Below are 135103 nucleotides of genomic sequence, written 5' to 3' on the forward strand. Positions count from 1 at the left end.
AGCTAGTTCAATGGCAATATCAAACTTTGGATCTAATACAAAGATATAGCTGTTAGTAGAAACAGTATGTAGCACCTTTGAGATTAACTGAAAGATCCCTTATAGCACCTTTGAAACTAACTGAATGAAAGAAGTTGACAGCATGAGCTTTCGTGGACTAAAGTCTAGTTCCACAGATGCATGTGGCATTTGGATACAATAGTGTGGATTATTAGACAACAGATTTAAAATAAAACTGCCATGTCCATAATCAATCTGTGCAATGTTTGCATTTGGAATATTGGCTGTCCTAGTATTTCATAAAGGAAGAAGGAAAGGAAAGTTGCAGAGTTAGAAATGAAAAGGCAACCAAGACTAACCAAGAGGTTGGAGCACATTCCATCCCAAGAATGGCTCGAATGCTGTAGGTGTTAATTTATTCAAAAAACAAAAAAGATGTGGGGAGGGAAGACACTGCAGAGTATTATGCATGACATGAAAGAAGTGGACAGAAAAATTTACTTCACCCTTTCCTCTAACAGTAGAATTCTGAGATATAGCTGTGTTAATCTGGAAATCAGTATGCAAAGGGATCTTACAGCACCTTTCCGACTAACTGACTTTGAGACTAACTGTCTACCACCTTCTTTCTCTCATGGAAGATTGTGACATCAAGATTGTTATATGACAGGTGGAAGAACTCAACATGATCCAAAATAGAAGATTGGACACTGGAGCTGATGAATTTAGCAGAAATGGCCAAAATATTTGATTTGATTAAATAAAAGTTGTTAGTGATTGTTCTTAAAGATCTGAAACCTTTATTGACTTTTTTTGTAGAAGAACACACAAAATGAATTAGTAATATTTGGTTTTGATAATTACTAAGAATAGGTTACCGAAAGAAGAAAAGACTTATTTGTAGACTGAAAGCCACGAATAATTATGTGCATTTGTAATTGCCACAAAGAAGAGTGGAAATCATCTTTATTTTTTTCTTATTGTTATTTCATTTTTTTCTTTCACTTTTTATTTCTTCTTTGTATTTTTTTCTTAATTTCTGTACATTTTACTGTATCTTTAAAAACTCATAATATTTTTAAAGGAAGTAACTCATGTTCATGAATGAAATGTTTAGCATGGGAGGAGGGATACCAATATGGAGAAAGGAATTTCTTAAGAGGAAGAGATTTCTTAGAGTTTCCAAATGCAAATTAGACAACTTTCTAAAATATGCAATAGCTATACTGAGGGCCTAGTTGGGTGAAGAGTGGAGAGAGGTCTTCAGAGATGCTGTTGCACAAGAGATTATGGACAATATGAATAAATTAAGAAATCTGAGAAATGCCCCAGAGGGAAAGGAAATGGTGAGTGAATTAATCAAGGTTGTGGATGGGAAAAGATGAAATAAAGCATGTCACAGATGTTCCCAAATCATTTACCCAAATAGCTAAAAGGATGGAACAATGCATAAGAGTTCTTGCACAAAAAGTCAGCAAAAGGGAGTGCCTGAGTAGCAAACAATTACTAAGAGCAATTATTTTTCTTTGAAACTTTTATGGGAGAAACATACTCAGAAAAATAAGACCAGGAAAAGAAAGATTTCCAGGAAAGTTATTTTCCACACACTCACCTTTATACAGAATTAATCATGAACACCATGAACTCTAGTTATATGTGTGCATACTTTCAAGGCTTTCCAAGGACCTTCCAAATTTTCATATTTGAAAAAGTTAAAATCCGGTTTATCCAATCACTACATTTTAAAGCTCTTCCAAAAGTCTGTTGGACTCTAGAGCATGAAAGATTATCCCAGGCTTCTGACTCGAATCTGACCCATCGTTCTCATTAAAAACGGGTGCAAACAGACCCGGGGTTTTTTACCCCTGTTTTCATTCCCATTGGTATTTTCCCTGTGGTAATTTGAAGTGGGTTATTTTGCTCCCCATTCCCATTGCTTTTCCGGAAACTTTTTTTTTAAAAGCAGCTGTCAATCAAGCGCTTAAGCCAATCAGTTACTTAGGTGCTTTTCCCCTCTGGGAAAGGAAGAATAGTCCATCTGGGAAAGAGATGAGGAGCCTCTATTCGCCCTAAACCCTTTTGCATCCAAGGCTCTTCTGTGTCTCCCCATAGTTCCTCTGGGAAAGAGAAAAGAGGAGCCTCTATTTGCCTCAAATCTCTTTGCATCCGAGGCTCTTCTGTGTCTCCCCATAGTTCCTCTGGGAAAGAGAGAAGGAGCCTCCATTCCCCCAAATCCCTTTGCCTCCCCCATTTCTCCCTGGGCTGTCTGGGAGGCAATCAAGCAGGCATGTACTGCAAAGCCCATCTGCTGCTCAGGTGCCCAGGCAGAGGCAAAAACAATTTAAAAAAATAGTTTAAAATGGTGTTCAATGGGTCTTCTCACACATCGGTCTATGAATGTGGAGCAGGGGGGAGGTTGCAGGGGGCGTAATGTGTTTACTGTGTTTGGAGCTCAGTGTAGCACAATTGCCTTACCCTGCTTACCAATCCACTGGGGGAAAGACTATGCGAACGGGAGAAAATGGTGCCAGTAATGCAGGAAAGAGAACAAGTGGGTGACACCCCCAGGCCAGCCCCTTGAGCACTGTTCCTCCCATCCCCAAGTTCCCGAATCAGACACCCTTTCGTTCCCATTCATTTGCCCCGAATCAGACTCAGAAGGTACAGGAAAACCCACTGAAAAGCCGCTGTTTATTTAAACAGGTTTATCGACCACTGATTCGGGTTTTTCAGGATAAATCAATTCAGATTCCAATTCCAATGGGAACAATATTGGAACAATGCGGGTCGAATGCACGCTCAAATGAAAATGATGCACCCATGATTCACGTCCTGATCCGTGTTATAAGCCAGTGGGAATGGGGCCATAGAGAGTGCCAGTGAATGTGGGAGCAGGAACCAATAATTCTTTTTCCTGATGTGGGATATGTGTGAATGTCCATGCCAAAAGATCTTAAAGTTCAGACAGGCTCATATAGGGAGGTAAAATCTTTCAGCCTGGACCAAAGCAGTATTGAGGTTTATAGGTCATGACCAGCACTTTGAATTGTGCCCAGAAAATGAATTATTAGCCACTGGAGCTATTTATCACAAGAGTCCTGTAATCAGCTTTTGTAGACTTGCTCTTGTTTTTTAACTGCCATTGAAAGGTTTCCATTTACCAAGGGGTCAGGCTGCATTTTATCACCCCTATCTATTTAACTTTTATGCTGAATGTGTCATATGTAACGTAGGAATAGACTTGGAGGAAGGAGGTGTGAAACTTGGAGGAAGGAACATCAACTACTTAAGATATGCAGATGATAGCATACTGCCAGCAGAAAACAGCAAAGACTTAGAACAATTACTGAAGAAAGTCAAAGAAAGTGCAAAGGCAGGCTTACAGCTGAAACTTTCAAAAATAAAAATAATGACTACATGACCACAGATTATTTACCTAACTATAATGTAGACAATGAAGACATAGAAATAGTTAAGGATTTTCCATGCCTTATCATAGTCATTCATCAGAATGGTGACAGCAGTCAAGAAATCAGAAGAACTGTAAGACTTAGAAAGGTAGCCATGAAGAAACTAAATATCTTGAAGAGTAAAGATATATAATTGATACTAAAGCCAGGATTTTCCATACCATCATATTTCCAATCTTTATGAAAGCTGGACAGTGAAGAAAGTTGATAATCAAGTCATTTGAAATATGGTACTGGAGGAGAGTTCTGCAGATATCATGGACTGTCAAAAATACAAACAAATGGGTCTGAGAGCAAATCAAGCCTGAACTCTCTCTAGAAGCCAATATTATTAAAATGAGGCTGCTGTACTTTGGACATGTGAGAAGATATGAGTAATTCAAAAAGACAATAATGCTTAATAAGGTAGAAGACAGTAGGAAAAGAGGAAGGCTCTATTGTAGATTAATACAAATGAACAGACTCAATGACCTTCAGTTTGCAAAATCTAAGCAGGGCTGTTGATGGCAGGGTGACTTGAAGGTCTCTTCTTCATAGGGTTACCATAAATCGACATCAACTTGACAGCAGTTAACAACAAAGAGGATAAATTAGAGACAGCCTCAACCTGACAGTGACTGAAGATACATTGTGGCTGTCCCTAGGTGGAATGGCACTGTAGGTCAAGCCAAAACTGATATAATAGTGAGAGTCATTATGAAATCTGGTAATGAAAACCAGGACAGTCTACATGCCAGCAGCCCCTGTAGCCATTGTACAAAAGGAGGGTTGGATGTAATTGACAATGCCAAGAACTCAGTTTGATCCAAAGCTGCTAGATAGGTCTTCATGTTAGTTATAAATGCAGCAGTCAGGTGTAGTCCCAACAATAAACTATTAATTTAAAGTTATGAAGACTGAAAGGTAACAGTTGTCATTCTAATTTTCTATTTCTTTTAACTCATTCACTTGTTGAAGAAACAATCTTGTTTCTGAATAAGGCCCATATTTCCAACTGGACAAAAATCTATTTCTTGTTGTGCATTTTATTTTCCTGCTGCACAGAATGTGTCCAGCTACGTATTACAATTGTGCCTTGGGAAATGCAAATCAGCTTGATGTCCATGATGAAAGACAAGGGCAGGGCAATTCCTGAGCTCACTTTAAACCAAAATGTTTCTTTTCTGCATGCCAGGTCCTGCCAACTTATATTACAAATATTAAAACCAGGAAGTATGCATCAAGCTAAAAATTACACAGATGAACATTGGTCTTGATGGTGATGAAATGGGTAAGCCAAAGAAATCTGTATGCCTATCAAGAAATTTCAAATATATTCTGTTAAGTTATATAGTGCCCAAAGATGACTTAACACCTGAAGCAGAAAATGTATGTCAGCACCAGTGCATTGCTTATAGAACACAACCTGCAGAGAGTCTTAAGTTTTGCCTGCTGACCTCTCCAACACAAGCTGGGCATAAGTGTCTCTGCTTTCAAGAACTGTGCTGGAAATACCACAGTCCCCTGCTATTCCACTGTAAGGAAGGGGAATCTTTTCCCAGTTCCTGTCCTTTCTTCTGTAATAGGAAACAAAATTAAAAAAAAAAGCTTGGGGCTGCTCTTTCCTGTAATCCACCAGGATGGTGCATACATGCACGAGAACTGGCTTTGACGTATGCATGTGCTTGCAAGAGGCATTTGCAGGAATGCCAGTGAACCAAATGCCTACTTTTCCCAGCACATATAATTGGGAAATTATTTTCCCCAAAGCATAATTGACGTGTGTTTGGATGTCTCATCTAGCCTTCTTGACAATGAATGTATTTTGGAGCCAATGTATTTTGTTGGATTGTTTTATCTTTGGTTCTCAACAACCCTTGCCTGCTTGGTAAGCTATGACTGGGACATTGTCAGTCATCAGCATCTGGAAGGATGAAGTCTTCCCAGCCCTGATTTAGATATTTCTTTAAAATGTTAAAACTAAATTCTGAAAAATCATGAAATCACAGGAATAGGGAGATCTACACATGGCTTTGCTGGCCAAAGATGGAAGAAATCTCAGTAATATAGGAGATGATGACAGTATTGGGTTTTGGCCTTCCCAGTCTAGGAAGGGTTGAACTTTAGCTTAAATATCTTGTCTTCATCTCATTTAGCTGCTGGGCTGTAAAAGTGATTCTCACATAAATGTTATTCCACAAAAGAGTGATACCTTTATTGACCCAGCTAAAAAGTGCAAAATATATCATGCAAGCTTTCAAAGGTTTACTGGCTTCTTCACCAGGCAAAAATGTTGAAAAATCACACAGGAGAAGAAAAGAGAAGAGTGATAGACCTACATTTTGTCTCAGATGTTCCTTTTGTTGTCAGTTAGGATGGTCGTGAGGGATATCAATGCAGGCAGAGGTCACTCTCCTTCTTAGACATGTGGGAACTGGAAACGAAGGGTAGTACAGCAGAGCCAATGTCAAACCCCATAGCAGCAGCAAAGCCAGGACAGGCTATCTCTGCCCTGTGTCAGGCTTCCTGCCCCTCTCTTAGGCAGAGAATATTGAACTCTTTAATGTTTTTACCTCCAACATGAATGAACTTTCATTTGGATTATAACTGACCAGTTTTACCTATGAAACACCTAAAGGTTTTGCCATTTGTAGTGGTACAGAGGCTTCTTTAAAAATTCAAGGTTCTTTGTCTAAGAAAGGGACAGTTTGCCTCACACAGGACAGAGACAGCCTGTATTTCAATGGAAGTTACTTCTCAAGAGGTATCTGTACTGTTACATCTGAGCTTTTTAGCTGTTCCACTAAAGGTATCAATTTTGGTGGGTTTTGGATATTTTGGCATTTTGCTGCATGGCCAACACAATTATGCCTGAATATGTTTCCTGGATGATCCTTCTTATTAGACTTGGCTTTAACACTAATGGGGGAAATTCTCCATTACAAACACCTTTCTTGTGGTGGTTGTATGCCTTCAAGTCACTTCTGACTTATGGTCACCCTAAAGGTTTTCTTGGCAAGATTTCATGGAGCATTGCCTTCCCCTGAGGCTGAGAGTATGTGACTTGCCCAAGGCTACCCAGTAGGTTTCATGGCCTTTATATCAAGCAATGAGAATTGGATGCACTGCAGAGCATAAACCAACAAACTTTCCTAATTAAGATGACAGTTTTTCTGGAACATGTGCAAAGCAAAGTATAACCATATTTAGTCACACACACACTTTCCTTCACATGTGACATGCAAAGTTCATTCATGGTGCCTGCTGGTATAAACAAACGCATAAGTGTCCCCCTCTGCTTTGTTCAGGAGTTTTCCTAAAAAACACTATGAAATGACAACTTGATTTCTTACCAGTGTTTTGTCTACATGTTCTTTGTGGTCACTTGAGGACATGATTCGAGGAGGGAATGCCCAAGAGTACAACTACAATAAATTTTTCCTCCTCTTATACGATATGGTCACCATGGCCAGCTAATATATATAGCTGCCAGAGGCAAAGGACAAATGGCACCCATCCCACCTACAGAAGCCATGTAGACTGCCTACTGAATTTTATTTTAACATATGGGATTGCATGATCTGCTGCACCTGAGTCCCAGGTTAGTTTAGGGGGTTGTGAGCAGTCCATGCAGCATTCAGGAAGAATGGCTGCTGCCAAGTATCTGACACCTAAGGCACTCTTCTCACTCTGCCTAATGCTAGGGCCATGTGTCTAGATTTTATTTATTTATTTATTTATTTATTTATTTATTTATTTATTTTTATCCTGCCTTTCTCCCAAAGTGGGACCCAAAGCAGCTAGCATACATAAAACACAACAGTTAAAATTGTACAATTAAAATCGTAAAAATATAAAAATTACTGAAGTTTCCAAAGTTTCCAAAGGCAGCCCCACATACAGCGTGTTACAGTAGTACAAACGGGATGTAACCAAACCATGTGTCACTGTAGCCAGATCTGATGTCTCAAGGAAAGGGCGCAGCTGGCACACAAGTTTTAATTGTGCAAATGCACTCCTGGCCACTGCTGAAACCTGGGCATCCAGGCCCAGATTGGAGTCCAGGAGCACACCCAAGCTGCGAGCCTGAGATTTCAGGGGGAGTGTAACCCTATCCAGCTCAGGCATAGCCCCAATTCCCTGATCTGCCTTATGACTGACCAGGAGCACCTCTGTCTTGTCTGGATTAAGCTTCAATTTGTTTCCCCTCATCCAGTCCATTACTGACAGCAGACACTGGTTCAGCACAGAGACAGCTTCCTTGGATGGAAAGGAGAGATACTGATGACACTGCAACCCAAAACTCTGGATGACCTCTCCCAGTGGTTTCATGTAGATGTTAAACAACATGGGGGACAAAACAGAACCCTTTGGGACCCCGCAGGCCAGGGCCAAGGAGTCAAACAGGAGTCCCCCAACACCACCTCTGGGTCCGCCCCTCCAAGAAAGAACAGAACCACTGCATAACAGTGCCCCCAAGCCCCATGCCAGACAGGCGGCTCAGAAGGATACCATGGTTGATGGTATCGAAAGCCGCTGAGAGATCTAACAGGACCAACAGGGACACATACCCCTGACCAGTTCCCTGCGAAGGTCATCCAACAAGGCAACCAAAGCCATCTCTGTGCCATAGCCAGGCCTGATGCTAGGTTGAAATGGATCTAGATAATCCGCTTCATCTAGAAATCCCTAGATGTCTTATCTAGCCTTCGCTTTGGCTGTGACTGCAATTTGGGTTTGAAACATCAAGAGGCAGGTGGGTGACTGGGGTAGTGTCTTCTTATTTCTTCTTACAGTGTTTTCCTGCTGAAGAATGCCTGCGTCCAGCTGTTCTTGGACTTGTTGCAGGGAAATACAAGTACACATCATTCTTTCTGCAGTAAAAGCAGCTTTTAGGAAGGCCATATTCTTTAATAGAAAATTTGACTTCAGTTAGCTCTTTTTTTATCATCCAAGGAAGGAAAAACAATGGTCTCCTATTGCATGTCAGCTACATGCCAGTTCTGAGGGCAGCGCTGTACAAGTCATAATGGTGCCTGACATAAAGCCCAAGTGGTACCCTGTACATCTAGTCCCAAAATTTTGCTGCTTCATTCAGCTCCCAATTCTTACTTTTGTCTGCCTCCCATCTCTCATGGCACCACACCTAGGGCTGATGCAGGCAGGGCAGGCCCTGGCTAAAAAGCATAGTCACTGAGATCTTTTGTGCAAGGCTTGATGAATGAAATTGTAGGGCTTTGTATAGCCTCTTTAAGATGTTTACATATTCATCATACTTGATACTGGCTGCTTGGTTGGTAACACAATTATCCGTGTGCCAAGTTGGAACAGAAGAATGCTTGCTGTCTGGGGTGTCCAGAAAATATAGTTGCTATAATCAGTGGGGATCTTTTCAGTTATTAAGCTTTTTAGTACTTCTTGTAATGCCACTTGAAGGACTGGGCATAGGCTTCTCGTTATTACTCCCACACCAAGTCCATCTTTTGCACTGGCAAGATTCCACTGGTATACTAAATGTGCCAACCTGAAGCTGCTCCACTTCTTCAGCACTGGCACAACATTGTCCCCATCAGTTCCAAGAAACTGCACCAGCATTTGACTAATACAAGGGGACCTATTTTAGCATGGTCAGTGAACCGAGTCTGAACCTGGTGCAATTATGCCTTTCATTGTATCAGCATCTTTTGTGTTGTCATTACAAATTGCTAGGCTTAGCCAAACCCACATTGAAACAGAGTTTGTTGTGCATGTTTATGTGGTGAGACTACAACTGAGATTTAAGTTAAAAATAGTCTCATGTTTATCACCTTGTGCTTCATACCCTGCCTCCCTGTTAATTTTGGTTGTCAGCTTGTTCACTTTGGCTGAGACAAAGCTCTAAAGTGTTAAAGCCCTTTTTGTTTCCTTGTACACTTACAGGCATTATCTAGGAGACAAACTTTAGTTTGCCACCAAATGTATATGACAGTGAGTGGCATCCAATCATCATTTCCTAATTATTGTACCTGTATGAGATGCACATAGGTCTGTATTAATACCTTTAGAGGCTCTAACCACTTAGACAATTTTGGTCTCCCCATATATAACTAATTCAAAATATAAACAATAATAAACTGTAAAATAAAATGTTAAAAACCTTCCTGATTTAAGTCTGGCAATCAGAGCTGTGACTGGTGGCTATTCTGGAAGTCTGTCAGGATCTATATGGCAGGCCATATGGCTATCTCAAGATTGATTATACAGTTTCCAATATTATTGTTCCCAGCAGTCTGCAGAGATGTGATAGCTTAAATTTGAAGTATATGGCCATCCATTGGATATCGTTTTCCAAAATGTGTTTGAATCTCTTTCTTTGGCTGCCCTTATTAAGTTCATCCAAGAATCTTTTAAGGCTTGTGATTTTTTTCTTTTTAACCATCTCTTGTATTCTTTCTTGAGGTCAAACCACTCAGGGGGAATTATTCAAGGATTCATATATCTATATTCCCTATATTTCTCTATCAAGACCTGGTTTTTATCATAGCAGTCATGGTCAAACCAATCTTTTGATCTATATGATGTGTTAGTTTTCCTTAAAGGGGTTTTCTGACTCATCAAATTCTTGATTGTTATATTTAACTTTCGGTAGGATTCAAAAATAATATCAGCAGAATCTGCATTTAACAATGACCCACGAAGGGCAAGACAATGGTTCGAGTTCAGAGTGTTTTTAACATTATTCTCAGCTATTTGGGTCCATTTAATGCCACGGGTTCTTAATTCTAGATTCCCAGTAGGGGGGTTAGTGCATTCCACAAGATCTGCATGTGTGATGCACTTTAAAGACAAGGATATAGGAAAGTGGTCACTTTCTATCTGTTTTTCAATCAGACATCTAGGCTGCAATGAGAGTAATTCATATGAGAGGGCAAAGTAGTCTATTGTAGAAGATCCCCAATTACACACAAAGGTGTATTCTCCCTCAATATCTCCTTCAATGGAGCCATTGTTATTACTAGATTCATTTTAAGGGCCAATTGGGTGAAATGCATAAAGCTTGCTAACTGTCATTAGCAAGCTTTATGCATTACATCTCTTAGAAAACCTGCAAACCTGGCTTATAGAAGAGGATATTATCATAGAATCATAGAATCATAGAATCTTAGAGTTGGAAGAGACCACTAGGGCCATCCAGTCCAACCGCCTGCCATGCAGGAAATCCAAATCAAAGCATCCCTGACAGATGGCCATCCAGCCTCTGTTTAAAGACCTCCAAGGAAGGAGACTCTATCACCTTCTGAAGAAGTGCATTCCACTGTCGAACAGCCCTTACTGTCAGGAAGTTCCTCCTAATGTTGAGGTGGAATCTCTTTTCCTGTAGCTTGCATCCATTGTTCCGGGTCCTGTTCTCTGGAGCAGCAGAAAACAAGCTTGCTCCCTCCTCAATATGACATCCTTTCAAATATTTAAACAGGGCTATCATATCACCTCTTAACCTTCTTTTCTCCAGGCTAACCATCCCCAGCTCCCTAAGTCGTTCCTCATAGGGCATGGTTTCCAGACCCTTCACCATTTTTGTTGCCCTCCTTTGGACACGCTCCAGTTTCTCAATGTCCTTTCTGAATTGTGGCGCCCAGAACTGGACACAATATTCTAGGTGGGGCCTGACCAAAGCAGAATACAGTGGCACTATTACTTCTTTTGATCTAGACACTATACTTCTATTGATGCAGCCTAAAATAGCATTGGCCTTTTTAGCTGCCGCATCACACTGTTGACTCATGTTCAACTTGTGGTCTACTTGGACTCCTAGATCCCTTTCACACGTAGTTTCATTCAGCCAGGTGTCACCCATCCTATATCTGTGCATTTTATTTTTCCGCCCTAAGTGCAATACCTTACATTTCTCTGTGTTGAATTTCATTTTGTTAGCTTTGGCCCAGCTTTCTAGTCTATTCAGGTCATTTTGAATCTTGATCCTGTCCTCTGGGGTATTAGCTATTCCCCCTAATTTGGTGTCATCTGCAAATTTGATAAGTATGCTCCCAATTCTGTCATCCAGGTCATTGATAAAGATGTTGAATAGCACTGGGCCCAGGACAGAGCCCTGTGGGACCCCACTGGTCACTTCTCTCCAGGATGAAAAGGAGCCATTGTTGAGCACCCTTTGGGTTCGGCCAGTCAACCAATTACAGATCCATTTATCAGAGATTAGCAGGCTGGATTTAGAAATAATCGCTCCACTGCTGATCATGCCTTAGTTCTTCAACACCTCTCTGAGAAATATGTATCATCTCCTAGGGGTTCCTTGTTCACTGCTTTTGTTGACCTTAAATCTGCATTTGATTCTATTCCCAGGAATAAGTTATGGGCCAAATTTGAAGCCACAAATATTGACAGATGTTTGTTAACCCTTGTTCGTAGATTACATGAGAATTCCTCTTTAGCCATTAGATGTAATATTCATGGAAATACAACGAGATCCATCTCTACATCTAACGGTGTAAGACAAGACTGTGTGTTAGCCCCCACCCTTTTCAATTTTTATATAAACTCTGTAATTATGACTCTTTCAGCTGTACCATCGCACCATCCAACCTTATCAAACAGACCTGTGTCAGTGTTAGCTTATGCTGATGATATTGTTCTCATGTCACTTACTAGGGTAGGCCTTAACAGACTCTTGAAAGCCCTTGTAGACTGTTGTGAAAATGATTCTTTAATAATTAACTATAGTAAGACCAAAGTTAGGGTTTTTTCATAAAGCTGTAAACGTCATGAATGGTCAATAAATAACAACCATATTGAACAAGTGACATTTTATAAATATTTGGGCATAGTCTTCCACGAAAAGGGATCTGCAAATCTTCACCAAAAGGCTGCAATAATGAATGTCCTGAGAAGTATCAAAGCACTTTGTTCTTTCTATTTCAATAAGGGTGGTCAATATGTTCCTGCTGCCCTTGAGGTTTTTGTTGCTAGAATCCTGTCCCAACTTTTATATGGCTCAGAGATCTGTTCTTTCAATAATTTTGTCCCTTTTGAGACTGTACAAACCAAATTCCTAAGGTCTATACTTGGCATAACAAATTGTGTGCCATACGCTTCCCTTCGGTTGGAAGCTGGTTTATTATCAGTTGAGGCACGCATGTGGATCCGTAAATTCAATTTTTGGTTAAAATTGCTCTTTATACCGGTCGGCTTGGCAACATTAATCTTAACAGACCTTTTTACTTCTACCTGGAAGAAATCTTTAGCCATGAAGCTGTCCTCTATTGGGCTATCATTATCATTTATATCTTCACTAGCTTACAACAAAGCAAAAATTACTATCACGCAGAGAATTAAAGATATTGACTTGCAAAGTCATAGAAGTCAATTACCATTACATTTTGTTATTGGGAAATCTGGGGAAACTGGAAAATGTGCTAGATATTTTTAATATTTGACCATCCCTAAGCAAAAAAGGGCCTTTATGTTGGGAATATTAAATATTCTGCCATCAGTAGTTCTGGAGGGAAGGTACAATAAGGTACCCTACCGTTGTCGGTTTTGTCCCTGTGGCCTTGAGGAGATTGAGTCAATTAGTCACGTTCTTCTTAGTTGCCCCCTCTATATAGAGACCCGTGCATTTTATATAACTCCTATTGTCAAGTATTTACCCGGAAGGGAGAAAAAATTTTATATTAAATATTTTTTAGCAGGCCATAATGAAGATGTAACTAGCAGAGTCGCTAAATTCCTTGCAGCTGCTATCACCCTTCGGAGAGGCTATTTAAAACAGATTCAGTGAACTCTGGAAGTCTAATTATGGCTGATATTGTCATTGCAGACACCATGTAATTTGCTGTGTGTAATTTTTTATATACTGCTCTATTATTTTTATCAATTTCTGTTATTGATATGCAGACTATGCTAAAGAGATTCTTTGAAACATTTTTATAACCTTTTAAAACACCCTGCAAGTTGACACATGTTAGAGTTTTTATGACTGTATAAGTGGTCATTATTGTATTGTATTTTATCGCTGTGCTGGCTGTGTGCCGTAATAAATGATGTTTAAAACCCTTCAAATTTGGAGAATATGCCCATCTGGCAACACTGTACTGAGGGCCGCTGCACTCAGTCTCAGTGGATGACTGAATAGGACAGCTGACATGACCAAGACAAGAACAATTACATGAGCCTCGGTGGACCATGTGGCAGTTTACCAATTAACAGATTCTAATTTGTATGTATTCCCAAGATTAATGTATATCATTAACCTCTTTTATTACATATATATATATATATATATATATATATATATATATATTTGTGAACCTGGTTTTGCACCATATGGCCCATGGCAAATCTGGCAATGGCAAATTTCTCTGGCACCGCACTTCCCTTGATGCCCTAAGCACATGCTTATTTTGCTTACTGGTTAATCCAGCCCTGGCTGTGCACCTTTGTTCCATTCACACACTGCATTTTAGCAGAACTTGGAAATCTTACTGGCTGTGCTGATTGATCCATCACATTCATAGTATCTCTCCAGCCAGCTAAGTCTGACAGTTGTCATGCAAAATAGCAGCAGCTAGTGGCTTCCACATAAATGGTGGGGTGAATCTGCTCTGGGTTTTAATCTCAACCACCAAAGCTGCTGAAGCTGTTGGGACCTAGGATTCAGCACCATGGCACTTCTCCTTTAAGGTTTGGGCTAAAACCCAGAATGGATTCATTGCTCCACTGAAATGGAGGCCACTGCAGTGAAGAAATCAGAAGCAGACTAGGACTTGGAAAAGCAGCTATGAAGGAAGTAGACAAAATCCTGAAGTGTAAAGATATATAATTAAATACCAAAGTTAGGATCGTCCATGTCATCGTATTTCACATTTCTATATATGGTTGTGAAAAGCTGATAGAATGAAAATCAACTCATTTGAGATGTGGTGCTGGAGATGAATTATGAAAATACCATGGACCGCTAAAAAGACCAATGGATGGGGCCCTAGAGCTGATCAGGCCCAAACTCTCTCTGAAAGCAAAGATAACAAAACTGAGGTAGTTGTATTTTGGGTGTATCATGAGAAGAAAGGACTCACTAGAAAAGACTATAATGTAAAGTGAAAGAGGAAAAGAGGAAGGTGGACAGATGCAGTAAGAGAAGTGACAGCCAGGAGTCTGCAGAGGCTGAACAAGGCGGTTGAGCATAGGAGGACTTGGAAAATATATAGGATCGCCATGGATCAAAGAAGTCAACTCAGGCAGTTAACAACAACAAAAGGGATATAAATATTAATAATAACACTGCTTCTTGATCATGATGACTGTGACTAATGGCTGCTGTAGTCTGACAACATCAGAAATTATCCATTGCTGCTTTACACCTCCATGTGCACATACAAATTTAAGACAACTTAGTGCTTGGAGAAAAGGGAAATGGAGAGCGATGGGGAGACAGATAGGCTGAAGGAAGGTTGGAAACAAGAGAGGCTTGAGATTATAAATTCTTTTTAAAGTGGTGCTTTTCTAAGGCAAAAGACTGCTTTTCTGGAAACTGGAAATGTGTTAGGGGAATACTTAAATATGTGATGTGTCAGGTGGATGTAATATGGCCTCTCATCTGGCAAATGGAGGAACTCCCCCATCCTTTCCTGAAAATTAGGTATCAGGTGTCAATTCAATGGCTGATGCCTGTTTCTCTGTCTCCAGATAGAAAGCAGATGAGGGGAGGCTGTAATATAACTATTAGATTCTCTAAGGAGGAGGGAGAGGGGAAACTAGTTGAATCTAAAGTTACTCTTTATTTGAGGGGTGCTGAGGCAGAGGGAGGCGTCTGCTTGTATCACGCTAGTAATGATCCATGGATGGCACCCCTCGCATGAATCTGTTTGCATGTGTCTTTCTTCATAGAGACACCCTTCAGTAGGCTAAGGGCACATAATTGTCATCATTGTCATTGTGTGCTTTCAAGTCATTAATAACTTATGACAACCCTAAGGAGAACCTATCATGGGGTTTTCTTGGCAAGTTTCTTCAGAGGGAGTTTGGCATGGCCGTCTCCTGAGGCCAGGGTGACCTCAGGGGTTTGTAGGTCAGTGAGCCAGAAAGTTCTTAAGCCTCACTGAACTACAAACCCCAGAATGCAACAGGAGGCAGCCAAAGCAGTTAAAGTGGAATAGCATCACTATAAAAATGTAGTGAGGTAATCCACTTACAGAAATCAGTGCCAGAACTTATTTTTGTTTTGTTTTAAGGGGGCCAAACTGGAGCGCAAGAGGAGGACTATTTTGGCAATTGCCAAACCAGTACTGGTTTCAAACCATTACATCTCATTGGCATCTACATTGTGGAAACAATACCGTTTGACACCCCTTTTAATGGCTCCATCCTACAGAACCCTTGGGTTTGTAGTTTGGTGAGGTGGCCCAAACAGTCTTTGGCAGAGAAGTCTAAAGGCCTTGAAATACTTAAAAAAACAAAACAAAAAAAAAAAACCTAAATTTACAGCGCTATATAAATAATGGTTAATAATAATAATAACAAAGCTCAAACTTTCATGGGCTGGAGCTACAGCAGTGATGTCTGGTGCAGTAACTCATGGGGTCACCCCTCTTGACCTCCTCCCATTTCTCACCACACAGAATCAGTAGCAATGCTTTCTGTACTGTTACTCATAAATCATAATTCCCATATACAGCTGGCCCTCCTGATCCACGGATTATTTATTCACGGATTCAAGCATCCACAGCTTGAAAATATTCAAAAAAAGTATAAATTCCAAATAGCAAACCTTGATTTTCTATTTTATATAAGGGTCACCATTCTGCTATGCCATTATATCCAAAGGGACCTGAGCATCCATGGGGGATCTTGGAACCAAACCCCAGCGGATAACAAGGACCCACTGTAGTACCACTGAATGTAATACTAGTAGTTGTGACATAAACAACTAGCAAAATTAAAAATTAAACCTTCAAATTACAGTATCATACGCACAGCCTAAACATATTTAAGTTTACATAGTGAAGATTTGGTTAAAATGTAATGATATTAAAGAAAATTGTAAAAGAATTTAAAAATTCAATCTTTTTTTAAAAATAAAAGAGTTAAATTTTGAAATTTGAAATATTAATTTTAAAAACATTCTGGGGTCTCTCCCTTCTCCTGCCACTGAGCCTGGCCCCACTCCCACCATCTTTTAAAGCATTTTGGAGGGAAACAGATGAATGCCACAGACTGTTTCTGCCCAAAGGTAGGTGTCTGAGGAGAAGTGGTGTCTTCTCACACCCACACCTCTTAGGGCAGTGGTCCCCAAAATGTGCCCTTTAGAGGATTTTGGACTTCAGCTCCCAGAATCCCAGACTATTGGCCAACATGGCTGAGGCTTCTGGGAGCTGTAGTCCAAAAGCTCTTAAAGGGCACAGTTTGGGGCCACTCTAGTGTATATAGCGACTATAGCAGTGGTCCCCAAACTGTGCTCTTTAAGGGATTCTGGACTTCAGCTCCCAGAATCCCAGGCTTTTGGCCAACGTGGCTGAGGCTTCTGGGAGCTGAAGTCCAGCCGCAGCCCCCAATGGGCGCCTCCTGAGGCACAGCACTTAAAGTGGTGAGGAAGCACATTCGCTCCTACAGTACAGAGCCAGCAACAATGGAGGCCCGAGGGTCGCAAAACAAAAATGGCGGCGGGGGGCGGGGACTGCTTGAGAGAGATGGCGGGCCAATGGGAAGGCGGAGGGTTAAGAGGCAGCCAATGGGCGCCGAGGGGGAGGAGCCTCTCTCACGCTCCATTCAGGAATCTCAAGTATTCAAGATGGAGGGAAGGGGACGCGGAGGGAGGGAGCGAGGGAAGGGGCTCCGTTGCCCGCCAATTCCATCCTCCGGGGCAACAAAGGGCGGGGAGGGGGTGAGCCACGCAGAGCCTTAGCCTCCGGGGGAGACGCGGAGAAGGCCCAAAGGACTGCCGGAAGGGTAAAAGGGGCCTGGCCCTGCCGTGGGGCTCAGCAGGAGCGCCCCCTTCCCACTCTCGGGGCTGCCCTGGAGGGCGGGGGGGGTCGCTTGAGACCCAGAAGTGGAGGGCGGGGGCTCCCGTGCCTTTCCCCCTGGAGACGCCCCAAGCCCTTCCCCACTCAGGGAGACCCTCTCCTGGGCTCCCTTGGCCAGGTTTGGTCAGGGCAGGGAGGGTTGCCTTTGCCTGAGGCTGAGAGAGTGTGCCTTGCCCCGTCACTCACTCACTCACTGAGGCTGAGAGAGTGTGGCTTCCCATGGGCCAGTGGGGATTCGAACCCTGGTCTCCAGAGTCATAGTCCAAGCTCAGACTACTATGGCTGGAGAGAGTTCCCTAGAAGTGGGTGTGTGTGAGGAGTGGGACAACCTACCATGTTGCACTGCTGTGCTTGTGTGTGTCCCACTCCTCCTGCTTTTGACAGTATTATGGAATGGAGAAGAGAGTGTCCCAAACGCCTTTCCCAGGGCCACCTGCATCTCTCAGTTTGGGGTCCCTTGCCCTGGCCCAAGGAAAGGCCCCAGTCATGAGGAGGGGTTGGACATTGTACCACTTTGGATGAAAGCTTGCCCCAATTCCCCATGCTGGGGGGAGTGTATCTTGGAGCTGGAATCGAAAAAGTAACTTTCCCAGGTTCTCCTCGAAACGGGAATCAGCGAGAGCAGTCCTGCAACCTGACCAGATTTCACTTAATAGTATCCCCAGACTACAGATCCCCTCTTATTGTTCCCCCAAAAGCTCCTTTGAATCCCTTTCTTCAGTGTTTCTGTGAATGTTGTTATAGGATACCAAGGGAAAGGGGTTTTAAAGTTGCAGGTACGTTGTAGCAAACAGTGTGTCTGTATCTTTGCACCCTATTTGCACTCTACAAGAAAGACAAAAGTGCTGCTGTTAAGTCCGTTGGGGGCTTTAGCAGGTAGGGACAGGTGTGAATCTTGCATGACCACCTTCACCATATCTTCCCTTATCTTTGCAGATGTCCTTCCCTCCCCCCTTTTCTGTTCAGGATAACAGAAGAGAAGGGATAACGTAAGGCATACTTGGTGTGACACAATCCCACAAATGTGACGGTGATGTCAATACTCAAAAGAAGTACCATGCTTTCTCTTCTCTGGTATTGCTGTCAGTTATTGCTAAAGCAACAAACCAGTGAGTCATAGGAAGCGCCTATGCTCCATGCCCTTGATTAGTGTGCAAAATGGAGAAATTGAGCTTATGGGAACACATGAGAATATTACAAACTTTGCAGGATTTCTGGTTCAGTCATTCAGCAACCACCAGGTTTTCAGTACTCTTGGGAAGAAGGCACTCCCTGGAGTGCCATTAAAAGAGTAGTTCTGTAGTTCTTCGGGCTCCAAGGATTTGGAAGGTTTCACCAGCTTAGCAGTTCTCTTTAGCTAGTGTACTTTACATTTTGACCCTTGGAAAATGCAAGCCTAGTGTTTGCATAGACTGCAAAATCTATGCTTCATTGGGGTGGTGTTATTGCATTAAAGATACCAGCTTAATTATTGGTATGTCCAATGGCTTGTTTGGAGTTAGGAGTCAATCTGAATTATGCTATACAGCGCACCCGCGCCATACGCAGGCGCGCCATACGCGGCCTTGAACATACGCGCTCAAGCCGCGGGGCGGAAGGGGCGGCGCATCCCATTCAATTGAATGGGCGCGCACACCCATTGCGCCCCGCGTGTTCCTGCGCCGCCGCGCACGAGCCCCATTGTTTCCAATGGGGCTCGAGCATAGGCGGAATTCGCCTTACGCGGCGAGATCCGGAACAGATCCCCCGCGTAAGGCAAGGACGGACTGTATTTCTAAATACTTACACCCTGTATGTGTACACAGTACCTGTTCATAGAGAGTGTGTTCAGATTGTGAGAAAAACTTAAGAACTATCTGTGTGAGCCCTAGTTTAGGCAACTTTTCCTTTAGTGCAGTTAAACCAAATTTCAGGCATAATGCCATGGCTAAAAAGTGTTACCAAGAAAGGCCTAAAGGTCTTGTGATTAGAGTGCCTTTGAACTAGATCCTACCTGCAGAACTGTGTCTAGTGCATTCAGTTAATATCTAATAAAAGGACCTGTTTCCTGTAGAGTTAGTAAGTTTATACAAGAAGTACATCTGGGGGGTAGAAAGTGAGAATTGGTCCATAGAGAATAGACAGTTTGCTAAGGATTTGCTGGAGTGAACCAGGAGTGTGTGACTTTTACAAAGAGCTTGATTTATCTGAACGATATATTTCAATAAGTGCACATATGTAAGGCACAGTGATACATATTTCTAAGTAAGCAGTGCAAGCAAGATGAGTAAAGAAAAATGGTTACTAAACAGGGGGGGGGGGATGGTTCAGTTGTGGCTTTCTGTTTCTTCTTCCCCCCCCCCCCCTTGCCTTTGTTCCAGAACAGTTTTCCCCAGAAAACCAGTGGCAAATCTGTTTGTTTCTTTTTTCTTTCAGCTACTGTTTCTTTTTAGAGTTGTCCACTTCTCTCTGGAATTATAATTTCAACAGTTACAGTCTATATAGAAATATTTGACCTTTCATTATTATTATGGCAAGGTCAACCATTTGTAGGCTGAGAAACTGAAAGTTGCTTAACAGTGGAGAGACATTTTTATTCAATCTACTTGAAAGCTCTTTGTTCTCCATTAGTCATTGTGCTCAATATGCAGTCAGCACTTCAAAGACAAGTTGCTTTGATGAGCACAAACTTATCAATATAGGTTTGAAGGATCTCCTAAAGCCTGAGCTTTTATTGTTCTTTCAAGTTGAAAATCAAATTCTGGAACTGCGTTTGTATTTATCTGTGAGTAAGAGAAAGAGACACTGACTGACTTGACTGATAGACAAAGGGTCAAATGGAGTAATCAGGTATACAAGAGCAAGCCCTTTCTTCCAGCACATATCCACAAGTCCATTTCCCTCTGTGGTGAAGGGGATCTCTATACTAGAAAAATGAAATGGCATCTTTGGGAAGTCTAGAAATATAACAGTAAGGTTGGAAATGTTAGTAGCAGTCTAATTATCTTGTACTTCAACACTCTTAGTTTCCTCAGTCCTACAACTAATTGGTGTCAGTTTGACTTAACACTATAATAATGTTGAACCTGAAAGTTTGAAACTGAAATTTTACTAATTAGCAGGTCTGCCGCTAGGAGAGGATGAGTGGGCATGGAGGACCAGCCACTTCAAAGGCTCTTCTAACCTCCACTCCAAAGGCAGCAGCAGATTGACCACTGACCTAACCCATCTACCATTGTCCAGCCTCTGTACTTGTTTCCTGGTGGAGGATGTGGGGCCTATATGTATTTGCAAGGATTACAGTCCACCCACTTTTTCCTTAGCAATGCTAACCATCCTCATTATACTCAGTCTGGTCAACATAAAATTTCTTGGTGTGGACCTCTTAACCAGAAGCATATCTACTTTATTTAATGGTCTCTTTCAACCAGCCACCATCTGAATGTGTGAGAAGAATGCTAGTATCTTGCCAAGAAATAGAAGATATGCTGTCTTGCTAAGATCTTGGTACTTGCATAAATGCACACAGTTCAGGCACTCTACCTCTGATCTCAGCAATGTATGAATATTTTCAAAATGAAGTCTGCCTCCAGTCTATGCAACTGATCTTCCATGTGAACTTTTGAGCATGGGAGCATCTCTCAAATGAGTGAGCTTCACATCTAATTAGGTTTAGGGTTCTGTGGTTTATAAATATTTTAATGTATTTCTAGTCACATTTTCTTCAATATGTAGTTTTTCTAGAAATGATATACCTGAAACAGTACTGTACTGTTTTAAAAAATTAGGTAAATAGTATTGCTGAACTGTCATCTCTCCCTACATTGCTCAGCAAGAATTCCATGAAGTAACAGCAGCTGTGATGTTATTGTGGGATAACTCATCTTGGGAAGGATTTTAGGAGACTTGATGTGAACTAAAGAGAAAATTGTTAATTTAGGTGCAGAGTTGACAGGATGTGTTTTGTTGTTGCAGTGGTGATAGGTGGGTTTCTGCCTGTATTAGATACTGTGAGTTATTGTAGCATTAATTTATTTAATTGTGTCTTGTCGTTGCAGCAAAATGGTCAAACCTATGAGGCTTTGGAAGGTTCTGCCACCTACCCCTCCAATTAAAACTACTTTTCTCAAATCATTAGAGAATGTGCTTGGTGTAAATTAAGAAACAGCTGCCATCAACTTCATGAATTATTTCCATATTCTCTCCTGGGATTGTCTTTTTGTTACTTACACATATCCTTGTTTTGTAATTTGGATGGCATTTATGTGAAACCTGTGTGTGGTTTTCCCTTGCCAATGATTTCTGTATCTGACTTTCAGGAATTTATGGATTGTTTTTTGCCTTGTGCAGCTTATCATCTATTTGTGAATATTTTTGGAGTGGTTAAATTGATTAGAGTACTGGGGGGGGGGGTGGATTCTCCAGGGTCGTTCTGTGTTTTCCAGAAGAGATGCTATAACCAAGTATAATTTAATGTGTTTAATCAATCCAATAATCACAGCAGTTCAGTGAGCTGTATTGTTTTAAAAAGGTGTAGATATGTGATTTTGATTAGATCTTTGCAGTTATTTCTATCTGCTAACCACTGGATTTTTGCACATGTACTGTAACAGAAAATTGGACTTTTGCAATCAAACAGAAGATCTTTTATATGGAGGACAGAAGAGCTGCTAAATGCAAATTGCCACCCACCCCTGAGCCATGTATGAGAGGAGGAATAGGATTATAAAAGCCATTGCATGTAGTAACTTTTTGTCTAATTCTCTTAACATCAGACTCCAAACAAGAGCTGTTTCTCCCCGCCTTTGCTACAGAAGCTTGTTGTCATTTCCCCAATTCCGTTTGCTTCACATCTGGACCCAGTGTTCCGTAGGGGGTGAATGACCTGCTGGTGAAAATTGAGGGCATGGTATTGCACCAGTGTCCCAAACCTTTGTAACTAAACTATCAGTCTCTCTGTCCTCTCTCTTGGTCCTGCTCCGTCAAGGAATCAGACAAATTTAGAGGGGAACTTTATTTTGTTAATTAATTCATCTGCATGTATTTCAGCTGATATAGTGTTTGCTAGTTCTATTTTTGATGTCTTCTTAGGTGAATGTTTTAGCTAACAAAAGAGTTCTAGAAAAGAGAGTTCTACTATGGTTACAATTTCTCCACCTGATGTTTACAGGAATCAGATGCCAAAGTCTTCTGTGACAGAACATCAAGTTTTTAATCAGGGCAGCAGCATGAAAAACTCCCAACTTCAGCAGACCACAGGTGCTCCTTTGGGAAATCCTCCTCCCATATCTGCACCTCTCTGACCTCCTGTCCCTTGTTATTTACTTTTGAGTTTTTCTGGGCAGAGAGAGTCTTATGCCCTGTATTCCAAGAGAGCCTACAACTGAACCTATGGCCATTAACATTATTAGAATAGTTTCACTCAAATTTCCTGCTGGGGGCACCTAATGAACTTTTTTTTAGCGTTTATACTGAATTCCAGAGCATCGAGGGAACAGTGCAGACGTGGAATTGGAAAACCTGGTTCCTATCCCTGGCGCTGATATTTGCCTGTCAGAGAACAACCCTCTTTCTCTCTTCCATTTTCCTAGAGCACCTGTATTTACCAGCTTGGTAAAGATACCTTTTTAACTACAACTCCCAGAATCTCCCAATCAGTAGAGCATACTTTTTGTTACAAAAAAAGTAACAAAAAGAAGTATGTGGGGGACAAGTGATACAGCAGTTAGCTATACCCAGTAAAACACAGACCCACTAGACCTATTATTACAGTTGTAACCCCCGCCCAAAAAAAACTGTACCTTATTTCTTGCAGTCTCATTTTTGATGCAGAATATTCTCCCTCTGTCTCAAGTTGGAATTTAAAAGAACTTAAATGCAAAAAAATCTCTTGAGAAGTGATAAGATGGAATCCAGCTTTTTGAACCCCTTTTGCATGGTACCTGAGCAGGTGAGATAATGTACTATTTGTACTAGAGCCAAGTGTGTTCCCACCTGAGTATTGATTCAGGGCACCTTATGGTGAAACTGGGTGTTCTGGTTATGTTCAAGCAATCTTAATAATGAGGATTTCATAAGTCATTTTTGCTATACCAATGCAGCCTCAGCAGGATGTCCTTGTATGCTATTGTAGAGGTAGAACTAATAGCTATTCACTGGCAGAGACAAGTTATCTTATGACCCTTTATTCCCAACCCCAACCCCCGTGTAGGTGCAATTCTTGAATAATCTCCTAGAAACTTAAACCAGTACATTACTTCTGAAAGAAGACTGACATAGTTGACCTGATTTTTGCGTGACAGCAGGAGCCCAATATGTTCCATAGCAGACTTTCTAAAGAAAGTGCCCTGGATAAAAGTTAAATAAATCCCTGTCATCATGTGTGATCCTTCAGAGATCCCCTGCAGAGAGGTGATGGTGTTTCTCTTCTTTCAGCAGAGAGATGCAGGGCCTTCAAGTGTACTGGGCATGGCCCCTGTCCGAGGCTCTTTTCACATTGTGCTACTGTCTGAGCCCAACCCAAGCAGTGCAATGTAAAAAGGGCATTGGGTGGGTGGCCGCAGCAGCATGAAGCCTCCCAACCTCAGAGGTATTGAGCCTTGTTACATGTAAGGCCAAAGGGTTGCGTCTTGGAGAAAAATTAATGCCCCAAAAGGGGGCAGTCCATCTAAAAAAGGAAAGGTAAAGGTTTCCGCTTTGACAAGGTTATCACCCCTTACCTTCATGTGGGGCTGTCCAACATCAACTGTTGGGTTAGATAATTCACCAGCAACTGGGGTAGCTGAAGGGATACCTGAGAGGCCCTTGAAGGATGGGTTCATTTCTTGTAAATCATCTGTGGCACTCGTCTTTTTGAGGCTAATAGCAGTAACCAGTCCTTCAGAATAAATGTTCCTGTGCTGGTGACTGAATCCCCCTAGTGTTCTTGTACATGTGATCAGTTGTTGGTTCAATGAAAAAGTTCATGGAGAGAAAAAGCTTTGACTTTTTCTAGGTGTGAGAAGGAAGATGTGGGCAGCTGTGCTAACCAGTTTCTAAAATACAATAGTTTTACACACCTTTTTCTAGAGTTTCCTTGAGTGCTTGAGTTTCCTAATGCATGTTCAATAGTGCTGCTGGTTGGGGTTTTTTAATGCTATATTTAACCTTTTACTCGACGCAGTCAGCTGTTGTTTCTGTTTTCTGTATTTATTTAAAACAAACCTTTTTTGACTATCTGACCAGCAAACTTTTCCCTTGTGAACAGTATTGCTGGCTTTATGTTGAACTTTAGCAAGGAAACAGGATGACAGAAACAATTGGTACTATGATATTTGTTTGCTTGCTTTAAATATAAAACACTTTTATTATACAAAAAATTCCTGCGCTGGTGACAGTGCTTGAGGCTTTGTCCCACCTGACCCCCCCAACCCTTTCTTCATGTGCGGTGAGGGGGTTGTGGGGGTCCATGGTGCCCCGGGATCACAAGCACATGGCGACCCAAAACAAAAGAAACAGACTCCATAGAATAAACATGGGGGAAATACCACGGCAGTGTTTGGGGAAAGGGGATGGTGAAGGAGGAGGTGAACTACCATGGCCCCATGTGGAGAGGGACTGCTCCTCTGTCCCCTACCTCCAGGATACTTTTTGTTTCAAATTGGGAGGGACTGATTTTCCCTCCAGCATTCTCTACCCAACACTGGTATACAGACACACACTTTTGATTTATCTCCACCAAAACGAGGAGAATAAGAAGCTGCCCTATACTGAACTAGATCACTGGTCCTTCCTACTCATTATTGTCAGCTGTGACTGCCAGCAGTTACCCAGGGACTTGGAAAAAGTTCTGTTACAGCCTTGCTCCTTGAGGTTCTTTTAAAGTGGGAGTACCAAAGACTCATGAACCTGGCGGTTTCATCGTGCAAAATGTGCTCTGCCCACTGAACTGTGACTCCTTCCCTGTTTGCCCTGTCTTCCCAGGCTTTTTTGCCCCTTCCAGAAAGGACTGTATCTCTTATACAGCCTTTGTTGTTCTGTTTGCCCCAATTGCCCCAGTTTGTCCCACCAAACAGGTGCTTAGAAGTGCAGGGGAGGGGGAATAGCATGCCCTGTAACAGGTCATGTAGAATCTAATTTACAATCCTCCCACATAGGCTTCTGTACCCTATGAACTTGCCCTTCTGCTGTAGAAGTGGTGTAGGGTCTTCCAAACTGGATCCAGCATTTCAGAATCTACAAGAGGTTTGGGAGAAAGGTCCTGGTCTTTCCACTCCCACGGGTGATGCTGTGCAGGAGATGGGGTGGGGAAAGGGATGGGTTGGTTGTGCCAGGATGCCAGCTGTGATTTGGGGTTAGGAAAGGGCAAGGCATGCTACGCAGGAGGGTGTGCATCCAGAGCCCTCCCCCCTCAGTCCCAGCCGTTGTCCTTCACCATATGTGACATCTCAATAATGTACTTTCCTTCTTTGTATTTCTGGCTGGTCTCGAAGGCTTGTTCCTGGCAAACGAGGAAATGGGAAGATATGAGCCTACTCACTTCAGACATTGCTTGCCTAACTCACTGCCCTACAATTATAGCATGCAGACATATTTGCTTCCAGAAAGGGGGAGTAGTATGTGTAGCAAAACGAATAACAACAGAGTTATTGGGAACCAGCATTTCCACTGGTATGGTATGAGAGCTGCAGACTAATCTTAGCATATCTGGTGCTAAGGGATGCCACATATTATTATTATTTGGCCTATTCTCCTCCAAGAGACAGTGACAGAGACTAGCTTTTCCTTTTTCCAGGAATCCTGATTGAAAGGGATTTATTTTTTACATAGGTAAGCTATCTGTATTCAGTACTTACATATTTCCAGCCCAGCGTAGTCTTGCAGCTTTCGCAGAATATGTCAGCAACTGAATGGAGACCTGTGAGCAAGAGGCGTTGCTCGGCTGGACCACAGCCCACATTAACCCTGCAGTCAAAGAAATTAGAGGGCAACATCTCTCGTGTTATCCTCATCAACGTTGCACCCTATTCTCTCTGCCTGCAAGGGAGATCACTCCAAAGTCTTTTCAAGTAGAGGATAATGTCCCTATCTTAAGATGTTTGCAAGAGATTTTCAGACAGAAGAGAAAGAAAAGTCTTTCAAGCATATACTTGTTTTAAGGGGCAACAATTTATGGGAAGATCTCAGCAACAGAAACATAGTTTATATATTTGGTATGAAATCTCAACAGTTCTTGTTTGCAGATCTAAATCTAGTGAGCAGCAACAGATACAGAAGTGTCACAACTATTATGCCATGCCTTACATTTAATCTTTAAAAGAAAAAATGAATATTCAGTCTACAGAGCTAAGAACTTGAAGATGGAGCACTGAGAGTAGATGGATTCTGATTTCATTCCCACAGTGACCTCCAGTGGGCAAGAGAAGAACCTACACAACAGTGAACCTTACCCAAGGACAAGAGGACTGGGACACATACATACTGCAGAACCAGCCTAATTACCACACTGGTCTCTAGGAAGAGAAAGAGAGACCTTGGACAAACATGTTTTAATTTTACTCTGAATTCTACATCCTTTCCTCCTATATTTAGTTCTTCAAGTCTGTGCAATGTTCAGTCTGCACACGGCATGACAACTTGAGATCAGTAGGAAGTGCCAAAGGGATGAACTTTAGGGGAGCTTTCTAGGAGCAAAACATGGTTTTAAAGTTAGGTAAAGATGATGGAAGTAGGAGTACTCAGGCTACTAGCTGGAGCTGCAGAAACAGAGATGGGTCTGGCATAACCCAAGAATTGTCTTCTGCCCTGGCAGGCACAGAGACATCTCTTCAATGTGTGGTGCTTATGCTCACTGCACTAGTCTTTTACTACACATAATCATAATCATTGTCGTAGCATGATTTAATAGGTAAGATCTTTCTGGAAGCTAGCAGCAGCTGAAAATGAATCATGTGCTGTTGGTAATAATAAGCTGGTGATCTTCCTCCATAATTTCAAGTTGATAAGACACCAAAAGTTACATCCTCCTGAGCTGTGGAATTAGTAAATTAGAGGAAGATAAACTGACCCCTGTTGAGGTGAAAAGTACCATAACTGCATTCTTTGCTATTTGTTTTTCATTAAGCTATATCATATGTTAAAACCTGATTTAATATCTATGGGCAGCAGAAGAGCTGCATTTAGAGATAAACAGTTCATGTTTGTCCAGTGGCAAAAACAGATGAGGATCATTATTGCTTGCTTATGGAATTCCTTCTGGCTCCCTTTCTCCTTTCTTTCTGCTGGCAAGAAAAAACTTTTGTTTACCCAAAAGGTCTTGATTGCCAGAAGGTCTTTTAATAGAGATGTGCTATGTTTATTATCATTATTACGTTTTAACTGCTTTTTGAATTATTGTAAATTAATATTTTCAATACAACTATTTATTCTTAGTGGAAGTTTTATATTATGCCTTGTTTAAACTGTATTTGTTTTAACTTCTATTGTAAGCTGCCTTGGGTCACATATTAACATAATAAAAGCACAATGGCAGACAGACATTAATAACTAATATGAAACATCCGTGGGAACCTCCCATAAACTGTTAAATAGAGACTTTGTTGTCTCTCACCAACCTGGTCAAGCATATTGTTGCTTTGCCCATCTTATACATTCCTACCATTAAGAACTGTTTCTGAGAGAGTATGCAAAGGGATGTTAAAGCTACACTATCCCATTGCATATTGATCCAGACTACAATGGCTATATCTTTGATGTCTATTTCTGTGGAGAAAAGAATTGACTATTTCAGAACCACAGTTTGCTTGGCTGGATTTGACAGCCATAGGAGAGGAATGCTAAATTCTTATGACTCAGTCAAACTGATTTAGAGCTAAGTTGCCTCCCTGCCAAAGGCCACTGAAAAATGAAGAGAAGGAAAATGATATGTTTTTCTGCGCTGCTATAACCACAACAGACACAGAGGCCTCTGGAGAATCTTTTGCTGTATTTTGTACGTACTGTATTACACCAGAAAGGAAAAGCACAATCCCACAAGTCTGAAAGATAATGAAGAATTCTCTGGTCTAAGGCTTAATAATTTTGCCACTTTTGCAGAAAATATTAAAATTTTCAGTATCATGAATTTTAAAGAGAAGAGGAATGAATCGTTTGTAATTAAACTGGAGGGCAAATAAATAGTAAATAAGAAACATTTGTCATTTTGTCAGAGTGAGAGATGATCCTATCACCACCAGCAGTTCACAATCAAGAGAAGGTCCTGCTTACAGGTCAAGAGTATATCATCTTGTGGGGTGCTGAGCCCAGCACCCAAAAGGGAACCATGATGACACAAGCAAGGAACCCAGGCCAGAGTTCCAGTGTAAAGTCTGAAGGGCTAGTTCAACAGGAGGGTGTAGTAGAGACCACTGTTGAATTAGCACTGATGACCCTCCAGGAACAAAGGTTGTACAAAGAAAAATGAAGCACTATTTCCTTTCTCTTGGAATGTGGTTTATTCCTGAAAAGTGAATTGCTTAAGTGCAAAACTGCGAGAGGTTATCCCCTCTGACTGAAGCCCTTCTCTCTACTTCCTAGTTGCAGATGACAGGGGCACATATTCAACTGCTCTTTTCTTTTTTAATCCCTTCTGTTTAAGAGCTCAGTGTGGTGGAGCTCAGATTGTAAGAATGTCTGTGGACTATGAGATGATAAATAAGATACAATAGATATGTTCCGTGATATGTCTTCTGCAGAGAATACCTAAACATAAACCTAAACTTCCCTCCTGCACCCTAGTGAGATAGTTTTGGAGAATAAGCCAGAGACCTTTTCCTCCCTTTGCTGAAGAGTTGTAGCAGCTCTCTATTTTCTTCAGGTAGGAAATGAAACCATAACTTTGTCTGCTTGTACACTTAGACTCTTCCCACATTTTAGCCCACCCTCCACCAAAGAAAACCAATTGCAGGAGGACACTCACACAGAATTGAAAAGATAGGCGCGACCATGACTTCCCTGGAAGGACTGTGGAAATAAAGTATAGGAGTTACAACTCTCTCCCTTGACAGGTTTTTAACCCACTCCCCCAAACCCCACCACTTTGCTCCAATGCAGAAATCCCCAGAAGTGAGAATGATCAAGAGAAGTCCTGGACCCACCAATATTCCCAGTGAGGTACTGTGATAAGAATGCTTTTGAGTGCCGTAATGGAGCCTTGGGCTGAGCTTGGAATAACATTTTGGGGAGGGGGCTACAATTCCCAAAATTCCCCAGCCAGCATTACTAGTACATATTGAGAGCTGTCGTCAAAAATAAATTCTCCAGGCTCTAGTCCTCTGAGTTAACACAAAGGAAACACATAGTGCCAGAGAGCTTGTTAGGCCATGGTAGATGTACTTCAGCTTGTCATCAATTTTGTGGGACATGCCTACCTTTGAGATAAGTTCATCATGCTTGGCCAGGTGTGCCCGACAGTGGACACAGCTGTATGTCCGGTGGCACCGTGGCAGGTAACTGCGGAAGGTCTTGGTAGGAAGGCAAGGTGCAGGTGGTACTGGCTCGCAGCTGGGCATGACAGGCTGGAGAGCAATGCCCTGTCTAGGTGGGGGAGCTGGCGCCGTGCAGCCCCCACACAGGCGATCGCAAGTGAAACAGCGAAGCAGGTTGGCTAGAGCCGTGTTTCAGAAAAATGAAGTTTGGGGGGGCTGCGCTGCCAGGCCCCCCCCAGATGAGAACCAGACCGAAAGGGGAGTCACCTGCAGAGAAACAACATACAAATATCAGGCAAGCCCACAGAAAGCCCACTTTCTGTTCCTTGGGGAAGATGATCTGGATCTTGTATGGTGCTGGAATCAATGGTGGCCAGTGGATCCAGTATCAGTGCAGCAAATCCACTCCGGGTTTTAGTTTCACTTTTAAATGAGCTACTCAAGGTGCTGAACCCTATTTTGGGGATAGGGTGTTGCACTTTAGATCCTTTAAAATTTTAAAACCAGCAGCAGATTCACCACCCCACTGACATGGAAGCCACCAGCTCCTATTATCGCCTTGTCTGCAACTGCATTATAATCCATAGACATTCATCAATCTGCAATGAGAGCTGCAGGGTCTTTACTCCATATTCATAATCAGTACAGTACTGCTGCCAAAAGGAAGTGGCTTGTCTACGAAAACCCTATGAAATTCATGGGATTGCCATAAATCAGCATGCGACTTGAAAATCACATCATTTGAATCCTCAGTCTACTTCTAAAATAGAGACGGTACTGGGAGAGAGGGACTTTACCTAGTTTGTACCAAGAGGAAAGCTAAAAAAACAGCCAAGGGCCACTAACTAAACCGGGCAAAGCAATGTTGGGTACGCAGAATCTAAATCCCCAGCACAAGCTATTGTTGTAGGAACAGACCTATGTCATGTAGTAGTTGAAAGTACCATAGTTGAAAGTCTGAAGAGGAAAAAAGTTCATTTAGATTTGTTTCCTTTTGAAGGCAAAGAATTCAGATATCCCAGAGACCCAGATCATATGTTCTTTCTCCTCCCAACTTTTGTCACATAACAAGCCATGTGAAAACTGCTCCTAGTGGCTGCTTTCACAGTCATGGGTAAGGCCTGGAGTTCAGTGGGTTTTACTCCTACATGCATGATACTATAATAATAATAATAATAATAATAATAATAATTTGTTTTATTTATATACCGCTATTCCAAAGATCATAGCGGTGAACAGCAAGTAAGCTAATTAGCAAGTAAGCTAATTTGCCCCCAACAGTCTGGGTACTCATTTTAGCGACCTCGGAAGGATGCAAGCCTGAGTCGAGCTTGGGCCCTTTTGCTGGTCTTGAACTCGCAACCTTGTGGTTTCGAGTGAATGGCTGCAGTACAGGCATTTAACCACTGCGCCACCAATAATATTGGTTTCTGTGGTTCTCGTGTATGAATGAAAAGTAATGCTGTATGCTCTTAATCTAAAATGCCCATTTAGAAATAATTCTGTTTTCTGTCCTATTCCTGGAGTATCTGCAACAATTTTAGCCTCCTGTCAGAGCCTCACTGGAGTGTCTGCAACCTCCTCCCACTGTCTGTCTGCCACGGCTTTACAAATCAGACCTTTTTCCTCCCCCCTCCCCCCAGAAAAAAACAAAATAAAACTCTGTGCAACATCTTCCCTGATTAAGAGTTCTGTATTTTGGGGCCTTTGAGTAGGTCTTACAAAGACTTTACACTAACACGGATGCTGGACTCTCCTTTTGCCCCAGCAGACTACCTTCCCTTCTGGTTTACCTACTGTTACACAAGGAAAGCATCACAAAACCTGAGAGTGGCTCTTGTCATGTGTGAAAGCATCTTTTTGTGTCAGCACCCCACATCCCATCCCCAAACTCTGTAGCTCTAAGTACAAATACACTGTTGTGATAATGTGCCGTTTGATACACCGCTTTTGAGTGCTGTAGTTCCAGCCAATCGAACCCTAGGATCTGTAGTTATGCAGGGTCCTTAGCCTTCCCTGCCAAAGAGTTCTGCTGCCTGGATGTGTTTTTGCAGTGTAGGTGCACCCCTCTGCCCCTTGCCCAAGGTGACCAGGGGTCCTAACCACAAAGGAGGACAAGACACCGTGAAATGTAGGACATTCAAGACAAATGTGACCAAATAGGGACATTTATGTAAATATAGATTCATGCTGCTTATTCATGCTTAAAATGGAGGACATTTTGGAATTCCTCCTGGACACAAGGCTGAAATGGAGGACGCCCGGTGACCCTGGCCTTGCCTCCACTCCAATGCTCTCCCTTTGTCCCTCCGCACGCCCACTTTAATGACAGAGAGTGCTTGGGCGCCCTCTGCTGGGGTTCTGGCGCCATTCCACCCGCTCCCCTCACTTTTGCTCAATGGCCCCATAACCGTTCGAGAGCGCCCCCTGCCGGCGGGAAGGGGGATTACACCTCTCAAGGGCCGACTTTCGGAAGCTGCCTTCCTCGGGTGCCTCTGCACTAGTGCTCCCCAAACTCTGCCCTTTAAGAGCTTTGGGACTTCAGCTCCCAGAATCCCAAACTATTGGGCAATATGGCTGAAGCTTCTGGGAGCTGAAGTCCAAACTCTCTTAAAGGGCATAGTTTGGGGACCACTGATCTGCAGGATAGAAATACAGAGTGGGCCCTTGGTCTCTGCTGGGGTTTGGTACTAGGACCCCTGTGGATACACCAAAACCCTTGAATGCTCAAGTCCCATTGTAGGCAATGGCGTAGCAAAGGGGCCTCCCCTCTAGGTACAATGGGAAGGTCAAGGTTTGCTTTCTTTAGAACGTCTCTGTGTGTGTGTGTGTGTGTGTGTGTGTGTGTGTGTTTCAATCATCCAGGGTTTGAAAATATTTCTATATATCTCTATCTATTGTTCTGTCTATACTTTATCTATATACAGTATATATAGAAATATTTTATATTAATATATACACTGTATAAATATGTAGAAACAGGATGGATGGATGGATGGATGGATAGATAGATAGATGATAGATAGATAGATGATAGATAGATAGATAGATAGATAGATTAGATAGATAGATAGATAGATAGATATGGATATACTGTATGGAAATATTTTCAAGCCCTGGGTGGTTGAAACCGTGGAGGATTCATGACTGTAATGCAGCTTGACCCTGCTTTAACTGCGAGGCACCTTCCCACAGACTCCTGGGATCTGTAGTTTTGTGAGGCACACTCTTTGGCGCCCAGGAGGCGAAAGACCTTGCCAAAATGAAAATCCCAGGACTCCATCGGAGACAGCTACAGCACTTAAAAGTGGTGCCAAGCTGCATTATTTCAGACTAGGCTGGGTTTTATTTGGAGGGGGGTGGGTTGACTGCCGTCGTGGGGCCATTCGCCCGCGTTCACAAACCCATCCTTGCGGAGCATCCAAATCCAAAGTTATCGATCCCATCTTTCCTAAAACCGGGACCCTGATGATGATGATGATGATGACGACGACGACGACGATGATGATGCACGAGGCGGCCGGGAAGCATCCTAGCAAAACACAAAGCCTGCATCATCATCATCATCATCAAGCTCAGCTTCCTCTCAGGTCCACCTTCAGGACCAGGGCATAGAGGGGAAAAAGGGCGGAGAGGCCAGGTAAAGGTGGCGGTGCCCCTGCAAAGGGTCCAAAAACACACCGCAGAAGCCGTCCCAGTCTGAGCCAGCTTTAAATGCCAGGGAATCCTGGGAAGGGTAGTTTTGTCAGGCATTCAGTCCAAGGTCCCAAAAAACAAACCCCACACTGCAGGAACAATCCCAATTTTGGCTCAGTGCTAGGGAGTCCTGGGAAGGGTACTTTTGTGAGACATCCTTTCACCTTGTCATAGAGGTGGGGGGGGAGAGAGATCTCTGGTGCCACAACAACAACAACAACCTTTCCCAGGATCCCCTAGCACTGAGGGCGAAAGGAAGGCTGGGGATGGTTCCTGCAAGTGTGGGGTTTGGTGTTGTTTTTTTTTTTGGGGGGGGGTCTGACTCTCACGTGGCGCCAGGAAAAGGAGGGTGCCAAGTTCCAATATGTCGGGACTTGAAGAGAAGGGGACCCAGTGAGCCTAGGAAAGTTCGCAGTTGTGTCCACACTGCTGAGATAACCCGCTTTGATGCCGCTGCAACTGCGAAAGGCTCCAGGGGATGGAATTTGGGGAATGGTCGTTTGCCAAAGGTACCGCAACAAACGACCATTCCCCAAATGCCATCGCCTGGAGCCTTTCGCAGTTGCAGCGGCATCAAAGCGGGTTAATTGCTCGGTGTGTCTGCTGTCTCCTCTCACCTTGACTCCGTCTCCCGTGGGGCTGGCGGGGTCCCTCTCTCGGGGCTCTGCTGCTGGGATGGCGATCTCTAGGGCCGCGTCGTTCGGAGCCTAGGCTTGTGGAGGGGCTGCTGCGCGTTGGGGAACCGCATCATCATAACATTGTGAGTCATCCTCCATCCTTCCCGCCCTCTTCCTCCTCCTCCTCCTCCTCCTCTCCCTCCCAAAAAATGGCCCGTCGTCAGCCGCCTCCTTCTACGTCAGAGCCAGGGAGGAAGAGGAGGAGGAGGAGGAGGAGGAAGGCCACTGAAGGGGAGAAGATGGGGTTTGGGGGGGAAAGGTGAGGGGGAGGAATGGAAGAGAGGGGCACGCAGGTGACAAAGCCCAGCCTACATTACTCTGAGGCAGAGAGTAATGTACTCCCTGCCACAAACAAACAAACAAACTCTGCCTTGGGGGTCAATGGCGACCCAGGAGACCCCTTTCCTCCTCCTCCTCCTCCTCCTCCTCCTCCTCCTAACAGCCCCTAAACCGCCAAGAGCTTATTTGCGACTTATGGCGGCCCTGAGGTGACTCCCTCCCAGGGAGGGACCTTGGTGCTGTCCTCCCTGCTCAGCCTCCCTGGCTAACCCTCCTCTGGAGAAACCTGGCCAGGGAGCCCCAGGGGCAGGGGAAGAAGGGGTCGCCATGAGGAGTCGGGAATGGCCTGAAGAAGGCAAGCACAGCCTCCTTTTTTTACTCCTCCTCCTCCTCCTCCTGCTGCTGCTGCTGCTGCTCCTTTTGATGCTTTCTTTATATAGCGCTGTAAATTTACACACAGCGCTGACTCTACACATATAAAGTCAAGATAAAAGAAACCGCATATTCTACGAAAAACCAATCAGTATAATTGTGCCTTGAACCCGGTTCTCCCAGTTTTGAGGCAGAGCCAGGGTCACTGTAAGTCAGGAAGGGCACGGAGGAACACAACAACAACAACAACAACAACAAAGGGTTTTTCTTCTTCTGGGGCTGAGAGGGTGCAACCCTGGCCCAAGGTCACCTAACAGTTCTTTTGTGGGTTTTAGGGGGCTATGTGGCCATGTTCTAGAAGAGTTTATTCCTGACGTTTGACCAGCAGCTGTGGCTGACACCTAACAGGTTTCCATGCCCCAGTGAGGATTTGAACCCTGGCTGTACTCTTTATGCTTGAACCACTACGCCACACTGTCTCTAAGAAGCACACTTGCACATGTATAGAGTGCCCTTCTTTTAAAGACCTCCAGAGTCCCAATCTTACGCAGAGTGACCCAATGTCCTAACTGCAAAGGAGGACAAGGCACAGCAAAATGAAGGGCATTTAAGGGAAATGGAGAACATGGCCAGATAAAAGCTGAAAACACCCATATAATTTATTATTATTATTATTATTATTATTATTATTATTACATTTATTTGTATAGCACCATAGGCTTTACATAGCGCTTTACATATGATGAAAAACAACAATTTTGTTTCCAAAACAGAAACAAAAGCTTGCCTACGGCACACAATCTAAAATCACACACAAGATGGTAAACAATACTATAAAAATGTAAATTAATACAAATAATATGTCATGAAATATACAGTCATTAAAATCAAAACAAAAGTTGGAAGGCTTCCCTGAATAGAATAGCCTTTAATTTGGACTTAAAATGTAAAGTTGTGCTTCTTAGTTGTGCTCTGAATAGAGGACATTTTGGAATTCCTCCTGGACAGAAGGTTGGAATGGAGGACAGGTCCTGGAAAAGGAGGGTGTCTGGTCACCCTGGTCCTACACTCAAACCACCGCTCTCATGCCTTGGAGCTGCCTGACACCCATGCGCTTCTTCAACCTTGAGCACCCGCAAGCGCCTTCATAGCTCCCATGCACGCAAGTGTCTTCAAGGCAGATTCTTGACACAGATTGTCTTTTCCTGACAAATAGATTGACCACTGACTATTCCCACCTGAGGAAGCCTTCTCCAAACTAGTAGGGGCTTGAGATCAACTTGGGGGTCAAGCACAGGCAATTGCCAAAATAGTCCTCCTCTTGTGTTCCAGTTTCTCCCCTCAAAACAAAATTAAAAAGTGCAGATACCAGTGTGATGTACTGATTTGAAACCAGTACTGGTTTCAGATCAACTTGGGGTCAAAAACAAGCAATAGCCAAAACAGTCCTTCTCTCACACTCCAGTTTCCCCCCCCTCAAAACAAAGCAAAACAAAACAAGTTCTGACACTGATTTCTGTAAGCCAGAGTTGCACAACTTACCAAGCAGCGGAAGGACAAACTAGAACTTGTTGGTGCTGCTATAAAAAAATAGCATGGCATAGTGGTTTGAGTGTCGGACTATGACTCTGGAGACTGAGGTTTGATTCCCCGCTCTGCCATGGAAACCCAGTGTGTGACCTTGGGCAAGTCACATGCTCTCGGCCTCAGGGGAAGGCAATGGCAAACCTCCTCTGAAGAAACCTGGCCAAGAAAACCCCATGAGGGCTGCTGTGAGTACGAAATGACTTGAAGGCACACAACACACATAAAAAAAATAACTAGCCCAAAGCCTTCCTTGGTGAAAGTATGAGCCACTCCATCAAGCCTGAAGACACACTGTGGAGGTGCATTCTCACAGCCTGTCACAGTCACAAGGTTGTGAGTTCAATCCCAGGCCTTGCATCCTTCTGTAGGTCACTAAAATGAGTAGCCAGCTTGTTGGGAGCAATTAGCTTACACACTGTAAACCACTTAGGCAGGGAGTATTTAAGTTCACTGATAAGTGGTATAGAAATTACTTGCTATTGTGAAGTCAAAGGCTTTCATGATCAGCATCCCTATTTTGGGTTTTTCAGGCTATGAGGCTGTTTTCTAGAAGAGTTTATTCCTGGTGTTTCTGCAGCAGCTGTGGCTGGTATCTTCAGAGAATGCTGCAGGGAAGGGAGCAGGATATACAGTATGTTGCTGAATGGCAAGGCCTCATGCTGTCTATTTAATTAATGACCCATTGTCTGCTGGGAAACCCCCCCCCCTCACCCTGGATGGTTTTCATTTGCATTTACTGGGTCTTAATTTTGGTGTTTTTCAGGACTAGTAGCCAAACTGTGTTTAATGGTTTCTTCTTTCCTGTTGAAGTTGTCCAGGCGTTTATGGGTTTCAGTGGCAAGAATGAGCACTCACTGCCTGACCATTTAGCTAGCAGATCGATCCTCCCTCCCACAGTGATATCTAGCTTTCTTATAGCATTCTAAAATACAGACATCTATGCTCTATAGTTTTCAGGACCCTTATCAAATTTGGCAGGCTCATGGTAAATCAGACATCTGGCAAGTCTTGTCATACCAGAGGCTTCTGTCTGAATACACTGTGGCATCCCCTGGTTGTGTTGTGAGACTGCTGTAATTAAGGTGTAATAGTAAGTTGTAATAGTAGAGTGAAGTTTAGCTGTTATAAACACATAGATAGTGCAGGGTACACATGTTTTACCCCTTTGCTTGTTGTGCTTCTCCAGACAATTTGATACAGAGTTCAAACCAGTAGTACATTGTCCTGTCCATGCATGCTTGGATTGCAATTCTACACACAATGCAGCTGGATCATCACAGAAAATACTCTTATTCTAAGGAAAGTATGTATTGGTCTTATATATACTGGATATATACTTTTTATCTCAGATCAACACATAGCCTGTGGTCAGTTGAGTAGAACCCACTGCTTGAAATGAACTAAGCTGATTCTCTGATTCTGTTGGCTTGGGCCTCAGCTACTACTGCTTTCTTCTTAGGATGCAGGGCTTCTAGGCTGAATTTCATTTCAGTCTTCCTGTGTGCTTCAGCAGCAGTGTCAGTTTCTGCTTTCAATGCTGCCTTCTCCCCCCCACCCCACCATCACCACACACACACGCTTCTTCAGCCAATGCTTTGGCCACAACTAAGCTGAGGTTCAGTCAGAACGAGCAGACCTCATCGACCTTGCTGAGTGCCTAGAAAAGTGGGAGCACTGTGAACATTTTTTTATTATTATTCCATAATCTGCACTCTGCCTCTGTAATAACTTCTTACAATGTTATCTCTGTCTTGGTTTATAGTCCTCTGAATGGCGTGTTCCTTCAAACTTGAACCAGTATTGGCTAGGAAGGACAGTTGCTCCCAGACAGCAGTTGTTGTTACATAAAACTGGAGTTTAACTGGTCCATTTTCTGTTGAATTTTACTTCTACCTACAGCAGTTGTAATATAATATACATCTTGTACTACCTTGTTCCAGGTCCTGGATTCTGATTTTTCCTGGTGCTGATTTTTCTCAGCTCTATATGTTTCCCTGGTCTTTGGTCAATGTTTGCCCTTTAGGGCCTGTCTGCTTCCAAAACTTCATAGGCTGCAGAGATAGTTTCAGTAACAATATTTGTGGATACGGGCTCTGCCATAATTCTGAGAGTACAGGAAATCTGGAATGAACACTCTGGTTCTGGTTGCACACCTGAATTTTGACTGAAGGACAAGACCAAGGAAAGTAGCATAAGATGTAGGGCAGAGGCTTTGGGTGTATCAGATAATCCCTTTCAACACATATTAGTTTTGGATGTCTGCTTACCCAGACAGCTCAATTCACATCCAACCCTTTTGAGGTAAATTAAATATCACTATTATGCCACAACTTGAACAACAAATAAAAGGGCATAAATATTTAAGGAAGAAAGGAATGGAAAGCTGACAGTAAAGTGGGATAAAGGAGTAGCAGAAGGAGGCTTTTAAAAGGGAGAAGAAAATCAGGCCCTCTAGACTGCAAAATATGAAGAACCAAACCAGAGAGGGGATATTCTAGTAACAACCTATCTAACATGACACAAGAAGTCATGCTAGACAATTTGCTGAGGAAACTCTACAGAAAGAACAATATAGTTGCAATAACAAACCTAAGACAATAGGATATGCATGCAGAGCTCTGACTTTCAACTGCTTGCTCATTGTTGCTGTTCAGGAAATCCCATAACATCTCTGAGACAGCCATCTCACTCTCCCTAAGGGCAGGACTAAGCCCATATTGCACATATGTGATGCTGTGTGTGTGTTTGTGTGTGTGTGTAAAATCTTGTCATAAAGGAGTGACTTGAAAATGACACCATTCTTGATGAAGATAAATGAATGTATTATTTCATACCTTTCACCTCCCTTTTTCTCCTAAATCTTTTCCTTTCTACACATTACTTATTATACAGCAGGGATGTGGCCCTTCAAGTGTTTCTAGACTCAAATTCCCATCATCTCTGAATCCAGTAAGACTTGCTTGGATGAGGCTTCTTTTGCAAGTAGCATCTTTGCAAATTTCACTTATCTGTGTTGCTGCCCAGCTCTGTAGACCACATTTGATTATTAAGCTTGAAGAGAACTTTAAATATTTCTGAGAAGACACCTATTTGTGTTTTATGCCACTGTTGCCTCGTGACTCATTGCACGGTAGCACTTCTATCTGACCACTGAGAACCTGGCAAAAAAATGAACTTTAACCTTAATTATACACAAATGGGTGACCTACAATTCCCTTGATTTTTTCTCTTATTCCTTATAGACGTCAAACTAACAGATTATATTGCAAGGCAATAATATGGGAATGAAGAGCTGGAAGCCTTTCCCCTGTATAAAAACATACTATGGCATTGTCTTCAAGGCTCCATAAAAAGAGCAACATTAGTTATCACTCTGATAGCCTTTAGGGCTGAAGGGCGGGGTGTAAATATCACAAATAAATAAATAATCAAATAAAAAAGGGAATATTGAGGTATCTTAAAAGCTAGAAAGCTTTTTATATGACATAAGACTTTGGGGTGAAACAGACAGCCCCAAAGGGGCGGCATGATGCTGCCCCTGAGAGAGGCGGATTGGGGCTATGGCAGCCACATGCTGCAGCCCCAAGCTTCTGCCCCAACTAGGAGAAGAAAAAGTCTGCTCCTATTGGGGTGGAAAAACATTGCCCTTTCCACCATGGTGGCAGCTTTTCAGCGTTTCTGAGGTGCAGCACATGTAAATGCCATGGCGCCAAAACATTATTAAGCCAGCACATGTGCGGTCAGCCATGCTCAGACACCAACCCCAAGACAGCGCAAAGGGGCAGTCTGCTTCACTCCTTTGTTGATTAAAGCTTATGCCACAATAAAATCTGTGAATCTATACAGTGCTTTAAGATCTGTGTGTATTGTGGCACCTGTGGTTTGTTGTTAACTGGCTTTCATTCAACCTCGACTCATGGTGACCCTATGAATGAGACATCTTCAAAACTTGCTATTCTCAACCGCTCTGCTCACATCCTGCAGGTTCAGGCCCATGGCCTGTCTGACTGAGTCTGTCCATCGGTCATCCTCTCTTTCTACTGCCTTCAACTTTTCCCAACATCATTGTCTTTTCCAAAGATTTATTACTCCTCATGATGTGTCAAAAGTATGACAGCTTCAATCTAATCATCTTGGCTTCCAGGGAAAGTTCAGGCTTGATCTGTTCAAGGACCCATTTGTCTGTCTTTTTGGCTGTCCATAGCATCCCCAGCACTCTCCTAAAGCACCACATCTCAAATGAGTTTATTTTCTCCCTGTCAGCTTTCTTCACTGTCCAGCTCTCACATCTGTAAATGGCAATAGGAAATACATGATTGTAACTTTAGTGCTCAGCTATATATCTTTATAGAGGCTTTAAAAACCTCTCTCTTCCAGCAAGCATACCCTCCCGACTCTTTTTAGAGAAATACTCCCCAATTAGATTAAGATACTTGATAGCCTATAATTTTGACCACTTAATTTCTTATTTGAGATAATTTTATTGAATATTTATGATTAATTGAATGTTTTAACTGTTTTTATACTTTATTACCTGATGTGAACCGCTTTGATCTCGAGGAAAAGAGGTATATAAATACACAGTTTATTTATTATTTTTTTGGTCAAGCAGTGACAAGAAAAGATGGTTCTGAAGATTTACAATTTAAACCTACTGAGAGTCACAGTGATCACAGTAGATTCAGATCCTGCTCCTGGGATCTATCTGGATGGCTCCCAATTTCACAATCCTCCACAGATGAAGAGTTGTGCTGCTCTACTTCCACCTACATACAGTACTTTTGGCGTGCCCAAAAGTGGGCCTTAAATGATGAAGTGATTAGGTTTGGTAAGTAACTGTCATCCTGAAGGATCCTTCTCTGGAGGCGATGAAGGTGGAAGGGGGACCATCCTAGGCTCCCAGTATGAAAAGAAAACCACTTGAAACTTAATGACCAGATGTCCTCACCGCAAAGGAGGACAAGGCGCTGCAAATCGGAGGACATTCGAGAAAAATGGAGGACATGGCCACATAAAAGCTGAAAACACTAATATAAAGGTAAATGCATGCTTCTTAGTCATGCTCAAAATGAACAACGTTTTGGAATTCCTCCTGGACAGAAAATGAAATGGAGGGCAGGTCCTGGAAAAGGAGGGCGCCTGGTCTCCTTCCTCCCCTCTTCCCTCAGCATTCATAATGAGATCAGAAACTACACTTCCCAGGAGGCCGCGCGAACGGCCACCTTTCTGTCCCCTTCATTTGCATAGTGACTTGTCATCCAGTCACTAAGCGACGGGGCGGCTGCAAAGCGCGTCACGTAATAGCCCCATAAATCGCGCTCTTCCACTTCCGGGGCAAGCGGCGCTTCCGTTGTCTGCCCGATCCGGGCCTTGGCGCAGCGGTTCCCAGTGGATTCAATCGGTGGGTGACTCCTACGCGGCTTTTGGAGGCCTTGGCTCCGTTGCCATGGAGACGCCTAGGTCTCAGGGCGCGGAGAGGCCTACGGACAGGCCTCTTTTGAAGCGGAGAGCGCATGCGCGGCGCAGTGGATCAGGCGCCAGACTAGGACTCTGGGGGCAGGGGTTCGAATCCTGGCTCTGCCATGGAAACCCACCGGGTGGCCCTTGGGCAAGTCACACTCTCTCAGCCTCAGTGGGCTAGAGACACCTCCAAGACCCCTGCCCTCTGCCTAATGGAGTCCATACAGTGGTCCCCAAACTGTGTCCTGGAAGAGATTTTGGACTTCATCTCCCAGAAGCCTCAGTCGTGTTGGCCAGTAGTCTGGGATGCTGGGAGCTGAAGTCCCACATCCCTTAAAGAGCACCTGCTTCCCTCCACCTTTCCTAGCATTATTGTCGTCTTTTTAGTAGTCCTGATTCTGACGGTGTGCCCATGTACAACAGCCTCAGGGTCGTCTTCTTGGCCTCCGGGGAGATTTCAGGATGGGGGGGGGTCCAAATGGCTGTTGGGCTGCATCTCCCAGTAGAGCTAGCCAGCCTGGCAGACGGGAAAGGAGTCGTGGCCCAGCAAGATTCTCACCCCTACTGTAGGTACAGGATAAATGCTAACCTTTCATGTGTATATATGTACTGTATATAGTTAAAGGTAAACCTACCTGGAATGGCATCAGCATCATAGAAGACTAAGCCACATGTATCTGGATGGAGAGTTGGTGGCCATTCCCTTGGACAGGAAAGACTGGCCTGCTACCTTCTATCCTCTCTTCAAAATTTTCTCATAGGAGTAGTAAAATGAATTGTTGCCTGGGGAGCTAAACAGAGTAATTCAACCGACCTCTCCTGACCTTAGACAAGATCCTGCTAACAGGTTTAAAGCACAGGCTCCACCTACAAGCAAAGTGTATTGCAAGCAGAGAATGGACATATTCACAGTTTCTTCTCTCGTGGTCTTGAGAAAATAAAATGTAATGTAATAAAGCAAGACACAGGCCAGTAAAGTGAGCCAAATACACATTTAAGCAAGATGAGAAAAGCTCTTGTAAAGCCACAAATACTGTTACCAGTTAAATCAAGTTTCCTCAACCTGTGTCCTGCTAGATGTTCTGGACTACAACTCCCATCTGCCCCACGACATAATCTAGGCTGATGTACAGTTGCTCAAAGAATGTGAAGGGACTTAAGTTGGGGAAGGGGGGCTTAGACCTTAAGTATGAAAGCTACATTTGAAAAATACTTGCTTTGAGAACAACAGAAAACAGAGCTTTGCCAAGCCCACAGCTTTAGATAATTTAGAACAACAGGAAAGGAAAGAATCCTCATTATTTTCACATGCCATTCAAGAAGAATGCATTTTTATTATTTAAACTTTTAAGCTAATTAAATTATGTTTTGTTTCCATAGAAATTACAAATAAAACAAGATGGCAGAGGAAACTGGGGATGAAAAGAAACTGGTAGCCAAATTTGAGCTGGAAAGGGAGACTGAGCTCCGTTTTGAGGTTGAAGCCTCACAAACTGTCCAGCTGGAGCTTATGACGGGCATGGCTGAGATTTTTGGCACTGAACTGACACGCAACAAGAAATTTACCTTTGATGCTGGTGCTAAAGTGGCTGTGTTCACCTGGCATGGCTGTTCAGTTCAGCTGACTGGTCGGACTGAAGTAGCCTACATTTCTAAAGACACTCCCATGCTGTTGTACCTCAACACCCATACAGCCCTGGAGCAGATGCGATGGCAAGCAGAGCGTGAAGATGAACGGGGCCCTCGGGTTATGGTAGTGGGCCCCACAGATGTAGGGAAGTCAACTGTCTGCCGCCTGCTGCTAAATTATGCTGTCCGCCTGGGCCGCCGGCCCACTTTTGTAGAGCTGGACGTAGGCCAAGGCTCAATCTCTATCCCAGGTACCATGGGGGCACTCTATATTGAGCGACCTGCAGATGTTGAAGAAGGATTCTCAGTTCAGGCCCCTCTGGTCTATCACTTTGGTTCTACAACACCTGGCACAAACATCAAGCTCTACAACAAAGTAAGTAACAGGCTTGAAGTATGTGTGATATGATGAGTGTCTTAATGTGTTCTAGTCCCTGTAGTCATTTAAGGCAACTTGAGGGTAGAGGATTCCAGGGTTCTGGAGGTTGTGAAGTGGGAACGGAAACTATGTTTTAGGATGCTCATTCAGAAGAAGGTTCGATCCTCCTGAGAATTGGGTTGTGCCTCCTAGGAGCTCATGGGAGGAACAACCCATTTCTCAAGAGGATGAAACCTTCTCCTCTGGAAACGGACGTATATCAGGTAAGAACCAAAGTTCCTTTTTCTGGAGCTGAGAGTATGTGACTCACCCAAGTCACCCAGTGGATTTCCAAGGCTGAGCAGGGAATTGAACTCTGGTCACCAGAGTTGAAGTCCAATGCTCAAACCATTATATCACTTTGGTTCTCCTGGCACATTCTTATGAAGAGTCATGACAGTGTGGAGGTGTTTACACAAACAGATTTAGATAATGTGGGAGGGAAAAGACAGCAGGTAAATCTTGACAGGACACTTCTCCTTTTTTGAACTTTGTGGGCTGGGAAGTACAAATTATTTAGATAAGATTAATTAGACATGAGAGGTGTGGAGCTATTACAACTGGTTAATCTAGTTAAACTGGCTCATCATGCATTTGTGTTCCAACTATGATTAATTTGGAGTCTGATTCAGGGCTGCTGAAGCCCACTGATTTGAACAGTCTTGCCCATATGTAACTAGGACTGGGCTGTTGGTGGTATTAGATGTATCATTTAACCAATCACTATGAAAGGATAATAGTAATTTTCATAGTAAATAGTAATATTTCTTTACAAATTACACAGCCCTCCAGATTTGTGGCCTTGACACTCGCAGTTTTGATTATTCACGAGGTCAGTGCCTGGTTCAGGCAAACCCAGGTGGGAGAAACTGGAAAGCACCCCCTTTCCTGGACAGATGATTGCCTGAGCAAGGCAGGCACTGATCCCCTCCATCCCCCCCCCCCAAGGCTCTTTCCTGGGTAGATGGGTGCTTGGGCAAGTCAGGCACCCATTTCTCTAGAAAAGGGGCATGGAGCCAGTTAAAGGGACGGGAGGGCAGGGGAACAAGAGGAGCGTGCATGCCTGCCCCTCTTCCTCGCCCACCCATCCATATAATTGACTTCTGGGAGGGGGATTATTCTTGATTTTTCTACATTTGCAGTGGTCTTGTGCCCCTAACTCCAATAATAACAATAAACGGAACCCAAATAACACTAAATGGAACTTAACAGTTATGCACTAACTTTCATTTTTATACACTACCAAAAGACAGTTACATAAAATTAATAATCCCTATACCTTGGAAACAATGTCAATTTCGACCAAAGGATTGTTGCTTCCTTATCTTTATGTCTCTTTCTTAGCCATCCTTAACTTCCCCATACAACTAAACCACCCAGTATTGAAGGTGATGAGAAAGGAGCATTCATAGAATAACTGACATGTTTTAGAGAAGAATACCAATTACAAAAGAGTTATCTAGAGCCAAATTACAAGATCTTAGAGACTCCTGTTCTCAAAAATTCCAGATTTGTGAATTTGACAAGATGTTACAATGCAATACGGGCTTCTGAGACCACCGACAAACATTAAAAGCCCATATTTTCACATTTAAATGTTACAAGGGACCATGCTTCCAAATCATATAAATGGTATTGGCAATTGATGGTTATTGTGCTAACTTGGGAGGCTGACTTATGTTTTTAAATTACTTCCAATGAAATTGGCTGTGGGGGTCCATTGTTTTTAAATTACTTTCTGCTCAGTTATGTGAAAACTCTCCAAAATAATTCGTCACTGGTATGATTTGCATTCATGGACAGGTCTATGTTGCTCATGTGTGGGAGAGAGTATGGAGAAGAGGGATCCTTAATAACAAACAGCTTCATTTTATACCACTTCATACCAAACTAGCAGTGTCTAAGCGATTTACAACTGTAAGCTAATTGCCCCCAACAATCTGGGTACTCATTTTAGTGACTTCGGAAGGATGCACACCTGAGTCGAGCTTGAGCCCTTTTGCTGGTATTAAACTCGCAACCTTATGGTTTTGAGTGAGTGGCTGCACATATGTGGCTATGTTGGATCTAGATCTCACAATGTTGGGAGCAAATAGTCTCACCTTGAGGCAAATGTAAATCTACAGTGCTATATAAAATATAATAATAATAATAATGTCAGCCACTAAAATAGCATTGCCATTTTTGTCTCTGTTCTTTGATGATAATGAGAAATTACTTCACAAGACTTATTTTTTGTTGCAACATGTTTATAGAGATTACTAAATTGGAAAATTTTGATATCTTTGGATTAGAGCAGTGTTCCCCAAAACTTTTAGGGCTACTGCCTCCTTTCCTCTTGGGCAACAACCCTACCATCCACCAACACTTATTTCATGGTATTAGGTCTACTGCTTGTGCAGCAGTGATCCGGCCAGTGGCATCTACCTCAACGATATCCAGTTCACTACTGCCTCTTCCTCCTCCTCCGTTCGTGCAAATACAGCACTGGCAATAGCCCAGGCATCTCCTCCCTCTTGCCCACACTGGCATTATAGCAAAAGGAAGGCCAGTTGCCTGGCTACTTGTTCATAGCTCCCTTTGTACCTGGTTATCTTGGGAGCAGCAACTGAGCAACTAGCTGCACAGCAGTTGAGAACCCTATCACCTGTGCCAGCCTTGTGCAAGAGGTTTCTTGGTCGTAGCTCAATCAACTTCTCAGTCACTGCTCCCTTTGTACCAGTCACCATGGGAGCAGCAACTGAGCAGCTGGTTGAGTGGCAATCAAGAAGCCTCTTGCCTGCATCACCCTTTGCTGGAAAACCAGCACAGGCAAGAGGCTTCTTGGTTGCTGTTCAGCCAGCTGCTTGGTTGCTGTTCTCAAGGCTGCAAAGGGAGAAGCCTCTCTCTGGTGATGAAGGACTTTCCAATCTTCTTTGCCAGGATGGAGCAGGGTGCAGCTGGCTTCCCACTTTTCTCTCAGGCAAGAAAAAACTCTCAATCTGAGAGAGGCAAAGGACCCTTTTGAAGAATCAACGGCATATACTCCTCCCCCTACTTCCCCAGAAACATACCTTCCCCACACAGCTTCTGGTTCTCCCCCTCCCCCCTAAAAAAACACCAATTGTTTTTTCTGCTACCTCTTCTCAGCCTGTCTCACAAAAGAAAGTAGGGGCAGCAGTGTGTGCCAATACTTTGACTGAAGGCCCCCTTTCTCTCACCACCTCCTGGATTTTTTCAGTGCCTCCAGGAGGGCAGTACTGCCCACTTTGTGAATTAATATGTGAGAGGATAGCTAGCCATGTATAGACAAAGATAGTTATAGAAAAATTATTTTATAAATGAAAAGCTGCAAGAGTTAAAAATGGACCAGACAGTTTTCCAGATACACTCTTACCTCGGGTTACGAACGCGCCGGGATACGAAATTTCCGGGTTACGAAGAAAAAAAAAATAAAAAATATTTCCGGGTTACGAAGGTTATTCCGGGTTACGAATAACCTTTTGGTGCTTTTTGGCGCTATTTCGCACCAAATCGCGGCTTCTCTGCATTAGCGCCTATGGCTTTCTCGGGTTACGAAGACTTCCGGGTTACGAAAATGGCGCCGGAACGGATTATTTTCGTAACCCGGGGGCCGAGTGTATCAAGATCCAGACTCTTTGCTGTATGGTCCACATATGAAGTACTGGAGACTTTGCTTTCTTTTCAGTAAATTTAACCTAACATTTAATAATTTTATACATTCCCTGGTACACACCAGCATGATGTAGTGATTTGAGCATTGGACTAGGACTCTGGGAAATCAAGGCTCACATACCCACTAACAATGGAAACCCACTTGGTGACCTTAGGCAAGTCATACCCTGTGGTGTGTTTGCTTTAGGGTCACCATAAGTCAGAAATGGCTTGAAGACACAAAACAACAAGATAATTCCCTGGTTGTAGATGTCTGCCTACTACTGTTCCCCAGCTGCTCCTCAAAATAGTCAGATTTCTTCTATTTCTCTTCTGATTCCTTTTATTTGTTGAGTTATATATACCTGAAAAGTGCAAAATAAACTTTAAATTTAAAAAATAGAAACTACTAAAGTAATCTCCCAGTGCCTCTAAAAGGTCTTGAGACCCCTAGGGAGAGAAACTTCTAAATGAGGCCAGCTATCTTTGGTCACAAGTGTTTTAGTCCATAAGTTTTATGTCGCTTTCTGATAATTAAGTTTGGATTCTTCATTTCTGCAGATTACATCTCGCTTGGCTGATGTATTCAACCAGCGCTGTGAGGTGAACCGTCGTGCTTCAGTCAGTGGCTGTGTCATCAATACCTGTGGCTGGGTGAAGGGATCTGGGTACCAGGCACTTGTTCACGCTGCTTCTGCCTTTGAAGTTGATGTTGTAGTAGTGCTGGATCAAGAGCGCCTCTACAATGAACTGAAGCGAGATTTGCCTCACTTTGTCCGCACGGTCCTGCTCCCCAAGTCAGGTGGGGTGGTGGAGCGCTCCAAGGACTTCCGTCGGGAGTTCCGTGATGAACGTATACGTGAATATTTCTATGGTTTTCGAGGGTGCTTCTACCCACATGCCTTCGATGTCAAGTTCTCTGATGTAAAGATATACAAGGTGGGAGCTCCCACAATCCCTGATTCTTGCCTGCCCCTGGGCATGTCGCAAGAAGACAACCAACTTAAGCTAGTACCAGTTACACCTGGCCGTGACATGGTACACCACCTACTAAGTGTTAGTACTGCTGATGGCACTGATGAGAACATCTCTGAGACAAGTGTGGCTGGTTTCATTGTAGTAACTGGAGTGGATCTTGAACGCCAGGTATTCACAGTGCTTTCACCTGCACCTCGGCCGTTGCCTAAGAACTTTTTGCTCATCATGGACATTCGTTTCATGGATCTCAAGTAGTGTCAGCACTGGCAAGAAGAGGTCATACTTCATCAGGCCACAGTTAGTGCCATCATTATCAAAGCCATTACAATTACCTAGAAGGGGAAGGGATAAGAACAATTGGAACCATTTAATATACTCCCTTCTGTTTCCTTCGGACATTAGAGAGAAACTCAGAACTACTGAGCAAGAATTACAAACATTGTAGCTGAAAGATTCTTGGAGTGTGCCTTAGTAACTTCTATAATGAACAAAAGTATTGTTTGATAGCAACTTATATGGTTCACATTATTCCTCTTGAGATTTCAGTGTGTGAAACTGGGATCTTACCTAACATTGTCATTGTATCATCTGTAAGTAATCTTGTTGTAGAGAGGGAAAAATTTTTACTTTCTAAAATTTGAATAAATTCCAAAATATTTATATTTTAATGTTTGTCGGTAAAGTTTATTTTGTAGCATTAAAAATCCCATACACATATAGATACAGTGAGGAAAAACTGTTGGGTGTAATGAATGTAAATTCTCCACTGAATTTCTCTTTTTTTTCCTGGCAAGGATGAAGACTAACATGGGGATTTTAAGTACAACAGGAATTCCTGGACACCCAGTAATATGGTACTAAAGATGTCCAGATGTAATTAATCCTACATTCATAAGCTTATGGTTAACAAAAAATGGGCAGGGATACAATTTTCTTTCCTAGAAATAGAAATAGTGTCTTCAGTTTTAGGATGGACACAATAGAATACCAGCAGTGAACAGACTGAAGAAAGAATGTGATCCTCTGGAGCTGAAATTATAGGGTTCTTTCTGGGCAGGAATATTCTCATGAAAGTGCATCCTTAAGGAGAGCTAGTCCAAAGGTGGTTCCTAACTGCCTCCCCTCGAGAAGAACTGGTAAGTAAATAATTCCCATTATTTTACTTGAATACAGGACAGCTAGCGTGGAGATGTCAAAACCAGTACATTCTCAGTGTGTGTGTCTGGGTGGGTGTTTGGGGGGAGATCCTAGTGCCAACAATCTTGCAAAACTGACTTTCTAGCTGCAGAATCCTTTGAAGTACATTTCCCCCAGAGGAACCCTCAAGGGAGGGGAATGTGTTAAATCATTGGTGAAGGCATGCACCAACGTCTAAATGGCCACAGCACAGCTTTCTCCAAAGGAGCCCTTTCCCAGAAAATGGTTGAGGTTAGAGTCCCTATAATGGATTGTGCTACAATGCCATTGGGAATTGAAGAAGGCAAGGCAATACATGTTCATGGTGAACAGCCAAGAGAGGCTGTGGAGGCTTTCTGCCCCAGTGCTAAATTTTTGAAGGAGATTAACAGTGTGCAGTACTGATGGTAAGGCGTTCTGCAGTCCGTAAACAGTTGGATAGTACTGAATACATCTGACACATGCTATTAACTGTCTGTACCGGTAATCAAGTGAGGGCATCAGGAAACGAGGATTAGTTTTTGTAAATTGACCTCTGGAATGAAGGTCTGGGGAGGGGCTAACCTTTAGAATACTTTGGATGAAACATGCATAGCTACTTTTTAGAAAAGAATGCTTCAAGATTGAAGATGCAACCAATTGAGAACACCACTATTAGGAAAACAGTTATCAAGGTCAGGATCTTGAGTACTACAGTCCTACTGATTGAAAAGGAGATGTAATTAATGCTGTCAAAATCAGATTAAATCTCAAGATGGATACTTGAAATAAAGAAGAAATGTTGAAAGCAGACTTTTTCTGGGATCTTTAGGCTTGTGGATGGCTGCCTAATGAGTTAACTTTAGATTTCCAAAGCAGTGAGTCAATCATTTTTTGTGGTTTTTTGGGGGGCTTTGTGGCCATGTTGTGGAAGAGTTTATTCGTTTCACCCGCATCTGTGGCTGGCATCTTAAGTACAACAGGAATTCACATAGCCCAAAAACTATGGATGCCATCTGTGAAAGCCTTCAACTTCACATTGAGTCTATACTTATCTGCATAACATTGGGGTTTAAGCTGTGGCAAGATCATCTTGCAGGAACACAGGTTTTCACCAATCCTGAAAGTGAGTTTTTGTTACCTTGCTAACACTGTGATAGAATGCCTTCTAAGTAAACTCATGGGACTTGTTAATGGATGAATATTAATGCTGGAATGATAAGAGGCTAAAAGAGAAATTTGTAGGTGATAACTCATAAGTTTCAGATCCTTATAGAGGTTCTTTATGCAGGCAATCCAAGCATAGTAGAGACCACACATCAGATGTGAGTACCATGGACATCATGGCTACTTTGGCACAAATAGTAAAATCTTTGCCTGATTTTCCTGATGCTTCCTGAGCACTTATAGGATGAGTAGGAGAGGGGGGAGATATACAAGAGAACCATGGATCAGTTTGCTGAGAGAACTTGTGTGTGATCTTTACCTTGGATGTTTGTTCTGAACCTTTTGAAAGTGGTAATTTCTGCAAGTCAGCCTTATTCATGTGGGAAGTTCAGATCTGGCGGTTTGTTGAAAACTGGTCTAGTGAGTTTGGGTTTAGGTTGGGGTGGGGAAAGTGCAGCCTATGGGACACATGAGCTTCCAAGGCTGTTTTGTGCAGCTCTTCAAAAGCCTTTGACCACTAAATTGGGAGGGGTGTGTGTGTGTAGAAATAATGCATTTTTTGCCTCATCCGGACTGTAGCATCAGACTGCACTAGACTTTACTTCCAAATAGAAAGTCAGCAAAACCAAACTATGTACTTGTACACTAAGAGTCTCTTTCAGATATTCTGCCCTGATGAAGTGAAGATAGGCTTTGTCACAGAGGATAGGTGGCAACACTCTGAAGGGATTTCAGCCTGATGCTTTGCTCCGCCACCTAGGTTTTGATTTCTATGCTGTGTGGATCGGGATATCTTGGGACTGAAGCAAATGGGAAAAATGAATGCTGATTGCCTGGAATTTCAGAAGATTATGCTCCACTTCAGAATCCCCTGGGGATCACAAAACTTTCCTGTCTGCTCTGGAATCTGTGATCAAAGGCACTCAGCTGACTTCTTGGATAGGAACCCCTTTTGTGTGAGGTGCTGAACTGAAATCCATCTGAACAATGTATGCACCTTGAATAGGACTAATTATGTTTGGGGTTAAAGTTGTTGTGAAGCTTTTAGTGGCGTTCTGGATTAAAGGTCTGGAGTAGTATGGATTAAAATATCCAAGGATGAATGCCGGCAGAAAAATCATTCCCAGTAATCTGGCATAGGGTTGTAAATAAATAGGACCCAGCCACATCAACAAACCTTTGTCTGAAAAGAGAGATTCTGTTTATCTTTCTATTGAGAAACATTCACAGGTAGAGTGGGCCTGGAAGGTAGCAGCAAGTTCTGTTGGTGAATGACAAAACTGTGTTGGAACTTGGATCATCCATGAAGCATCTTGAGAGCATGGACTGCAGGTAACAGAGTGGAGCCTGTGGCAAACGGGGAACTATCTGAGAGAGTGGAAGGGTCCCTTCTAGATTTCTTACCATCTGGTGGCTTCAGGCAGAGGTGTTAAGAAAAACTTAGTTTTATTTTATTATATTAATTTTCTTGCCCCAAAGGAGACACTGACTTAGGCTGCATCTGTGTTGTGGAGTGATAGAGAGTTTTATACAGAGGGAAAGAAAAAGTAATCTTATGTCACCTTTAAGGCTAATTTGTTTCAATGTATGTTTTCATGAGGTATAGTTTACACAGGCTTATAGTGATGGAAGTGTTCTGGGAAGAGGTACCAAAACCAGGTCCATGCTCAAAACTACCAGTTACTTTTCCAGGAGATGAATCAATTTTACAAAGCCCTTGATGAGTCCCAACAGGCACAGAAGTGCCTTCCCTACTGCAGTCCACAACCCTTCTCCCAAAGCAGCTCACCATTTCTGGATAAGATTTTGAATTTAAAAGTGATACAGTGGTTCACAGCTTTCCCCAATCAAAATGAAACATGAATACACAAGACCAGTATGTGGGAGGATTTTCATACCCCGCCCTCCAATTTATCCAAGCTCCCATGTCACTTTTCAAGGCTGGAAACATAGGCAGGAGGAAAGCCTCCTCTTTAAAGTCTGCAATTCATTCTAGGACAGACAGTGAAAATAAACATCCTGGTAGAAGAAAGGGAGGAAGACAGGCTTCTGCACACAGCAGGATGCTTTCCACCCTGTAGTAGTGTCAGCCCATAGCTGTTGTTTGTGCCTGAAACCTATTTTTTTTTTTTTTTGTAACTTTTGATCTAAGGGTCAGTATTTACATAATTGTTTGTTAAATGATAGGTTCCCTGACATCTGTTGTGATTAGGGCTGCAGGAGCAAGGCATAGCAGAGTTTAGCAGCCTCCAGGCTCTAGGGTAAAAGGTTTCAAGAAAGAAGGAGAAAGTCTGGCAGCATGTAGAGGAATATTATATTCCTCTTTCCTGTCATATTTGAATATTAAGTATTCTGCAATGAATGAACTTACTGTTTTCTGAATGCCCTCTTTCAGCATTTTCTATACAAGTTTTAAATTGTTATGACTAGTATGGTTAACTGTGTACTATCAAAAATAAAACAAGAGATGAATCACCAGTCACAAGTACCATTCAGCACTGTAACATAAAAGATATTTAAAATGTCACACTTTAACTGGAACAGAAATGGTTAGTTCACATTTATCGGCCTGCGTCAGAACAACATCAGATACATCTGAATCCTATTCTGTGCAACCAAACCACCCACTATAAAGGATGTGCAATATTGCTCTTGGCCTGGAAGTTGTCTATTAGAGTGTGACTGATGGAAGGATATACAGTATATATTTTTAATCCCCATCCATTTTCACAAGGCTTGATAATGGTCTGCTGCAATTGTGTTTGTTATATTCAAGATTGTTTCCTCACATCAGTCCTGCCAGTACTGGAATGGAATCAATTGGTCAAGCGATCACTTGTTCTTCCAATTACTTATCCATTGTGGATTGCCGTCATCAAATCCTCTTGTGAGAAATTAGGCCTACTATTTTAAACCTTTCCAGTAGATACTTGTGATTACACACAGTATCAGAAAATAAAGGAAAAGAAACTATATAGTCAGTATTACCATCAAAACATTAACATTTTTACATCACTTAAAGGTCAATCTTTGATACATTTAACAAGGAGCAGGTTGCATTAAATTCAGTGGAGCTTGCTTCTGCATAGACATGCCCAGAATTGCACAGCAAGCCTACAATCCTATATACACTTAAGCTGGAGTAAGTTACATTAAGGAAAGTCAAGGTGGAAAGTGCCAAGATAAGCTTGATGTTGAACATTAAGAGAACAAAAATAATGACCACAGAAGATATACAGTAATTCATCCTAGATAATGAGAAAATTGAAATAGTCAGAGTTTCCATACCTTGGTTCAAACATCAACCAGAACAGTGACAGCAGACAAGAATTGGGAAGGGTGGCTATGAAAGAAATGGACAAGATCCTAAAGTGAGGATCATCCAAGTCATTATATTCCCCATCACCATGTATAGATGTGAGAGCTGGACAATGAAGAAAGCTAACAAAGAAAATAAACTCATTTGAGATGTGGTGTTGGAAAATACTGTGGATACTGTGGATGGCCAAGGAGACAAACAAATGGGTTCTTGAGCAGATCAAGAACTGGAACTCTTCCTGGAAGGCAGGATGACTAAACTGAGGCTGTCATATTTTGGCCACATCATAGAAGGCATGAATCATTAGCGGGGGGAAACAATAATGCTGGATAAAGGAGAGGGTAGCAGAAAAAGAGGGAGACCACATGGCAGATGGATGAACTCAATCAGGAGGGCATGGGCCTGAGCATGCAGGACCTGAGCAGAGCAATGGAGAACAGGGAGTCTTGGAGATGTCTCATCCACAGAGGCGCCATGAGCTGAAGTTGACTCTAGAACATTTAACAACAACAAAGCTACATTGAACAAAATGGGAATTATTTCTGCATAAAGGCACATAACATTGTATTGTAAAACGGATTGGTAGGAAATGGGTATTATTATTTACAAGTGGCCACAATACTCTAAGCACTATACAGATATTATAATGTAAGACAGTCTCTACCTACAGACTCATAATCTAAAAGACATGATACAAAGAAAAGAGGAATGTGGTAACTGGACTAGCAATTCTTTCTCTGACAGATGAATGGAATCAGTTGAGTCTCCTGCTTCAGATGAGCCTCTCGATGGCCTTTGCTCTTATGGCCAGGCCAATAGATGAGCCCAGAGTTTTGCAACTCTATGCTTTCTTACCAGGTTTCTCAGCCCAGCAGCAGCTCAAAGGCAGAGACAGCCTTACTGTTAGGCAGAATGAAGTTTCCGGCAGCAGATGATGTGCATGGTGCTCCCCAGCCCGTTGCTTTAAACTCCCAGGCCAATTATTGTATTGTACTGTTTGTAAATGTTTTTATTGCTATTTGTGATATTGTTGGGGAAGGGGGTTGTGATGTTTTTATCTGTTTTTATCTTGCTGTACACCGCTGTGATCTTTGGAACAGCGGTATAGAAATAAAATTTTATTATTATTATATTCCAGAATTTTTCAACTGTCACCCTAGTAGTGACAGTTCTTGCTTTTTTCTGGCCTCGGCTGTTTGTGATGGGTAGTCAGATTCTATATACACACATTATTTAAAGTGACTCTAGGGTGGGAGGTCAGGAAATTGAGAAAGCCCATGCAAGCCACAGATTCCTTGCAGGTATCAAGAATGTGCAAGCTTTGCTGTGCTCAAGAAATGCTGTGGTGGTACCGATGCTGCACTACTTATTTGGGTGGGTGGCATCTAGAACCAGGTGTCCCAATGAACGAGTGGCTGTAAGGTGTCAGAAGACATGCCAATTGTCCCACTCCTCCAAAGGTAGCCTGCTGATCTAGAGGTGTTATAAAATGTAGTTCCATCAAATTGCCAGTTGTCTTCTTTACATGCCGTCTGGGATGTTGTCTCTCACTCCGACCAGAGACGCAAATACCCAGAAAAATCCAGGTGGAAAAACTTTTTTTTCTTGGGGGCTTCATAAAAAACTTGAAAAAAAGTATTATGGAATATTTTGATGTTTTAATTTAATTAAGACAAGTTACTGCTACAAAATCCCACAAGGAGGAAGAGTTTTATGTAAGCCTACAGAATCTGATCATCACAGCTCCAGGCCTTGGTTTCCTTTTCTCATTTTTTGAAAAATGGAAACAAGTATGTTATGTCTGCTTGACACTATGGAGAAAATAGTTTCTCCTGTTTTACTGATGTTGATGTTTTATCGGGTTTTTTTTTTGTTAAACTGGCAAATCAAAGGTTAATTATAGTTCAGGACCCTGTAGTTTACTTTGTAGCAATAAAGATTTTTTGAAAGTTCAATTTGTAATTATATTCTGAATAAACTGTATTTTTAATTTATCAAAAGGTGATAATTATTTTCAATCTGTATGGAGGGGGTGTTGGTATGATAATATGGTTTTAGCAGTCTGCTAAAAACTCAGAAGGAATAGAGGCAGCCTTTCAAGGGAGTTTTATAGTCAGGTGCTGCTACAGAAAATGCTTGTCATGTGTACAGCACTTGCCACCCTAGCATGGAAATAAGTTGAAGGTACATAACAACAACATATGGGAAGAGGCAGTCTTTCAAATATCCTGGCCCAAGCGATGTAGAGAATATTTAAGCTACAATTTTTAATGGTTTAGTGGTCATGGTTAGAAATTAATTTTAGAATCATAGATTTGGATGGGGACACTGGATGCCATCTAGTTCAAGGGCAAGGTCACCCAGTGGGTTTCCATGGCTAAGCAGGCAATTGAACTTTGGTCTCCAGAGTCATAGTCCAATGCTCAGACCAATGCACCATGCTGACTCTCTAATTGAGGTATAGCTGTATTTTAAATAAAAACATAACTTTTCTCCTGGTGAGATGAAGAGAGAGGGTTATAATTCATAGTTTGTAAAAGCCAGGATGACTAAATTGAAATTATTATTATTTATTTATATCCTGACTTTCTCCCAGTATAGGGACACAAGGGAGCTAACAAAACTTAAATAATACAAGTAAAAAAACAATACAAAGCATTAAGATGAAAATACAGTTGCCCCTCCTAATGTGTAGATCTGAGATCTGCGCCCTTGAATATACACAGAGGGGTGACCTCCACTATTTGCAGTGGGGCGCACGGGGGCGTGCTCCATTCAGGCCTATAGGGCTTGAATAAGTGCAAGTCTCTGTTTTCGTGGGGTGGGTGGGCCCGGAACGGATCCCCCGCAAAAACGGAGGGCCAACTGTACAATGTTTAAAAAACAATTAACCAATTATAAAACACTACACCGTAAAATTTAAAATGTTAAAAACTCTATACAAAACGTTGTTGTTGCTGTGTGCTTTCAAGTTGTTTCTGATTTATGGCAACCCTAAGGCCATATAATGGGTTTTCCTTGGCAAGATTTGTTCAGAGGAAGTTTTTCTTTGCTCTCCCGTGAGGCTAAGACTGCGTGACTTGCCCAAGGTCACCCACTGGGTTTCATGGCTGAGAGCATTTGAAGTCCAACCCTTGTCAGCTTGAGAAAGGCTGGCAGCATAAGAATGTTTTCATCTGCTGCCGAAAGGAGAGAAGGGATGGGGCCATCCTGGCCTCTCTAGGGAGAGAGTTCCAGAGCCTGGGAGCAGCCACTGAGAAGACCCTTTCCCTTATTCCCAATAAGCGTGCCTGAGAGGGTGGTAGGACAGAAAAAAGGGCCTCTACTGGGATTGTAAAGGGAGATATGGCCCTTCAAATAACCTGGACCCATGCCATATAGGAATTTATAGGTCAAAAGCACCACTTTAAGTTGTGCCAAGAAATGGACTGGCAGCTGTCGCAACAAGGGAATTAACAACCTGGTAGCAGCTCTTTGGGCCAAATGAAGTTTCTGAGTACTTTTCAAAGGCAACTCCATGTACATTACAGTAATCCAAACTGGATGTAACCAAAGCATGCACCACTGACCTCTCCAGGAATGGGTGCACTTGGCACACTAGTTTTAACTATGCAAAAGCGCTCCTGGTCACTGCTGATACCTAGACCTCCAGGCTTAGAGCTAGAGATTAATGGCCTCAAAAGTTGTCATACTTGGGCTACATCATGAGAAGGCATGAGTCATTAGGAAAGGCAATGATGCTAGTAGGAAAGGTGGAGGGAAGCAGAAAGAGAGAAAGATCTCAGGTCAGATGGTTGATGTCAATCAGGGGGGTCACGGGCCTAAACCTACAGGACCTAAGCAGAGCAGTGGAGGACAGGGAGTCTTGGAGATGTGCCATCCACAGTGCTAAGTCAAGCTTGACTCAAGGACTGTTAACAACACACACATGGAATATGGCCACACATATTTGATGTACGAATCAAACACCACCTATTCAGTCTAATATTTTCATCTGCTGCCCCCAGACTGTGGAAAGCCCTGGCAGAAGAGATAACAACAGCTGAAAATGCTGATGGTACGTATTTTAAAAAACTACATTAAAATCGCTCTACCCAAGTGATTTTAAAACATCACTTTTTAATTTGTATATTGTAAAGAATCTAATGGTTTTATAGTACTGTATTTTAACTATTGGTTTTATGTTTCTCTTTTTAATTGTGTTTTGCATTTTAATATGCTGTAGCCAGTATTTAACCTTGAGAAGAAGAGAGAAAGAAATAAAAATTATTATTACTACTATAGCAATAACAAAGTGTGTTGTGACACCGTTTAAAGACTAACACATTTTATTTGGCAAAGAGCATTGGCTCACTTCATCAGATGCATGCGTCCAACTTGGCTGTAGTCCATGAACCCTTGTGCCAAATAGAGTAAATTAGTTTTTAAAGTGCCTCTTCTTTCTCTACATTTTATTACAGCAGGAGCATTCATAAATTACACCTAATCCTGCCAATACAAAACTCTACAGCACAAGCAAGTAACAGAAAAGAGGGCACTCCAGGTTTCTTCAGCTGCTTGATATCCTTGCCATGTGAGAAGCCTCTTTGGGCAGAAGGAGGTGCGACAGCTTCATCTGTACAGCTGGCCCTCCACATTTGCGCCTTTGACTTTTGCAGATTTGATTATTTGCAGTTTTGGTTAATATCTTCTCTTTAGGAATCTCAGGCGCTGCACAGACAGGCCCTATGGGGCGCTGTCGTTATGTACGAGGGGCAGCGATTCCAGATGCGACTCGCCCCTCTCACATGACAAAGGTGTCAAAATGGCAGCGCCCTGTACATACGGGTGCCGCCATTTTGACATGACGGACGCCTAGCGCCCGCATATCCCAGCACCTTTGTGATGCCGCAAGTGCGCCATTGGCTTTTTGCGGGTTCATTTTGCTGTGTGAGGGAGCTGTGCGGTTTGTCCACTGCGTCTCCCTCGTGCAGCAAACCAGGGGGACGGGAGACAGACCTTTTTGGGCGGTCTGTATCCTGCCTCAGTCTAGGTCCTCCAGCGCAACTCTGCCAGAAGTTGGCCATAGAGCTGTGTAGAGTGTTCTCTCTAGGAATCTCTAGGTCCTCCAGTGCGACTTTTGGTTAAAGGTGACCATAGAGTTGCACTGGAGGACCTAGAGATTCCTAGAGAGAACATATTAACAAAATCCGTGAATAATCAAATCCACAGAAGTCAACGCTGCAAATGTGGAGGGATCACCATTTGTATTAATACAACAATGCATTAAAATCTCCGTTTGTATTATCCTCGAAACAAGAATGCGAATTTTGAAGGAAAAAAGCAACCTAATATCTAATAAAACATAACGAAAAACAAAATCTAAACGCTAGACACGTGACCACAGCCAACGCTCTGCCACTTAAGGTTTTTAAAAACAACCGTTTCAACAGAACGTTTCCGCGCTAAACCAATGGCAAGACTCGCTTGTCACGTTAGGCGGAAGGCGACAACTGAGTGGACAACTGGCTTGTCAATCAAAAGCGCCACAAAATGCGAGCCAATAGGAGGGCGAAAGAATAATCCAGACGAGGAGGGGGTGGGGTTAAACCGCGTATGGCGCGTGCTTCTTCGAAAGTATCCTCCTCAAATCATTTTAGGATGAAGCCTCCGCGCATGCGCTCGAACGGCGCCTGTTGCTACATCGCTACCGAGCCCGTCTTCCCTCAGTCAGGATTTGTAGAGGCGGGGCGAGGCTCCTCCCCCTTTTCTTACGCAAACGAATCATTGCGCCACCACTACGCATGAGCACGCGCGACGGGGGTGGGAGGGGCTTAAGGGAGAGAGAAAGGGGAGGGGCGAAAGGACGTATGCGTGAGTGCGTGCGAGCGCGCGCCTCTTGGCCAACCGGCGTTCCCCGTCGCGAGCCCCGGACGGCTTTTGCTAGTGCGCATGCGCGCCCTGCCAGCCAGCCAGGCGAGCTCCTAGGAAGGGAGGAAAGAAGGCAGTCAGTCAGGCAGCGGCTCTAGTTTCGGGGGAAGACGGTGTTGGGCAGCAGGTGAGTCTGCGGCCGGTGAGGTAAAGGCGGCGGCGAGGGTGAGGCTCCCTTCCGGCTCCGGGGCGGGCGGAGGAAGGCTGGGCGGAGGGCCTAACGGCTCCCAGGGATAATAAAGGAAGGAAGGGAGGAGGAGGCGGAGGAGGGTGGCTTCCTTCCTTCCTTCCTTCCTTCCTTCCTTCTGCTGGTGCCCACTTCTCCTGCCTGAAGACGGGGAGGAAGGCGGGGTTTGAATAGGTAGGATAATAATAACGATAGAGGAGTAGCTTCCACTTGGCCCTGCTTTGTGGCCCTTGGAGCCCTTCCCCTCCCTTCGCAGGGCCAGGCTTCCAGTTCCAGTCCCGGCCCACAGACCCTGGCCCTTCTGAAGGGTTGTTCCGTGTGAGAGCTTTTCAGCCCCGTTCCAGGAGAGTGGACGGCACCTTCGGGGAAAGACGAGGCTGCTTTCCAAGACTTAGGGCAGAAGCACACACTGCAGAAGTCGGGGCTGAGTGCTGGGGGATTCTGGGAACTGTGGGTTTGCGAGACATCTGGCCTCCTCTGTCAGAGAGAGCTCTGGTGCCACAATGAACTACAGTTCCCAGGATTCCCTAGCACTGGGCCAGGACACTGAAAGCAGTCTCAGATGGGATTGTTTCTGCAGTGTGCTTTGGACTTTATTTCCCTTCCCTCGCCCCCCCTCCCGCTTAATTTGTTTACTGTATAGTTACCAAGCCTTTCCTTTGCCCTCCCTCCCTCCCTCCCTCCCCAGAGGAGATGATGCCTGTGAGCCAGACGAGTGACTTCCCCCCCCCCCCGACTTCCTCCGAGTAAAGCCAAGAGCACCTCCGCCCCACCCACCTTGGCTCCTGCCTGTTTCATAAACCTCTGGGCCGCCTTGGCAAGGCCATGGCCTAGTTAAGGCCACTCTTTCAGGGAGACCAAAGAGCGCCTGCTAATAGGTCAGCGGTTATAGCTCCGGCCTGGAGGGGGTGTGTGTGTGTGTTTGGCGTGGGGAAGGAGTAACAACTTAGATGAAAGTGTTGAAAATCGGGTTTGGATTCAGGCTTCTTATCTGCAGGGCGCAGAAAGTATTGCTGATATGCCGTATATGCTCCATTACAAACAGACCTCATGGATAAGTCGAGGGCAGGTTTGGGGGCCAAAATGGTGGATTCTGATATGACCCATGGATAAGTCGAGGATAAAACTCAGGGGGATGTAACAAAGCATCTAAAGGATGAAGCAAAGGAAGAAGATACCAAAGAACTCACAGAATCCCAGCAGGCATTACTCTTTGTCCTCACACTGAAGGCTGGATGGAGGAGAGAGCAGAGGCAGATTAAACTCCTGCCTTTCACCATACATACGTACATATCTACGTATATAATATGAGTTAATATACAGTACTTACATTGACTCGTGGATAAATCGGCTCAGGTTTTTTGGGGGGTCAGCTTTTTAATCTAAATGTTTAGACTTATATATGACCATATACTGTACTAATGATGGTACTTCTCTCCAGAGCCCTTTGAAATGGGGGCCTGGAAAAAAAATAGATATTAAATGCCAGATGATGGCAATGTCATCAGCCCTGTTAAAAAGACTGCTTCTTTCACCCCCTCCTCTCTTTCCTCTTTCTTTGCCTTCTGCCTTTTTAAACTGTAAGTCTGTGGGCAGAGACTGCCTTATTCTTACTGATTATATGGTAGAGTGGTTCAGGAGACTTTTTTGGCAGAGAAGTCAGATAGCACTTTAACAAACGTAGCAATTAGATGGTGGCGCTTCAAGTAAATCTCTTGCATATTATATTTTATACTTAATAATAATAATAAAATAATTTTTAAAAATCTATATCCCGCCTCTGTCCAAGACAACCGGGGCAGCTGACAAGTTAAAACTTTACAATTCCAGATCCCAGTATCCCACCAGCACCACCCCCTAAAATAACAATTAAACTATTCACAATTTGAAACATACCTTAAAATAAACAAATCAGTCAAGGGCTAGAGCAGATTCAGAGGGCTAACGGGTTCCAATTTTGTGGTTGGTTATCTATTTGGGAAAGGCCTGCCGGAAGAGATCCGTCTTAACAGCTTTTTAAAAGCTGTGCAGGCTGGTAATGTGACAGATCTCCTCCGGGCAGCCCTTCCATAGTCTGGGAGCGGTAGCCAAAAAGGTCCTCTGGGTGCTTGATCTTTCCACACACTTCTCCCATTTCTCACCATGTTTCTGTGAAGAAAAGGTGGGCCATAAATTACTTAGCTGTGGGTTTTTCAGGGCAGCATACCTTCTGTATTTATCATATATATCTCCCATCCAAGGAAGACTGAATTTAGTGAAAGGTATAATAACATTTTTCCCCAGTTCACTTTTCTACATTCCAGAAAGTCAATAGTTTATTATTATTATTTCTGGTGCACCAACTCACCTTGATAACAGAGGAAGAGCCCTCATCCCTCTGGTAATATTTCCTTGAGCAAGAACATCTGAAGGTAAACCATTTTATTTTATGAACTTGTCAATAAGAACAGTTCAGTGAAACCTTCTCAGTACATAGCAACACTAACTTAGAACAAATATTTTTGATACAGTTTCAACTCTGCCTTTTTTCTGTTTCAAGTAAATGCCTGTTGAATGACTTTCCCCCCCTGTAACTAAGTAATGTACATAATTTTCTTAATGTGCGACTACAGGTGTCTCTCCCTCTCTGTTAATATCTTTTCTCTCTCTCCCCACATCTCTATACAGCAAGGCGAAACCATCTCCTCATGCCCCATCTAGCCTATTTTAAAAAATTTTCTCTATTCTACTATACACTAAATCAGGGGTAGGCAACCTGCGGCCCGCGGGCCGGATGTGGCCCGGTGAGGCCTTGGGACCGGCCCCAGCCCGGTCCTGCCGCCGATTGCCGCTGGGGCCTTTTGGGGGCAATTGTCTATAGAAGCCTCAGAAACATGCATTTATATTAACATTTTTTTAAAAATCAGCAAATTTTTTCGTGTGTCCTCCACTTTTTTAAAAAAGTGTCCACCATTTGAAAATTTTGTCCTACATTTGTCCCGGTTTATTTATTTATTTATTTATTTCAATATATATATATATATATATATATATATTTAATTATTTATTTTTTGGCTTCGGCCCCCCCAGTTGTCTGAGGGACAGCAACCCGGCCCCCGGCTCAAAACGGTTGCCTACCCCTGCACTAAATGTTCCATCATTTACATCTCATTCCTCTGTATTTCTTCTTTCATTCTTTTGTGTCCCCCACCTTATCACTGCTCATTTATGCTGAAATTTGTGCTATCAGGAAATAAGATTTTACTTTCTTAGTGGATGACTGGTGATAGTAGTAGAAAAAAATGGAGCCAACTCTAATATGCAACTCTGAGTTATTCGTGGTTACTCAAGTTTTAGTAGCATCTAGGACTGACTATGTTATATGTGAGACTGCTTTTGAAGACTATTTGGAAAAGGCAATTACTGAAAAATATTGTCAGAATGTTGACTGGGGCCAGTCAGGAGAACATACCTCATCAGTGCTAGAAGCACTCGTTTCATATAAGTTTCCAAACACTATAAAGCATTGGAGTTCAGTCTTTAAAGTTATTAAGGGCATAGAACTGAAGCACCGGAAGTGCTTGATCTCATAACATCTTGTCTATGCACTGCAGTAATCTTCAGAAGCTCTACACTAGATGCCCCAATCATCTGAGAGAAAGCAGATGGAGAGCAGAGAGAACCTTCTTAGTAGGTTTGCAGAATTCCCCCCTCAGAGGCCTTTGCTTTTTAGTGTGGGTTAATAGGTGATATGATAGCCCTACTTAAATATTTAAAGTGGTGTGAAACTTATTTTCTGCTACTCCAGATATTAGGACACAGAGCAATGTACTCAAACTACAGGTAGAGATTTCGCCTAAACATTAGGAGGAACCTCCTGACAGTAGGAGCTGTTTGATAGTGGAACACACTGCCTCAGAGACCAGTGGAGTCTCCTTCTTTGGAGGTTTTTAAACAAAGGTTGGGTAGCTATCAATTAGGGGTGCTTTGATTGTGAGTTCCTGCATGACATGCAGTGGGACTGGATGGCCCGGGGGGGGGGGGGGTCTCTTCCAACTCTATGATTCTATGATTCCTTTTGGAATCAAGCAAAGATACTACTAGTCTTCCAGGGTTTTCAGTATATTCACTTTTAAAGTATTACTTTTGATAATGTCTTTTCTTTTGGTAAACCTACCTAGTAACTCTGTGGAAAAGTGCTGCATGGATTTATATATATATTGTATGCATGGACATCTAGAGGTGGGACCAGCAACAATTAGTATATAAATCATTGCTTTGCTCAAGTAAATATTTCGAATCACTTCCAAATATAAATGAATCTGCTCATGTTTGGCTAACTTGTGAATAAAGGTAAAAATAGTCCCTTGACATGAATGTCTAGTCATAACCAACTGTAAGAGGCAGTGCTGATCTCCATTGCTAAGCTGAAGAGCCAGCATTGTCCAAAGATGAATCCAGTGGTCATGTAGCCAGCAAGACCTCACTGAACATTTATCTTCCTACTGAGATGTGGTACCTATTTTTCTACTTGCATTTGCATGCTGTGAATGCAAAGTGTTAAATATCACCAACTTTAAATATGTCGGGTGTGGGAAAATATACTTTACAGGGATTCCTTTTTCATGGGGGGATCCATTACAGACCCCCTAGCAAAAATGGAATTTTGCCTATATTCAAGCCCCATTCATTCTTTCTCCATTCGTCCCTCGTACATAAGCGAGGGATGCAAGCCCAAACACAGCGAGAATGGAAGGAGGACTGTATTAGCCTCTGCATACATTTCACTTGTTAGGAATACCTGAATCACTAAGAGAGGCAGACACAGATAAGGGTATTTGTTGATAAGATGATTTTTGCAGCAGAAACCCTGTCCTATAGATAAGGAACAGTAGACCTTGGTAATCGTAGTTAATCAAGTGAGGATGTACAATAGAAGAGGATTTTAGAGACCATTGTGATGATGAGAAATACATGGAAACTTTGAAATTTGAAAGCAATAGAACTAAAAGAAACATTTTAAAGAATAACTCTTGTGGATAAGGACTATCACATCTTAATTTGACCTAAGATTTGCCCTTCCCTCTGTTAATGTGGGTGGGAAAAGAAGGAAAGCCTGGAATTTGATGATTTTGTAAGTATACAAACTGCCATCTGTCTTTCCTCCCCATGGTGACTGGAAAAAGCCATTATGGCCAATCCTTGAACTTTTACTAGCTCACATTATCTTTAGGAAGCTTTGTAGTTAGAACTACATTGTGCAAAGTAGTGGACCAAATCCAATTAATTGCAGTGGTATAATAAAATGGTGTCCCTTACCTTAAAAAGGCAAAATCAAGGTTTGCTTTTTGGAATATATAGATATTTCCAAATATTTACAAACTGTGGACGGTTGAATTTGTGAATAAGGAATCTGTGGATATGAAGTGCTGGTTGTAGTTGGCTCTGGAGTGAATACAGTATGGCCTTGGTATTGGCTTGGGTTTGGTTCCAAGACCAGCCATGGATGCCAAAATCTGTGGTCCCATTGTTTATAATAACACAGTTAAATGGTGTTCCTTATATATAAAATGGCAAAGTCAAGATTTGCTTTTTGGATTTTTAAAAAATACTGTATTTTCAAGCTGTGGATGGTTGACTCTGTGAATGCAGAATCCATGGATATGGGTCATTGGCCATGTGGCGAGAATGCTGGAACAACCTTTTAAAAGGGAGATTAGGATTTGTAAAGATTACTTTGAAGCAAGATGGGGAAAAGGAAGAAGGAGCACTTTGATTTGAAGAAATCAAATAAAATCATAAAGAGCCCAGCAGAGAAAATGTGTCTATGAGAGTTGGTTACTTTCTTTGGTGGATCAGAAAGCACTGAATGGAAGGGTTTTGAGATGAAAGTAAATACAAATGGGTGAGAATTTTCTTCACCATAAATAGGAAAGAGAACCTGAGATTTTAACATTTCAAATGTGGGAGAAAGTAAAATTGGCAGAGTTATCCATCTTTGACTTTGATTATTTAGCTGTTGAAATTTGGGTTGCAGCTGCAGTGCAAAGATGCCGCATCTCTTTTTCTGACAGCTTTCCCATCATTAACAACTACATCATAGTCAGGTAGAGTGTGGTACTCTCTGCTTGTTATATCTATACTGAATTTGGCCAGTGTGGATGAGTGAAAATTATATTTGGTTCATATTTTGAAGAAATGTACTCAAATTTCCCCCCCATAAATTGGCCAGCAAGAATTTCATATATAAAAGAAGTTAAATAATCTCACCCATTCAACAGTGAGAAATATGTGTTCATTACTTACATAGGAAAGATAATAGTTTTTGGGAAATGTAAGGATTGAAGAGAAGATTTTCTGACTTGAATACTTCAGCAGAAAGACTACAAAAAGATGATAGCGGTAGGTAGATACATGTGGGTATAGAACAAGGTGTCAGGTTAGAGTAAGAGATTCACCTTGTTCTTGCTGTGTGTACAGATCATTGGAATTCATGTGCTATCTCTGATCATCCATTTCTAGCCTTCCCACATTGAATGGAAGGGTCTGAATATAGTTTCTACATGTCACTGTGAGGTTACTGATCTAATGGAAAGTTCTATTGTGTTCAATAAAGCACACTTAAAAGTCAGCTGCAGACTTTCCTGTGCTATAGTCAGGATTGTTATTCTTCGGGATTTTATATGCTGCTATTGCCTGTTCATCCATAATATCTGAACAAGCCTGCTGCAGATCAATGAAATCAAGGACATCAGAATAATGTATCTAAAGTTAGGGTCAAGTAAGTATCCTGGCTTCAGAAGATATAAGCTGAGTACCGAAGGCTGGTTTAGGTGAAGCTGCAGATTTTATAGAAAGTGCTTACCAGCTCCAAGAGACTCACATCTGGGTCAAAAGGAACTTAACCTGCATACCAGCTAATGTGCTGAGAGAAAGATAGACCGATGATGAAGATATGTGGACAAAGAAATATTTTGCTCCTTTAAAAATATTCTTGAAATAAACTATCATCCAATTGAGATACAATTGGCAGTGGCACCAAATTTTTTGTTATATGTAACACCAGTACAGTATCATTATTTCTTTCAAATTTTCCCTTGAAACAATTACTTAATCTTTGATTTAATAGAGAACTTTCCTTTTGGATTCTTACCAGTTTTTCTTTCAGGTGTGATATGAACGGAAAGCATAATCACATACACATTTGTCAGTTGTGGTGAGCAAACAAAACAAAGTGGTGTGTGTGGCATGAGGTTTGTCAGGCAGTCATTCTAGGTACAAAAAGGGAATATGCTTTGGAACAGTTCAAGATAACCAGCAATGAAGAAGCAACTGTAACCCAACTTGAGCTCTCTAGGTTTAGGATGGGATATATAAATATTTAAATAAATACAGCATTAGCTTACCTAAAGGTATGACCAGAATCTGTTATGCATTGTCAAATTGCCTAAAGATACTGATCAAAATACTATTAAATTTAGAAAGTGTGCCCAAGGAAAGTTGTCCAGGAAAACCAAGAAATGAGAACGTGTTTAGTAGTAAGCCATAAACTGCAGGTCTATATTCCCCTAATAATCCTTATTTAAAACCATTACAGAAGCTCAAATAAAGTTTATGCCTAATGTCATAAATAGTATTGCTGATGGTAAAACATGAAAAAAGCCTTGTTATGAAATGTGATGTAAAAGTCCTGAAAGTAGGTGGGACGTTACAGGAAAACATTTCTTTCCAGTGGCTGCAAGGGGGACTGGGAAATCCCAGCCAGTGTCTTCTGTGCTGAGAATTAATGAATAGACTATGCACTTCAATTATTTTCAGTTTTTATTAAGAAAGTGAGATATTATATAAATGGAAAGTTAATAAATGAAATCATTATTCAGAATGTAGCTAAAACATAACAAAGGTTGGTATTTTACAACTAATTCACAAGTGAGTTGCTTTGTCAGATTTCACTCAAGTCATTTATATTAAATGGTTGATCTTTTATATAAAACTTAATAGAAAATAGTCTTATTAGAAAAAGATACTTAAATTTTTCAGAGGCAGGGAACCACATACCCACTTGTTTAACGTAAGGTCATTAGTAACTGGTTAAAAATATTTCTAAGGTTTATAAACTTTATAGAAATCTTTCAGAAAGCAACTGTATAGAAAGGTAGTGGCTTCAGTCCCAATATCTTTCTGAGCCAAACTAGATAGAAGACATGGCTGCTGAAGGAAGAGGGAAAAGTGATATTTGCTGGTTCGTTCTTCTTCCTATAACCGTCTATAAATCTGCTTCAGAATGTTGAGGAAGAGTGTGAGAAATGGCCAGAAAAGTTCATGGAGAATTAGCAAAATAACTTCCTCCATTTCTCCAGTGGTATCGTCTTCTGGATTTCAGTCCATTCCATAAACAGAAAGCTGCCTTGCATTTGTAGAAAAAAAGTGGTGGAGGCAACCAATAGGATTCAGCATTGCTTCCGGACTGGCTTATATTTAGAATTGATCCATTGTGAAATCAATGGAACTTAAATCAGATGCAGTTTCCTACTGATTTTTGTGTGTCTACTCTTAATGTGGTGTAGTCTGGACTCAAGCCATAACTTGGATCCCCCCCCCCCCAGAAAAAAACTTAGATACATCTCTCCACCAAACATTTTTCACTTAGCTTGAGTTATTGACATTCACCCTATGACTTGATAATTTATGAAACAGGAGAGATATGAAACAAATAGATTCGGGGTAGGACACTATTGACATGTCAGAGATTTTGCAGCCCATACCTCAGCCAAGGAACTGGCTTCACTTCTCTTCTGCCTTCCCCACATGGGGACAGCAAAAGAGCAAAGAAGTGCTCCAATATGGTGCATCTAGGAGCCAGCTGAGTCTTGACTCCTTAACTTAGGTGTGAAACAGACTGGCATAAAAAGACATCTTCTGGGTATCTTGAGGGCAGAGTGTACAGATGATGCATGCCCCCAAGACACTTGGGGGCATGCATCATCTGTATGCCCTGGACTGGCTTCTAGGTGCTCTGGCGGTGTGGCGTTTATATGCCGCTTGCCACCAAAGTGCCTTAAGCCTGGCTTCCAGCTGCAGAAGGGCAAAGGCAGGTTTTTTGCTGGCACAAAAAGGAGAGGTTGTTTGCAGCTTCTTTTCTGGCCAGCAAAAAAGGTGGATTGGGACCGCAGCGTGCGCTTGCCATGGCCCCAATCCTTTGGAAGTGGCAGTCTGTTTCGCCCCTTAGAGATCTCACAGAAGCATCAGTTGAATACATACCTATTCCAGTTGAATAGCACTCCTATTCAAGTGGAATAGGTAAACAAGTGTTGCTATTTATTTAGTAAAATCTTCTAAAGACCAGGAGTGGGACCTGTTTTGCCTCCTTCCTATAAGAGCCTGCCGAGAATTTGAGATCCAAAGAGGAGACCTTTTGTATGTCCCAATATCTCATACGACTAGATTGATATCCACATGTAACAGGGCTTTTGCTGTAGCAGCACCCTGTTCATGGAACTCCTACTAAAGGAAGTTAGGCTGATTTTACCGGTTTTGAATTGCTGATAGGCAGCTGAACAGTTCAGTTCCACATAGCCATACAATTATATTTGAATTGTTTTTATAAGTTTTAAAATTCTTTTAATGTATTGTAAATTTTTATCTTCATACTATCTTAATTGTACATTGTCTTGGGAGCCATTATGGGCTGGGAGGCAATAAATAAATTGTAAAAATAAATTTTATTCAATTGTTCTGGAGCATTAAATTTGCTAAATCCATGTATGACACTGCCTTATTCAGAATCGTGAAATCCAACATAGATGGTAAAGAATTATAAAAGATCTTTATGAGGTAGGTAGGTAACAGCAGGTGGAATTCAATGCAAGTGAATGTAAACTGGACAAAGAGAATATATTCTGGACAAAAATAATATTAACTGCACAGATTCTATCCGTTAATGTAAACTATTCAGGATTACATAGAAAAAGAGTAGCAATGTGACAGGAATTTGACTGAGAACACTAGCAGTATGTCCTCTAATGTTAAAGCTTTTCATTGTCAGAAATTATTAGGGAAATGAAGTAATGATTATCCAGGGATTCGGTCTTAAAAGAGGTAAATGGAAGGAAGTTAATGGAAATTATTCCTCTCCAGTCCTCCGCTGTAACCCCTAAAAAGTGTCTCCTTGAATTTTGGGTCAAGGCACAGATACCTGCAGAGAATGACAAGGGACACGAAACTCTTTCTGGGAAATGTTTTCTGTTCACTTATTTGCTTGAAACACACATACACATATGTATATGATTCTGTGTACTTGGATCTAAAGTGCTATGTATTTGTAGATCCCTCATGTAAGTGGTATGTTTTGCTGTTCTATTAGAAAGAGCACCAGCAAGAATCAGTTATTTGAAGGTTCTTGAAGTACTTTTTCCAAGCTTTTTTTTGGGGGGGGGATGGGGGACATACTGTATATACTCACGTATAAGTCTAGAAATTTTAGTCAAAAAGCTGCCTCCAAAAACCTAAGTCGATTTATCCACAGGTCAATGTAAGTATTGTACTGTACTTTAATTCTTATTTAAAAAGGAACCCTCCCTTGTGAAAAGCAGGAGTGTCATCTGTTCTGAAAGCATTCACACCCCCTTTATATTTTCTCATCCATGAAGCTTTTAGTATGCTGGAATTTTGTATATTTTCTGGTACTGTTTTCCTTTGCTTCATCCTTTACATCTTTTGTTATACACCCCTAAGCGTTGCCCTCGACTTATCCACGAGTCATATCAAAATCCATAAATTTGGCCCCAAAACCTGCCCTCAGCTTACACATGAGGTCGACTTATAGTCGAGCATATACGGTAGATCCCAAACACACTGCAGAAATAATCCAATTTGAGACCGCTTTCACAGCCCTGGCTCAGTGCTAGGGAATCTTGGGCATTGTAATTTATTGTGGCACCAGAGCTCTCTGACAGATGGCTAAATGTCTCACAAAACTACAGTTCCCAGAATTCCAAAGCATGGAGGCCAGGGCAGTTAAAGCGGTCTCAAACTGGATTATTTCTGAAGTGTATTTTGGACCATAATTAAAATCGATATGCGTATCATTGGCTTGGAATGAATTGGTGGATATGTTGATTTTTCATCACACTGATACTCATAGTAGAATTTATAACTAACAGGAGAGCGTATTCCACATAATTTACATTTTTGTCTGGAAATTACTAATGAAAGTTGTAGTGATGATCATTAGATTAGAAGGTTTTTAGAATGAACTAGACAAAGCCATGACAGATAAGCCTGTCAGGAGCAATTTGCCATCAGAAACATAGGCCTGTTACAGACTGCCAAAATAAAGCTGCTTCGGGTCTCTTTGGAGGTATGCTACTTAAATGAGGCATGGGTCCTAAGAGTCCGGAGATCGTGCCAAAGCGTGCCATTCCTAAGCACTGGAGTGCAGCTTTGGTGCAGCTTCCGGATTCTTAGGATGCATGCATCATTTAAACAGCATACCTCCAAAGAGATCTGAAGCAGCTTTATTTTGGCAGTCTGTAACAGGCCATAGTCTCCATATACAACAGTTCCAGACATAGGAATAAAATAGGAAGGCCATTGCTTTAATGCCTTGATTTGAGCTTGCAGAGGCATTATCTGGCTTGCTGCTTTTCAACAGTGCTGTAATCAAGGAAGCCATTTATTGTAGCCATAGTACTGTTGACTGAAATTTCCCCTGAGTAAAATAATACTCAAATTATTTTCAAAAGTGTTTTTTGTTTGTTTGTCCAATAGGGGCATCACAAATGTCATATAAAACAACTATTAAAGTAAAGTATATAGTTCAGCCCCTTCTATTGCTATAAGAAAACAGAATATTATCATTCATTAATATCTTTACCATGTCTTATACTGTATTTAATTTTGCAATCTTTTGAAATTCTTGGTGATCACAGAAAACATTATTGCTTTCCTTTGATCAGGCAAACAAAACCATTTCTGGTAAATGAACCTATGTGACAAAGAAGTTTTTAAAAATTCTAAAAAGCAGCTTCCATTAAAAACTTACTGCAATTCTGTGGAGTCAGAGTACACACACAACAGAGAGATCTAGTAAAATTTTGTGTTAACCCTGCAAGACATCAACATTGTTGCCTAGAACAGAAATGGTTGTAAATTATATGAGAATTATTGGTTTGAGGAGTGGTGGACTATATAATATGACTAAAGAATTTTAAACTAAGCAAAATTTTAAACGGGATATGTATACGAAATGGAAAAGGGGAGGGGAATCACAAAGGAGAAATTCAAACAAATACAGTGGAACCTCGCCATACGCGGGCGCGCCATACGCGGCCTTGAGCATACGCGCTCAAGCCGCGGCGTGCGCGGGGGGCGGAAGGGGCGGCGCGTCCCATTCAATTGAATGGGCGCGCGCACCCGTTGCGCCCACCGCGCCGCCGCACACGAACCCCATTGTTTCCAATGGGGCTCGAGCATAGGCGGAATTCGCCTTACACGGAGGGATCCGGAACGGATCCCCCGCGTAAGGCGAGGACGGACTGTAGCTAGCCCACATAGGAGTAAAATCAGAAAAGCAAAAGCACAGAATGAGCTTAGGTTTGATGGAGAGGTTAAGAACAACAAAAAGGACTTTTTGGGTATGTCAGTAGCAAAATGAAGAAGAAGGATATGGTAGGGCTATTGCGTGGAGAAGATGGCAAAATGCTAACAGAGAAAAGGCAGACTTACTCAACACTTTCTTTGCCTCAGTGTTCTCAGAAAAGGAAAAGGGTACTCAGTCTGAGGAAAATGGAGCAGAAGACACAATAGGAGTAATGCAGCACAGAATAAGTGAAGAAGTACAGAATGCCCGGTTAATATCTAAACGAATGTAAATCTCCAGGACCAGATGAACTACATCCAAGGGTATTAAAAGAATTGGTAAATGTAATCTCAGAGCCATTGGCAATAATTTTTGAGAACTTTTGGAGAACAGGAGTAGTCCCCGAAGACTGGATGGAGGAGGTCAAACATTGTCCCTATCTTCAAAAAGGGGGAAAGGGGGATCCCATCAATTATTGTCCAATTAGTCTGACATCAATACCAGGAAAGATTCTAGAGCAGCTCATTAAACAGAGAGAAAGCAATGCCATTATAACAAAAAGTCAACATGGGTTTTTGAGAAACAAGTCATGCCAAACAAATCTGATTTCCATTTTTGATAAAATTACCAGCTTGGTAAAGGGAGTGCTGTGGATATAGTATCTGGATTTCAGTAAGGCCTTTGACAAGGTCTCCTGTGATATTCTTGCAAACAAGCTTGTAAAATATGGGCTAGACAACGAAACTGTTAGGTGCAGTTATAATTAGCTGACTGGCTGAACCCAAAGGGGGCTCAGCAATGGCTCCTCTTCATGCTGGAGAGAAGTGACCAGTGGGGTCCCACAGGGCTCTGTCCTTGGCCCAGTGCTATTCCACATCTTTACCAATGACTTGGAGGAAAAAATTGGGGGCATATTTATCAAATTTGCAGATGACACCAAATTAGGAGGAGTTGCAAATACCCCAGACAGGATTAAAATTCAAAATCACCTTAATAGATTAGAAAGCTGAGCCAAAACTAACAAAATGAACTTCAACAGAGAGAAATGTAAGATACTGCACTTAGGTAGAAAAAATGAAATTGATAGATATAGGATGGAGGACACCTGGCTTAAGGAGACTACGTGTGAAAGAGATCTAGGAGTAGACCACAAGTTGAACATGAGTCAACTGTGTGATGCAGCAGCTAAAAAGGCCAATGCTATTTTAGGCTGCATCATTTGGATAGTGTCTAGATCAAGGTAATTAATAGTGCCACTCTATTCTGCTTTGGTCAGGCCTCACCTGGAATACTGTGACCAGTTCTGGGCACCACAGTTGAAAAAAGATGTTGACAAATTGAAGTGTGTCCAGAGGAGGGCCACCAAAATGGTGAAGGGCCTCATAAGGGCTCGCCTTATGAAGAAAGACTTAGGGAGCTGGGTACGTTTAGCCTGGAAAAAAGACGGTTAAGAGGTGATATGATAGCTCTGTTTAAGTATTTGAAGAGGTGCCATATTGAGCATGAAGCAAGGTTGTTTTCTGCTGCTTCAGAGACTAGAACAATGGATGAAAATTCCAGGAAAAGAGATTCCACCTCAACATTAGGAGGAATGTCTTGACAGTAAGAGCTGTTCAACAGTGGAACACACTCCTTCCTTGGAGGTCTTTAAACAGAGGCTGGATGGCCATCTGTTGGGGATGCTTTGATTGTGAGTTCCTGCATGGCAGAGGGTTGCACTGGATGGCCCTTGTGGGCTCTTCCAACTCTACAATTCTATGATTAGTACTAAGAAGGTCTGGCAAAAAGAGGTGGGCATCAGATCATGATAACAGGGTCTTAAAGCATGAATTATTTTCATACAAAAAGTGATTAAACCTGTACAGCCAGCCCTTCTTATACACGGGTTTTTTTACACACAGATTCAAGCATCCATGGTTTGAAAATGTTCAAAAAAAGTATAAATTTCGAGTATCAAATCTTGATTTTCCATTTTTTATCAGGGACACCATTTTGCTATGTCATTATATTTAATGGGACTTGAGCATCTACAGATTTTGTTTTCCACGGAGGATCTTGGAACCAAACCTCAGCATATAACAAGGGTCCACTGTGTAAACATCCTCAATCAGTTATTTTTCCTTGCCTACTCCTGACCCCCAACTTTTTATTTTTGTTCTGGGGTTAGATATGAAATGCTGTTCTGTATTTCCTATGGAGCCTATGGTTGCTGAGTCTTAGCTCCAAAACACACTGCAGAAATAATCCAGTTTGAGATTGCTTTCACCACCCTGCTTCAGTGCTAGGGAGTCCTGGGAGTTGTATTTTATTGTGGTACCAGAGCTCTCTTACAGAGAAGGCTAAATGTCTCTCAAAACTACAGTTCCCTGAATTCCCTAGCACTGAGCCCAGACAGTTAAAGTAGTCTCAAACTGGATTATTTCTGCAGTGTGTTTTGGACCTTTGTGTTCTAGAATATATATTTTGGGTAGCCTGTTCCTATCCATTTTTGGGTCATTTACAATAATATAAAAAGGATATGCAATTTAACACTTTGATAAACATGAACCCTACTTCTAAAATAAATTTCAGAATTGAAGGAACATTAAATTGGGATTGTAGTTTTTGTGGTTCCCATTGTTCATATTAACCTTGGTATAATTGCTGCAAATATTCAGTAAGGGGACTTTTTTAAGGTAATATTTATAGGTTTTTCCCAGCCCTTAATTTTTCCATTTAGTTGAGAGTGTAGCCATTCCAGTGTCATTTGAAAATTGCTTAAAACTATAAACCTATTTGATTTTCTGACCATCTAGTGTTTTTCCATATAGAAATTATGATTACCTATTTGTGTAACTAGGGATGAAGGATACCATTCAACATTTATTTTCGTCTAAATATTATCCAATCTGTATGCTACAATCATTAGATGTAATTGTTAATTATGATTAAGTTAAATTTCAGGGTGTTTTCAGGATATCCATTTTCTAACACATGAATTTCAGTGTTTAATCATTACATTTTTATTGGGAATATCTAAATCTTCAGATACAGTGTAAATGAATCCTGCCATCTCTCCATTAGTTTTAGAATTTCCACTATTTCCATTAGTTCTTTTTTCTGTAACCACTGGATTTGAAACTACACTTGTCCTTCCATATTTGCTAGGGTTAGGGCACAAGAACCCTGTGAATATGGAAAAACTGCAAATAACAAAAATGCCATGTTTTTACCTGAGAGGACACTTCTCTAGGAATCCTTAGGTCTTCCAGTGCTACTCTGTGGTCAACATTCAACAGACACTGACCACAGAACTGTGCTGGAGGAGCTACAGATGTCCAGTGGAGTTTTCTCTCTAGGAATCTCTAGACCTTTCAGTGCAACTTTTAGTTAAAGTTGACCATAGAGTTGCATTGAAGGACCTAGATATTCCTAGAGTGAACATATTAATCAAATCCATGAATAATCAAATCCACAGATATGGAGGGATGAGTATAGTTAATTCAGTATCCTTGCACTTTTTATGTCATCCTGCAAATGTTCTGTGTTATCTTACTGTAAGCACATTTATTATAGATATTCTAAACACTGGATACCACAGTGTTGCTGCTTTGTTTTTTCCTGGTCTTTTTATATTATCTAGTTTGTGTAACTTGCCTGTGGTTAGGATTAGGGTTATTTTTAAGAAATAGTTCAGGAAAGGTTAATTGTAGTTGGGTTATAAAACTGTGTGGCATTGTATTACTATACTAGTATTACTCACAGAAAATTCTCATGTGATTCCTGTAATCTCAGTACTCTTTAGCCTAGGAGGGTGTGTTTTACTGCTCTGTCTAAATGTTGAATCTTATATTCTGCTTCAGAGTGTTCTCTGTCAGTGTTGCTTCCAAGTAGGGACAGTGCCACCATGCTTATAAATAAAAGGAAATGCGGACTTTAATTTGCTTCCTCAAATAATTTAACAACATGTCATGCAAATCTGCAGTTCATTGTGTCATCTTCTTGGGGAGGTAAATACTATGGAAAATACAGCACAAATTTTCCATGCTGGCTAGTGGATAGTAGATGAGACTCTCAAAGCAAAACCATTTTTTGAGGATAGTATTTGTTATTCTTCCCCATTCCCTCATTTTTTACCTAAGGAGTAGTTTCAGTCATAGGCTTAGTACACTTAATATTCTTTTTATCCTTATAACTGATCGTAGCTTATTGCTTTTTGGCATGTTCAGGTTTTAGGAAATAAAGGCATTATTTACAGAATAAAAATAGGCTTAAACCTAGCATTGCATTCTTGGGTTTGTGATGTTGATTTTATATAATATTGGTATACTGACAAATTAGTCGGTCTTTTGGAAATGGATTAAGAAAAAAAACATCTCTCACTTTATCCAATAAGGAAGAGGATTGTAAGCCCTAAAAACACTTAATATAAGTAGGGAAAACAAAGATACACCTTTTACACAACATATAATGCTAATATATACTAGTAAACTGAAACAAAAGCAGGAATAAACAAACAGCTGCTATATCACTAGAAGCTTCAGTCAGAAATGATGAATTATTTAAAACCTAATAAATATTAACCTGAATGGCATGAAAAAAATGAATTCCTGGGTTGTTATTATATGTTATTTTGAAATGCAACTTAGGTATATTACAGGAAAGAAACAGAAGTTTTTCAGAGAGTGCAAATTTATATTTCACATGGGAAGCAATGAAAAATGCAGTGATCATAATAATTTAAAACTAAATTCAGGTGGGTTGCAGACCGCCATTTAAGACGCACTCCGCGCGTCCTAGGGTTAGGAAGGGGCGTCCTAGGGTTAGGAAGGGTTGCCCCTTCCTAACCGGCCCTGTTCCCAACACGTGCGGAGCGCATCCTAAATGGCAGCACCCATCCACATGGGCGCTGCCATTTTTACATCTTGAACGCACAGCGTCCAGACGTGCCACACCGGAAGTGACACCGTGAGGGCACGCCTCGCCCCTCGCGGTGCCACTTCCGTGTTTTGAAAAGGAGCGCCATTTTGGCGTTCCTTTTTCGCTGCGGCCAGAAGTTTCGCGGTCTGGCCGCTGGGGCTTCTCTCCGCAGCGAATGGTGGCGGCGGCAGACCATCCACTTTAGGGCGGTCTGTAACGCACCTCAAACAGCACTCCATTTTTAAAAAATGAACACACTTTCTTAAAATGTCAGGTAAATCCCTTAAATCAAGAGTGGACAATTTGTGATTCTCTAAATGTTGTTGGACTACAACTGTCATAATCTTTCACCATTGGAATTACTTGCTAAGCCTGATGGAGGTTGCAGTGCACCAACATCTGGAAGACCACAAGTTGCCCATCCCATCCTTACACTGTCCATCCTGTTTTGCAAGTGCCCTATGGGATATTTCAATTAAGAATGAACTTATGATAATTGAGATCAGTATAAAAACAAATTGCAATAGTACACAGAAACTTGCAGCAATATTCTCCAAACAATGAAAGTTTTAAGATAGCGTTTGGTTGACTTGAACCTTTACCTACGAAGAGTGGGTAAGTATAACTCAGTGATGGTGAACCTATGGCACGCGTGCCAGGGGTGGTACTCAGAGCCCTCTCTGTGGGCACATGTGCTGTCACCCCAGCACAGAGTTTGCCAGAGTTTGTTACTAGAAACCCAGAGGGACATGGCACTTTGCAATATATAAGTGGGTTTTGGGTTGCAGTTTGGGCACTTGACCTCCAAAAGGTTCACCATCACTGGTATAGCTGAAGGCCTCAAGCAACTTTTCCCAGTCTTGGCCTCTACACCTGTTCTAGACTGTATCTCCCTTCAGCATCAACTGCCATAGCAAGAGAGTAGATATCATGGGATTTGACATCCAAAAGGGCTGGAAGCCACCAATTTGGGGACCTCTGGCCATAGATTCGAATGATAAATGTCTGGGGGCCTTGGGGCTATTTTTGAGCACAGCAGGTTACATGCAGTCTGCCAGCACCATCCACCAACCAAAGGTTACCTGAAACCCTTTGGAGAAAATTGCTGGAACTGAGTACATTATAGTTTGTTTTATTCTGATTAATTTAAGTTTGGTCTTATATGAAATTCACCATCAGAGTTGCGAACAAAAAAGGTAAATTGTATTCCTAGAAATCTTAGAACACACATGATTTGCCATAAACCCGTAAGTCTTACAGGTGCCACAGGTCTCTATGTTGCTTTTAATACAGACAAATAATTACAGTTATTACTGAGTTTTTGTCTTTTGTACAATTTCTAATGAGAGAAAACAGAATGAATTAGCGAGGCTGAACCTGACTAGAATTGCTATAATAGTAAGGCTCAACTGTGAAATGCAATCTATATCTAGACTGTTTGGACCCTTCAGGATTTTATTGGTTTCTGGCTTCTTGTCATGAAGATTGACAGACAGCTAACAAATCATGTAATTTTTTATTTTCTCTGTTATGATATAATGTAGCCTTGTGGTTAACCATTATAGCCAGGAAAGCAGCTATCTTTTCTGACAAATAGTTTGAGATCTAGGGAGTTTATCAGACAAGGGAAATTGGAAGTACAGTCATCCCTCCATATTTGCGGATTTGATTATTCACGGATTTCATTAATATGTTCTCTCTAGGACTGTCTAGGTCCTCCAGTGCAACTCTGTGGTCAACTTTAAATAAAAGTTGCACTGAAAGACCATGTGTAGCTACTCCAGGGCCATTCTATGGTCAGTGTATGTTGGACATAGACCACAGAGTTGCACTGGAGGACCTAGAGATTCCTAGAGAGGTGTCCTCTCAGGTAAAAAGTGTTTTTGTTATTTGTGGTTTTTCCATATTCACGGGTGTCTTGTTCCCCTAATCCTAGCGAATATGGAGGGACAACTGTATAATCCAATGGCAATCCGAATGCAATCATGGGGTTTCACGTTATTGCGTGATAGACTACCACACACAATTTCGGGCAATGGCAAGCTATTTTTGGGCAATGGGGAGTTAGTTTGAATGCAATTCAAATTCACGTAAATTCGCTGAACTAGCGAATTCATGTGAATGCGTTCGGGCCCCACTTTCTTTTCATTCAAATTTAAGAGAAATTCCACCCATGTGATAAACTCCTAATACTCAAATTTCTCAGTAACATTAGTTGACATAAGGACATGTAGACTTGCAAATTAGTTATATTTCTCTGTAGAGCAGATGTTATCTGTTGTGACTGCCTCTGTGCAACAAAATAAACTGTAAATGGTGGTTTCATAGAATTTGGAATAAATGTTTGCATATTGATTTTTACCCCAAAGTCCATAATGATGAGCATTTGTGAGAGAAATGTGGCTTAGAAGTCTTAAAAGAAAAGAAATATAAGGGGACTAACTGAAGACTGCTTAGAGAGTTCTGGAACATGATGAATATGCAAGGCAGTTGGACCACAGAACGTCAAGGGTGTGATTTAGAGAAAAATGAAATAGAGATGCATTAATGGCATCTGTGACCGCCCTAACAATTTATAATATGATTTTTTTGGGGGGGGGCAGCAGTTACAATCTGTAGGATAAATGCCATGATGTGGAAACTGAGTTGCAAAAGTCACATACCTAATTATAGGTTCTTGTTTAAGAATAGTATTTTCCTCCTTTCTTTAGATCTGTGCTAAAGGTCCAGTGTTATATCATGAACTAGATAAATGTATTATAGATGGGAAATTCTTAATTTTATCTTTATCTCTTCTAGGTAGAGGAAAGAGCTCAAGATGAAAAACTTTTTAAATAATGTTGAGAACATTAAAACAAATATGAATGAATGATGATGGATTTGTCTTGTATGATGACAGCATGACAGTGGAGCAGCTTGGAGCAGACAAAGTGTTCTGTGTCATGAATGTGGAAGGCCTGGACCACATTTTTCCTCCTCTCAACTGCATTTTGGAATTTTTGACGAATATTATTTGAGAACTGTTTCCCTTGCCAAAATCTGCTGTAGTCACAATTGATGGATCATTATAGAAGAAATCTGAAACTTTTTTTCCTGTTTTGAAAAGTGACAACTGGACTTTTTAAAGGATTCACAGCATTGTTCACCAGAGCACAAATAATAATAAGAAAACACAAGGGCAGCCCTCCAACGTGTCCCCCACTCCCTCTTGAAATAAAAGGCTTTACAGCTCAACCTTTCACCAGCTGTTACCCAGATTTAGCTGTCAAGAGAAAAATAAATAAAATTAAACAAGGACTGTCAGACAGCCCCAGTTCCTGATGAAATCGGGGAGAGTGCTCTTATATTAGGAGACAAATACATTGGGGGATGTGGAAGAAAGATGTGTGCAAGACTGGCAGATTTGATAGCAGGATAACCTCTTCCTGAGCAGACACAAAAATGTACTGCTTTATACAAAGAGCAGATTAGAAAGAAGAAACTTTGTGCAAAGCCTGCCTAGGAAGATACTGTGGGCTTTCCCAAAATAAAGTAGTGATATATGAAACCCCAAAACAAAACTTGTTGACACCTTGTGTTTTTTTCTCATTGTTTTCTTTGGAGTGGTCATCTCTATCATCCTGCTCTTTTCACTGGAAAAGTCCACTATAACTACTTTATTTGCTACATTTCTCAACTATGTATGTCATCTTCAGAAGAGGACCCTCTCCAGTAGCTCCTTGAAGGAATTCATTTTCTTCCAGAGCTTTCTTGGTTCAAGAACTTGCATAATTTTCACTGTTTGTGCTGAATTACTAACATTTTAAAATGGAGTATAAGCTCCTATTTTATATTTTTAAAATTTCCCTTGCCCTACAGAAGTCTTGGAAATAGGCACTGAATTCCCTCATTTCTTTCATTACACTTATTTCAGTTGTTAATGCTACCCCTATTCATATTGGTGTTGGTACGGTCTTGAGCGTACTATAAGTCTGTTCTTATTCAACACAACTTCTCAAGAACTTGGATAACTGTTTAAGCCTCTTCCTGCACACACTGATTTCCAGTTTGAAGGTCCCGCTTCCCTTTTTTCTTGTACTTTCTGAGTCCAGTTGGGCCTGGGCTATGCTGCAGGGCGGATCATCCACCAGAACTCCAACATGCCAGCAGCATCTGGAAAGAGATTCAAACCCAGCAAGTATGTCCCAGTATCGGCAGCTGCAATCTTCTTAGTAGGAGCCACAACTCTCTTCTTCGCTTTTACGTGAGTCACAGATTTAGTATTTGGGGTGGATAGATTGAGTTGGGCTTGGCAGTTTTACTTGTAAAGTCATTACCTATATCTGGTACCACTAGAGGTAAATATCTGCTGTACCTGCCTTTCTGTTGTGTTTGCTTTCCAATCTAAGTGAGGCACATTTCTGCTCAAAACCGACTGACTATTTTTTTTTCTTTATTGAAGTTTGTAACTAATTAGATATCCATTTTTAAAAAGGCACTTTGGTGAGCAAGGCTTCAGTCTTTCTAGGATAGTTTGCATTACTACAGTTTTTAAGGTGGAACCTTTTGAAAGTGATCTATATTTCATGTAAGAAGTATTGTGATTGAATGTAACTATAAAATATGATGTTTCATTGGTTGTGAGAACTAAGAGAGCTCACTCTGAGATTGCTCCATCTGTTGGTCACTTTAGATCCACCAGCAATGTGGAATGATAGTGTTTTTTTGCCAAAAGTAGATAGGGCTATTACTACAATTTATCTGCCACAGCCTGAAGTAAATTTGTTTAACACGGACATAACTGACATTTTGATAGTAGACAAAAGTTGACATATCAGTTAAGTTACTGATGAAGAATAGTTCATTTGAGAATGTAAAACGTTTAGAGCCTACAGGCCTGATTTCCCCCCTTACTTTGAAATTTATTTTAAAAAACCAGTCTTCTGTAGTGATGGCCTCTTCACATTTCTAACACTGGTTTTCAAAAAAAGAGGTTTCCATTGTACAAGGTGCATTTTGTTCAGGATATGGGAATTGTGGGCTTTGTATTCATCATATAATGAGGATCGTATAAGATGCTTAAAATTTTTCTGAGCATTTTACAGATCCAGTCAATTTTTGTTGGTAGAATCCAGTAAAATAGTGGGTGGGTGGAAAATCCATTCCCTCATTACAGTCCCTATGTGTACCCAAAACTGTTCTAGAGCTATGGTGGTGAACCTATGGCACGCAAAAGCCATAGGAGAGGCAGCTGAAGGCCCGAGAGGGTGGGGGAAGGAAGTCCTGCCCAGGAGGTCCTACCCCCAGAGGGTGGAAGTTCAGTCCTGCCCCCGGCACTGAGTAACACCTGGTGCCAGAACGCCTTTTAGTTTGGGCCCTCAGTCGTGAAAAAGTTTACCATCACTGTTCTAGAGAGCTGGGAAATCCTCTAGAGCCAGTCTTTGGGCAGCACAGATGGTTGCAGCAGAGACAGTAGAATAAAATTCATTGTGACTGGTAGAACAACATTGTATTTAGCCCAGTGAAAGAAAAGAGGGTCTCTTTCTACAGACTTGCAGTGTATATTTACAATACGAAAAGACAAAAAAGGAGACAGAAAAGGAAAAGCAAGTATCAGAATAGTATTGCTACTTGGTGATGGATGGAATTGTGTAGCTTTCCACCCTGCCACGATCCTTCATGAGAAACAAGAGAAATGGAATTCAATGATAACTATGTTAGATAGTATTCTACATTAGCTATCTAAGGATATCAAGTGAATATGTCTCCTTGATACAGAACTGAAAACAGATTAGATAATACATAGGAAATGTGCCACAAACGTGGTGGCCTTACAGGCTTTTACCCATATTCATTATGAAGATTGTAATCATATTAAGTAATCTATTTCATCCAAATTAAACACTGGTGATGTGTATACATTTGAAGGAACTATTTTTGGTTTAAATACAGTTACTCAGTATGTGAAGTTACAGTGATGTTATTAGATGGCTATTTGTGAGAGCATGGAGTGCTCATCATGAAGAAAAAATTGATCTGTGTAAACAAAAATGGAGTAGTTGTGTAAAGAATACTCTCTCTTGCGCCATATACTCCCAGTGCCAAGTACCCATTCTCTGGAGATATAATGAAAATCTTTTCCCTTAAATATTAAAGAAATAAGGCTTTCCATTTGCTCAGATACCAGTCAAAGTGAAGTATCTCATGTTAATGAAAACTCATGCTGGTTGCTATAACCACAGCATACTAAATTGTACTAGTGAGTTCCAGTCCACTATTAGGAAATTATTAGTGTTGTGTGTATATTAACAATGTGATCTAATAGCACTCCGTTGCATAGATTGAGGCAAGTGAAAGCTAAAAAATGGTGGGAAATTTTCTTTAGAAGTTAATCCATCAATTACATACCGTATCTACTCAACTATACGTTGATCTCATGTATAAGTCAGGGGCACGTTTTGGGGCCAAAATTATGGATTATGCTATGATCCATGGATAAATGGTGGGTGAAAGTGAGGAGCATATAGGCAAAGGATTTAAAGGATGAAGCAAACCAAAACAATGTCAAAGAAGTTACCAAATTCCAGCAGACTCTTTGTGTTTACTCCTAAGGCTGGATGGATGACAGAGTAGAGGGGGACAGTGCTTCCAGGACAGATTATACTCTTCCTTTTCACCAGAGGATGGTTCCTTCTTTTAAGTAAGAGTTAAGATACTGTACTTACACTGACCCTTGGATAAGTTGACTCAGGTTTTGGGGATCAGTTTTTTTGCCTAAATTTCTAGACTTACACAAGAGTATATACAGTAATAACTTTTGCCAAGAATTGGGCAAGGTACGGTACTGTTCTGTTAGATTGTTTTGCATGATAGCTAGGTGACAATAAAGAGAGCTATGAACATAGTCATTGTTTACATACACAGTACAAAGAATTGACCAAATGAATGCTTTACCAGTTGTGGATAGCTTCAGTAATTTCCCAGGATGCAGCTACCCCATCCATGCTACCTTTTATGATATGTCACACACTGTGAACAACATTTATTTATGTAATTTTTATGCTGCCTTTCTCCCCAAAAGAAAGCCAACATTGCAGAAAATGTGTGTGTAGCCATTTTTATACTGTGAAACATAACCTTGTTGGTAGACAGGCACTATGCTAAAGTCACTTTCTACAGTGCCTTCCAAAAGTTTTCTCTCATATTTTGATTTTCCCATTCTTCCAAACAATATTGGTGTTGTGGCACTAAAGTTTAGTGACACCAAAGTTAAGTGACCAAAACGAAAAGGGCACTTGTTTGTTGCGTAAGTATTCACCCCCTTTGCTGTGTCATGTCTACACAAGCTTTGGCACAATTGCCTCCTGAAAGCACATAATGAATTCAGTGGAGTACAATTCAAGTGCCACATGATCTGTCAAAGGCCCCAGAATTTGTTGTAGAGTATATTGAAACTAACAGTATCATAAGAACCAAGGAGCTATTAAAACTGTGGTATAAACTGAGCAGAATGACCAATCAGGGTTAGATTATTTTTTAAAAAATCATAAGTCTTTGAAACGTCTATGCAGAATTGCTAGATTCATTGTATCAACGTGGAAAAAATATGTTCTCAAGCATAACTGTACCTAGAGAACTCCATTTGCCAAAACTAAGCGAGTGGGGAAGGCATTAGAGGAGCAACCAAGAGACTATTGGTAACTCAGAAGGAGCTGGAAGGGATAATCAACTGAGATGGAAGTGAATATTGGCCCAGATGCTTCACCAAGCTGGGCTTTATGGGAGAGTGGCAATAAGAAAGCCATGGCTGATACAAATGCATATCAAAACCCACTTAAAATTTGCAAACAGCCTTGTGCAAGACACAGCAAAGAAATGGGGAAAGGTTATCTGATCTGCTGAAACCAAATGTTACATGTGATTCAAAATCAACAACACTCGTTGCCCTGAGATCAGTGTACTCACAGTGAGGTGTGGTGGTGACACATCATGTTTTGGGGATATTTTTCCTTAGCAGTTACTGGAAAACTGATAAGGATTGATGTGAGAATGAATGGAACCAAATACGGGAAAATTCTAGAGGGAAACATATTTAAGTCTACAAGAGACTTGGTGGGCTGGTGGTGGACAACTTCTGCAGGCCTGGGGAACATTTTAAAGGCTGGGATCCTCCAGGAGACGTACAAAGTACCAAAATAAATAAATAAATAAATAAAACCTACAAATTGGTCAGCTGTCCCCTATTAAATAGTACAGGGAGGCATTTGAACCTACAGTGGGCCCTCCACATTTGTGGCTTTGACTTTTGTGGATTTGATTATTCACAGATTTGACCTGTGCCCCTAATCCGAGTGAATGTGGAGGACCCACTTTTTTTTAAAAAAAGTAAATGTTGCATCTGACAGCATCCTGGAGCAGCAGCTCACTCTTTTTTGAACAGAAGAAGGTTGGTCTGGGGATTCTGCAGGTGTTGAAGTCCACAAAAACATTCCCAGGGCTACACTTCACTGATCCCTGCCCTAGCAAAAAAATTAGATCAAACAACTATCTTTCTAGTATTTGATATATATGTAATTTTCTTTGTACAAAACTAAAACGTGTATACTTTTGAAGGTATAGTCTGATACACACATAGGAGAAAACTCACTACACAGAGCGGCTCTTCTGATTGCAGAATAAACAGTAATTTATTGAAGTGCCTTGAGAAGGTGTTTAGTTTTGACAAACAAAGTTGCAAATATATAAAATACTAGAAAAAGAGATGCAGATTCCTGTACCCTATGATAGTTAACCATATGTATCTCAGTTGTTGCTGTAGGAAAAATCTGAAAATAGAAATTGCATTTTTTTTCTAATTAGAAAAAAAGTACTTTGCAGTTTCCTCCAACGTGGTCACTCCAAATGTCTTGGGATATAGTACCCATCATACTCAAACAGTGGCTGGGGTCATGATGAAACCTTTTTATCTTATTTAGAAAGAAATAGGCTCATATAGATGTAGTGTTAATGACTAACAGTATACATTGGAAGAATGTTAACATCTTATTAGGAGCCCTGGTGGCGTAGTAATTAAATGCCTGTACTGCAGCCACTCAAAACCATAAGGTTGCAAGTTCAATACCAGCAAAAGGGCTCAAGCTTGACTCAGGCTTGCATCTTTCTGAGGTCGCTAAAATGAGTACCCAGATTGTTGGGGGAAATTATCTTACAGTTGTAAACTGCTTATACACTGTTAGTTCAGTATGAAGCGGTATATAAATGAAGCTGTTTGTTTGTTTATTTTGTTTATTGACTCCATCAACGGCATGTTACTATTCTCTAAATTGTCATACTGTATATTTTGAGAGTACTGCAAAACATGGTACTGATTACAAAGGAGGACATACAATACAAAGGTGCCTTTTCACAAAACTTACTTTTCCCATTACACTTTTTAAAAAAGTAGTAGGATAAGTGGAGATGTAAAGAAAAATGTCCCTCCTCAAATGTATCTGTGTGTGTCTTGGCCTTGAGTTCTCTGCAGGTGGGAGAGGTGGAAGGCAAGGAAGTACTGAGTCTGTTTAGTCCTTGTAGGATCTGTGCAGATACGGAAAAAACACATTTTTATTTTTTTTTTATTGTATTTTTATAGAGTGCATTATCACAAAGACAAAATCCAACATATAACTACAAATTCCAACCTTACAAATAGACATTAGACAGCTTACATATTTACAACACATAACATACAACGTTGTGATTGAACCATTGATTTTTCCTAAAAAACATATAACATAAATCAGTCCTTCCTGCTGTTTGGATTCATCTTACCTCAAGCTATAAGTGTTTCATCTAAGTGTTAATCTAGACGTTAACCTTACACTTGTATTGTTTTTCTTAAGATAAATCATAGAAAAATAAGATACCACACTATAATACAATTTCAATATTACCGGTCTTAAACAAAATAAAATAGTTGTGGCTTTGTTTTAGTACATTTCTAAACCTTCTCTTAACTTAGATTGTGTGAGTAAAAAGATATATGGTTTCCCTCTTTTTACCATGTCTTTATACATCATCTTTCATTATACAATTTTTTAAAACGGTACAGTGCATTGGGACCATTTTTAAAAAAAATTCCTTCAGAGAAGAGAAGTAATACTCAGTTATCCAATATTAGACATCATGTCCAGGAAAGAGCCATTCCAGTATCTGGAATCTTTTTTTCCCCCCAAACAACGTGTAAGCTGTTAGTTATGATCCACAGACCTGAACTTACTGCATAGTCCTGACTTATGTTATTACGTAGGTGACAGACTCATCATCATTCTTTTATCAGCTTTCCACAACCTCCTTTAATAAACTTTATATTTTCCTTGTAAGAAAGATGTGCCAACAAGTGAATTTATCTCTCTTGTCTGCAATACTGTTTTTGAGACTGAGTGATCAGAATTGTGTACAGTTCTCTAAATCTTTTTTACATAATGGCATAATGAACTTACTAGGGATGCCTTACTGAAATAGCACTCCTGGTAAACTCATATCTTTTACAGTACTGGAACTTCTGGTAATTGTTCATGCAAGGTTTTATATCAAGAAGTTTATTCCGTATAACTTAAAAGATTGAATACTAACCAGTAATTCTTCCGTAAAATTCAAAATCTTATTTGCTCTGTATCTTTTTTCCTAGTTGTTGCAACGTAAGCATGTAGATAGCATTACATTGATTTTTAATATAATTGGTACCAAGTTAATTAAATTTGAGACAAACAGTTGAAGTTTTAAAGCACTAACTTTGATGCTTCCCCAAATAACTGGAATATGTTAACATGTTACTATGACTTCATCTTAGCAAAAAGATTGTTTGCTGACAAGTTGCCCAACATTAGATAAATCAACATTCTGCCTCTTAGGTAGTAGTGTAACAAGTAGTATGTGACAAAAGGGATATCAGCAGCACAACATCCATGGAATTATGCATATAAATCAATGTACAAAAACTACCACTGGTCATAACTTGATTTAATGTCTAGTGTCCTACCTCATGGATAAAGATCATGCAGGATGAGTCATAGCAACAAAGCAATTGTAGAAGGAGTTTTTGAGATTTTGCACACTAGTTGTAACAGGTATTCTGTGTGGAATTACAGAACAATCACTGTCCAGGAATGCTAGGTTAGTGCACCAACTGCACCCATTATTTGAGATGTAAGATCTGGCCATAGTGACTTTAGTTAACATCTGATTGAATTACTGTAACATGCTTTAAATGAGGCTGCCTTTGAAATGTATTAAACTTAAGCTGATCCAGAATGCTGCTGTCACATTGTTAGCTGTGTTCAGTTACAAGGAGAATGTGTTTCATTTGTAACAATGACTTCACACACTGCTACCAAAAGCACTTCAAATTAATTGTGTCCCACAAAACTCTTCATTATTTAGCAACAGGCTGCATTCTTCTGTATGAGCCTATCTGGATCTCAAACTCTTGAAAAAAAAAGCAATACCATAATCATTAAAAGTCAACATGGGTTTCTTGAAAACAAGTCATGCCAGATGAATCTTATCTCTCTCTTTTTTATATAGATTAACAAGATTGGTAGATGACAGGAATGCTGTGGATGTAGTCTAACTTGATTTTAGTAAGGTTCTTGACAAGTTTCCCCATGATGTTATTGCAAACAAGCTAGTAATACATAGGCTAGACAATGCTACTGTTAGGTGGATTTGTAATTGGTTGACTGGCCAACCCCAAACGTTACTCACCAATCCTGTAGAGAAGTGACTAGTGGGGTGCCACAGTACTTAACCTTTTTGACAACAATTATAATAAGTATGAAAAGAGATCAAAAAGGATCTGGAAAAATGGACAAAACTTCAATTATCATTCCTGGACAGAATTTCCATAATAATGATGAATGTTTTGGAAAAATACTTATTTCAAAATCTTCTAATTATAATGAACAGGAAACACTTCAAAACCTGGCAAAAAAATTTATGGATGAGGAAAAAAATCAAGACTAAAATGGTCTATTTTGGCAGAAGCTAAAGAGGAGGGAGGATGTGCATTCCCAGACATCATGCTCTCTCAAAGTCTCCTCTCTCAACCCAGGATCTTCTCTGCCCCATCCCGGATCCGTCCCTTCTCTCTTGCTGCCCCTCATTCCTGGAACCTTCTTCCTCTGCATGCACGGCTCATCACTTCCCTAACCAGCTTTAAGGCTGAGCTGAAAACCATATTGTTTAGGGAAGCGTTCTCAGGGAATTTGTGATTGTCATCTGGCTGTCTGATAATATTTGATGTGATGTGATTTGTTTTATATTTGTTTTTCTTTCTATATGGTAATTTTATCTATTCCTCTTTTAATTGTCATTATCTTAGAATGTACGCCTTGGGCAGGCTTTTATATACTCTTTAAGTTTACCGACTTTGTACAGCGCTGTGTATAATTACAGCGCTTTAGAAATAAAGTTTAATAATAATAATAATAATAACATGCTGGAATATGTTCAGAGGAGGACTACCAAAATGGTGAATTGGTGAAAGGTCTGAAAACCATGCTCTATGAGGAGTGGCTTAGGGAGCTGGATATGCTTAGGCTGGAGAAGAAGGTCAAGATGTGACATTGTAGCCATGTTTATGTATTTGAAAAAGGTATAATTTTGAAGATGGAACAAACTTGTCTTCTGCTGCTCCAAAGATTAGAACATGGAGCACTGGATTCAAACTACAGGAAAAGAGATTCCATCTAAACATCAGGAAAAACTTCCTCACAGTAAGAGCTGTTCAACAGTGGAATATGCCACCTCAGTGAGTAGTGGAGTCTCTTTCTTTGGAAGCTTATAAACAGGTTGGATGGTCATTTATCAGGAGTGTTTTGATTGTGTATTTCTGCGTGGCAGGGGTTGGACTGGATGGCCCTTGTGATTTCTTCCAATTCTCTGATTCTGTGAGAGCAGGATTCTGATTCTGGAGAGCAGGATTTGATTCCCTGCTCGAGCATAAAAACCCACTGGCCAAAGTAAGTTTTAATCTGCTCAAGCTATTATTTCTTCCTTATTGGTGTGTTTTTTATTTGTTATTCAAATTTTAATGTTCCAAATAAAATGTGTTGGTTTTATATGTATTTTCTTATTAGATGCCTTGAGCATTAATTTTAGATAGGTAGGATATAAATTTAATAATATATATCAAATGTTTCTACAGTATATAAGTCAGGAAAACATACTTTGCATTTTGTATGTTGTACTGCATGAAGTACCCATCAGTGAAAGATGTAACATTCCAGTAATCATAAAGGAAGAATATACGGTTGCCCCTCCTTTTACATGGGGGATCCATTCCGCGCCCCCCTCACAAAAATGCAGTTTCGCCTATATTCAAGCCCCATTGCCTTGAATATAGATGGGGATGCACAGGTTTGCGCCGCAGCTACACACCCCATTCATTCTTCCTCCGTTCGTCTCTTGTGCAGAAGCGAGAGACACAGGTCTGAAGACTGCGAGAATGGAGGGAGGACTGTAGTTAACTTTGCAATACAAGATCAAAACTCCTCTGCAGCCCTGTCTGTAATAATTTGAACTTTTCTGTTGTTGAATTCATTTTTTAGAATGAACATTTCATGGAAGAGCCACTTAACTGTAGGTCAGCTAAAGTTTTCTGACCTACATTTGTAAGAGCTGATCAAAAATGAATAATTATCAGGCACGATGAAAGTCCAGAGCTTCAAACTCTATCTACTCAAAGCTATGGGCAGTGGATTTAATGACATGTTCTTCTTAACACTGCATCACATGCATAAACGTTGTCTCTAACCTCTGAGGACTGCTTCTGGTTTTCATCATTTACTCATAAACTCTTAAGTACATCTCCCATGAAGACTTGTTAAAATATAATGTCTGCATATTTTTCAGATATTTCCCAACATGTAAATCTCTATTTGAGATTTGCATGTAGCATTTCACAGTTCTCTAGACAGAGATGTAGGGTGTTGGGAGCACACTAGTTTTGAATACCTGTTGCAGGTTGTTAACATTAAGGGTGGGAAATGTGAAATTAACTTCAGACCAGTTAATTCATGCAGGCATCTTGCTTGATTTCTCATCTTTTGACTCATTGCAATTAAATTACTTCAAATGAAATATTGTCATTGCATTGATAACAAAATTTCTGTCTAGTTATAAATTATGCTGGCACATTTACATATGTCGGTCACTTTAATGAGGCTCTGATCATCCAATAACAAGCATGCATGTGTGAATTGGCTTTTTCTTTTTCTGAGCCATCCATGATTTCTTCATCATTCTGAGGAAGGGAATGAATTTTCAAACTGAAATAGGTTTTTTGCCTAACATGTGTAAATGTGCCTCCAATTTGCCTGTTGGTTTTTCTCTGAGGAGCACTCAGATGTGGTTTTGTCAGTTCCTTCTTCTGAAATAAAGCCTACAGCTTTTGGTATTCATTGGCAGTCTCCCATCCAAATACTAACCAGACCTAACCCTGCTCAACTCCCAAGATCAGACAGGATTTGGTGCCTTTAGGGTATTTATGCCTGCCGAATATATACTAGGATGATGTAGTACGCATACGCTGAAAGTGCCACATGCACAAGCCCCATTCATTTAAATGGGGCTCAAGCATAGGCGTTTTTTGCTTTACGCAGGGGAGTCTGGAATGGATCCCCTGCGTAAACAAAGGGTGCACTGTAATTTGAGTGATATAGTGGTGGAGCCAGTGTGGTGTAGTTGTTTCAGTGTTGGACTAGAGCACTTGGAACCTAGGTTTTAAATCTTTGATTTGCCATGGAAATCTACTTGGTAACCTTGGGCAAGTTACATTCTCTCAGTCTCGGGAACCCAAAGGCAAAGGCAAACTGCTCTGAACAAATCTAACCAAGAAAACCGTGCAATGGATTTGCCTTAGGGTCACCATAAGTTGAAAACTATTTGAAGGCACACAACAAGAACACATACAACCTGTTTTTTTCCCTGTCAAGTTGTTCTTTATAGTAGAACTAGAGAGTGGGACCATAGGATGAGAACTGTGGCATGGCACATGTTGGCATAGCATTAATTCTTAGAAAACTCTAACAATGGTAAGGAAGTTTTAACATCCATATCCACATGAAGTTAATTCATGCCATTCAGACGTCTGCTGTGTACAATTTGCCAACAGATAAAATCCTGCTGTGACCTAGATATTATTATTGATACAGAACCAGAGGATGTAACTTTGCCCCTTCTTGTCCAGTGTTAACGACTAATTGTCAGTTGGTACAGCTTGGGGTCAGGATTCTTAAGGGTGAGCGCTGCCACAATTTTATGAAAATCCTGTGCTTCCTAGTTCATTAAAAAGACCAGGGTAAGGAAATTGACCAAATTGGCAAAGAGATATTTAGTGCAGCTTTACAACAAGGCAGAGGTCTAACAACAGTTGTAAGATTGCTGCTGGAAAAGATTTCTTTGAATCCCTTCATAATGAATAATTATCAAGTAGTGTCATGCCTCCAGAGCATCTTTGATGCTCTTGAGACATATATTTAGTTGAGATTATATTAGGCTTTCTATGTATCAGTTTAGAAGGGGAAATAGAGATCTACAGCTTTAAGAAAGACAAGGATTGTGGGAAATCCCAGGGTCTTATACTGTCTCCCTCTAGTTAGTTTCAACGTGTAGTAAGATTTCAGCCAAGTCAGACCTGGAGAGAGTATTTTCCTTTGACAAAAAGGTAAGTCCACAAAAGAAGAAAGATAGTCCTCAGAAGAAGAAAGATAGAATCCACCAAGAAGAGAGAGCAAGGTATTTAGGAAGGACTATTGAAAAAGAAGAAATCAGTTTCATGTTATTTGTGTTTATAACCAGTAAAGCTTTTGAAACTTTAGAAATTTGTGGACAAGTCTTTTGTTCTGGCTGTGATCCCGAGAGCCAGAGGCCTTACTACACCCAAAGTCCATAGTATTGCTCTTGGGACAAAACAACTAGCATCTAATGTTTTTTAAATCCAGCTGTTTTGAGTTCAACTTGAAAGAAAGGTGGGATGTAAATCAAATAAATAATACATCTAGTGAAGTATGTGGTGGTGTCCTTGCTCCAGGGGTTCCTGGAAGAGAATAATTGTTCGGATCTATTTTGATCTGGTTTCAGGCTATGTTATGTTTTATTATAGTACATGATATTTAGATTTATGTCTTGGACCTGTTTCATTAACTGACCTAAAGAACTTAAAGCTAAGCAGGGTCAGCCCTGGTTATTACAGTTGGCCCTCCTTATGCACAGATTTTATATCCATGGATTCAAGCATCCATGGCTTGAAAATATTCAAAAAACTATGAATTCCAAATAGCAAATCTTGATTTTGCCATTTTATATAAGGGACAACATTTTGCTATGACATTGTATTTTATGGGACTTGAGCATCCACAGATTTTGTTATCTACAGGGGATCCTGGAACCAAACCCCAGCAAGTAATACTGTTTACTGTTTATAACAGGTAACAAGGGCCCACTGTTTTGGAGGGAGATCCCAATGCACACCATGTGCTATAGGCTGTGTTTCAGAGGTAGGAATAATAAAACCACCCCTTGAGTACTCCTTGGCTAAGAAAAGTCTGTGAAATTCAGAGGATTACCATAAATCAATGGGTGACTTGAAGACACATGCACCTATTTCATTTATTGAATAATTCTTGAGGTTTGTTTGGTATTAGGTTGAGAAGATGCCCTGCAAATAGACCTTTCTGTGACTTTTATGTGCTAAGAATTCCTGCTGTGTATGTGTGTGCATATCCATGCACATGTTCACACACACACACACACACACAGAGAGAGAGAGAGAGAGTATTTACTGTGATGTTTCTGAATATGGAACTCTCCTCCATATTCTCCACACCCAATGAGACTGAAACCTCTAGAGGGTTCAGGACTCTGATATATTATGGCTTGGTCAACATCAAAACAGAACTTGATCATTGTGGACACTGCTCAATTCCTGGCATCTCGAAGACTCCATTCAATGCCAGCTGGCAAAGAGGGAAACATTCAATTGAATAGTTAGACAGTTTTATTGTCAGCCATTCTCACCTGCAAAATCTCAAATTACCTTGTCTGCATGGGTGTGTACCACCAACTGCCATGGGAAAAGCTAACTCTCTCCCCCAACATAGTGGAAAATGAAGATCGAAGGGTGTCTTCATTCCTCTTGTCCAAAGCTCACCAGCTGACTGGACAGCAGATAATGGCCTCTCATCACATTGCAGACTGTGATAACAAAGTGATGGCTGAGTCTGTGGACTTCCAAAGACATGCATGGTTGTACTCTTCAGGGTTCTCTGACCAGGCATCAAAGACTTGCCATTCAACAATGGTGGCCTTTTCACCACTGAAACAGATACCATTGAAACAGAAAATTACAGCATACACAGAAAATGTGATCCACTGTTAAGAAGTACAGATTCAATCTGCTGGCCCAGACTAACTTTAAGTCCAGGGCTTTTCGTATAGATATGGGGAGACTTCAAAGTGTTCCTACATCCCATCATGGGCTTGGTAATGCCAAGCCTTTCTGTTGCCTTCCTTTGATGTTCAGAAACTGATGGCCTCAGGATCCAGGTTCAAGTCTGAACGATCTATAAAATATCAAGCAATCTAAACATCAAACATTGATTCCCTCTGAGACATCAGCCCTGCTGTCACCTTACCACTAATGCCAATTATCTCTTTCCACAAACAGTAAGATCATGTCACCACTGTATCACCAGTTCATACATCTCAATTTCATAATTGGCTTGAGAAATTCCACTCTACTTGGGCTTCCATCACCTCACATTTCTAGGTCCATGACATGATTGGAAGAAGCTGTGCCATCAAATTTCAAACACATCCTTCCACAAGTGTCATTGGAATTATACCTTCCTCCATCATTGTACTCCAGAAGGTGGATACTCTTGCAAAAAGGGGCCATTGAATCATCAGTTTTTTCCCCGGGAACTTCACTGTAATTGCATCTTGTATGTCGGAGACATGTACTGCTAAATCCATCCACAAGGCTATAGAATGATGACTCAATTCTGTTCTCCCTTAAATGTAAGGAGGCGATTGGTTCACCACCCTGGATTTAAAAGATGCCTACTTCCATATTTCAATTGGGCATCCCACCAGATGTTACTGTGTTTCACAGTGGAGAAAAAGACATACCTATTCCAGGTTCTGACTTTCAGTCTCAGCACTGTTCCCCATGTCTTCATGAAGGTTATGGCAGTGTTGACAGCTGTTCTCTAGCAGCAAAGTACCATTTTATATCTTTACATAGACAGCTGGCTTGTAGCAGGCAGTTCCTGTCAGATGTAGATATCATCTTGATTCTTCTCTGCAGCCTAGGCCTCCTTCCGAACTGTATGTAAGTAAAATTGTGAATGAATCACCTCTTCCATTCCAGTCAGTTGCAACAGTGAATATATAAAAATAGGTTGGGCATTCCTGTCCTATTAGATATTTGGGAGGGATTCTGACTTAGATGATCTCTTCTGGAGGGAGAAAGTTAAAAGTAAACTGGGTTAATTACTGGGTTAGGCTGGGAAAGTTTCTGCTGGAATATATCTTTGAATATTGCCTCCTCTACCAGGGTGGAGCCTCTGGCACCTGTCTATCTGCTTAGAGCACTTACCTGCCTTTAATTTTGCCACCACCTTCCTCACTTGCTGTTTCTGTCACTCGCTTTCATTCTGGGCTTTAATATTAAACTATCACAATATGAATAGCTCCCTCAGAAGTGGAAGGCTAAACACCTAAGCAAGATCTTTGCTGGCTTCATGTGGCCTCTTGTTGTACCTTGGTGTCTGTCTTTGTTAATGTACTGAAGGTGAAAATGTTCAGATGTGGCAATGGTTGCAGAAGCCTTAATTGGCTACAGCTGCAGTCCAGAGCAGCAGCCGAATGCTCAAGGTCAACTGAGCTGGACTAAATGTAAATATGCTATGTCTTCAGTCTGAAGAGAGATTGGTGTCTATGGTGCATAGCAAAATGTATAGGAAGAGACTGGGCTTAGTGGTCGCCTCATGGTAGTTCTGTATACAGTGCTACCTCGGGTTACGAATTTAATTCGTTCCGCAGCGCCGTTCGTAACCCGATACATTTCGCAACCCGAAAAGGCGCTGGAAAGCCGCTAGCCGCGGCTTCCGATTTGAATTTCGCGCCGAAATTAATTTCGTAACCCGAAAAATCCTTCGTAACCCGGAACAGTTTTTTCCAATGTAACTTTTTCGTACCCCGGAAATTTCGTAACGCGGTGAATTCGTATCCCGGGGTACCACTGTATAAGCAAAAACACTGTGCTATGGGATTGTGGGAGTTTGAGATAGTGTGGTGTGTAGGTTGGTAAGAGATTTTGTATAGTGGTGATTAGCTCGTGTTTTTTTGAAACAAAGCAATAAAGCCCTCTAAGGAGTGAACTGCTGGAGAGTGATTCCTTGATCTAGCAGCTGTTTCTCCAGGCATTGTTCCAAGCAAGCCGAAAGCTTGTGTTTGGAGCTTCGCTCTGTTCCTGTGTTGAAGAGATAACCAACGTCTTCATCCATTTGACCATCAGACTGGAATCATGGGCAACCACAGGCAAAGATTCATCATCCAAATATCAACAGTCTTTACATATACACCAGAAGTGTATATTCAGAACAGATCTTTTAAAAATAAACTGACTATGAAGTACTTCAGATCTACATGGGCAGTGTCATATTCTGCCCTCTGTTTTATTTTGAGGGGGCTTTAAATTCTCCACAACCTTGTTTAACCTTGGATGGTTTTCTGTCAACTTTGACTACATCTGGATGTGTATGTTATAATAAATGGATAAATAAGCTCAGAATATAAATTTTCCTATCATTGTGACACTTCTCAACAAAAGGAATGAAAGTTACGTAGTTGCACATAAAGCTTGGTGTTCCTTTTCTTTTACAGACTTGTTTCCGTGTGCAGTGTTCTCTTGAGATACTTAGAAAATCATATTTCCTGGTTTTGTGTTTCTGCTTGCATTGCCTAATACTGTTGCTCAGACTACACTGAATTTTGAGTTTATCCCTATTTCCAGTCACCATTCTACTGCTCTTTTTATAATTAGCATGCCCAGTATCAGTAGGCTGAGTTTGTTGACTCACTATTTAGCTGCTGCTTTGGCCTCCCTTTTGCCCTGTATTAGAGATTAAACTCGTGCTCCCACTGACCTATAAATGAAAGGTGGACTTGAAATGTGCCTTTCCTTGTGGATATTTTGGTAATGGAAGATATATATATATATATATTTACAGAAATATGTCTCACCACCATTACTTGTTTAATATATAAACCATGGACACCTTTAGTGGCTTTTGAGCCTTCTGTCAATTACTTTGCTTTGCTCCGTATGTCATTTTGTTAAGGTAGCCATGCATTTTTCTTCTCAGCTCTTTGCTCATGTTGCCTAAATCCATCTGTTTATCACAGACTGCTCTGATTGGGGAAAGAGGGACAGATGCTGCCCTAAATCGGTGGGATTAAATTCCCAGCAGCAAAGAAGATTAGGGTATTACACTGGCGTCTTCAATGGGGAAGCCCGCTGGTTCCTGAGCTCAGGCTTTTCTATGGAAAGGACTCGTCAATACTCCTATCATAGGATTTTAGATCTGGGAGGTACTATAGGGTTTTCTAGTCCACCCACTTTTCAGGGCAGAAATATTGTAACTGTAGCACCTCTGCCAGTTAGTTGTCCAGTTTATGGATCAATTTCTCTAGTGAAATTGTCTGTTCAACTAATTTTTAAAAATTTAAAAATTTGATACAGTTTTTCCCTCTATATATATATAGTTTTATCTTTTTAAAATATGTTTTATTCTTTTAATAACTATCTGTTTTAATACTGTAATAATTTAATTCCTTTTTAATGTACGTTTTTTAAAAAATGTTTGAATTATACTGTTTTTAATGCTGTGAAGCTGCTCTGAGTCCCTGTCCTGGGAAAAGAGTGGGATACAAATAATAATAATAATAATAATAATAATTATTATTATTATTATTATTATTATTATTGGACAGATTTTACCTTGGTGGGTAATAATATTTCCTTTGGGATTATTACATGCATTCCTGCAGTGACTTAAGTATCTCATAAATGAGGAGTAATGGGCCTAGTTTTTCTGTGAGTTTAGATTCTGCTATGAGACAGAGTACTATGTGATTTAAAAAAAAAACACTAGGGGAAATGACAAACAAGTTTATTATGGCATAATAAATGCACACACTCCATTCCATCATGTTTGGGGGATTTACTAACAAATTAATAAGCCAACAACATACTGTTCTTGTTAAGAACCCCATAATGGCTAACAGCCATTGTTAATCAGCATCCAGATATGCTAGCAGATTGCTCTATTGTAAGGATGACAGCTCTCTCTCACTCTCCCTTTACACCTGAAGAGGAAAAATAAAATAAAATAAATAAAAATAAAAATATAAGAGGAAAAAATAAATCACCAGGAACAGATGATATTCCAGTTGAATTGCTTCAATCCACACTAACAGAATCAACACCAGTGCTAGCCAACATATGCCAACAGATATGGAAAACAAAGCGATGGCCAACAGACTGGATATGATCCATATATATCTCCATTCACAAAAAGGGAGATACAAAAGACTGCAGCAACTATAGGACCACAGCTCTAATCTCCCATGCAAGCAAAATCATGCTCAAAATTCTGCAACATAGACTCCAACCATACATGGAGAGAATTCCCAGTGGTGTAAGCAGGATTCAGGAAAGGAAGAGGCACTAGGGACCACATTGCAAACATAAGCTGGCTAATGGAGCTCACCAAAGGATTCCAAAAGAAAATCAGCATGTGCTTTATGGATTATAGCAAGGCCTTTGACTGTATAGATCACGAAATACTATGGAACGCCCAAGATATGGGAGTGCCAACAGATCCAATAGTTCTAATGAGGAATCTTTACTCAGGACAGGAGGCCACTGTCAGGACAGAACACGGAGAAACAGAATGGTTCCCAATTGGCAAAGGGATGAGAAAAGGCTGCATCCTCTCACCCTATCTGTTCTACTTGTATGCAGAACATATTATACGAGAAGCAGGATTGGACACAGAAGAAGGAGGAGTGAAAACAGGAGGAAGGAATATCAACAATCTAAGATACACAGATGGCACCATACTACTAGCTGAAAACATCACAGACTTGGAACAACTACTAAAGAAGATCAAGGAGGAAAGTGCAAAGGCAGGCTTATTGTTGAACATAAAGAAAACAAAAACAATGACCACAGAAAATTAACACAGCTTCGACCTAGACAATGAGGAAATAGGAATAGTAAAAGAATTTTCATACCTGGAATCAAATATTGATCAGAGCAGGGGCTGCAGTCAAGAAATCATAAAAAGACTAAGAATGGAGAGGGCAGCTATGAAAGAACTAGAAAATATCCTAAAATGTAAAGACATACAACTGAGCACAAAAGTTAGAATCATACAAGCCATTGTATTCCCTATTACTATGTATGGATGTGAGAGATGGACAGTTATGGAAGAGAATTAATTCATTTCAAATGTGGTGAAGGAGAAGAGTGCTGAGGTTACCATGGACAGCCAAGAAGTCAAACAAATGGGTCCTAGAGCAGATCAAACCAGAAATCTCTCTCTACTGTAATGTGGAAAATTTCATCTCAGTCTATTAATCTGATATGTGGTCTTTCTCTCTTTCTGCTGTCCTTCGCCTTTCCTATCATTATTGTTTTTTCTATTGAGTCATCTCTTCTTATGATGTGGCTGAAGAATGACAACCTCAATTTATTCATCTTGGCTTCCAGGAAGAGTCCAGGCTTGATCTGTTCTAGAACCCATTTGCTTGTCATTTAGGCTGCCTGTGGCCACTATCCTCCAGCATCACATCTCAAATGAGTTGATTTTTTTTTCTATCAGCTTTCTTCACTGTCCAATTCTCACATCTGTACAAGGTGATGGAAATGGCTTAGATGATCCTAACTTTGGTATTCACCTTAATATCTTTACAATTTAGGATCTTGTCTCATTTTTTCATAGTCGCTCTTCCCAATCTTAGGCGCGGCACAGACCGGCAGGGAAACACCGGCTGCATTGCAGCCTTTACGACACCGCTTCCTATCAGAGACATGCGGGCGCTCAGACTCCCACACGTCATGCATACGGCCCCTGTGTGAGCGGTCCCGCTCTGTAATGGTGCCACCCGCATGTAGTAGGGCTCGGGAGCGTGTGGTTGTGTGCTCCCGAGCCCTACTATCGCCAATTTCTTCATTAACTATATTGAATTCCTGTATATCCTCTGTGGTGATTGTTTTCTGTTTTCTTAATGTTCCACAGCGAGCCTGCCTTTGCACTTTCATCTTTGACTTCTTTAATAAATATTTCAAATCTTTGATATTTTTGGCTAGTATTATTGTGTCATCTGCATATCTTAGGTTGTTGATATTCTCCCTCCGATCTTCACTCCTCCTCCTGTCTTGTCTACACTCACTCTGCATATTAAATTTTCTGCCCACAAGTTGAATAGATAAGGTGATAGAATGCAGCCTTGTCTGACCCCTTTTCTGATTAGGAACCATTTTGTTTCTCCATATTCTTTTCTGTTAGTAGCCTGCTGCCTGAGTAATATAGTGAAAGGATGAAAAAGTACAGACTTTCACAGATTTGAATAGGTGGGGAAATAGGTGCAGATCTATTCCATTTCCTTTTCATATATGTTTGCAAAAACTGTTGTACTTTATCTTTAGTCATCAATCTAAAGCCATGACCCATGTTCAATATTTATACCTTGGTAATATCTATATCCAAATAACAGGCTACTTCCATGTTTCAGTCAAGTGTAGTGGCTTTGTTTCTCACTGTCCCTTTCAAGGTAAACATGAGATAGCTCTGACATACTTCCAGGTGTTCTTCCATCAATCATCTCAGTCCTGTGGGTAAACATTTTACAGTTACCTAATTTCTTTTGAAGCAAACTTTTTCTGTGTTTCCCTCCTTTTTAAAGTTAGCATATACAGGTATTTACTGCAGTTTTCATGTGGGATGCTGTTCTTCACATGGATTTTCTAGTTAGACAAGCTAGACCTGTTTATTCTTGCCACATTTTGTTCCTTAATAAACTGGGTTAAAGCTGCTTGTAGTTTCTCCAGAACTCACATCCTTATCAGTACATATAATATAGCATCCAAGCAGGTAAATATTATTAGTGGTATTTTCCCATTCACATAAACATTTTCAGTAATGGCAACTCATTGTAATAGCTGTCTAAAGCTGCTGATCCATACACCCAATGTGGTGTAGTAGTTTGAGTGTTGGACTGCAATTCTGGAGACTGGAGTTCGATTTCCTGTACAGCCATGAAACCTACTGGGTGACCTTGAGCAAGTCACATGCTCTCAGCCTCTGGGGAAAAAATGTAACTTTCAATCATCATGAGAGACCCTATTTTTATGTCCTACCACGAACAGAGGCTAGGTTGGTGAGTATACAAGACAGAGCCTCCTCTGTAGTCACAGCCCAGTTTTGGAACTTGGGGAAGACAGATTGACTTTTCTCAAGTTTTAAACAGACACTTTAAAACAGCACTGTTTTGCAGGTCTTTAATGGATGTTAAACTTGTTCTTGGCTTATCTTAGGAAAGACATGTCTCAGCTTTTATTTTGGTGGTGTGGTTAGTTGTTTTTATTGCATTGGTTTTTTGAATGGTACATTGTTTTGAGGGCCCTGGAAAAAATGATAAGAAATAATATTTTACTGTGGAGGGGTTATTTTTATGACCTTTGAAAGCTCTTTACACATTTTATCTAAGTAAGCCTTAGAGTAGATCATTTAGTTGGACAAACAATAGTATTGTCATCATGCAGAGTAGTAAGTGAAGCTCAAAGAAACGCCCATAAGCTGAGATGAAATTTTCCACATCACAGTACACTATACCACCTTCTGCTTAAAGCACTGGCAAATCAAATGAGTCCACATACAGTACATGTGGGAAGAGGACATTGAGAGCTGTTGGTGTTGCATGGCATTACAGTGGGCCTTTCCCATTTGTGTGGTTTTGGTTCTGGTCCTCCTTGTGGATGGGAAAAACGTGGGAGCTCAAGCGCATGTTAGTCAATGGGAGGTGATGTGTGTGTGCCTGGGTCAGTGCTCCCATGGGCATGTGCTGCCATTGGCCAATAGGAGGCAGGACATTCTGCAGGAGCTCCAGATGGCTAGCCCACCATTACACTGGATTCACTATATTATCTACTGCCAGGAATTAGTTGGGGTATGCATGTTATTAGGTCTGGATAATTAAGTACTTGACTAGTAGAGCAGTTAATAATTTGAAATATTTACTTAGCCCTTAGTAGGTATCCCTCTTCCCAACAATTGAAGATCCTAGTACTGTACTATGGAAACGCTTTTGATTAGTTTCTTTTTGTTTCTTTTTTTAAAAAAATATTAAGTTTTATCAAATAATAAACTTATAAACAATAGAAATAACAGACCTTGGGAATGAGCAAAAAGAAATTTCCACCCAATAATAATACATTCCTTCAAAGTTGTAAAAAGATCCAGAAAGGGAAATCATAAATAATTTTGCCACAGTTGAGTGGTCAGTGTCCAAGATGTCTTTCCAAAAACCATCTTGTTGTGAAGATGGAGCAAAATGAGATATATTGTTATTGACATAATTAATAAAAACAGACCAATCCTCAATGAATGTATGTGCCAATTTTTTCCTGGATCTGTTCATGAAGGAATAAAAACAGACCAATCCTCAATGAATGTGTGTTCCATCCCCCCCCCCCCCCCCAGATCTGTTCTTGAAGCAGTAGGAAAGTTTTTCTGACAACAATGTGTCCCAGACCCTTTCCCACCAGTTTTCAAGTAACAAAATCCCTGTCTTCCAGCATCTCGCAATTTCAATTCTAGCTGCAGAGATTAGGAATATGACGAGTCTCCGGTGTTTTACCTGACAATTGGCTTTGCTAAAGATTGATAACAATAATAAGGCCGGACAAAATTTCACTGGTTGTTTTATAATGTCAGATATCTGCATCAGTACTGCATTCTGAAAAGATTGATCCTAGTACATTCAACCCACGTGTGTGTAAAAACCTTGAGCCTTACAGCCTCCCCAACAGTATGGTGAAACATTTTTCAATATCTTTGAGAGTTTCACAGGGGTTAAATACCATTTGTATGCTGTTTTTAAAGCACTTGCCTTTGCAGCTGCCTATCTTGATTTATATATGGAGGAGGACCAGATGTGTGCCTAAGTTCCCTCTGATATAGCCATATTTAAGTCTAACTGCCAGGTTATTCTGGCAGAATTATTTTTAGCATAAATGGAATGTATTAGGTTTTTATATATAGTGGCTGCCCCCCAGATTGTCCCTTATCTATAAAGATGGATTCATAAAAAGTTGGGGTTCTAGAACTATAACCTTTTAGCAGGATGTGGTGTGCAAAGTGGAGGACTAGCAACATTTGGAGTCAAGTGGAATTGGCTTGTCTCAAGGCATTGGACAAACTAACCGGAGATCTCAGCTTTCCTGCATCAGTTATCCATATTCCATGTTTTTTCCAATTTCTGAAGTAGGCTGATCTATCTATTTCATAAAAGCTGGAGTGCACTAAAAAGGACAGATAGGTGATCAAGGTCAATTAAGTGTGCCCACTGTTTCCATATGAGAATGGAATTGTTGAAGATTGGATTATGTATGTCTCTCAACTTCCTTTGAGCCTTAGTAGAAAAGAGGAGATTAAGATTGGTTAAATTCTTATCCTCTTGTCCCATATGAACCCATTTAGTGGAATGTGATTCTATGACAAATTGGGAGAACTGGTTCAGTTGGAAAAGCATGAAAACATGTCTTGAGTTCAGGAATTGTTAATCCACCTTCCTTAGTGTGGCTGAATTGGGCTGCTTTGGGAAATCTGGGTTTGTTTGTTTTTTACCGTAGAATATAAAATTGGTAATTATTTTTTGCCAGACCTTAAATTTGTGTGGGCCTGGACTAATAGGAATAGATTGAAATAAAAAGAACAATTGTGGGGTTAGAAACATTTTTTACCAAGGTAATCCTGCCAAGAAATGAAAAGTTCAGCCTTTTCCATTCTCTTATTTTTGCTTTCATCAATAACTGGGTTATAGTTCCTAGGGACCAGTTGAGATAAATTTTTTGTGATGAGAATGCCCAAATAAGAGAATCCAGAAGGACATGTTTGTAAATTAGAAATACATAACATTCTCTCTTGATCTGATTGAGAGACATTCATATATGTTATTTTGGATTTGTGGTAATTAATCCTGAGCCCTGAGAATTTCCCAAAGGTATCTAGTACGCTCTTTATGACAGGGAAGGATGATTCAAGTTTCTGGACTACTTAAAAGAAGTCATCTGCATACATCATTATTTTGTGTAGATGAACATTTATCTGAAGTCCTAATACACTCAAATTTGATTAGATTCTTTTATTATGCCCAAGGCTGAAAACTAACTTAATTTGCGGTGTCTCTTTTAGAACCCTATTGCCAAACTCAACATATTGTATAGCAGGGAAGATTTTGTGATTTCTTTCTGTCTTGACAGCATTCTGACTGAAGAAGCTGCAGTTGCAAGTAGGACTTACCACTTGCATATGAGTAATGAAAGCATAGACCTATGCTGTACTGAGTTGGGCAATCGTGTCACTGCATGATTGCAAAAGTAGTGGTATGTAAGCAGTGGTGCTACTTGTTAGAGTTTGCACATTGCAGTTATCTATTCTGTGCAGTCCTCTTATTGGAAATGAGAAGATATTTGTACTGGAAGACAAGGTATTAGTACTGGAAGACTAGGAAGGGAATGTTGGTGGGGAAGGGGATAAAGTCCAGCAGTTCTTCTCTCCCTCTGAGGCCTGGATCAAGGCAAATGGACTGGAGGGAGGGTTCTTCTTAGTCCAGGCCAGGCCCAATGGAGCTAGGCCTGCATCTCTCCCTCCGTGGCAGGATAGCACCAGATAGACTGGAGGGAGGGCTCAGGTTCTTAGTCCAGGCCAGGACTGATGGAGCTGTCCCTGCATCTCTCCCTCCATGGCCGGATGGTACCAGATGGACTGGAGGGAGGGCTCAGGTTCTTAGGCCAGGCCAGGCCAGGCCTGATGGAGCTGGCCCTGCATCTCTCCCTCCATGGCAGGATGGCACCAGATGGACTGTGAAAATGAAGTAATGTTGCAGAGGTATAATTCTCAACATGTGTCCAGTAGAACACCTGTAGAAGTTAAATTAAGTCCATCCCCTTCCCTCCCTGTTGAAATATGTAAAGAAAGCAGAGGCTCTGTCTAATACTCTTCACATCCATACTCTCCTTCTCTTCAGTTCAGCTTCATTCATTCAGAGATTCTGAAAACAGACACAGTAGAGACTACTGTGGAGACATCCGTTCTCATTCAAAGCATATTGGGAGTCAGCTGTGTGCTGCTTCTTTTCCATTTGCTAATGCTCTGGCTTTATTTAGATGGAAAGCTCTCAAAGCTTTTATTTGATGCTGGAACAAAATATAGTTAATCTGGCTGGAAAGATGACTGGCTTTGTTTTAGCTTACCTTTTCTTTGTTTGCGCAGGTGCCCTGGGCTCAGCTTCTATATCTCTCCATTCATACCCATTTACAATGCTGTGGTTTTTCTCTTTGTACTGGCCAACTTCAGTATGGCCACCTTCATGGATCCAGGCATATTTCCTCGAGGTGAGAACCGTCCCTGTCCAAGAAGCATCTTGTAAGGCATTGATAATCTGGAAAGGTTTTGGTTTGATGATGACTGGTTCAGTTTTCTAGATGAAGAGTATAAATTTTCTTGATCCTAATGATTACCGGTAGACATTTTTAACTCAATAGAGGTTTAAAACAATGTATGAAATGTATGAATGGCCATTTTAATACCATAAACTGGTGTAGTAAGAGCACTTAGAGTGAGATCCTGTTGGCTAACAGTTTTTTTAAAAACTGTATGATAGCAGCGGGGGGGGGGGGGGATCCTTTGTTGTTGCTGTCCATTAAGAAAGCCGCTGGCTTCTCAGCAGCCTTTTTCTTCAGTGCCTGATTCTAGATGGGTCCTTGATGCTAAAGGCATTGTGGGAAAACTGCTTTAGAAAATTTCAGTTTTCCAGGGCAGCCTTCTAGAATGTCCTTACCTTCAAAAAAAATAGACTGTTCATGAAAATGGAACTTTCTTTCTGGAAAGTAGCAAATAAAAGTTTTCGGAGATCCAAAGCACACTGTAGAAATAATCCAGTTTGAGACAGCTTTAACTGCCCTGGCTCAGTGCTAGGGAATCCTGGAAACTGTAGTTTTGTGATACATTTATCCTTCTCTGTCAGAGAACTTTGGTGCCACAACTAACTACAATTCCCAAGATTCCCTAGCACAGAGCCAGGACAGTTAAAGCAGTCTCAAACTAGAATATTTCTGCAGTGTGTTTTGGACCCCAGCCTCCCCTCCCCTTGCCCATGCTGCTCTGCAACTCTGAAAAAGGTTTTATGCCAGTGTAACAGCAACTACAAGATTCCTGCCATTGAATTCATTTCTCCATTAAGAAATAAAGCCTTGAAAATCTTCTAGATGGCTTAAAAAAACAGCCCTATACAACTTGATCCTGTTTGACTTTGCCGTTCCCATAATGCCTTACCATTGGCCGTGCTAGCTGTTGTTGATGGGAGTCCAACACAGTTGTGTGGATCCTAGCTGTGGAAGGCCATTTTAATACTTTTCCTCAAGGCAATATAGAGCTTCTGGCTACTGTTGACTTCAGTGTAAGGAAAGGATGAGTTCTTGAAAGCTGTTGCAATATTTGGGCTGAGTGGAGAGCAGTGCCTGTTGTAGGAGCCAACCAAATTATTGTTGTTCATCCATTCTGTTCAAAAAGAACAGGAAGGAGTATCCCTTGTGATGTCATATTGTAATTATTAAGTGACTTGGAACAATTCCAGGACCCTAGAGCAGACTTAGGGACAAAGTCCTGCCTTCTACCATAGTTTCAAGCGGGGCAAGTGCTTATCCCTGTCCTTCTGAGCCTGAGAGAAGACTAAAAAAGACTTTAACATTTTGCTGCTTGTTTGGCTTCCCTAAGGACAAATACAGTATCCTCCCATATTTTCTCCATGCTCAGAAAAATAGAGGACTCTTACCAAAACAACAACAGCAAATGGTAGTGGCAAGCTGAGTGAACCTTGGAATGGGGGAATGTTGATCTTGGGTTGGCACTACTTCATTGATATTATTTTCTTTTCTGTCAGCTGAAGAAGATGAGGATAAGGAAGATGACTTCCGAGCTCCACTATACAAGACTGTGGAGATAAAAGGTATTCAGGTGCGCATGAAATGGTGTGCAACATGCCGCTTCTACCGCCCCCCACGCTGTTCCCATTGCAGTGTCTGCGACAACTGTGTAGAGGTGAGAAATGGGGGGCGGGGGGGCGGGATGGAAACCACTACATGATAAACCAGCACTACATGTCACACCAACACTGGTGCTATTAACAGTTTAGAAGGAATCAAATGTGAGAGTGAAAACAAAGAAATTTACTGTCTTCATTCTTATAAAAGTTCACAGTATAAATGCTTAAAGGTGGGGAAACTACATATCTTCTAACATTGAATTTCTGCTAAATGGAACTATAACAAATAGCAGGAAATTGCTATATCTGTGTGTATGTACAATGTGGTATAGTCTCATCTTGCAAATTAAAAAATCAATGTATTATTTTCTTCCTCTTTTTTGTTTTTGTATTTCTCTTGGAGCTTTCCCCATTATTTTCATTACTTTTGAATTTAAAATATGAGTTTACTAGAAAATAAATTGAGTAAGGGAGAAGAATGTCAAGGAGACTGGAATGATGTACAGGTTGAGTTTCCCTTATCCAAAACGCTTGGGACCAGAAGTGTTTTGGACTTTGGATATTTTTGGATTTTGGAATATTTGCATATACTTAATTAGATATCTCGGAGATGGAACCCAAGTCTAAAAATAAAATTAATTTGTATACAACTTATACATACAACCTGAATGTAAATTTATACATAATATTTTTAAATAACTTTGTATATGAAACAAAGTTTGTGTACACTGAACCATCAGAAAGCAAAGGTGCCACCCATGTGGTCAGTTATGGATTTTGGATTACTTAAGATTTCAGAATTCTGAATAAGGGAGACTGTACCTGTACTTTGGGTATTTTGTATTTTTTGAGATCAACTCTGAGACTGGAGTTATGGGGTCAGGTTACAGAATATCATTTAGAGTGTTAAAGATCAAGATAAACCTAGGTCCAACAGCTACTACCCATCACAAAACAATGACCTAGGGGAGAGATAGAGGGAGTAATTAAGGCTATAGAAATTTTTGCTAATCTTGTGTTCATGTTTATTTTTATATTTATATTCCACCGGTATTCAGTGGCATTCAAGATGGTATGCACAGATTTTCTAAGTTGTCTCCAGGCACTGAGCAGCAAGTGTTGGCATTATAGGAAATATTAACCTCTTTTATAGATTTTTAAAGAATACTTTAATTGCAAGTACAACTAAAAACATATACAAAAGAGAGAAAACAAATTGCACACACCCCACAGCAAGTACCACCACTAGATTGGATTTCACTGATCCCCGTCTGAGAGTGCTACCTTTCCAACTGTCTTCTTTCTTCCTGTCACCGTTGCTGTTGAGGAAGGATGTGGATCCACTGTGGGTGCAACCTGAATATCAATCCATAGTAGAATTTTTGGAAGTTATCCAAAAATACCCAGAGCAAAGCAGTTCCTCCTCAAAAGCAAACGGTTGGACCCAAAGAGTTGGGTCCACTTTGTATAGTAAGGTATAGGGTAACGATAAAGCTCTAATGGGCTCCATCAGAAGGAAACACATGTAGTACCTTTGGAGCAGTCATAGGTAAATGAGCTTTCCCTTTCCATTTATTTTGAAGGATGAAAGCTTTCATTGCTCCAAACACAGCTGAATAGACAATGCCTGACCCTTCAAAGACACTGTTGTCCCAAAGGATGGAATCCTCCACCCCCTGCCCTTTCCTCATGATATCAGTGAGGAGAGAATAGATATGTAAAGCTTTAGATTTTTAAAGCAAGGTTTGTCTTCAGACTTGAGGCAATGTAAGGTGTGTCTAAAGCAAATGATATGCTATCCCAAGTAGAGCAAATACTGGAAGAAAGGCAGGGCACAAATAAAATAAAATGTAAAACAATAATAAAACTTTTGTACTCATGTCTGTCATCTAACAGTAAAGACTGGGAATGAGTAATCTAGGCTTCTCTTGGCTGTTTCTTGTGATGAACAAGAGAGAGGTTATTTGGCTTTTACAGAACTTTGAATCTAAAAGAGTTGGGCTTATACAGATATAGTATATGTGTTTTCTGGGTCTCTTCCTGCTTGGTGTACAACAATTCAACTTGCTACAATTAGCACATGTTTAAACAGGAGGTAATGCTATAAGTCATCATAAGGCATACTCCAGCAGACAATAGTTTTCCATAGTCTGCCAGTTGACCACAAGTCATCCTGCTTACTCTTGCTAATAGGAGTTTCATCTTGCCTTCTGCATGATTATAAATTTGGGTTGGAGTCTATTGTGCTGAAGATTGGACTAGTTATGTAAGTACTGGAATTCACTAGACTGTAGCATATTTTTCTAGAAATGAACTTTTTCTAAGTTTGTTCTTTATCTTCTGACTGGTAGGAGTTTGACCATCACTGTCCCTGGGTCAACAACTGCATTGGACGGCGCAATTACCGCTATTTCTTCCTCTTCCTGCTCTCACTTACAGCACATATCATGGGTGTGTTTGGTTTTGGCTTGCTCTATGTTTTGTATCAAGTAGAGGAGCTCTCTGGGATCCGCATGGCTGTGACGTATCCTTTCTTTATGAAGAGTTCCTTAATAAAAATAGGAACCCTGATGTCCCATTGGGACAGTGTTTGTGGGTATGTCGCTGGAAAAGAAATCCCCAAATAAGAATTGCATGAGCATCTTTGAGTATTGTTTCCTTGACCTTCTTGTCAGCATGGCTGTGATGTGTGTAGCTGGCTTGTTTTTCATTCCTGTAGCTGGCCTTACTGGATTCCATGTCGTACTGGTAGCCAGAGGACGCACTACCAATGAACAGGTTTGTATTCTTCAGTTGGTTTCCTTTTTTGCTTCATTGTATGTTGGTTCCCCTGACCAATTTTTTGCTGTTGCAGGTTACAGGCAAATTCCGGGGTGGGGTAAACCCATTCACCAATGGTTGCTGTAAAAATGTCAGTCGTGTCCTCTGCAGTTCCCCAGCCCCCAGGTAAGTTCTGCCATGTGAATGCTTATGTAGGAAGGTAGTAGGATGAGAGGAGCAATTGCTGACAGCCAGTTCAGGGGTTAGAGTACTATTGTATGATTTCATGTCCTTTATAAAGAAAGGGAATGCTAGCAGATCTCGAGATACGTGTGAATAGTACTGATTAATTCTGTTTAAAGGCTGATGTACTGGACTCTTTCTTCTTTGAAGGTGCTTCTAATTTGCTTTATATAGTGATGGCTATAATCAGCCTGTATGAGGTATAGTTGTCTTCCCACATCTAGATTCTCATCAAATAAACCTTTTATAGATGAATTGTTGCTCTTCTACCATGCAGCTTTTTTTAGAGATAGATGCTTGTGTGTTATATACATACCCTTGTTTGAAATGATATGCAAAGCTCATTAGCCACAGATAACATCTGTGATACTCTTTCTCATTGATAGACCTTTTGCTCTGCATACTTGCATGCATAGATGGGATAGAATTCTGTGTGAATATTGTCTCTGATACAATTCTGTAATACCCATTTTATCTTTTCAAGGTTTACTATAGTCTGAAATGTTGATCAATATTCCTTTTGCTTTGCCTAGAGGCATTCACATATACTAGTACTTAATGTGTTTCTGCCACGTGTAGATGCTTTTCTGCATTCTACGTGCCTGCTGTCTTGTGAACTAGAATCTAGTAGTACTACTGTTCTCTGGTCAGCATTTATACACCACTTTGTGTATAATTTATTTATATGTAGTCAGTTGTATACATTTCACAGCTGCCTGTAAGCATGAGTTGTGGGAAAAAAACTATTTCTTTTGCATTACATCAATAAATACAAGAAAAGTCTACAAGAAAATAATGCACCAATTATTTGACATCATACTGTACTTTTTGTAGGCTATTCCTTTGTTTTGGACTTGTGGAGACTGATATTCTATGACATCACTAATTACTTCATGCTTTCTTCCATTATATTGTTGCCTTTTCCATGAAGAAGAGCTAAATATGCTTTTCAGTTTTTAATCTTAATTTCACATCCAGTGAAGCAAAGAAAGCAAATAAGTCAATTTAGCCTGTTTATGTACTCAATCTGTGATTTATCTGTTACATTTGATTGATATTTTGTTTATACAGAAATAATTCTGTTGATGTAATTTGAGCAGCATCTAGTGGTTCCTATGTTCAAGGAAATACGTGGTCTCCAAGATGTTACATTGCTAGTGTGAGATCTATCTTTCCTTCCTTTCCTCGCTGCTACATGAGAATGTGGCAATATAGCTTTTTGTGTAACATGGAAAGCTGAGGGAAAGATGGCTGGACAAGTGCATTTGGTTCTACATAGAGAGCCACGTGTCACAGGCAGCATTGGAATTTCATTATTCCATCTGAGAATTGTGGGGACAACACATCTTCATGGGAAAGACAGCCTCTTTTCTCGTAGCAATATTCTTTTTGCAGTTCTTTGGATATAAAGAGGTCCATACCTCAACAACTTCCTCTCTTTACCAGCTATCTTGTTGGAGCAGGTAAACATAATTTAGTCACATTGTACTTGCAAGAAATGCTACCTCATCCTTCTTGACTTTAGTCAGTGTGTGTTTTATTTTCATCCAATATTTCACTAGGTATCTTGGGCGACCAAAGGCAGAGCAGACTGTATTAGTGAGGCCACCATTCCTGCGGCCGGAAATATCAGATGGGCAGATTGCTGTAAAGATAATGGACAATGGTATCCAGGCTGAGCTGACAAGAACAAAGGTGAGGAGGACGTGAAGGTGCTGCCCAGGCAGTGGCTTTTTCAAAGTTTTGCCACTATGTACGTGAGTAGGACCAAGTAAGCCTCTTGGATGTTCTTCCTGCATGTTCTTGCTCCTTATTTTCAATTTTCCCCAATAAATGAAAGTCTGTTTCCCTCCCATGTGGCCATCGCTGCATGAGAGTTCCTCCTTATGTATTTTAGATAATCTGACTAACCCTCTCCCTTTTCATCCAGCAATTGAGACATGCACAGTCTATGACCACCCTTCCAGAAATGTTAAGATAGTTGTAGGTTCCTCTAATCACTTGTGCAACTTTATTGAGCTGGGGACAATGTTCAGGACTTTTAGTCCTGCCTCATTCTTCTGATTGCTCCTCTGCACTTTGTCTCTGCAGTCCAAAGGAAGTCTTGAAGTGATGGAGAGCCAGTCCGCTGATGCTGAGCCACCACCCCCGCCCAAGCCAGACCTCAGCCGCTACACAGGTCTGAGGACGCATTTAACCCTGACCACCAATGAGGGTAAGAGGAGCATGCCAGGGAGATAAGGGACATAGTTTACACAATGATCAAGTCTGCAATTGCAGTATCAGGTAGTGATGCTGGTCAGTAGTGAGTCACTGACAAAATGCAGTGGTTATTTTTTGGAATAACCACTAGGCCATCTTTTGCTGCAGTTGACCAAGGCCTGTCTTGCCTTCCTAGTTAGGGACAAGTGGGTTATAGCAGCAAATGCTGCATTGGTAGCTAGCATATGACCCAAGTTAATTGGATCTTAGAACTCTAGTTTTGTCTCTGAGTGAGATGTGAGGATTACTGAGCTGTCAGAATTTGAGGACTGACTGACTGTACAACTTTCCTCTTCTGTTGTGGAAAGTGGGGCTCCTGAGGGGAAAAGGTCTCTATTATGTTCTGCTATCATAGAGATGATGTGGAACAACAACAGCAACAAGAAAAATACTAAGTGCTCCTTCCCTGTCTTCAGGTAAAATGCTTGCCGCAGTGTTCCCAGAAGAAGCAGAATCCTGAATGTAAATATGATATGTGAAGACATTTTCACTACTTTTTCAGTTTTTGCCTTAGAGTTCTCCAATCAAGTCTGATACTGTTCATCCAGTAGGGCTTAAAATTGACAGCCACAGGGGTTAGGACTGACGAGGCTTGCATGCAGAGGCTGGATGCTGCTTCATGATTTCATTGCTGAGGAAATGTTCCTCTCATTTCATTTCATCCCTACCCAAGTTATACATCTCTTAGCTCCTGGCTGATTCCTTGACCTCCATGGCGTGTCCACCTTCCTTAGGCTCTTACCTGGCTCTCATGAATCAGTTGTTTACCATATGTAGAACTTCAGTACAGTGCTAAGTGTGAGATTTTTTGTACCTCTTGGAGTGACGTTGCAGGTGACTGTATATCACATGGCTTGTGAGTGCATGTATGTATCTCCCTTTCTCTCTACAGACAGCAGTTTGTTAGGCAAAGACAGCCCACCAACTCCTACTATGTATAAGTACAGACCTGGTTATAGCAGCAGCAGCACTTCAGCTGCAATGCCTCACTCCACCAGCGCCAAGGTAATAAAAAACTCAGTTTGTATCACATGAAGGATGGTTGTGTGTGTGTGTGTGTAGTGTAGTGTAGTGTAGTGTAGTGTCAAGCTGGACAAGGAACTGGGAAGGGAATTTGCTTTGAGACCATATGGTATTCTAGGACCTTAATTTCATTGTCATGCATCCTCTCTAATAGTGAAAGGGAGGATTCAGACTTTTCCAATATTTACTTTATTTATACTGATTTATTATTATTTATTTACATTACTCCATTCCCACCATATATTGTAAGAAATCTGGGTAGATTACCATTAAACTAATTAGAATAATTTAATATGTAATAAAATAAAATAAAACATGGGGTGTACCATAGGGTGAAATCATTAGGCCCCAAAGGCTTTTTTTTTTAAAAAAGTCAGGTTTTAACTAGTCATTTGGGCCTCCAAGGAATGCTAGAACCTTAAGGTCTATCAGCTGGAGTCCATTGCAAAATAATGGCTCAGAGATGGAGTTAAATTCTCTACTGAACTTCGTGGTTACAATTCACATCTGCCTTGATATATATAGCACAGGGACTCTAATAATTTATGTTAGGCATTCACTTTGCTGCTGCTGTTAAAGATTTGACAGCTGAAGATGTCAAAGATGATGTATTGCAAATCATGCAGAGATCTACCAGTAGACTGATATATCTTCTGACTATCCATACTGCATAAGAAATCTTAATGTATTATGTAGCTGCTGATATGCTACAAGTACTCAGTGCTGGTGTGCTGAAGCAGAGCCTTTAAACTTTTCAAAAAGAGAGAGAGAGAGAGAGAGAGCTCTCATGACTTCCCAATAGTCCCAAAAGGTATCCAGTTTAAAGTTTTGATCCTACAGTAGACCTTGAAGGATCTTCCCTTGACCAGAGTGACTTTTTCTACATCTCCTTGTTTCTTTCCATGGATTCTAATCCTGTTTTTCCTACTGCTTATTGTTTAATAAAATTGTATGAATCACAACACAGCCTTCTTCTTCCACTATTACAGTGGGCCCATCCCTTATGCGGGAAATCCGTTCTGGACCCACCCACCCCCCACGTAAGGGAAATACCACGTATAGTGGAGCCCCATTAAAAACAATGGGGCTCATGCCAATGGTGCAGCGTACCATTTCTTCTTCTGGCATACGCCATTGCTTTTTCTGGCACAGCTTTCAGCATATGCTGAAAGTCGCATATGGCACGCCCACATATAATACAGGCTCACTGTACTTGAACTCATGTGGTGAGAGCTAACCTCTTCAAAGTGGTGCACCCCTATAATAAGCATCTCCCAATGGAGGTTAGTGTGTTAATCTTGAGGAAAAAAGCAACAAAGAATACTGTGGTGCCTTAAATGTGAACAGATTTGAAATGTAATACTATATGTGTCTACGCAGAAGTAAGTTCCATTGAGTTCAGGGGCGCTTAATAAATGTGTGTCACAGCGTACTTGTAGTATATGTTTACATGGAACAGAATCATAATATGTGTATATGAAGTGTTACTTCTACTTAGGAAGAGGGACTAGGGATCATATTGCAAACATATGTTGTCTAATGGCACTTACCAAAGGATTTCAGAAGAAAAACAGCATGTGCTTTATATATTATAGCAAAAAGTTTGATTGTGCAGATCATAAAAAAAACTATGACTTGTTCTTAAAGAAATGGGTGTGCCACAACATTTTATTTTCCTGATACGTAACCTGTACTCAGGACAAGTGGCTACCATCAGGACAGGATAGGGTGAAACAGAATTGTTTCCATTTGACAAAAGTCAGGCAGTGCTGCATTTTATCGCCCTATTTTTTTACTTCTACAATGAGCATATGATATGTAAAGCAGGATTAGATTCAAAAGAAGGAGGCATGAGAATTGGAGAAAGGAACATTAGGTTTAAGAAGCAGATGACACCATACTGCTAGCATAAAATAGCAAAGACTTGGAATGATTACTGAAGAAAGTCAAAGAAGAAAGTGCAAAGGCAGATTTCCAGTTGAACCTTTAGGGGAAGAAAGGACCACAGATGGTTTACATAACTTTAAAGTAGACAATGAAGTCATTGAAACAGTTTGTAAAAATTGGCCAGTGAAGAAAGCTGACAGGAGGAGAATCAACTAATTTGAGATGTGTTGCTGGAGGAGAGTTCTACAGATATCGTGGACTGCTAAAAAGACAAATAAATAGGTCCTGGAATGAATCAAGTCTGAACTCTTCCAAGTAGCCAAGATAATGAAACTTGGACTGTCAAACTTTGACATATCATAGGAAGACAGGACTCCCTAGAAAAGACAATAATGCTTGGTAAGGCAGGAGGCACTAGCAAAAGAGGAAGACTACATTCCAAGTGGATAGATTCAATCAAGGAATCTACAGCTCTGCGTCTGCAAGATCTGAGCAGGACTATTGATGATAGGATGATTTGGAGGTCTCTTATTCACAAGTTGAAGTCCTAAATTAACAACAATAAAGTTAAATTCATATTTCTGTTACTTCAAAAACCTACATCCTTCTATGTATCCAAGGAGTTCCCTTTAGTATATGGAAAATCCTGACTTACTTTGGTCTAGTTTCACTTCCAAACTAATAAGTACTCAAACACTTGGGTTCACTATTATATACTCATCTAATGAGAAACTGTTTGTACTGCAGCCACATAGAATCTGTTAAATGAATCAAGGCTTTATTAAATGAAACAAATAACACTTCGGTACCCCTGGGATTTGGTTCCAGGACCCGCTTTAGATACCAAAATCTGTGGATGCTCAAGTCTCATTATGTACAATGCTGTAGTAAAATGATGTCCTTTATATAAAATAGCAAAGTTTAGGATGGGGGGTTGAGGTTTTGTTTTTGTTTGTTTTTGTGATATTTTCAAGTCTTGGATGGTTGCATCTGTGGATGGAGAATCAGTGGATATGGACATCTGACTGGACTTATATTACATGCATCAGTGTCCTGTTCTTTCTCAGAGAAAGCAAACATGGGTCTATTCTGTTATTTACCTTCAAAGCACCTCCATAAAGTAGGGTGGGCTGGAAGCTTGGGCCAGTGCCTGCCAGGGAGCTTCATGGCAGAGGGAGATTTGAACCAACATCTCAAAGTCCAGTTCCAGGACTTCTTTTACCAGCCTGACTCTCAAAAAGGGGGTTACTGCATTGTTTAACTTAAGCAATTGTATTTAAATGCCTTTGCAGAATTAGGGTTGCTGTGTTAGGAAGTTTTTTTCCCTTCTAGTAAGCATAAGTCCTTGTCTATGGGTGGTTTGAAGAAGCAAATTTGTACTCCATGTTTCTCAGTTACTATGCACAGCAGAGAAGGCTTATAAATGACTGTCATGTCTGGCATCTCTCCAATGCAGCTAAGCCGAGGAGACAGCCTGAAAGAGCCAACCTCCATTGCTGAGAGCAGTAGAAACCCCAGCTACCGCTCTGAACCAAGCCTGGAGCCAGAGAGTTTTCGTTCTCCCACTTTTGGAAAGAGTTTCCATTTTGATCCACTTTCCAGTGGCTCCCGCTCTTCTAGCCTCAAGTCTGCCCAAGGCACGGGCTTTGAACTGGGCCATCTTCAGTCAATCCGCTCTGAGGGTACCACATCAACATCTTACAAGAGCTTGGTGAACCAGACACGCAATGGGAGCTTGTCATATGACAGCCTTCTCACGCCATCAGATAGCCCTGACTTCGAGTCTGTGCAGGCAGGCCCAGAGCCAGAGCCCCCCATGGGTTACACTTCTCCTTTCCTATCTGCCCGAATTGCTCAACAACGAGAAGCTGACCTGCACAGTCGTTTTCCAAGCTCTGGCTCACCCAAACACCAGCCACCCCGTGATTCTTCACCTGTTCGCTATGACAATCTTTCACGCCACATTGTGGCCTCCATGCAGGAAAAGGAGAAGCTACTGCAACAGTTTCCGACACCGCCACCTCTAGCCAAAGAGGAGGATACAGGTCTGGGGGACTCAGGCATCCAGTCCACACCAGGCTCCAGCAATGCCCCACGTACCAGCTCCTCCTCGGACGATTCAAAGCGCTCCCCTCTGATCAAGAACCCACTCACTCGCCCAGTGGCACCTCGTTTTGGCAAACCAGAACCATCACATATGCTCAGAGTGCGCTCCTTGGGTTCACCAGACCAGCCTGCTGCCCCACATTTGGGCAAATCTGTGTCTTACAGCAGCCAAAAACAGTCACCCCAGGCCATCGTCCCGGAGACTGAGGAGGTGGCCTTGCAGCCTTTATTGGCACCAAAGTAAGTACAAGTGACATCTGCCTTGTGCTTTAAGTGTTCCTTGTCAGAGGATAAACCACATTCAGTCCTGCCCCATCAGTGTATTGACTGAGGACCCCAAGATCCTTTTGGTTCTTTTAGCAGCATCCAGAGGGAATGGCTGTGGGGCGGGGTTCTACAAATAGTGCTTGCTCTCGTCTGCCCCTGTCTTACCTCTCCTCTTCCTTCCTGCCCTCCAATGTGTGAACCATTTCCTCATCCTTCACTGTATAATGCAGTGCTAATCCCATAGAACCTCATGCTTTTTGGTGAGGCATGTAGATTAAAGCATCCCACTTTCCTTGGATGTGTGCGATGGCCATTGACTTCCATATAAGGTCCCTGAGCTGATGACTGCCTGATTTTTGCCTCATATACGGAAACACTATATATGAGATTGTCCTTTCATCTCCTTTTACTAAGTGTTGTCCCTTTTTGTCTTGTCTGTATGCATGTGAGAGACCCTCCGGTCTGCTGTCAGGAAGGGGGTAGATTTAAAAATACCTGTCCTTTTGAAGACACTGGAAGCATGATCTTACCTATTCTTTTCCTAGGGAATTTCTTTTTTATGCAGTGCAGTTCCCTCCTTTTATTCCTTCCAGAGTGGGTTGTTTTGGGAATCTATGGCTTTTTTTCTTACTAGCTCTGGGCATTTAGGATCCCATCCTTTCCTAGACAGGTGTGTGTTTGGCTACAACCTGTTCCTTTTGTAGAATGTTTGTGGTGTCCTTCCAGTTCTTTGTGAGTAGTGGCAGTCCATTGTCCTCTATCCTTCTAGAAGCCAAGGTAGTGCAAGATATATTCCAAGTTTCCTTTCCGTACCCTATCTTGAGAGTGAGACATTCTCCATTTCCATTACCATTGAATGAGTGGTCATTTCCTGACACCCTTGTATCCTTCCTTTTTCCCAGAGACGAGGTGCAGATGAGACCCTCCTACAGCAAGTCCAATGGGCAGCCCAAGAGCCTGGGCTCAACCTCACCCACCCCTGGTCAGCCACCTCTCAGCAGCCCCACTCGTGGAGGAGTCAAGAAGGTCTCTGGAGTGGGTGGGACTACGTATGAAATCTCTGTATGAGGAGGTGATCTCCCCATTGTCAACTCCTCCCTGACTGATTCCAAAACATCCTGTCCCAGATGAGCAGGAGACAGGAATTTGTTCAGCAAATGGTTACCCCTTCAGTGCATGGACATCTTTCATGAAACCAGTTGGGTATGAGAGAGAGGAGAGGGGACAAGTACATTTTTAAACTAAACTGTCTGGGATTGGGAGAGTCCTTAAACACTACAATAGGCTCCCAGCCTTGCTCACTTCCACCGCCTGCACTCTTCCTCTCAACCAACCAAAAGACTGCAATTTGTAGCGCACACTGCCGAGAAGGAAGGGGGAGGGGTTTGCTGTCACCATTCTTCTGTGGGAGAAGGTACTGGTTACAGCCTGCCCCACTACCAGCAGGACAGTCAACTGTGGACCTCGTGCAATTGCTCACCTAGTGCGGTAGGAGTGGATCATCTAAAAAATTTTTTTTATTATTCTTATGGATTCTATTTTTTCCTCTTTGAGTTGCTGGGTGTGTGTATATATAAATATCTATAAATATATAAATATAAATCTAAAAAGAAAGTATATATCTACCCATATTGAGGGAGACAAGCCCAGGCAATCTCCATTTGCTGGGCTTGAGGAAACTATGTATAAATCATATACATTCAAGGGAGGCTTGGGGGGTATATTGGGTCAACCACGTGGTTTACTTTGAATGGGTCAGATGGCCCACAGAGGATATGGAACCCCTGTGAAAACACTACTCCAAGACAGGTGGACCTGAGGAAATGCCAACATGGCATTTGGCCTGGCTTGGTCAACCCAGTGCTTGTGACCAGGCATGAGCTTGGCTTCTGCCCAGCTCTGAATTGTGCATTCCAGGAGGGAGCATTGAAAGGCACTGCTTTCTTTATCCCTACTCACCTGGGCTATATTTTACTGGAAGACTTTCCCCATGAGTAGATCCTTCTTTCCTGGGGGACCTGGAGGGTTTAGGAGAATCAGGGGAGTCTTTGGTTTCCCAGGTTTTCAGCTTTCAGACTGGCTTTCATAAGTTACCTTAAGAGAAGGATTCCTAGCAACAGGAGTGTATCACCTGAAACCCAGGCAGAGTAGCATACGCAGCATTAGTAGCACATTAGGTGCCCAACCATGAGGGTGCCTGAGGTGCTGAGCAGAGGGTGGCAGTGGTTTTGGGGCTGGGTCCTTCAGGTGGAGATATTACATGTATTTAGAATGCCCTCCCCCAGGTTGTTTCCCCAGCTGCTTTTTTTCTTTTACATTGCTTTTATTAATTGCTCCATATTGATTTATTGTGGTGTCACAGTTCTTTGTTCCCAAACTGGACAAGAGAAAGAAGAGGAAAAATGCAAACAAACCAAAAAGCAATATTTTCCATATGCCAAAAATCTCTCTCCACCCATAAATGCCCATGAAAAAATTCAGAGCAACCCAGGAATTCAGCGATCTCTAATGACTCTATCTGTATGGCAATATGTTAACTGTGGTCTCCACTGAACCACACTTTTATTTTTATTATGACTAGCCATTTTAAATTGAGGAATAAACAATATAATGAGCCACTCCCCCCCATGCTTGTGTATTTTTTGTTGTATTAGCTGAGGCGGCAGTTCTGGTAGTTCTTCAATATTATCATCTGTATGTTGTCATCCAACAAACAACTCGAAGCCACATACACATTATTCATAATGGTTCACTGAGACATTTGACTAGACTGAACTTCAGTTATTCTCCTGATCCTTAACTGCAAAGGCTTTTCTCAAACAAGTGAATCACAAGTGCATATTCCCTAGTTTCCATTCCAGGCCTTGCTTACAGAAGAAGTTATAAAATGTATTGAAACAGATTTTTCTTAAAAGGAACTATTAAAGCAGTTCTAAAAAGCAAGTCTAATTTTCAGGACCAGTAACGATATGAAACACTGCAATCTTGGCTGTCTCAGTAGGAATGGAGCCAAGCTTACATCTCTGGATGTCATCAGTTGTGCCTTAAATGGATATCTTCAGGCAATGAGAAAAGAAGCAATGACCCCCTAGTATAGATAGTTATTCACCCAGCATTTCTACATTGTACCATATAGTCCAAACTGTAACCAGAGGGCCTGCACTCTCCAGAAGGTGGAAAGCAATGAGATGCCAATTGCAAAGACAATAATCCCACTAAAGGGGAAGAAAAATGTCCAGGACTAACCTGGCCATTCTTTCTCAGCTATTAATAATGATACTTTCTGATTTATGCAACTCTGGCATATCCTGAAAGAAGACTCTTCTGAACAGAGTTCTGTCCCATCTACCATCCTGTTTGTAGTCATGGTGGTAATTACTGATCTGAGAGTATCTTCTCACAAAGAGCCTCTTTCAAGCAAGTCACAACTGGGACTTAAGAGTGTAAATAGAAGGTACTCTGTAAAAACACAATCAAAATAAGGTCTGCACTAGACATAATGCTAATTGTGTCAGAGTAATGAATACATTATAGGTGCGTGCAGCATACGCTGGAAGCAGCACCAGAAAAACTCGTCTTGCGCTCCGAAGAAGGAATGGGGCATGTGCCATGTGCGTGAGCCTCATTACTTCTAATGGGGCTCGAGCATACACGTTTTTTCCCTTATGCAGGGGTGGTGGTGTCCGGAATGGATCCCTGCATAAGGGAAGGGCGCGCTGTACTGTACTTCTCTTTAATGCAAATAGTTGCTGTAGGGAAGGAGAGGAAGCAGTCTCAGATTGGTGGTTAATTTTTTTCCTCCTAATGAAATAGGCTATGTTGCATTGGGTGAGAAGTCCCCTTAATCCCACTAGGATTTCCTTTTCAGTGCAAGTGGCATTCATGGGCAGGTGTATTGTTGTGTTTTGTGTGGTTAGGGTCATGACAGAGAAAGGGCTAAATATCTTGGTTCCTGCTTACCGATGCCCTGATTCTGATGTGGCTGTTCCTGTTTAGAAAATATAAGTGCATCATTGGTTTGTATGTTGTCAACAACAGGTGTTTTAAATCATGGACTTGTGAAAGTGGTTTTTCATCATAAGGTTTTCCAAAAGTAATGATACCTGGTTCAGACACTGGTTTTGATTCAGTTTCTACTGAGAGCATAAATCAGCCTCAATACCAAAGGTAGACTTGGATCATCAGGAACTGCAGCTTTTGCACAACTTTAGTTCTTGTAATTAGAATACTGACCACATCTTTAAAGATGGTTAGGTGTTGTGTAATGGAGAAGAGTGCCAAGAGATTGTACTGACACGTGTATCTGTGCTTTTAGTAGCCTGGTAAATAGTTTCAAAAGCCATGTTGAGGGAGAAGTAAAAATTCTAGCTTAATGATCTAATGAACATATTTTTACAATCTCATTGTTCAAGGAGAAAGTTGATGAGTAAAAGTTTTCTCCTGAAAAAAAAAGAACAAAATATATCTATGTAACATTCTTAACCGATGGGATTTTGTATTATGAGGCTAGAAAAACAGTATACTGATGGAGGACATGCTACCACAAGAAGTATGAAATACTTAAAATTATCTGCAAATACATTAGGGAAGAAAGGATCCTTCTTACCTTAAACATGGTACATTAGAATTTGGGCATGCTTGAGCAGCTTTTCAGCCTCATATTGTGTATTTGTATATGTGTATTTGTGTGTGTGGAAAACATTAGCCTAAAACTACTACCATAATTGTAGATATTAATTTACATTACACAGTAGGCTTCAAGCCATATCTAATTTTTTTATTGCTCCTTTGAGTATCCCAGGAATTCATGCCAAATTGGAAATGTCCTAGTCTAAAGAAACCCATTTTTAAAAACGGACGTCACTTTGCTAATCTTTTTTGTGTTACATTCCTTTGTTATGTCAGTTTCTATGATTTTTGTAGATTTTGTATTTCTGACCTACTATTGCTGCATGGCTAAAAGCCATCCTATTGGTTTCATGTTAAGGTCCTTTTTGGGTCATCATCCTAAACACCGTGTTTTAAAGGCTAGGTCCTAACTAGTAAGCCCTTAAAATACAAAGGTAAAAAAAATTAAAATACAATTAAAATAAAAAATATAGAAATATCCCTATATACATCTTGGTGCAGTGATTATCCATACATGATGTCAAGCCTACAAGCTCTTGTTCTGCTTGCTGCAACCTTCCATGAAGCTATTAGACATCAACCACATGTGTAGCTAAACCAACATAATAGTACATGTTATAACCAGATGAAATGCAAGTTTCTTTTTAAGAGAGGGAAAGGATGTTTTCGTATGTGATCCTTATGGATGCCTTTAAACAAAGTTTAATTTAGGATCCCATCCTTTCCTAGACAGGTGTGTGTTTGGCTACAACCTGTTCCTTTTGTAGAATGTTTGTGGTGTCCTTCCAGTTCTTTGTGAGTAGTGGCAGTCCATTGTCCTCTATCCTTCTAGCACTCCAAACTAGAAGGGACTCCAAACTTTCCATAATAGATGCTGCTTTAAAATTATATTTTAAAATACCCTTTTAAATATTTTGCTGTCTTCAGTTCATCTTCATGAGCTTTGTAGAGGTATACATGTATGCTTTTTTTGTGCACACAAAAACAGTGGTTTGAAGATGGGAGTTCAGTGGTAGGATGAAGGATGAACTATCATGACAGTTCTAAGGAGAATTACACATCATGGACAGAAACCCAAAGAAGATCCAAAATCCATTCTTTGATAATATCTTCATTGGGCCAAGAGGAAAAGTGTAAAATACATGACACTAGCTTTTGAAGCTTCATAGGCTTCTTCAGGCAGAAATGGTAAGAGAGAATATAAGGGAAATAAAATGACAGTGTTGTGGTCCCAACAATGTTTACATTTTACTTTGGATATTGTAGGAGGTATGTGGAGATATTGTGGGAAAGTGAACAGAAATAGATCTCTACTTTCTGGGAGGATGGTCAAAATAACTGGCAGGAAATTACTTCTGTTATGGGACATGCATTTTGGCACAGGGCATCCCTTGAACAAGGAAGCAGCTAGAATGTCACTTCAGTTGTCTGTACTCAGTTGTGCTCTGTAGGATCAGCTCTCATTCGTTTGTCTGTACAGACAAGTTAAAGAGCAACTTCCTTTTTCTGATCTCTTTTTTTTTTAAAACTGAATTGGGGTCATAATTGCTATCCACATAAATAAATGTGCATGCTGTTATTAGAACTGCTGCATTTTATATATCCCATAAAGCTCTGTTATCTAGGCTATGATACTAGTGCTATCACAAAAATTTAAAACAAGAATCTTGTGATTCCTTCAAGTAGGGTATAAAAATTAACTTCAAACAAGTGTGGATTCTGGCCATTTGATCTTACTTTTGGAAGTAGAGCGAGTTCCCCCTGGTCCAGCCACAAACCTTTTGTAGGCTACAACCCTCATTAGAGAAAAAAATTAAAGTTTTTGCATAAAATGTTACAAGATAACATCCTTTTTACCCTATGGCTTTCTAAGAAGATTTCTTAGAAAGCCAGTCCTGGTGAGGAACATATGCCTCAACTGAAGCCAGTAATAATTTGTATAGTTTCTGTGCAATAACTTCTCTATGAAGAGTAGCCTTAAAATGGGAGAGGGGATCTTTGAGCAATTAGCCTATAAATCCATATGGCAATGCTTGCTGAATGAAATTTCAGTGGGAACACATTTCAGTCAAAGGTAAGCATTTAAATGTCTCTCAGTTTCAGTAAGGGAAAAGTCCATGCCTTCATTTCCAGTGTTTTTGGTAAAATTAAATATTTGGTCTGTGTCTTACATTGTTTATAAATGTCATCAATGTACATGGTGTTCACAATCTCTAAATTTCAACAGAGGTTAAGATCATGAGAAGAATATCCAGAAATTTGATTCTTAGTCATTTGCTGTAATATCACTGCAATATCTGAGAAATATAGATTTCTCTGTCCTAAAAGGACTGTTACAGCTGCTGTGTTAGAACTTTGTGTTTCTATAGAAAACCATACAAATGTACTTAATTTTTTTTACCAGTTTATGCTAAAGCTTTTGAAAGAGTGCTTGGAGGAATAGGTTCCAACTAATGATTGACAGGAAGAGCAAAATGTTACACGAAAGAAGGATTTATTCCATGCATTTCTGTGTTCAGCTACATAAACAGATATCTACAGTTCTATTTTGAAAACTGATCAAGAAAGTAAGGTGCTGATTGGGTATGGTAGCTATAGCTTTAGGTCTTCTAGACTTGTAAGATAGTACCAGTGATTTCATGCCTGGGGTACAGGTATCTACAAGGTTATGAAACAGCACATTTAGGGGTATGTGAATAATGGTGGGAAAAGGCACATATGACAACAGTATAAAACAAGATACAACAAGATGGTGCACTCCCAGCAAGAAGAATGTGTGCTTGCTGCCTGGAGCTTCCCACAGTAGCTTTCCTCTCTCCTGATGCTTCAGTCCCATGGCAAACTCTGGCAGTAGAGGCAAGCTTGGCATCACAGAGAGGTGGACCTGCCAAGACTTAGCCATTGGCTGAAGGCAATCTTCTGCTCTCCCTCCTCCCTTGTGAACGAATGAGTAGCAGGTAATCCTCAATTAATGAGTTCTTTTGGGTCTTCTCTAAGTCTCTTCTTTTGTCATCACTTAGTTTTTTTAAATTGATTTTTCAATTCATGTATTATTGAATATGGATCATTGATTGAAAACTGGCAAATAAAGCTGAAATATAATGTGGCTATTAATCAGTCACCAAGAATTTCTCAGGGGATGAACTAATGTTTTAATAGTGCAAAACAGTGAGAAGGCAGTCTTCAATTCTTCACATGGTTAAAAAGAAAATACTGTGGTTGATACATGAAATATGGATTTTTGTATATAGCAGATGAGGACTGTCCTAAGCCACACTGTGTAGTGGGGAAGTATTCTCCGAGGGTAGTATGAAACCTTTATTCCTGTGGCATTTACAAGCAAAACATGCCAGCCATACAAACTAGGAATGTGGTTTGTTTCCACTGCCTAGCAAAACATCAGAATATGACATTGTTCTTGTCAACTAACAAAAATAATGAAAATGTGCTTGAAGCTTCCTATCATATGAATTATCTTACTGCTTGATGTGAGAAGAATCATACTATAACTTAGAATTTAATTTCTCTTTGTGTAAAAGAAGCTGTTCTGTGTATTATTGGAGAAGAACATGTGAGGAAAATAAACTCTATCCCTCTTTTTAACAATACAACATACCAAAGAATTCAGACTATGTCTGATGATGAGGTGACAGTAATAGGTAGAATTAAAAATAGCTAGTTCTTTGCTATTCAAGTTGACAGAATCACAGATAGTGTGTATTTCACTTCTTTGCTTCTTATTGCAAGGTATTTGAAAGGTGATGAAGTTGAAGAAAACCTTTTGTTTTGTCATTCTCTCACAGAGCACACAAGAGGTGAGGGTATGTTTAATGTTTTTTATTGTTATTTCAAACTAAATGAATTATTGGTCTAATTGTTGCAGGCTGTTCTCTGATAGAGGCAAGTCACTGTCAGGTTTTTATTCCAGTCTTCACTGTCATGTCATCTAGGTAGCAGCCAATATAACATGGAGTCAGAGCTGATGAATTATACTTCATTCTTGATGAAGCTGTTAAACTAATGAATTTTATAAAGTCCACAAAGCTGAGGATATGAGTCTTAATTCTACTCTGCTCCTTTACACAGAAGTGAGGTGGCTCTCTCGTAGTATAGTCCTTCCCCAGCTGTTTGATGCTAGACCTGAAGTCCAGTTTTAAGACTATCCTTTCCAACTTGCTTCCAGGTTACACTACTGTGATTGGCTTCAGGCTCTTGCATATTTAACAGATTCTTTTCTACAAATAATTTAAATTTGGCAGTTCAGAATAGTTTGATAACGATCTTCAAAGTTTCAAACAAAATTGAATCTATGATTTAAAAAATAGATCTTTGGAGGCCCTGTATTGTAAAAGGCCAACCTGAGATATTTGAAACTTTACACAACTTCCACAACGAGCAAGAAAATAACTGAACACCTGCGAAAGGGCTAAAATCAAGAAGTACATCTCTAAAACTGGAGAAGAAGTTTCAAGAAGCACTTTTGAAAACCAGAAGAAACCCCTGGTTTGCCAATCCCATTGAAGAATACTTCCAAGATGCCAGAATATCAATCAAGGAAAAAGAAAAAATGATTAAACATTCAACTGATACTATTATAAAAGCTGAATTCAAAGAAAAATCCCTTACTTACTTTTGGGCAGACATCAGCAAAGAACATGAACAGCTTTCTGACAAGGCAGTTAGGTTTCGGTTGCTATTGTCAAAATACAGAGCTGATCGAGAGGGCTTTCTCTTATATGCCTTCATAAAAAATAAACACCATAGTAAAATGTATGCAGTTTCAGATTTAAGACTGCATCTTACATCAGTTAAACCTGATTTTAAAAAAACTGCCTCACACAAAAAGCTCAAGGATTCCATGGAACATTCATTGTATATAAATTATTGGTTGTCTGTGTTTTTATGCACTACCTGTTCATCTCATTATTCCATTGCTTTTTAATCACATTTTGGGCTATTTATTTACATATAAATTTGAAATAATAGCAACTATATTAATTACAAATATTTTGCTGATGTGGCCAGCATTTGTGGCTGGCATCATCAGAGAATTCTCTGAAGCTGCCAGCCACAGATACAAGTGAAACAGCAGGAATAAATTCTTCCAGAACATGGCCACATAGCCTGAAAAACCCACAAAAAACTACGGATGCCAGCCGTGAAAGCCGTTTGACTTCACAAAGTGAAAAAATGTTGGGAACCACTGTTCTAGAGCAATTCCATTTCAATTGCTGTGCATCACTTAGACTTGTATGTGAACAGGCTTTCAAACTGATTGGTGACGAAGCATCCAGTCCTGGTTGAAGGCATCAGAACTGCTAATTGTACCAATTATGCTTCTGCACCAAAGCTGTGATGTTTCTCCTTTGCCTCTCAAAAAGAAGCGATTTTAACAAGCTTGTGTCTCCCAACACCTGCTTGTCCCCTGGAAGAGCAGAGTAAGGCACTGCTAAGTGTGGTAGAGGAGACTGAGCATCTGATAAGCACTCATACGAAAGCTGGCTGTAATCGTACAGCATGCAATCTGCAAGAAAAGGGAGTTCCCTGTGTTGACTAACAGGATAGTAGAAAGGCTTAAGTCCAGTAGCCCATGGATGGAAATCATCAGACTGCTTTATAATGAACACTAATTCAAGTGATCTTGGGAGCCCTATAAGTAGGGTTGCCATAGCTGAGGACCTCCAAACTGGGACAAATGTAGGACAAGGTTAAAAAATGTAGGACTTTTTTTAAAAAAAATTCCTCGCCAGCAAATTTAAAAAAAGGTCCTACATTTTTTAACCTTGTCCTCCTTCTTCCCGGCTTGGGAGGAAGCCTCGGCCTGCTCCCAGGCCGGGAAGGAGTGTGGGGGCCGCCTGTCATCACAGCGATCGCCGCGGTGGCAAGCAGCCTCCTCCCCGGCCTCGCAGAGGCCTTGGAGGACCCCGCGGCCGGAGCTCCAACCGCGGAGCCGCTTCCAAGGCCTCCAAAGGGACCTGGGAGACAGCATTTCCCAAGCCCCAGAGGCCTTGGAGGAGTGCTCCGCAATCGCGGAGCCGCTTCCAAGGCCTCCAAAGGGGCCTGGGAGATAGCTTCTCCCAAGCCCCAGAGGCCTTGGAGGAGTGCTCCGCAATCGCGGAGCCGCTTCCAAGGCCTCCCTGGGGCCTGGGAGACAGCGTCTCCCAAGCCCCAGCCTCCAGGTCCTCACTGGGGGGGTGTCCCGGGGGTGGGGCCAAACTGGGTGGGACCGTGCGGACCCGCCCCAAACCGGGAAAGTCCCGCCCCCAGGCAGGATATGGCAAGCCTACCTATAAGTACCTTCATTACCTTAATTACCTTTTGCCTGTTGCTTGCGGAACAAGGTTGTGCTTTTTCTGGACCATGTGCCTGACTGGCATGCTTCCACACCACAATACAGTAAATTCACATAGAATTCATGTTGAAAGAGACAGCCTATGTCTCCTTTGAGAAACAGTGCCCTGTATTGCTAAAGGACTGAAGAAAAATGCTGCACCCACTGGAAATCCAAGGCTTAAGCTATGATGATGGTGCCATCCCTCATCTGTGACATGTATTCCTCATTTGGGACCATTGCCAGCAATGTGATTTGGGCCATCTGATTTGATCTTGTTCTCTAAAACATGACACATGTAATGGAAATAATGACATGTTTCTTCCCCTGTTTTTCCTTGCCTTCATTCTCTCCCTTTTCCTTTGTGACTTTTTAGATTGTAAATCCCTCAGGGATAGCAGCTTTTCAGATCTATTTTCTTTAATATACATAATTGGTGCTATATACATAATGTATGTAGGTATTGTGAGTGATATTGAAGATGGTGCTTATTTACTTGGACTTGGGAGACTTTGAACACCTCCTGACTCTGAACCTTTGGGCTGGTGAGTTATTTTCCTTGCCAGTCTTTGAATTAAGAAGATTCTATGGTTACAGTTTCCCCTGTAATTTCAAATCCATTTTTTCTTTCATATCCCTTTCTCTATCTGTCAAATCTTGTGATAATCTCAACAGCTTCTCTTAATCTTTTTCTGTTGGCTGAATGCATCCAACTCTTTCAGCTTATCCTTACATGTTTTGCCTTCTGGCCTTCTTCAATGTTGCTCTCATCATTTTGGGATCTTCATCAAACTGAATTGTCTTATACTTTGACTGTCTCTTACAATTCCTTTCCACAGAGCAATTTTAATGCTTTTATTATATCAACTGTTTTGGGTCTTTTGTGCATAAGTTATAGGATTGGGCCTATTATTTTTTGGTGCACGGACACCCTTTGCCTTGGAGCAAGAATGTTGTGAATCTGTACATCTTAGCACTCGGACCCATTGGTTAATAATAGCATGAATTTGTTATGAATGTTACTTTTTATAAAAACCATGCATCCAATCTATCAAATTATAGAAGAAAACCTGTGTACACTGCATGGTCTGCTGAGCTTGTATCCAGAGTTTTGGCTGCAAAAAATCTTGCAGACCATGATGACACATCCAATATTGTAACTTGTTTTCTTGAAGGCAGAGGTGTCAGTAGATACAAATAGGGCTAGGTGCTAGGTAGGAGATCTGCTATAGACACACTTGGGACATTATTATCCTCAAGCTCCCTCTTTTATATGAAGTATAATGGAGATCTGCATCAAAGGAATGTTGGGGGGGATCATGAAAACTGTAAAGCACTTTGCTAATGAAAACTGCCACAAACATGATTGATAGTGATATCTACTAATTACTTGAATAACCCAAGTGAGCTGCATGAGATTTCTGCCAATCAGTACAAGTCCTAATCTCTCAGAATCTGTCAACTGTTTATTTGCATAGCTTTTTTCTGAACTACAAATTGATGTAAACTGGCCCTTGTTGCACACTTAAGTTGATGCTCAGAAGAAAAAAAATATTCCGCTGTTGGTCAAAAGTAGAGCTCAGAATAATGTATAATGTATATTTGAGAAAGCTAGCATGCTGCTCCCTCTGCTCAAAAAGATGTTTACTTGATAAAAGCTTGAGGGGAAACTTAAGCAGACAATTAAAACATAGCTAGGTGTTTGCATAGCATGGATCCACTTGTATTGGAAGTGTTCTTACTTTCTGAAGAAGACAGTGGTATGCAAGACAATTATGTCCTTTAGTGGGAGCAGACAACTTGCAGCTCTCCAGGTTTTTGTTACTACAACTTCCATGGCAGTCAGTGTGGTGTAGTTGTTTTGCATGTGGGACTATGAAAACGAGGGTCTGAATTTCCTCACTCAGCCATGGAAACCCACTAAGTGATCCTAAATGAGTCAAACTCTCTCCGCCTCAAAGGAAGATAGCGACAAATCTCCTCTGAATGAATCTTGCCAAGAAAATCCTGTAATGGGGGTGCCATAAGGCAGAAACATCTCAGTTGCTCCCATAATGTCATAAAAACAGGCTATGCTGGCTAGAGCTACTGGAAATTATAAGCCAAAGTGATCCAAAACAGCTTTCTGGTTGTAAGAAGTCCCTCAAATTTCTAAAATGAGATGTCTTTTAATGTCTACCTCCCTTGGTTAGCCAACAGCTAAAGTGCACGGTGGCTAAAATGTCAGGGATGGTGGGAGTTGTAGCTCTTCACCTCCGGCTCTAACTCACCACCTTGTTATGCAGCAGAGCTGACCAGCTTTGGTCAGTGGTTAATGCTTTTCTTCAAAGCAGCAGAGTTTCAGAGAATAGGCTGAAGACCCTGACAAACTCTCCAAGCCTTCTCACTCTTCTTCCTCAGATGTCTCCAAACTTCTCCAGGATTCTGCTGGCTCTTGTATCTTCACTCAAGACACCAGACAACTCAGTAGTCTTATATAAAAGATCTACTTTATTCTACTATATACAAATACTATATGCCCTACAAATCACAATCTCTACAATCTCCAATATCTCCACAATATCTCCAAACTACTCCAACTACCCAACAAAAAACATTGGCAAACATTGCAATTATTATAGCCATTGTTAATCACCACCCACTAGTCAGTTTCCACCCAGTGGGTGTGTACACTCATTTTGATTGGTTCACATAGTTCAACCCACACTTAAGACCAACCCAAGTATTTCATCATTTTACCTTGTACACTTAATGAATCTCAGGTGTTTCCAACTGTACATTCTATAATTCTGTCCTTGACTTTCAAGACTTCTAAATTACATTAGCTTTTTCACCTGTGTAGCTTCTTAATAGCTCTTGCTTAGTCATTGTGACTTTCACATACATATTTTATTTCTATTACTGTATGTCCCATGTTGCATTTTCCTTAAGAAGTCCCTCAAATTTCTAAAATGAGATGTCTTTTAATGTCTACCTCCCTAGGTTAGCCAACAGCTAAAGTGCACGGTGGCTAAAATCCTAATAAAAACAATAGAATAAGGTTTTGTTATTCACTAGATTTTTATTCCAGTGCTTCATGAGAGAAGCTTGTACATTTTTCTGACTTTTAATAATGATTTTGTATTGGTGACTTCAGTTAATGTTAGTCTTGTGTTTAAAGAAGTACATCAGATTGTGTGTTATGGAGGGAGGGGGTGTTTTTTTAAAAAAAATTTAAATCCCACAACATGAAGCTTGTTGACTAATCCATACCCTTCCGTGATTAGTATGAGCCCCCTTTGGTAAATTTCAGAGACTGTGTTGTGGCCGCTTCCTGTTTTATAACAATGTCTATGGTCCTTGGATCAGAAGTTGAGTATAGGAGAGTTGGTGCACCTGCATTGCTACACTGTGGTTGGAGTCAGAGGTCCTTGTATAGTTGCTGTCACTTTATTCAGTCATCTTTAGCCAACATGCGAAGCTGCACAACTAGCCTGCGTCCATTACTCCCTGAATGTGTAAATGGCTGAGACTGAAGCCTTCAGTGTGGAGTTCTGCTGCTCCTGAGGTCAGAAAAATGTGGCCTCATATTTTCTCAATCTGGATAAACTACAAATGAGAAAAGTGATATGTAGCTTCATATAGCACTGATAAATCACTAATGTGATTTGAACTGGCACTGACTAATCGAAAAAGAAATGTTCAATTTCAAGTAGATAGCTACATGAAAATGTTAATTCACTGTTTAAGAGGTGGAGTAAGAGGCACATTTTAATGAGAGCTAATTAGAAAGGGTTTGAAAATAAAATGGCCAATTTTTGAATGTTTTAAATGTTTCAAACAAATCTGTTTTTGGTATTTATTTGGCACGCTATGCTGGTTGCCTCATTTCAAAAAGAATATTGTAGAACACAGCTACAGAATTAAGCATTCTATGAAAGAATAGGCAGAAGCTTTACTGTATTTCCTTTCTGGCAGTAAAGGTTGAGCATCCCTAATAATTCAAATTGAGCATCCAATAATAAAAAAAAAATTAAAAAAAATTGACCACCAATATGATGCCACCATGGAAAATTCCATACCTGACCTCATGCAATGGGTTGGAGTCAAATTGCAGGTGCACAACGACAGGTTTTTTGTTTTGTTTTGATTTTTGCAAAGGGGAAAAAAAGAACCTTGCAGTCTTCCTTTCAGCTGCAATACCTGTACAGTGAGCCCACCACATCCACAGGAATTTGGTTGCAGGACCCTGCAGATACCAAGAAACACTGATGCTTAAGTCCTTATATAAATTGTGTAGGTCACCAACATTCTTTGGGATCGCCTGCCTCAGGGAGCCCACTAGTTACCTGTTTCTGCCTTTGAAATGGTGCCTGTAACACTTCTGTGTGTTTGTTTGCAAGGCAGAAATGGGCAGCAGGTAGGCTTACTGGAAGCAAGTGCTGCCACGTTTATTACATGCAAATGTTTTTTGAAAATTGAAAAATGAAAATCCAAAACTGTTCCGGTCTTAAGCATTTTGGATAAGGGATACTCATAGGGTTGCCATAAGCGAAGACCTCCAAACCGAGACAAATGTAGGACAACATATCAAAATGTAGGACTTTTTTTAAAAAAAGTCCTACACTTTGATATGTAGGCCTCGGTGGGGCCTGGGAGGGAGCGTCTCCCCGGCCGGAGCTCTGACCGCAGAGAACCCTCTCAGGCCTCAGCGAGGCCTTGGAGGACTCCACGGCCACAAAGAAGGCACGCGCGGGGGCGGAGGTGGCCACGGGCAGGGCAGTCCCGGTTTTGGTGCGAAACCGGGCCGGGACTGGGCCGGCACCGCCAAAAGCAGGATTGCCCCGCCTACAGGTGGGATATGGCTTCCCTAGATACTCATCCTGTGCTAGAGTCCATCAACTGAGTCAAGTATTGAAGTGAGTTAAAAGATAAATATAAGTAAATAATAATAATAATAATAATAATAATAATAATAATTGATTTAATGGAATCAATTGCTGTTAGTTGGGATTATCAACAGAATTCAAGATTTTGACATTCTACTAATGGGACTTGAACTCTAGATAGAAACTTCATATAATGAGTGATAAAATGCAGAGAATTCACTGCTTCAGGCAGTGATGGAAACTTCCTGAGATTGTTCAAAAAGGGGAACAAATTTTATCTTTCTAGAGATAAAATTATTGGCCAGGATATGAACAGAATTCTGGACCAAATGGGCCTCTGATCTGATTCAGCAGCGCTCTTAATGTGCATAATTGTGCTGTACAGCCTCCATTTTCAAAGCCAGTATGCCATACATGACAATTGCAGTGCAGGGGACTGGTGATATCGTGGTGTTGATAGGTTTCCTAATAGCACATGGTTCAGCTTGGAACTAGAATGAACCTTTACTTCCATTCAGTGGAGCTCTCACATTCTTAGAAATCA

General features: G+C 41.1%; 3 protein-coding genes across 7 annotated transcripts; 2 read left to right on the forward strand and 1 right to left on the reverse strand.

Moving 5' to 3' along the window:
* Positions 1 to 24732: 24732 nt before the first annotated feature.
* YPEL4 (yippee like 4) lies at positions 24733 to 34345 on the reverse strand. Of its 3 annotated transcripts, XM_089520623.1 has the most exons (6): positions 34194 to 34345; positions 33285 to 33412; positions 29824 to 30147; positions 29373 to 29416; positions 26272 to 26380; positions 24733 to 25916 (listed from the first exon to the last, which is right to left on the reverse strand). In XM_089520623.1, exons 3-6 carry the CDS (start codon positions 29962 to 29964, stop codon positions 25827 to 25829), a joined length of 384 nt encoding a protein of 127 aa, XP_089376749.1. In that variant the 5' UTR covers positions 29965 to 30147; positions 33285 to 33412; positions 34194 to 34345; the 3' UTR covers positions 24733 to 25826. The 3 variants fall into 3 exon arrangements, with proteins under 3 accessions (XP_089376749.1, XP_089376747.1, XP_089376750.1); XM_089520621.1 differs by lacking the exon at positions 33285 to 33412; XM_089520624.1 differs by lacking the exons at positions 33285 to 33412; positions 34194 to 34345 and having other exon boundaries at positions 29824 to 32338.
* A 7450-nt stretch (positions 34346 to 41795) lies between these two features.
* Positions 41796 to 49298, forward strand: CLP1 (cleavage factor polyribonucleotide kinase subunit 1). Of its 3 annotated transcripts, none has more exons than XM_089523400.1 (3): positions 41796 to 41892; positions 43332 to 43956; positions 48214 to 49298. In XM_089523400.1, exons 2-3 carry the CDS (start codon positions 43351 to 43353, stop codon positions 48883 to 48885), a joined length of 1278 nt encoding a protein of 425 aa, XP_089379526.1. In that variant the 5' UTR covers positions 41796 to 41892; positions 43332 to 43350; the 3' UTR covers positions 48886 to 49298. The 3 variants fall into 3 exon arrangements, with proteins under 3 accessions (XP_089379526.1, XP_089379528.1, XP_089379527.1); XM_089523402.1 differs by lacking the exon at positions 41796 to 41892 and adding an exon at positions 42163 to 42521; XM_089523401.1 differs by lacking the exon at positions 41796 to 41892 and adding an exon at positions 42163 to 42517.
* Positions 49299 to 60202: 10904 nt separating this feature from the next.
* On the forward strand, positions 60203 to 121349 carry ZDHHC5 (zDHHC palmitoyltransferase 5). The gene is made up of 12 exons (XM_089520625.1): positions 60203 to 60308; positions 80626 to 82069; positions 106413 to 106534; positions 108082 to 108239; positions 110535 to 110707; positions 110859 to 110961; positions 111038 to 111129; positions 112749 to 112881; positions 113278 to 113401; positions 114341 to 114453; positions 117815 to 118704; positions 119634 to 121349. Exons 2-12 carry the CDS (start codon positions 81966 to 81968, stop codon positions 119797 to 119799), a joined length of 2178 nt encoding a protein of 725 aa, XP_089376751.1. The 5' UTR covers positions 60203 to 60308; positions 80626 to 81965; the 3' UTR covers positions 119800 to 121349.
* The last annotated feature ends 13754 nt before the right edge of the window (positions 121350 to 135103 follow it).

This window comes from Sceloporus occidentalis, unplaced genomic scaffold, assembly GCF_023333645.1.
Source record: "Sceloporus occidentalis isolate IW3139 unplaced genomic scaffold, rSceOcc1.0.p SCAF_4, whole genome shotgun sequence".
NCBI classification, from domain to species: Eukaryota; Metazoa; Chordata; class Lepidosauria; order Squamata; family Phrynosomatidae; genus Sceloporus; species Sceloporus occidentalis.

Coding starts and splice junctions, on each gene's coding strand:
- CLP1 (XM_089523400.1), top strand. CDS start 43,351: ATGGCAGAGGAAACTGGGGATGAAAAGAAACTGGTAGCCAAATTTGAG. Junction 43,957..48,213: donor ACATCAAGCTCTACAACAAA/GTAAGTAACAGG, acceptor TCATTTCTGCAG/ATTACATCTCGCTTGGCTGA.
- YPEL4 (XM_089520621.1), bottom strand. CDS start 29,964: ATGCCCAGCTGCGAGCCAGTACCACCTGCACCTTGCCTTCCTACCAAG. Junction 29,417..29,823: donor ATGATGAACTTATCTCAAAG/GTAGGCATGTCC, acceptor TTATTTCCACAG/TCCTTCCAGGGAAGTCATGG. Junction 26,381..29,372: donor GCCTATCTTTTCAATTCTGT/GTGAGTGTCCTC, acceptor CTTTGACTGCAG/GGTTAATGTGGGCTGTGGTC.
- ZDHHC5 (XM_089520625.1), top strand. CDS start 81,966: ATGCCAGCAGCATCTGGAAAGAGATTCAAACCCAGCAAGTATGTCCCA. Junction 112,882..113,277: donor CTGAGCTGACAAGAACAAAG/GTGAGGAGGACG, acceptor TTGTCTCTGCAG/TCCAAAGGAAGTCTTGAAGT. Junction 114,454..117,814: donor CTCACTCCACCAGCGCCAAG/GTAATAAAAAAC, acceptor TCTCCAATGCAG/CTAAGCCGAGGAGACAGCCT.